Below are 141,616 nucleotides of genomic sequence, written 5' to 3'. Positions count from 1 at the left end.
TTTTCCTCCTTAGAAACACTATTTCACTGAGAATAGAGAAAAAAGAGAGAGAAATGATATTTAAAAGTGGAATTCCTAATTAGAAACACTATTTCACTGAGAAAAGAGAAAAAAGAGAGAGAAATGATATTTAAAAGTGGAATTCCTAATTAGAAACACTATTTCACTGAGAAAAGAGAAAAAAAGAGAGAGAAATGATATTTAAAAGTGGAATTCCTAATTAGAAACACTATTTCACTGCGAATAGAGAAAAAAGAGAGAGAAATGATATTTAAAAGTGGAATTCCTAATTAGAAACACTATTTCACTGAGAAAAGAGAAAAAAAGAGAGAGAAATGATATTTAAAAGTGGAATTCCTAATTAGAAACACTATTTCACTGAGAAAAGAGAAAAAAGAGAGAGAAATGATATTTAAAAGTGGAATTCCTAATTAGAAACACTATTTCACTGAGAATAGAGAAAAAAGAGAGAGAAATGATATTTAAAAGTGGAATTCCTAATTAGAAACACTATTTCACTGCGAATAGAGAAAAAAGAGAGAGAAATGATATTTAAAAGTGGAATTCCTAATTAGAAACACTATTTCACTGCGAATAGAGAAAAAAGAGAGAGAAATGATATTTAAAAGTGGTTTTCCTCCTTAGAAACACTATTTCACTGAGAATAGAGAAAAAAGAGAGAGAAATGATATTTAAAAGTGGAATTCCTAATTAGAAACACTATTTCACTGAGAAAAGAGAAAAAAGAGAGAGAAATGATATTTAAAAGTGGAATTCCTAATTAGAAACACTATTTCACTGCGAATAGAGAAAAAAGAGAGAGAAATGATATTTAAAAGTGGAATTCCTAATTAGAAACACTATTTCACTGAGAATAGAGAAAAAAGAGAGAGGAATGATATTTAAAAGTGGAATTCCTAATTAGAAACACTATTTCACTGAGAAAAGAGAAAAAAGAGAGAGAAATGATATTTAAAAGTGGAATTCCTAATTAGAAACACTATTTCACTGAGAATAGAGAAAAAAGAGAGAGGAATGATATTTAAAAGTGGAATTCCTAATTAGAAACACTATTTCACTGCGAATAGAGAAAAAAGAGAGAGGAATGATATTTAAAAGTGGAATTCCTAATTAGAAACACTATTTCACTGCGAATAGAGAAAAAAGAGAGAGGAATGATATTTAAAAGTGGAATTCCTAATTAGAAACACTATTTCACTGAGAATAGAGAAAAAAGAGAGAGGAATGATATTTAAAAGTGGAATTTTCCTAATTAGAAACACTATTTCACTGAGAAAAGAGAAAAAAGAGAGAGAAATGATATTTAAAAGTGGAATTCCTAATTAGAAACACTATTTCACTGAGAATAGAGAAAAAAGAGAGAGAAATGATATTTAAAAGTGGAATTCCTAATTAGAAACACTATTTCACTGCGAATAGAGAAAAAAGAGAGAGGAATGATATTTAAAAGTGGAATTCCTCCTTAGAAACACTATTTCACTGAGAAAAGAGAAAAAAGAGAGAGGAATGATATTTAAAAGTGGAATTCCTAATTAGAAACACTATTTCACTGAGAAAAGAGAAAAAAGAGAGAGAAATGATATTTAAAAGTGGAATTCCTAATTAGAAACACTATTTCACTGCGAATAGAGAAAAAAGAGAGAGAAATGATATTTAAAAGTGGAATTCCTCCTTAGAAACACTATTTCACTGAGAATAGAGAAAAAAAGAGAGAGAAATGATATTTTAAAAGTGGTTTTCCTAATTAGAAACACTATTTCACTGAGAAAAGAGAAAAAAGAGAGAGGAATGATATTTAAAAGTGGAATTCCTAATTAGAAACACTATTTCACTGCGGAATAGAGAAAAAAGAGAGAGGAATGATATTTAAAAGTGGAATTCCTAATTAGAAACACTATTTCACTGCGAATAGAGAAAAAAGAGAGAGGAATGATATTTAAAAGTGGAATTCCTAATTAGAAACACTATTTCACTGAGAAAAGAGAAAAAAGAGAGAGGAATGATATTTAAAAGTGGAATTCCTCCTTAGAAACACTATTTCACTGAGAAAAGAGAAAAAAGAAAGAGAAATGATATTTAAAAGTGGAATTCCTAATTAGAAACACTATTTCACTGAGAATAGAGAAAAAAGAGAGAGGAATGATATTTAAAAGTGGTTTCCTCCTTAGAAACACTATTTCACTGAGAAAAGAGAAAAAAGAGAGAGAAATGATATTTAAAAGTGGAATTCCTAATTAGAAACACTATTTCACTGAGAAAAGAGAAAAAAGAGAGAGAAATGATATTTAAAAGTGGAATTCCTAATTAGAAACACTATTTCACTGAGAATAGAGAAAAAAGAGAGAGGAATGATATTTAAAAGTGGAATTCCTAATTAGAAACACTATTTCACTGAGAATAGAGAAAAAAGAGAGAGAAATGATATTTAAAAGTGGTTTTCCTCCTTAGAAACACTATTTCACTGCGAATAGAGAAAAAAGAGAGAGAAATGATATTTAAAAGTGGAATTCCTAATTAGAAACACTATTTCACTGCGAATAGAGAAAAAAGAGAGAGAAATGATATTTAAAAGTGGAATTCCTAATTAGAAACACTATTTCACTGAGAAAAGAGAAAAAAGAGAGAGAAATGATATTTTAAAAGTGGAATTCCTAATTAGAAACACTATTTCACTGCGAATAGAGAAAAAAGAGAGAGAAATGATATTTAAAAGTGAATTCCTAATTAGAAACACTATTTTCACTGAGAATAGAGAAAAAAGAGAGGAGGAATGATATTTAAAAGTGGAATTCCTAATTAGAAACACTATTTCACTGAGAAAAAGAGAAAAAAGAGAGAGAAATGATATTTAAAAGTGGAATTCCTAATTAGAAACACTATTTCACTGAGAATAGAGAAAAAAGAGAGAGGAATGATATTTAAAAGTGGAATTCCTAATTAGAAACACTATTTCACTGCGAATAGAGAAAAAAGAGAGAGGAATGATATTTAAAAGTGGAATTCCTAATTAGAAACACTATTTCACTGCGAATAGAGAAAAAAGAGAGAGGAATGATATTTAAAAGTGGGAATTCCTAATTAGAAACACTATTTCACTGAGAAAAGAGAAAAAAGAGAGAGAAATGATATTTTAAAAGTGGAATTCCTAATTAGAAACACTATTTCACTGAGAATAGAGAAAAAAGAGAGAGAAATGATATTTAAAAGTGGAATTCCTAATTAGAAACACTATTTCACTGCGAATAGAGAAAAAAGAGAGAGGAATGATATTTAAAAGTGGAATTCCTCCTTAGAAACACTATTTCACTGAGAAAAGAGAAAAAGAGAGAGGAATGATATTTAAAAGTGGAATTCCTAATTAGAAACACTATTTCACTGAGAAAAGAGAAAAAAGAGAGAGAAATGATATTTAAAAGTGGAATTCCTAATTAGAAACACTATTTCACTGCGAATAGAGAAAAAAGAGAGAGAAATGATATTTAAAAGTGGAATTCCTCCTTAGAAACACTATTTCACTGAGAATAGAGAAAAAAGAGAGAGGAATGATATTTAAAAGTGGTTTTCCTCCTTAGAAACACTATTTCACTGAGAATAGAGAAAAAAGAGAGAGGAATGATATTTAAAAGTGGAATTCCTAATTAGAAACACTATTTCACTGAGAAAAGAGAAAAAAGAGAGAGAAATGATATTTAAAAGTGGTTTTCCTCCTTAGAAACACTATTTCACTGAGAATAGAGAAAAAAAGAGAGAGGAATGATATTTAAAAGTGGTTTTCCTCCTTAGAAACACTATTTCACTGAGAATAGAGAAAAAAGAGAGAGGAATGATATTTAAAAGTGGAATTCCTAATTAGAAACACTATTTCACTGAGAAAAGAGAAAAAAGAGAGAGAAATGATATTTAAAAGTGGAATTCCTAATTAGAAACACTATTTCACTGAGAAAAGAGAAAAAAGAGAGAGAAATGATATTTAAAAGTGGAATTCCTAATTAGAAACACTATTTCACTGAGAAAAGAGAAAAAAGAGAGAGAAATGATATTTAAAAGTGGAATTCCTAATTAGAAACACTATTTCACTGAGAATAGAGAAAAAAGAGAGAGAAATGATATTTAAAAGTGGTTTTCCTCCTTAGAAACACTATTTCACTGAGAATAGAGAAAAAAGAGAGAGAAATGATATTTAAAAGTGGAATTCCTAATTAGAAACACTATTTCACTGAGAAAAGAGAAAAAGAGAGAGAAATGATATTTAAAAGTGGAATTCCTAATTAGAAACACTATTTCACTGAGAAAAGAGAAAAAAGAGAGAGAAATGATATTTAAAAGTGGAATTCCTAATTAGAAACACTATTTCACTGAGAATAGAGAAAAAAGAGAGAGGAATGATATTTAAAAAGTGGAATTCCTAATTAGAAACACTATTTCACTGCGAATAGAGAAAAAAGAGAGAGGAATGATATTTAAAAGTGGAATTCCTAATTAGAAACACTATTTCACTGAGAAAAGAGAAAAAAAGAGAGAGAAATGATATTTAAAAGTGGAATTCCTAATTAGAAACACTATTTCACTGAGAATAGAGAAAAAAGAGAGAGAAATGATATTTAAAAGTGGAATTCCTAATTAGAAACACTATTTCACTGCGAATAGAGAAAAAAGAGAGAGGAATGATATTTAAAAGTGGAATTCCTAATTAGAAACACTATTTCACTGAGAAAAGAGAAAAAAGAGAGAGAAATGATATTTAAAAGTGGAATTCCTAATTAGAAACACTATTTCACTGAGAAAAGAGAAAAAAGAGAGAGAAATGATATTTAAAAGTGGAATTCCTAATTAGAAACACTATTTCACTGAGAAAAGAGAAAAAAGAGAGAGAAATGATATTTAAAAGTGGAATTCCTAATTAGAAACACTATTTCACTGAGAAAAGAGAAAAAAGAGAGAGAAATGATATTTAAAAGTGGTTTTCCTCCTTAGAAACACTATTTCACTGAGAATAGAGAAAAAAGAGAGAGAAATGATATTTTAAAAGTGGAATTCCTAATTAGAAACACTATTTCACTGAGAAAAGAGAAAAAAGAGAGAGAAATGATATTTAAAAGTGGAATTCCTAATTAGAAACACTATTTCACTGAGAAAAGAGAAAAAAGAGAGAGAAATGATATTTAAAAGTGGAATTCCTAATTAGAAACACTATTTCACTGAGAATAGAGAAAAAAGAGAGAGGAATGATATTTAAAAGTGGAATTCCTAATTAGAAACACTATTTCACTGCGAATAGAGAAAAAAGAGAGAGGAATGATATTTAAAAGTGGAATTCCTAATTAGAAACACTATTTCACTGAGAAAAGAGAAAAAAGAGAGAGAAATGATATTTAAAAGTGGAATTCCTAATTAGAAACACTATTTCACTGAGAATAGAGAAAAAGAGAGAGAAATGATATTTAAAAGTGGAATTCCTAATTAGAAACACTATTTCACTGCGAATAGAGAAAAAAGAGAGAGGAATGATATTTAAAAGTGGAATTCCTCCTTAGAAACACTATTTCACTGCGAATAGAGAAAAAAGAGAGAGAAATGATATTTAAAAGTGGTTTTCCTCCTTAGAAACACTATTTCACTGAGAATAGAGAAAAAAGAGAGAGAAATGATATTTAAAAGTGGAATTCCTCCTTAGAAACACTATTTCACTGAGAAAAGAGAAAAAAGAGAGAGGAATGATATTTAAAAGTGGTTTTCCTCCTTAGAAACACTATTTCACTGAGAAAAGAGAAAAAAGAGAGAGAAATGATATTTAAAAGTGGAATTCCTCCTTAGAAACACTATTTCACTGAGAATAGAGAAAAAAGAGAGAGGAATGATATTTAAAAGTGGAATTCCTAATTAGAAACACTATTTCACTGCGAATAGAGAAAAAAGAGAGAGGAATGATATTTAAAAGTGGTTTTCCTCCTTAGAAACACTATTTCACTGAGAAAAGAGAAAAAAGAGAGAGGAATGATATTTAAAAGTGGAATTCCTAATTAGAAACACTATTTCACTGAGAAAAGAGAAAAAAGAGAGAGAAATGATATTTAAAAGTGGAATTCCTAATTAGAAACACTATTTCACTGCGAATAGAGAAAAAAGAGAGAGAAATGATATTTAAAAGTGGAATTCCTCCTTAGAAACACTATTTCACTGAGAATAGAGAAAAAAGAGAGAGAAATGATATTTAAAAGTGGAATTCCTAATTAGAAACACTATTTCACTGAGAATAGAGAAAAAAGAGAGAGGAATGATATTTAAAAGTGGAATTCCTAATTAGAAACACTATTTCACTGCGAATAGAGAAAAAAGAGAGAGGAATGATATTTAAAAGTGGAATTCCTAATTAGAAACACTATTTCACTGCGAATAGAGAAAAAAGAGAGAGGAATGATATTTAAAAGTGGAATTCCTCCTTAGAAACACTATTTCACTGAGAAAAGAGAAAAAAGAGAGAGGAATGATATTTAAAAGTGGAATTCCTAATTAGAAACACTATTTCACTGAGAAAAGAGAAAAAAGAGAGAGAAATGATATTTAAAAGTGGAATTCCTAATTAGAAACACTATTTCACTGCGAATAGAGAAAAAAGAGAGAGGAATGATATTTAAAAGTGGAATTCCTAATTAGAAACACTATTTCACTGCGAATAGAGAAAAAAGAGAGAGAAATGATATTTAAAAGTGGAATTCCTAATTAGAAACACTATTTCACTGCGAATAGAGAAAAAAGAGAGAGAAATGATATTTAAAAGTGGAATTCCTCCTTAGAAACACTATTTCACTGAGAAAAGAGAAAAAAGAGAGAGAAATGATATTTAAAAGTGGAATTCCTAATTAGAAACACTATTTCACTGAGAAAAGAGAAAAAAGAGAGAGAAATGATATTTAAAAGTGGAATTCCTAATTAGAAACACTATTTCACTGCGAATAGAGAAAAAAGAGAGAGGAATGATATTTAAAAGTGGAATTCCTCCTTAGAAACACTATTTCACTGAGAATAGAGAAAAAAGAGAGAGAAATGATATTTAAAAGTGGAATTCCTAATTAGAAACACTATTTCACTGAGAATAGAGAAAAAAGAGAGAGGAATGATATTTAAAAGTGGAATTCCTAATTAGAAACACTATTTCACTGAGAAAAGAGAAAAAAGAGAGAGAAATGATATTTAAAAGTGGAATTCCTAATTAGAAACACTATTTCACTGCGAATAGAGAAAAAAGAGAGAGGAATGATATTTAAAAGTGGTTTTCCTAATTAGAAACACTATTTCACTGAGAATAGAGAAAAAAGAGAGAGAAATGATATTTAAAAGTGGAATTCCTAATTAGAAACACTATTTCACTGAGAATAGAGAAAAAAGAGAGAGAAATGATATTTAAAAGTGGAATTCCTAATTAGAAACACTATTTCACTGAGAAAAGAGAAAAAAGAGAGAGAAATGATATTTAAAAGTGGTTTTCCTCCTTAGAAACACTATTTCACTGAGAATAGAGAAAAAAGAGAGAGGAATGATATTTAAAAGTGGTTTTCCTAATTAGAAACACTATTTCACTGAGAATAGAGAAAAAAGAGAGAGGAATGATATTTAAAAGTGGAATTCCTAATTAGAAACACTATTTCACTGAGAATAGAGAAAAAAGAGAGAGAAATGATATTTAAAAGTGGAATTCCTAATTAGAAACACTATTTCACTGAGAATAGAGAAAAAAGAGAGAGGAATGATATTTAAAAGTGGAATTCCTAATTAGAAACACTATTTCACTGAGAATAGAGAAAAAAGAGAGAGGAATGATATTTAAAAGTGGAATTCCTAATTAGAAACACTATTTCACTGAGAATAGAGAAAAAAGAGAGAGGAATGATATTTAAAAGTGGAATTCCTAATTAGAAACACTATTTCACTGAGAATAGAGAAAAAAGAGAGAGAAATGATATTTAAAAGTGGAATTCCTAATTAGAAACACTATTTCACTGAGAATAGAGAAAAAAGAGAGAGGAATGATATTTAAAAGTGGAATTCCTAATTAGAAACACTATTTCACTGAGAATAGAGAAAAAAGAGAGAGGAATGATATTTAAAAGTGGAATTCCTCCTTAGAAACACTATTTCACTGCGAATAGAGAAAATATTAAAAATAAGATTTAAAACTGTATATTGTCTTTTCATACGCAATTTGACTGCGAGGAGAGAAACAATTGAAAATAATATTGAAAAGTGAAAATTCTTGATAGAAACGCGATTTCACTACGAATAGAGAAAAAAGTAAAAATAATATTTAAAAGTGAAAATCCTTGATAGAAACGCGATTTCACTACGAATAGAGAAAGAAGTGAAAATAATATTTTAAAGTAAAAATCCTTGTTACATAAGCGATTTCACTGCGAGGAGAGGAAAAATTAAAAATAAGATTTAAGGGTGAAAATCCTTGTTGGAAACGCGATTTCACTTTGAATAGAGAAAAAATTGAAGATAATATTTAAAAGAAACATCCTTGTTACATATGCGATTTCACTTCGAGGAGAGAAAAAATTGAAGATAATATTTAAAAGTGAAAATCCTTGTTAGAAACGCAATTTCACTGCGAATAGAGAAAATATTCAAAATAAGATTTTAAACTGAATATTCTCTTTTCATACGCAATTTGACTGCGAGGAGAGGAAAAATTAAAAATAAGATTTAATAGTGAATATCCTTGTTACCAACGCGATTTCACTGCGAGGAGAGAAAAAATTAAAAATAAGATTTAATAGTGAAAATCCTTTTGAAGCTGTTAGTTCCTCGTGCAGTTCTATCTGCGGCTATCTGTTTTGGGTCAGCGTACATATCGCGAGGTAAATTTGGGAATGCCGTCGCTGGAGAATGGCTAAAATGACTTGAAAAAGCATTAGATGTGTGCGGGAAAAATGGAGAGGAGAGTGATTGTGTGTGGTAATGAGTCCTTAGTACATTAGTGACCCAGAAATAAAGTACCATAGGTTTCTGGAAATTTGAAAAAAATTTTCAGCTCAAAAAACATAGGTCGCTTTTGTTTATAGAACATGAGTTTTTTCCGTGTTGGAACACAAGTGACCATTTTGTTGTTTCTGGGAATTTTCTCTGGATTTCTTAATCCTTAAGGATAACGACATTCTTAAACGATATATCGTTCGAATTTTGGATAAATGTGAATAACTTTTTCCACAATAAGTTAACAAAACTGAGCGACTGTCGTCAGGGGAAGGATACTGTCTCGCAACACTTTAATATAGAAAAAAATTTCTGTGCACTTGCATTTTGGGAATCCTGAAATATTTTGCTGTGGATACATGCTAAATAAAATTACACATCTTTTAAAACTGGAAAAATGGAAATCGAACATTATCTTCTGTGTGAAAATGAGGTTTTTCTGTTACCGGGAAATTCAAAAATACTTAGGAAAATTGAAGGTTTTTCACGTTTAACTAGCGAATAAATACAATAAAAATAAGAAAAGATTAAAAATAAGATTTATAACTAAAAATCCTTGTTAAAAACGCGATTTTACTGCGAGCTGAGAAAAAATTAAAAATTATATATAAAAGTGAAAATCCTTGTTACATACGCGATTTCACTGCGAGGAGATAAAAAAATTAAAAATAAGATTTAAAAATAGAAATCCTTTTTATAAACGCGATTTCAGTGTGAAGAGAGAATGAATAAAAAATAAGATTTAGTAATGAAAATCCTTGTTGTAAATGCAATTTCACTGCGAAGAGTAAAATAATTAAAAATGGTATGTAGAAATAATGGTAATTACCCCAATAAAAAATACAAGGTAATTTTTAGGTAACTTGTGTCACGGGGAAAAGTTATTTAAAAAATGCCTATTCCAAGAAGAAACGAAGATTTATTTCAAAGTCAAAAACATTTTCAGTAATAATGTAAAGGTATCACTGCAAGAAACTGTTCGCCGTAAGGTAATATATATAAAGTCATTCTTCACTTCGCAATGGTAATTACTTCATGAAAAAAAACAAGGTATTTATAAGGCAATTTGATTCAATGGGAAAATTCGTTTAAAAATTTCTTATGCAAGTCCCCACACCATTATTTGCCTAATACAAATCTCGTTTTATTTGCATTGAAGTAATTGCCATTGTGAAGTGAAATGGTGTATATTACTTTATTTTGCATTTCATTATTATAATTGAGTTATGAGTTACCTGCCTGCAAGACCTGATGCCGAAGAGAAAATTAAGTATGATTTTACCTTTTCACAAAGAAATATGCGACGTTTTTTTTATAAGTATGAAAAAATATAAAATATTGAAAATATCAAAATCTAATAACCTATAACTGTTGTAACAATTTAAACTTTCATTGATAAAATATCAGTAGTTATTAAGAAATTAAATAATTAATTTGGGAATTTCGTATATGACACCATGCTGGTACTAACTTTTGAAAAAGGGTTAAAAAATTTTTTTTCTTTCTGATGGAAGTTCTGGATGGAAAAATAATAGTGACCAATGTTGCCTTTAGTAATTCAACTCATTAGAAAAAAATAAGGCACCGTTGTGCTCGGAGTTGGGCAGTATTGAAAAATCTTTCAAATTCCACGTCAGTTCATCCAGGCATGACACCCACAGACTCGGATTTTGATGAAACTTGGCAATTTTCATCCTTCTATGTTGGAATGAAATAGCGTTAAATATTTATTGGCTATCTCTACTAGTTTATTTTTCACGACCATTTGAAATTTGGGTGAAACTGCAGTTTTTCAATGAACGTGGTCACCGGAGGGAAATAATTGGTCTCAGCCATAGTTTCCATCCGATTCTCATGAAAATTTGCATGTTTAATTTAGAAGTCATAAGGGTTCCAAAACCTATTTGAAAAATATCCTAAGGGATATTTGAAAGTCTCTAAACTCACATGTTTCATAAGATTTAAGAAAACTTTGCGTCAAAAACATGGTTTTTTAAAACACCAAATTTTTGAACTTAGGCAAAATATGAATCAAGCTAAATTATTTTCTATAATATTCCTTAAGGTATGACCCACCACCTGTAAAAATAAAATTCATGGCTTTTTCCTTGCTTTTTTCATTAAAGACTTTTTTATGCAAACAAAATCTCTTTTCTCGACACTAGTAGTCAGTAAAAACTCTTCTCGGGAGGCGGCGCTATCATATAATCTTACCCGTGCGATATACCGAGAAGAGTTTTTACATGTTGTTCGTTGGTAAGGTGTTAAGTCTAGTAGTCAACGTTGGGTCTTCCTTCAAGTGTGATGAAATACTTGTAGTAACTGTTTTCTATGTCTGAGCAAATATTCATGAAATCAATCTAGTACATAATCAGTCCAAAAATAAAAAAAATGAGTATTTTTTAACTGGAATATTTTAAGGAATTCACAGAACTTACCTTTCATTGCTAGGGATGACTTGATTGTTGTTTTATGGAACACATAAACATACAGGATATATGTGAATACAAGTTGACTTTCTCCAATTTGAATTGGCAAAAACTTCACTAATTCCTAGGGGCCAAACTGAACGTGAATGGTAGACCTAAGTATTTTTCTTATCGCTGCTACAGCTTTTTTAACTCCTCTGCATAGAAGCTCGCCGCCAACATGCCATTGAGTTCTTCTTCTGTTTCGGAGCATTGTCCACCGAACCACTGTTTATAAGTGCAAGAAGAGCAAGCACAGTACATTCCGGTTAAATGGGACATGTCGGGACTCATGCACTTTGCCCCAATTAGGCGAGCTATCATGTATATGGGCATAAAAATATTTGAAATGGTAGAAAGAAGGCTAAAGAATGTTTATAATGCAACATAAGTTTATTAAACCATTACTTTGATTAATAAACCAGCGAGTTCAGGTATTTTATTATCATTTTAAAGAATTATAACAATAAAGTTAAAAATATTTTTCACAGCCTCGGGCGACATTAAATGAACATCTTTTACTAAGTCCTATTAAAGATAAGTCCTATCCTCTTGCGGATAGCATAGCTACAAGAGCTTTCAAAATAGGGCAAGAATAGGAGGATTTGTGAAAAATAAGAGTAAATCAAAGGAGGAAAATAAAAAAAAAAATACTATTCTGAAAACAAAATATTTTAATTTCGTCGCGAGTATAGAGTCTATGTTGCCGACTCATGGCCCAATAAAGCGGCATGCTGTCCCAATTAAGCGGAGAATACTTTGGGATATTCCTCTATTGGGTTCTGTTCTTCAAGATCAGCCCCAATTAAGCGGCTGCCCCAAGTAACCGGTGGACCCATTAAACGGAATCTACTGTATGATGTCGCTAGGTGCTAGGTAAGTATCGTATGGTGGGTGTTCAAAGAGTTCCAAATCAAGGAGTTTGTAAATACCTGGAGGTGCTGTTTCAGAGTTATTAGCCCAAAGTCAAACTTCTGCCATCTTGGTTTGACAATTTTCGGACTTGGTCTCCTACTGATATTTTGAGGTGGCCAAACTTTGTTCTGAAAATGAACTACATCAAGTGAAAAATGCCACCATAATCACTAGTATTTAGACGGTGATTGTCTTAGGTGTTTCCTCATCATTCGCGATTAATGTATTAACTATGTTCTTCCATTAATGTATAAACTGTGTGTCTGCTATCCACTTTACTGGCGGCGATATCTTTGAAAATATACTTCATTACTGTAATTTTAAGATTTCCATTGGCTACAATAAAATTAAATATCAGCATAAGTGCAGGTAAATGCCTAGTTTACTCTCGTAAAATTTTAATTACCGCTGAGCTGGTTGCATAACGTAACCATGGTGATTGATAATAATATTTCACTTGAAAAAGATATTTGAAAATTAACTTCGCAAAGCCTACCAATGAAGCAAGAAAAACGTTTTACAGTGTGGGCTCCACAGTTTACTTTAAAGGCCTGGTTACACGGTGCATTAACCCGTACGGGTTAATGTCTAAATGTATGAACGCGAGAATGAACGGAAAAATTCACCGTGTAACCACCCTAAAATGTACAAATGCATGAACGCGTGAACGGAAAATAGAACATGTTCTAATTTCGTTCATGCATTCGCACAAGTTGATAACAGAGCCACCTGGTGGGAAACGACACATTTAGTTGTCATCTGCAGGGCTATTCCACGGCCGTCTTGGCTATTCAGTAACTCTTTACGCGTATTTGTTCATTTGTACTGTATCGTAAGTGCTTGAATCCTACCACAAACTCACCATTTGCATCTACACTAATATTTGCATAGATTATCCTTGTATGTATGCCGGACATACCAAGTTTATGCCTATGGTATCTTATTGGTTGTATTATGCCGGAACAAAACAATCGATGAGGTTGTCACAGAGTTTTCAATACGACATTTGTGAAATACAACGGCAATCATACGACTTATAGAACACATTTAAACATAATTAATATCATACGAATTAACGACAATTCTACCTTTTATACGTCCGAGGTGGGAATGCGCTGGCTCACCACAAAAATACGACTCACATTACGCAAGTTCATAAATCGGCAAGACCTCTAAACCAACATCTTTTCCATCAACAGCAAATATCTTCTTAACTTTATAACCGTCCCGGACAAAAGTAGAACAAAGTATTAAAAATATCTACTCTCATACATCATCTACAATCAGTGAAACAGGTGACAGAAAAATGTCTAGTGAACACGGCTTAAAAACAAGATGCGTCTACAAATTTTCAGCCTAAGTATTAACTTTGATAACGGTTTGAAATAAATAGAGTACTATTGAGATATAGCATTAAGCGAGCGTTAACGATAAATATTAAATATAAATAAATATTACTGGCACGAAATGAATCAACATCGGCAACTACAATGAAAACCACTGTTTACACGGCAGCGCAAATATATTACCAGTATGTGTGTAATTTCCTGGTCCTACAGGAAACAACGAAAAGGGAATTATTTTCTGGTAGGTATCGTCTGCTTCCTACCTAATGATACTGTTTTCACATTTAAATTTTGCGCACTGTAAAGGGAATAAACAAAAACTAAACGCCTCGCGTTACGAGAAAATGTGTGAAAACTTGTGCGAACGCATGTACTAGTGATGAGCGGAACTGTGATTTTCGGATCACTTCGTTACCTGTGACTGCTACTCATCAGTAACGGTGATTCTTAACTGTGATTGCGATCACCGAGGTGAATCACTCTTTGAAGTCATCGGTGATTTGTGGCGCTGCTATTCCTGCTACTTTGTCCAATTCCAAGGAATGAGCTCTTCTCAATAGGAACAAATAAACTTATAGAAAGTTGTAAAATTAGACAAAATATTTTTTTGAGGGAATAGTTCTGATTCCGAGTTTATATTACAACAATAAAGTAAATTTGATGTGGTAGAAGAATTGATAAGGGGCAATCATTTTTTGTACGTATTTATAATCAAACCATCATAATTCAAAGCTTCAGCTGTATATTTCGCACAGAATGTCTTATTTATCATTAAATATGAATAAGACGTCGTTTTTTTACTGTTGGTAGCATCATGGTAGCTGCCGAAGCTAACTTCACCGTATTCACAGTCGCAGTGATTTCGAGTATTTGGTGATTTAGTCACCGGCAGTGATTTCGAGCATTCGGTGATTCAATCACCGGCAGTGACGGGCAGTGATTTCGAGCATTCGGTGATTTTGTCACCGGCAGTGATCGTCTACTTCTATTCAATCACAGGTGGCGATATATCGCATATCATTTGTTAGTAGCCAGCGCTATCATCACCGAATCCAGTGATTGAATCACCGATCACGGTGATTTCGAATATTGAATCACCGACAGTGACTGCTACTTTTCAGTAACGGTGATTCAATCACAGTTAGCGATATATCGCTCATCACTAGCATGTACCGTGTAACCGCTCATTCATGCTCCTCGTTCACGCAAACGTCCATGAATTCAGACATGCAAACAGACACGCATTCATACATTAACCCGTACGGGTTAATGCACCGTGTAACCAGGCCTTTATACCCTGTTGGGATGAGCACATAAATTCTCTAGCTTGTAAGTTAAGCTCAGCCTGCTACTCAATTAGATCCATCAGACCAACTGTTTCCGTTTAAGACCTTCGGGGACTATGCTATGGAGAATTTTATTCCCACATTGCTTACAGCATAATTTTTTGGGGCTCATCTATTTAGGGCCTTGCCCATTTTCAGAATCCAGAAAAGAGCCATTCGGCTTATGACTTTTTCCAAACATAATGCCCCCTGCCGTCCCCTGTTCAAAAAACTGGACATATTACCACTGCCATGTGTATATATATTTTTCACTTACTTGTGTATACAAAAGGAAATCTATCCCATTACGTTAAGAACTGTGATGTTCACCATCATTCTACCAGACAAGTTGATCAGCTGCATGTTTCATATGTGCGCACCAAGAATACTGGTGCTGGTCCAAAGTGTATGGGCCTTCGATTCTATAATAAATTGCCAGTTGAACTTAAGGCACCATTAAGTGTAACTGCTTTTAAGGCCAACCTACTAAAATATCTTAAACTAAAAATGTATTATTCTATAGATGAATTTCTAAACAAAGTTTGACATATCTTGCATCATTCTGTATTTGTATTTATTGTATATATATATTCATTAACCTGAAGTGTCCTGTATCAGTGTAACCCTTGTACTACTAGATACATGGACTAATAAAACATTATTATCATTATTAATGTATCAACGAGTTGTGACTGAACATTTCACCAAATAGTTTGCATTGATCTTCATGGGTTTTACAATGTTTTGGTGTCAAAGTGGGCGTGGCTAATCCTACTTATAGCACCCCCATTCTGGACACACTTCGGCTCCATGCTCGGAACCAATGCTAAGCCCCCTCCAGATAGTTACGACCTCGTTGTTCCCAATGAAAATCTTGAATTTTCTCATTGGTTTTGACGGCAGGGTTTAGCCTGTGGCTTCGCCTCACCCTGCTGTAAGGATACAGCAAAACCTCTTTACATCATAATGGAGGGGATTAAAATTAGGGCAATTTGATTATAGATAGGTTTTAATGATAGGCAGTGGCGCAGTGAGGGGGGATTTTAGGGGGATAAACCCCCCAAGAGCTCAGAGAAATTTTTAGGTTGAATACATTTTACTTAATTGGTTGATATTACTATGATTTATAAAATATCCCTAAGAAAGCCGTAAAACTCAACATTTTGAACAATTTATTTTAAAAATTCCGCAATTTATTAATCTCGCACCTGCCGCTTATCCTGATGGGTATTCCATACCCCCACACACCCTGGTATTAGTTGCATCTTAAGCCCCCGCCCCCCCAGCCTTAATTCCTAGCTGCGCCCCTGCAATAGATATAGAGGTTAGCTGCGATATAAGCGAGTTGTCTCGTCGAATAAGCTCGATTAATAGTAAGCGAAGCGAAGTTTAAAGCAAAGAATAATAATAAGTCGAATCTCGTGCTCTGGGTGCCGTGGATTTTTCAACACAAATGGAAGCATGTCGGCCAGGGTTGATAAAAATCATGATTTTTTTCAAAAAAATCATTTTTGTTGATTTTTTTGATTTCAATCGGATTTTATTGATTTAAATGAGATTTTTGTGATTCTTCATTCATCAAAAATTCAGTTATTTGCAAAACTAACTATTTGGGCAGCATATTGGAGAATGATCGTCTGCAGAAACAACAAGAGGCAACATACTCTAAACTTAATACAACATTTAGTCAATCAGGGGAGAGAACTATGGAAATGCCAATGGTATCAAATTGAAAATTACGCCAGCATAATATAAAATTGCCATTGGAAGTATCAAATGTGCAATATTATGCGGTTCTAAAGCATATGAAGTTTAGAAAAATTCTGTAATTGCAACTTTGTATGGTGCCTACGCTTAGAAGTTAAATCAGAAAACAATTTTTTTTCAACGGATACACTAGTATTCTAACCAAAGCCATTTTTTTAAATTTTCATGTTACATACATTCCTATAGTATCATTTGTATTTAAGAGCCACCATTGTGCTGATAACTGTCGATTCATTGTATTAATTAAGAAATAAAAATCAAAATTATGCACTTACAGCTTCCTTTTCTTGACTCTTTAAAAATCAAACATATAGATCAAATTATGATTTAAATCACCTGATTTTTTAAAATACAAATCAAGTGATTTAAATCATAATTTAAATCAAAGTGATTCAAATCAATCAACCCTGATGTCGGCTATAGTTGTCACAGGGGAAGGGAAGTGACTGCTGAGATATCAATTATCCAAAGCATTCAGACCTGGAACGAGACCCAGCTTAGAGAGTCCTTAAGGGCCACTACTACAGCAATAAAGCCTGACCCTGCAACTCATATATGATCATCCACACCATAGGAACCCGTTATGAAGTGGTTATATTGCCAATGGCTTTTGCAAAGAAATATTTTGTTGCACATTCCAATTTCTATCCATTTTGAAATGAATTTTTTCTTTTTTTTTAGTGTTCCTAAGCAATTTTTCAACAACATTTTAGCGTTATTATTAACGGAATTATGGAGGTTAAAAGCTTAAAGTACCCTGTGTTCACTAACTTTATTTTTATAAATGTTAGATCTACATTTAAAATTCCTAAATTAAAAAAAGTTACTTATTCTTATGGAACAAAATGGCCACAACAAAAAAATTAACGTGAAAATCACAGCATATATAAAGGTGTATAAGAAAAAAAAATAAGGGTGAAACGTTCATCACTGAAAATGTCATTCCATGTATGTAATCGTGGCTGCATTAATGGTCTCTAGTTGTCTCGGTACAATTTGCAGAGGTTAGGCTATCTCGTGGGTGTCTCCTTGGTATGAGATACTACAAAGAGGTTTGCCTATAAATTTACATGTAAATCTGATGGGACTGAAGGGGTGATATGAAGTATGGAGGTTTATGATGTAAAGGGAGATTTTACTACATAGAGGTTTTACTGTATTTACTGTTAATGTTGATTCATGACTCACCTTTCAAAGATGGAAATTTCTCTGCACATGATGATGAGATTGAGACAGAGGCACAAACTGTGAAATGGGAAATACAAAGACAGTTTCTAGTACAGTGAGTCCTCGTTCTACGTCACCCCGTTTAACGTCATTTCGCGATAACGTCACGAAATTTTTACGACCGTGATTCGATTATCGTCCCTTCGCTTCGCGATAACGTCACGTATTTTAAATTTCGCGCGAGAAAAAAGGCGAAGTGGCAGGCGTTACAGGTTGTTTGTTTCGTGGGCGGTAATACGATCAGTCTGTTCAAAGTGTAAAACGGTGTGTATATTGTTAATTGCGATTACGGTTTTGGCAAATTTTAGCATCAGAGACATTTCCATGACAATGTCCAAGAGAACAATGCTCATAATAATTTTGGTTCCTGTTACTGCGACGATGTTTCAGCGATAATGATACCCAGGCGATGCCCGCCCGCCTCAATTCGCAATTAAAACCATCTGTTCGATTTCATAATCCCAGTTTGCCCGCCCTCGCTCATTTCCGCCATTTTGATTTCGCTCCTGACCGGTCCGAAAAGAAATTCTCGTAGCGAGGGTAGGGCCTATGGACCGGAGCACCGGATCCCCGGTCTGTAGCGTCTGGTAGTATTCATTGGACCGCACTATAGCGAAGCCGAAAAGCAAATGCGGGAAGATACAAAAATGGAGAAGGATTTACGTCACTGCTACTATTGTCGTCGATGAAGACAGGAACTCGCATTTATGCCATAGTTTGGCATTCCTATCGTAAAAAATGCCCCAGATATGATACGCCAAAATTTTTTCGCATAGTAATTGTGAGGTCTAGGAACCGATATTCAATTTTTACATTGTTTTTATGGGATATTATGCTTCGATTAACGTCATTTCGTTTATCGTCACATTTTTCAGGAACGGTAGGTGACGTTAAACGAGGACTCACTGTAGTTGGATACTAGGTGGATAGCTTTCTTAGCACTACAATGTAGTAATCGACCATCGTGAATGAGTCGTCAGCGAGAAATCACAGAATAATGTTTTCACCATTAGTGTAAAAATTTTATGTGGCTCTAATCCCTTGCATTAAAAATATTATAGGAGATGATGGGTGATTAATAACAAAAAATAAGTAGTAACTCATCTGATGTATTCATAATGATCATAGATATTAATTCAAACGAAAATAAAACGTGCACAAGTGTATTTGAGAAATGCATTCTTGTCAAAAGGTGACAATAGGTTGCCTACTGATGAGCAGACCTTTCTGCCAGCCAGCCCACTGAATATATGAACAATAAAATATGTATATATTACGTGAATTCAATCAATACTGAATGTTTACTTTCGCTTACATTTATCCCTAGTCAAGAGCAATCAAAATTCAGGCTTGGCTCAATAAAAGCATGGATAAACACCACATAAATTATTATGCCATTAAAATAACGCCAATTTCAGTGGAAAATAACACCACTTTTATACAAAAATTTCACCACTTTCGTAAACAAACAGTAGTTCTCGACGGAATTAGCTCTGATGCAGTTAAAGTTACATCAGGTGTTCCACAAGGAAGCGTGATCGGCCCCCTTTTGTTCATAATACAGGGTGTCCCATTTATCTTGACCACCTGAAATAATTTTTTGTCCAGATGCAAATTCAAAAATGTGTCAAACAAATGTTCATTAGCCGTCAGGGGGACATTAATCAGCACGATTGCCTTCCTTGTAGCTTTGTTATTTACTAAGATATGAACAGCGGTATGTCTTTTTTATATGGCACCCTATATTTTTTATTCGGCAATTCATTTCTTCTCCTTATCCTCTCAAGACTTATTCAAAAATGTAGCACAGTGGACCATTAACATAAACAGAACGTTATGAAAAGATGACTGACTCTCTAGCACTAAGTGCAGGTACGCGGGTATTGGAACTACTCCTCTTGCTGACGTTGACGGTGAACAAATGAAAACATAGTAAAATGCACACCAATGCCACCCACTTACTGTGGACGAGTTTCTTATGTTTTCATAATGTTGTGTTTATGCTAATGGTCCACTGTGCTACATTTTTGAATAAGTCTTTAGGAGAGGAAATGAATTGCCGATTAAAAAATATAGGGTGCCATTTAAAAAAGACATACCGCTGTTCATATCTTTGTAAATAACAAAGCTACAAGGAAGGCAATCATGCTGATTAATGTCCCCCTGACGGCTAATGAACATTTGCTTGACACATATATTTGAATTTGCACCTGGGCAAAAAGTTATTTCGGGTGGTCAAGATAAATGGGACACCCTGTATACATTAACACGTTGCGTACGGATGGCGAGAATTCTCGTAATTTTTTCCCGAATGTTCCGGGCGGATGACAAAGATTCTCGTCATTTATGCGCGTCAACCTAAAGAATTTTAAAGCGTACAATACGTATTCGTTAGTACGTTTTCAGTTGTTGTTCGTTATTCATAATGAATTGATGCCTCATAACGTTTGATTGGGTAAATTTATATCCTAAACATTAGCTTTTTAACCATGTTTAAACCAAAGGCATTACGCCCTAATAGGCACATATTTCCAAATCGGCGTTCCTAGGAATTGAAATACCCCGGTACGCAATGTGTTAATGACCTCTGCTCCCGAATTAGTAGGAAAATAGGTTTATTTGCTGAATCTATAAAATAACCCCACCTTTTGTATGTGCCTATTCATGACTTCAACTGTGGATGATGACGAAATTGAGAGGCATACTGTGAAATGGGAAATAAAAAAAAGAACATCTCTTGACAAATAAAATTCATTCACTTAGTCCACTACATAATTTTTGCATAGCTCAGTGATACCTCTTGCAACTCCAAATTCACTCTCACTGAACTACGCAACTTGCTCACAGAACCCAAACTATAATAATTATATATAGATATTAATATATATATTTATAAGTTTACAGTAATATTCACTTTCATATCACACGATCATTCGTAAGAACCCCTTCTGCTGACGACGAGCGGTGCATGACATAAGTCTCGTGTTGCGCGCGCAACGCATGTGAGAAGACAAGTAGAGCACCTTTTGACAAGCGATGACAACCACTGCGAGGCAAAACACGCCCCGAAGGATACCGACGCACTGCGGATATAACTTTGCGCATGGTTATAAACAACGCACAGAAGAGCGTCCATTGCCAAAGCACGCAGGCACGAAGAGAGATGGCAAAAACACTGGATACGCATACCATGAGACGCAAGCACCACAACACTGCCGAAACACATGACTGCGCAACACAGGAATGAACGGAAACAAGAGGCACGCATAGCACAGCACGGGACAACTTCTTTGGAATAATAACGCGATAAGTGACACGCTGTTAAGGCGCAACGTAGACTGGAAAAGCAACGCAGGTGCGCAACTGGGAACGACTTTAGCGCGATGGTAGACTTGCATGGGCTCTGCGCTTCTCTTCTTCCAAACTCTGGTTCACAGCGATATCCTTGGCTGATTTCGTTTGCTGCCCTTTTTTGCGTTGCGTTCTCATCTCGAGGCTCACATCTGTTCATGACCACTGCAAACAGCCAACAAATCTCCCCACTGCAGTCTTTAAACTTTGTTTCGTTAGCACGGCCAGTGCGAGAAACCGAGGACTCCTTATCTTGTGAACAGGACGTGAGGAACTCTGCCTGAATCAGAAAAGAGAAAAATATATATTTCAACAATTTGAGTGCCCGTCGCTAATTTTAAAGCCCTACTGAAAAATCCAGCCATTTATACTAAATTCGTACATTTTTTTTAAACATTACCATAAAAAATATATTTACATCGATGTGTATCTCAATAAAAATGAACTTTTTTGGACATCATTTTGACGCCAACAGTATTACATGCTACTCTCTGGCTCAACTTCCGTACACGTTTTCAGGAACGCATTATGTGCGAAAGTTGGGGACCGCCTGTATGGTTCATTCTTCAGAGCGTGGGCATTGTGTATAAGGATAACTTAAGCACAGCACAATGATTACAACGTAACGTATATCCAACTAAATGTCATTGCTCATCTATGGGACTTCATAATAAAGTTCTTTCTGTAACCAATGGGACCCGGAAAGGGATTCTAAATTTAGTAATGACTAAAATTTCTTAATAACATTGCTTGAACACTTTGAATGCTCGTTGCTAATTTCAAAGCCCTACTGAAAAATCCAGCATTTTTTAATAAATTCGCTAATTTTTTTAAAACATTATTATCAAAAATATATTTATATCATTGTCTATTTCATTAAAATGGACTTTTCTCTTCTCAATAAATGAGTTGAATAACACTTATTGCTATTTTTTAAATATAAAATTTAACAATGAAAACCTACTGTTTTTGAAAAATAAAAATATTGCAACAAATGATGCACTGCCATAAAATGCATAATAATTTTTTTATCACACTCAATTTGAACTATTTAAACCATGGAAATCATAAAAAAGCATTGTTCCAAGCAAATCATTCAAAATCCTTGATGCCAGAAGGGGTCACTGCACCCTCAACTAACGGTTCTTTCCTCCAAAGAATTTTCACACAAAGTGGGCTAAGATGAGAATGCCGGTAGCTACAGAGGACTTTTTGTCCTCAAGACATAAAGTGAACTCTTTTTCCACCAAGCAGTTGGTTTTCGAAACAACAGAACCACTAAGCAGTAAGCTGGAAAAGTACCACGGGCGAAATATTATAGGTTGGAAGGAAATTACTTAGCTTTTCTACAAAAACACACACTTTATTGCCGACTAGTTTCGGTTACACTGTACCATTTTCAAGACTAGTGATGAAATATTATATGTATATGAAATATTATGGCTTCACACATACAAAGCCAATAAAATAGAAAGACGTAATATTACGTCCATGGCAATCTTCAGAATGATTAACAGGTCATAATATTACGTCCATAGCACGCAAAGTGTTAACAAAGGGATCAGAGTGGGCGTGAAATAGAGTCTAAAGAACAACATTCCCTCTCCCAGTCCCAAACGTAAACATGCAATGCGAAAACTATACATTGGGCTCGTCAGGGCAAAGTTTTCTGCCGTTTCAAAACTGTGACGTAAAAGCAATCAAAGTAAGAGCTCACATGATCTATCAGGGTTCCCTCTCTAACTAAATTATAATATTCACGGTTTTCTCCAGGTTTTCACGGTCTAAATATCGTCAAATTCACGGCCTGTTGATAGGCTATTTTATGCAGAAATATTGATGACATAACAATCACCGTCCGCACCTTAACTAAACATTTATCAACCGCAACAGGCACTGTAAATTCAAACGTAGCAATGAAAGAGCTATTTCTCCTGACGTCACCTATCGATATCAAAATTTAGATGCATCTTAAGGTTGTGAGTGGCAAAATGGAGGGAGCAGTGAGGTAGGGAAGTAAGGAAGTGTCTGATTTTATGCCAGGGTTAATGAACACTTTAGTTTGCCGGTCTTCCAATCACAGGCTCAAGATCAATGTGTCGTCATGGCACACGGACCAACAATTGCACTTCGAATATACGAGTGGAGATGAATGTGCCCCTATGTGGCTCGGCCTTGAAACGTGATTGAAATATCGATTTTTCTTTTGATTTGTCAATTGTAGTTCTTTTTCTATAAGTTTGAGAGATTTTTAAGGTTTCATGATGAAATTCACGGCTATTTCCAGGTTTTTTCATGGTAGACGAAATTCACGGCTTATTCACGGTTGAGTGGGAACCCTGTCTATACGTGGAATAATATGCATCCCTTAATTTTTTTACTCTACCACAATAGGGTGGTTTCCTATTATTTTTTTATTGCCTAAATCGAAAGATTATTACTCCTGGAGTACGTAATTCACGCTTTTAGATTTTAAAATGACAATATCGATTTTTTGCGATCAAATGAGAAGTGAAAATTTTCAAGCGGGCGAAAACGCGACGGGTAAGTATGAATGCCGGGAAAAACTCTGCATGACGTCGTTCTGCTTCCCGCTGCCGCAAGTGAGGTGACCTTGGGCCGAGGCTCCGAGCGCTGATACAATGCAGCTGGTAAAGCAGAGTACCCTGCTAGCTGGTAGAGCTTGGCTTAAATAAGGATTATTATTCCCCTATCAAACGAAAGAAAACTTTCCGACCTTAGGCAGTTTTAATAGGTGAATATTAAGAGACGTTTCCCTGAGATCTGTGCCTCATGCATGCATTGGTAACCTCAGACGATGTATAACTCCTATCCTCTCGTATAGAAACTAGGTCCCTGTGACGTCACGTGGAGTGGCATTGCATGGGCGCCAATCTGGCCTTTTTCAAATGAGGATAAAATTGACCATTGCCATTCGTCTAAACCGGTATTTCTAAAACCAAATAGTTTGTATATTATGAATACACTAATGGTGGGTAAGGAATCGCAATCAATGCCTTTCGTTTTCTTTGATGAAGGAAACTACCCTATTGGAGATAAAATTGGTGAATGATTGGGATGAAATCTGAATTGTGATCAATGTATGGTCCTTTAAGAGAAGTTTGAAAAATAAATTCAACTTAAAATGCACTGTTACTGGCATTGAACTAGAGGAGGTTGATATTCATTTGATAATGAATTTGAGGGGTCATCTTTGATAGTAAATTTAATTTTGATAGGCATATACAGTAAACTCTTGATTATACGAAGTAGGATATTATGAAGTTTTCGATAATACAAAGTGAAATTGTGGTCCTGGCGAAAAGCCTATGGTAAATACATGGCGCTTTTCGATTATACGAAGTTGTGATGATACAAAATGTCGGGCCATTTCATCTCAAATCAGGCAGATTAGAGCAAAATAATGTCAGGTGATCACCGCTGATTTCTCCGAAAGTTACATATATGAAAGCAGTATCCTTGTATATAATAATCAATGATCACTTTATCTCAGCTAAGAACTGAACTGTTATAAAGTTACCATCCTTTGAACATTGCAGAGTCAGGCCTCAGAGTAAAAAGTGAAAAATCACATAAATGCTGATTACTAAGGAACCATGAACCATAACGCAGTGGTTATTGTTTCATTTTGAAGAAAATTTATTTATGCACATTCTGGCATAACTTGCAAGTCATTTGAAGCAATAATAAACAAATAGGACTTGTTTAAACAATATAAATTAGTCATTATTTAGCAATTTATCACTAAAAAAAGGCCACCTTTTATTTTTTATAAATTTCTCAGTGGGTAGTTTAAATGTTCTGATATTAATAAAAAAAATTAAAAAAGGTAGTAATTTTATACTTTTTTTTCAAGGCATGTCAAAGTTAGGCATGTTTTCGACACTTTTACACCAAGATTGCATACCTTCAAGGGGAAAAAAAAATGAAGTTTCATTCTACTTAGCATTCATAAGAGTGAAAATTTCATATCTGAATGATTGGTTACATCTATTGACTGAAAGCAAGTTCAATCTTGTTCACTTCCATGGCATCCAATGTGTGCAAACTCCTACTGCTACTGACTGGAAACGGTGGATGAGTGGCAATTTGCACAGAGTATTTTTCGATGGCACTTCACATAAGTCTTTTACTTTGGGCGATGTGGAACATTTCGATGGATCATGTGGATGCATAAACGAGACACTAATGTCATTCTTTTCTGAACAAACTGCAGTGGTTTTAGAAATTGACCAGGTTTTTCGGAAACACACAATGAAGTCATTCATGGTGAGATTTTGAGTACTGCATGTCTTTATATCTGAATTTGTTAGTGCCACAGCCTGTTTGGTTGTGTGTTATCTTCAGAGCAAGCTATAGTTGTCCCGTGTCCGTTAACTACCGATACATGAAACTGTTGATCCCATGTACAGGTGTTCCTTTCACCCAATCATTTTTTTGTCTAAATAGAGCTAGTTTACATGTGTAAAATGCAAGTTTCATAATAGGAAAGAACTTACTTTAAGAAAGTGATAATTGTCAAACATGTACTTCATGAGAAAATAATGTCTCGGCAGTTTTTGAAGAAGCGAGAGTGAAATGTCTATGAGTGACCATGTTCAAATTTTATCATTCTTTTCCACAAGATAATCTAAACAACATAATATGTGCATAAATGAGTTTTATTTAAAATGACAGAATAACCACTGCTTTACGGGCCACGGTTCCTTAGTAATCAGCATTTATGTAATTTTTCATTTTTTACTCTGGGGCGTGACTCTGCAATGTATAAATTTCAGAAAAATTGGTGATGGTCACCTGACACCCCTCTGCCTGATTTGAGATGAAATCAATCATGGTTAATTCAGGATGGATTAAAATAGTGTCACAAAATTTGAACTCTAGATAGCTGATGCCAGTAGCAACCAAAATTACTAATCATACAGCAAAACCTCTTTACATGGTAATGGAGGGGACCAAAATTTCGGCAATTTGATGAATGGAGGTTCACTATAGAGAGGTTTCAGTGATACGCACCATTTTTTTATATCCTTTGGAAATGAAAGACACTACTGTCTTTTAAAACATTATATTTATGCATTTAAATAAACACGCATGCATTAGTGAACATATATTTATCATTTAATGATAACACAAAGCAAGTGCTATTGCATAATTTTTACCATGACTCGAGAGAAAACGATGTGATCTCTCTCAATTCAACAGTCACTTAAAATGATTAGGATAGTTGGGTATCTTTTTTCATATTTACAGTTAAGCATGCTCTCATATGGAACAAAATGGCCACAACTAATGAATAATGTGAAAATTACAGCATATTTAAGGTGTATAAGAAAAGAAATAAGGGTTAAACATTTATCGCTGAAAATGTTTTTCAACGTACGTAATTGCGGCTGCATTAAAGGTCTATTGTTGTCTCGGTATGATTTGTGGAGGTAGTTAGACCATCTCACGGTTGTCTCCTAGGTATGATAAGTGGAGGTTTTACGAGATAAAGAGGTTCACCACAAAGAGGTTTGCCTATAAATTTACGTGTAAATCTGACGGGACTGTGGGGGTGGTATGAAGTGTGGAGGTTTATGATGTAAAGAGGCTCACTACATAGAGGTTTTACTGTAACAAGTTGGCAATCCTGGGCAGATCCCAAAACCAATTAGGGTGCCTTCACAGCTCTTAGTTGCGTCGACGCCACGAGAGTTCCTGCCCCGCCAGCAAATTTTGCCCTTCACAGCTCTGCGTTGCAAAAACAAATGAAAGGAAATGAGCATCGGCTCCTAAAAATCGGCCTGTGCAGTGGCGCAGCGAGAGGGGGGTTTTGGGTGATAGAACCCCCCCAGAGCTCAGAGAAATACTTAAGTTTTACCCATTTTACTTAATTGGATTGATATTACTAATAGAATAGTGTAAGGATCAATAAAATATCCCTCAGAAAGCCGTAAAACTCACCATTTTGAACCGTGTAGGTTAAAATTCCACAATTTATTTATCTCGCACCTACCGCTTATCCTGGTGTGTATTCCATACCCTCACACACCCCTGTATTAGTTGCACCTAAACACCCCCACCCGTAATTCCTAGCTGCACCCCTGGGCCTGTGAGCATATCATCTTATGATTTCGAGCCAAACGTACATTATATATCGATGAATAAGTTCTAACAATACGTAGGTATTTCAAAAACATCATATTTTGAGGAGAGCAAAAAAACGATTAATTTTTTTACTTGCACAATGAAATTAAAAACCAATAGTTCATAAAACTGAAAAAGAAGCATTAATTTGCAAACAATGAGTTGTTTTTTGCTCGTATTTTATTTTTTAAATGTTATTACACTTTGTTTAAGATACCCGTTCCTAAACGGTCGAATTTGAGATACGTGTTGTTAGAACATAGCCATGGATATGCTGCTTTGTGCATTTTTACACAATTTCATTTCTTAAAATATTCTTCTTAACTTTAAATAGCATTTGAAGTTCGTACGGCGACTATAAAGTCGATAGTCATGCATGTAGTGATGGCCCTCGCCTATGCATTATCATAACCTTAAAATTTTATTTTCTAACTCAGAATATACGAAAAATAACAAATTATATACAATCAGTGAACATGAGTAACAGGAATATTTATTTATGATAACTGTTGTTCAAACAGATTGTCGTAGTCATGTTATCTAAATAGCTCCAGCTGTGCAGATCATGAGGGCACAATTATTAGATATAAATTGGAATTCAAACGACCGTAGTCACCAACAAGGAGCTCTCACGCTGTATTTAGCTTGCCATACCATTGAATGGGTATGCGTCATGCTAATCTATGCTCCTCAGTGATTGCAATGTAATTTAGTTCATAGTGAAACAAAACGCATTACTATTCCACAAACTTTTTATTAGCTGTCAACTAGTTTTGACGTTTATTCCATAATTATCAAGACTAACAGTTGCTGATAATGACGGTACAAACATCGGAACTAGTTGACAGCTAATAATAAAAGGTTTGTGGAATAGTACTGGTTTTGTTTTCACCATGAACATTTCATCATTCCACCAAGTAATGCCTAAATCAATTGATTTTATTCGCAATCTAATTTAGGGTTAACAATTGTCTTATATTTTGGAAAGATACGAAATATCTATGCTGAACACTGTTTGGTAATAATTGAGAGAGAGGCCGCGAAGTGTTGGGCTATCACATAATTGCTCCCATGGATGACATACGAGCTCCCAGGGTAGAGAGGAGCGAGGGAGTTCAACTGACTCACAAGTTAATACAGTAGTGTGGGCAAAGCAGGATGGGGCATTACGTGGTGTGACAATAACCGCGAGCCGAACTCATCGGGGGAGAGGAGAGAAGGCAAGCAGCGAAAGGTAGGTGGACATCAGGGTGTTCTCTCTCTCTCCTATTCCTATTCAGAATACAGTCCTTTCTTTATCTGCTTTTTGGGGCGAATTTTTAAATTTCACATTTTCGTGAAATTATATTGGCCCAGCAAACATTCATCATTCAGATATGAAATTTTTCTCCGTTATGCATGCTCAGTAGAATGAGCCTTCATTTTTTCCCTTGAAGGTATGCAATGTTGGTGTAAAAGAGTCGAAAATATGCCTAACTTTGACATGCCTTAAAACAAAAAGTATAAAAATACTACCTTTTTTAATTTTTTTTTATTAATAGCAGAACATTTAAACTACCCACTGACAAATTTTAAAAGTAATAAAAGGTGGCCTTTTTTAGTAATAAAATGTTAAATAATGACCTATTTTTATTGTTTGAACAGGTCCTATTTGTTTATTATTGCTTCAAATGAATTGCAAGTTATGCCAGAATGTGCATAAATATATTCTCTTCAAAATGAATTAATAACCACTGCTTTACGAGCCATGGTTATTTAGTAATGGGCATTTATGTGATTTTTCACTTTTTACTCTGAGGCGTGACTCTGCAATGTTCAAAGGATGGTACATAACTTTATAACGGTTCAGTTCTGAGCTGAGATAAAGTGATCATTATTCATCACAAGGATACTGCTTTCATATGTATAACTTTCAGAGAAAAATGTGGTGGTTACCTAACATGATTTTGCTCTGCCTGATTTGAGATGAAATCCCACTGTTTTCAAATTACGAACCTCGGGCTCGATCCCCAGGAGCAAATGGCATTCGCTTATACGAACTATTGCGAAAAATTTGTCACCAAAACTAACAATTCCAGCGAAAGCAGCAAAAAAATCAGTGCTTCCGACTGTGGTGCATCAGATTGTGAAATCTTAAATGATAGTGCAACTTTTGAGGGAAACGGTTCCCCTAAAAACTAATGGTAGGGATTGAGGAGAAGTAGGAGTTCAGTAACAATATTGTGGCTGACACTGTTTCCTATTGACGTGCATACTGGTAAACATTGCGTCGACAATACTTCGTAGCTTAACCCCGTAACGCCGGAATTAAAAAGTTTGTGCGATTTTTGTGGTAATCATGTATCTAAATGTCAATGACATTCTGATTCATTAGGTGCAAAATTTATTCTTTTACCAATATTAGTAATGCCTAGAATAAAAAAGTACTAGGCGCCACTATAGTAACACCTAGAGGTACCATATGGTACCACTAAAATGTTTTGCATCATTACATCCCAAATTTTAGGTTCACATCAAAAAAATATACTTTATCTGATATATACATGTCATAACAATCACAATTACATAATAACACTTTTGTATTAACAGTACATGAGGCGTAAGCAAAGAAAATCAAAATGCTTGCTCTAAAAATTCAGTTTTTTTTGGGCTAGTTGATAATTCCCAATTTTCAAACGGCTCTAAATACTTAAATTATAGCTTTAAAATTGCTAACGTTTCGGAAAAATGTTATTGAAAATATTTTAATTAATTTAAAACTCTCAAAACCCCTAATAAATTACAATAAATGGCAAAAACGTTACGTTTAGCACTGCAATACCAGCTGGTACCATTTGGTATTACTAGGCGTTAACGGGTTAACATGTGAGGAAGGTCATGTGGGGTATTTCTTACACTCCCAATTAAACCCTACATAATTGAATCATACCAAGAAAATGCTGCCAAGTCCATACAATTGCTCAAATTTCAACGTTCTTGTCGTAAAATGCGCGAACTCGTGACACCGCTTTTCAAGCCAACAGCTTTGAAACACGAGGAAGGAAGTGAATTAAGTCACTCAATGATAGAATAAAATATTTTTCATTTTGGAGACAACGTAACATTTTGGAGGGGGGAAAGATCGCGGAAATGCAGTTGCCAACGACTAGGTGGGGAGGTGCAGTAAGGATATCACAGATGATATAATACATACAGTGGAAGCCCCTTATAACGACAGCTGTTGGGAACAGAGAAATCTGTCGCTATAGTGAGTTGTCGTTGTTACCGAATGCATTACATCGTCACAAAAAAATCACTCATCAGGCGTCACCACGGCTGTTTCTGCCGAGAGGCGAAAATTACAGCATGATAGCCGTTTTAAATCATTATTTTGAACATTTAATTCACCAATGATCATATTCACTTGCAATCTATGATCAAATCATATGTAATTATGCAGGATGCTATATGCCGAGGCATTAAGAAGTCGATTTTAAAAGTCCCAGCTTCAGACTCACTCGTACTGAACTGTGCATTATGAGCTGTTATTATCCTTATTTCTTGGATGCTCCAAATATACATGTCATAACTACCAGTTATGGCTATGCATCAGACTATTAAATGCTAAAACTTCGGAATCTGTTCAAAAATTCATACCTTCTATCTCTCCGAGTAGTAATGAAAATGATGGGTGGCTGCTGCAATTGGGTTACGAAAGGAGCGTGATAAAATTTTAGGGTTCCACATGAGCATTGCAATTCTATCTTTTTCAGGTTAACGGCGGAATGAAGGTGGAAGTAATCTTCTTATGCTTCAAGTCTGCCTGTAGGAATGGTTTACTATCGTGTTTCAAAACAGCCGACTCAAATGCTATCGGAATCATGAAACCGAACAGCGTTACGGCATCTAAAAGCATATTAGTCATATCAATTATCTTCGGTGGAAAGGGTGAAAAACTGTTTCAAATAAATAGAAGGACAAATGATAAATGAAGTCCACTCTTTGTCTGCCTGTTAGCAATACTTATGTTTCGTAGAGATTCACGCAATCAGACCAAATCAGACGCAATATCAGCGGACGTAGAGACCTCTAGCGGCAGTAGCGCACACTTTTTGATAGGAATGCCGGAATGCTGACTGGAACTGAAGAACGCTTGTAGTGTTAGGCGGCAATAACACAATTTTAACGTTTCTTAGTTCTATTGGTGGGTGGGCTGGGCAATTGTCAATGAATAATAGTACTTTTTTTTATTCCTTCCACCAATCCTGGCATCAAACGCTCGTAACCACTGCGTGAAGATAGCAACCGTCATCCAAGCATTTTATTTGCTTCGTAAGTGCAAGGGAGAGTTTTAACTCCCTTAAAACATCGGGGATGGGCGGATTTCCCCACCACGAACGGTTTTAACTTATCTGAACCATCCATATTGGCGCATAAAAGAACAGTTACGCGGTCTTTACTTTTCTTCCCTCCTTTGCAGGGGTCCGTTCGAGTGGCGAGAGTGTTGTCCGGGAGGAGGTTAAAATATATGCCCGTCTCATCCGCGTTGTAAATATCGCAGGGGCTGTAATTGTCCAAGTAGTCTTTAAGGACTGGAGCCCAGCCTTCCACAGCATTAACGTCAACACTTCACGTCATGATTCACCGGATAGTTTGTGACGGGATATCCCCTTCCTATTTTTAAATCGTGCAAACCATCCATCCGAGCACTTAAAATTGTCTTCACCAAGCCTATCACACAAATACTCAGCTTTAGCCTTCATCATTGGGCCGGTAATAGGAATCCCTGCGGCTCTTTGCTGGCAAAACCACGAGAAAAGAGCAGTTTCTAGCTGCGGATGCTCTCCGGGCCGCAGGTGTTTTTGAGTGCTTGGACGCCCTTCTTTAAGCACTGCCGAACGAATTTGTTCTTTTTTCTTTAAAATAGTGAACAATGTCGATGTATTAATTCCAAATCGCCTCGCTGTTTCACTCTTTGAACACTCTCCACTTTCACAATCTGCAATAATTCTCAGTTTGGTTTTTAAATCCAAGGACTTGCGTTTACCAGCCATGGAGCTAGCAGACGGGCGGAATAATTTTTAACCTCACTGCGGAGGCGCGGGAGGGAGATGACAAAAGAGCAATGAAATGTGTACTCGAGAAATTTATTAAGGAAAGAAGAATAGGAGAATACGGAACATGTAGACGTCGACGTTGGCGGAAAATATGCCGTTTTAAAAGCATTGAATTCAAGAGATGTGGCACGTGGTCAAAAAGTCAACCTGTCGTAATTACGAATGGCGCAAGAGAGGAATCGAGCCATTATCGCTAATACGAATTTATTTTACATTTAAATCATAGGGTTTAAAATGGTTCCTTGGGTAGCTGTCGCTAATTCGAGCTTGTCGCTATATCCCGTACTCGTTATAAGGGGCTTCCACTGTACTTTACACATGAGCCGATGTTAACACTAGAACCGCAGACGGGACTTTTTTGTCCCATCGCCCTTTGCAAATGTTTGCCATTCATGTACTAGTGCTTTGATCCCTTTGAAATTCACTGACTTTCACTCATTTTTTTATGCTCTTTCGAATGGTCATATTGAAAACAATGTACAATGTTTGATTTGCGAGAAAAACGACGATTTACCTAGAACTGCGGGATGGGACTTTTTTGTTGTCCATATGGGGAAAACATACAATTTCAGTTTTTTTTGTAAACTTATTCTGTATTCAGCATAATAACAATTTTTTACGAAGGGGCTCGATGCACAGATACCGTTATTCTGCCACTTAGAAGTGCAGAAGGGAATAATCTGTGCACTGCGCCGGCCGCCTACTCACGCAGCGCCGGCCACGTCACCTCTGCCCGGCGCGTCTGCAGGTCTGAGCTTGCAACCAACACGTCAAAATAAGTTTACTGTATTCCTAGCTATACTTAATAAAACGTTTCAAACATTACCTAAACACGTGTTTTGTTAACACGAACCACAAAAAAAAGTCAATTATACTTAAACATGACAGGATCAACGTATTCTGTCAATGGGACAAAAAAGTCCCATGCCGCGGTTTAGGTGGGGTTGGGCGGTTCTAGTGTTAAGGGCAAAATGGCTCCTCTATTGCCAAATGTAACGGGGATTCGACGATTCTGTGCATTAAGTTTTCATCCACGAGGGAGGCTGGCTGGCTTTCATCCTGCAAGCGCTGAATCGTAAGGTATGGGCTTGAACTAAACTCATGAGAGAATGTGCAAAGGGCTTCAGTCGGTGCATACCGAGTGTCTAAGCAGCAAACAGTGGAGGAGAAGCAGACAGCCAACTTAAAAAATACCAATTCAAGTGTATGGGCTGCAGAGCAGCAGATGAGCTCCAGAAATCAAATTCCTACGAATGTTTTTCAACCCAATAACTTAGTCCCTACTGCCCCCTTAAATTCAGGCAATCAGAGTTTAACTCAAAAGGTCCATCTTTCTACCGAGAAAACTTCAAATACCAAACAGCTGACAGCTGTGAAGACGAAGATGAAATTGAGGAGGATTATCTAAAATATTGGGCTCTATTTACCACCAAATTATTTTGCTGGCTACTCGTAATGAAGAGGCACTTCTGACTCTAACCATGAACTTTCTTGTAGCACTCCTACCCATTCCCCCATTCCGAGAGATCTTTCTTTCCAAAACCTTTGTTTACTCTCTCCTACCACCTTTTGCTTATCTTCCTGACACCCAACTTACGCATCCCAAACCCCCCTCCTCTAGTATTTCTCCCCTTCCCTAGCATTTCCCGGTGATGACCTTGAGTGTAAAAAACACGGCCCCCAAACGTAGTCTCATGCAAGGCTGAAGGCCCTTTACCCACCACCCCTCTTCCTCCCAACCGCTCTCTAGCGTTGAAGTCAACTCTTTCAACTTCCGTTAGCTTCTGGGCAATGGAAAACTGAGTCAAAAGTCTTTCTAAGTTTTCCTGGATACAATTATTTATACCACTTATTTTTAACAGACTGCGACCTGGGTTTCAATGAATTATCATCACCTTCAGGCACAAATTATGATTTTGCAAATTTTTTTTTCTAAAAATCATAATTTGTGCCTGATGATGATGATAATTCATTGAAACCCGGGTCGCAGTCTGTTAAAAATAAGTGGTATAAGTAATTGTATGCAGGAAAACCTCTAATGGAATACCACAAAGTAAATCAAGAGTTTTTGCTTATAGTCTTTCTTTCTAACCGATTTCTTGAACGCATTTGACCAATTCTCATAGGTTGCGGTGCTGTGGGAAAGGTCGAAGCTGCTTCTTACTAGTGATGCCCATCTTAAAATATGCGTGCAGGAGGTCGCTGGAGATAGGAAGAGGAAGTCGGAGGATGAAATGAGAAATGGTAAAATTCTGCCGCCGAGGATGAGCGTGGAAATCGATTCTAAAATTGGTATGCGTGTGGGTCAGATACCGCCCATTACGTTGCCGTAGGTTGGAAGATTATACGAAAGTGCTGAGCAAAAGACCAAAGAATCGACAAAGTGGATAATATTGATGGCATTTTCATGGTGACGTGCCCCCACTTCCTCAACCACGCAGCACCCATTCCACTCTTATTTACCCCACCCACTTGGAATGTTCTCTGACTGTGGAAGTGCATGGTTCATCTTTATGGGCAATGGGGGTAAGTTTCTAACTGGAGAAAGGCTGGAGAAGTATTTTCCATTATTGGGGAAATGAAGGGGAAAACTGTGTTGAGCCGTGCCTCACTCTATCGGTCGAGCAGCTCGGCGGGTGGTGTAATCCTCCGCTGAAAGGAAATGGCCTCCGGTCAGTGAGGGCCTAACATTGATGGTGGAAAATGGGCCCAAACCTATATAAAGGAATGCCTGGCCGCGAGCGGCGAGCATTATTTTGGAAAATCTCTCGTCGAATATTTGGCTGTGAGGAGAGCTGCTCCCGGGAGGCGACCAACGGCACCGTTTCTTTGACCACCGCTACCTCTTGCTGGCAAGGTAACATCCTTACCCTACCTTACCTACCCACCCCGAATCATTAATTTGTATCTTTAGCGCACAGTTCAGTAAGGTTTTTTTTTGTTATTAAATTTTTTATTCTCCTTTCAATCGTGCCTTTGTTTTTGAGAAATACACTCCTATGCATCTCCCCCGGGCCCCCAACTACGTTCCACTGTTATCCGCATTCATTTTCTTGGCTACGACACGTGTTTCGTCATTTCGTGACATATTTTTAGTCTTTCCTTGCTCTCGTGAGCCTTGTTACGTTAGCATGCCCTCTCACTCCGTTCTTGCAAAGATACGGCTGGGCTATCTGCCTCGCCAATTCCGTAACTGACCCTCATCATTTTAGCCAAGTTAGGAAGCACGAATCGGGTATTGGGGAAAACTAAACGAAACACCAACTTTTATAAGTCCATTATTTTATGTTCATGGGATTAAAAAATTAGCAAATCTGCTAAATATTTGAAAAGATTGAGCCAAAACCTGACGTCAGTCTAAAATTATGAGCTTATATCCAGGTTTTGCTAACCCACTATAAACATGGTCAACAACCTTTAATGATGCTTGAAATGCGTCGCGTTTTGGGCTGATTATTTTCTAAATATCGTTTATATTTAAAATTTTGCAATGTTGGTTTAGATTCGTGAACTCTTAAAAATTATACCTCCATATGCTGCCCTTCTGTAGTTTCCAGTTTTTATTCCTCACCGTATTTAAAATGATGCTATGTAGCACTGGTATAGAAAGAAGATTTTTTAAGTGTTACCGCTGGAAATAGGCGCACTGTAAAAGGGAAATAAATATTAGCACGGAAGGCAGAAAGAAAAAACTAAATGATGATCGAATTAAACTCTTCTCGAATTTCTGTCCGGGTAAGGCGCTCTGTTTAAACTTTCTGCCAATGATTCAATCCAAGACTTTTCCATCGTCATCAATGCCGTTGATACCCACCAGGTGTGAGGTGCTGCCACTATAAAATAGTCTCTCTTTTTCTCCGCAGACTTTCAAGAGAAATTAATTATTTGCTTTGTCCTTTCCACGCTACTATTTATTTTACGTTAATGGCGCGACTAATTTTCAGTGCTAACATCAAGAAAATCTTTTCTCTGTACTAATGATACTTTGCATAATTTTCAATACGATGGAGAAAGAAGCAAGAAAACTAAATGAATTAAGGTACATGATTGGCAGTACCATTTATGGGAATTCACGCAAGGAACCAATACTTAGACCGAAAAATGTTGATAAATGACAACACGTGTGTTTTAGGAAAACAATGAATGCTGATAATAATGTTTCTCTCTTTACTTCCCCCGATACTGGAAGATGCTTCCTCAGCTTTTATCCAGTAGGAGCCTTGCTCTTGTCGGCATAAACTAGGTTCCCACTCTAACTACATCATAAAATTCACGTTTTTTTCCAGGTTTTCACGGTATAAATGTCATCAAATTCATGGTTTGTAGATAAAGCATTTTAGGAAGAAATATTTATCACGTAACAATCATCGGTCGCACGGAGAATGCAAACGCAGCAATGAAAGTGCTATCTCTTATGACGTCACCTATCGTTCGCAAAATTCAGATCTGGCTAAAGGGTGTGAGTGGGAAAACGGAGAGAGCAGGGTGGCAGGGAAATTAAGAAGTGCCTGATTTGGTTAACGTCTTCCAATCGCAGGCTTAAGGTCAATGTGCAGTCATGGTGCATGGACCGATTAATAGTTGCGCTTTCAAATACACGCATGCAGTAAATGCGTGGTCATCAAACAACATATTTAAAAATTCAAAGTTCGACATGTGACAAAATGTAGCCCGAGGTACCAATTGAACAGAGAAAAAATTTTGTTCCTGTAGGTTGACATCCTGTAGGAGGCACCAGGGCCATTTATGCTGAGCATAGGCAACCCGCAACACATAACCTCTTTTTACTCTATTTTGGCGATAAATGTCGTGATTTATATGTTTTTTTTCAGCCGATTCTGCTGCAGTTATGCCTGAAATTGTCGAGGTAAGCACCATGGATCGAATAATTACGCTTCTTATACAATCACCGGTGTTAAAATGCAAATAAATGTAAAAAACTTTGAAAATTTCTTAATTAATGGCATATAATTTAACTTGGTGTACTCATATGGCCATCATCGCTCTAATATGACCCTACCGTTTATATAGAACAACACTTTTCCCCTCTCCCGTCCTAAAGTAAGGATCTCCTCATCTCCCTGTGTCCCTCCTATGAACTAATGTCAATGCACTGCTCAGGCTACATTGTCTACAGCAGGGGTGTCAAACACGAGAACAGGTGCCACTCCGGTTGGTTGTCTTGTTCCTATGTAAAAGCGGATTAGGTACTCTGTTGGCCGTCTTTCCCCATCTCCTGATATTCATTCCCCCATAATCGCGATCAGCCAGAGCTTGCGGGATGTATCGCCTGGAATTACCACGAGCCATGTCCAGCAAATATTTTTGGTTTGTGCTGATGAGTGATGAATTCAGTTCAGGTAGACCAAGATCAATCGTCTGAAATTCCACTAGAGGTAGCTGCACACAGGTCTTCAGTTGGCGACCAATTGACCCACTATTTAGTCCTGTCGTCTATTATATCTAGCTATTTAGTCCTGTTGTCGGCCCATCAAATTTCTCCATTATATGACAGTTGGGATCCAGGTGCCGGCCGAGACAGTCTACTGATGCGGCTGACTAACACAGAGCCTGTGCGTCATCCCCTACTGAACATATAAAAGGCTATGACCCGGCGTGACTGTGGCAGTCTACAACGCAACAGCTTCCCTCGATGTAATTTGGAGAGAATAAATTGTTAAACCCGGAGTTGGTTTTTTTATCATTTAGAGAACGCTACAATGACGAAAAGGGAGTTCATTTGAATGCAGAAGGCCCACACAAAATATTAGGCACTCCCGAGGCGCACTTTGATAAAACATATAGCGCCTCCCTTACAGCCCCTTGCGGTGTTCGGAGTTGCTCCATCACAACCGATGCACAGTATGGAAGATGTGTCAATTCCAGCGGCTTCGACAAAGTCGAGGATGGAGTTTCCGAGGCATTCTGCATCTCCTGTTTCAGTTGATGCGTGCCTCAAATAAACCCCCCCCCGGGTTCTGCATGAATAACTACATGCTCTTCAGTTGAGTCGAGATGCGCACTTTATTGTTGCTACACAATTCCCTGATTTTCGCCTCATCTTCCCTCGAAGAACAATGCTATCCTCGGGTATGGTATGGTATTTGGAGGAGGCAACCGACAGCTTTGGTCATTTGCGCCATGAGGGAAGGGTATGGAAGGAAGGGTGGAGAGAAACCTGGCATCGGCATTAGCCTGCTCTTGATGAAAGGCGCCATGGGGATTATGGATTAACGTCCCATCCAATGGACGGAGTGTTGCGCTTGAAATGTCCTCCACATAGCATTCAAACAGGGATCGGGCAGTCTCTGAAAATTCTCTGTCTCTGCCAGGATTTGAACCCGAGCCCGCCGGGTGGGAAGCCAACACTCTAGCCACCACACCAACCCGATCCCCACTATCCTCGGTTGATCTCTAAGCTTTTCCATATCCTCTGCAGTCGCAAGCTCTTTGTATTTCTTCCTTTGGCGCACAATTTTCTTCCGGTCGACAATCATCGATGCATTTTCTGGTGTGACCAGGCCTTCAAACGCTGCAGTCATGAGGGCTACTGCAAACTGCTTCCTACGCTGTGCCTTTCCACCAATTTGCAGGTCACAGGCAGCTTCAGGATGTTGCACGATGTGCTACTTGAGGATGGGCGGGAGTATGGTTGCCATTCATCGTCAAGCACAGGTGGCGAATCATCGGCAACTTAACCCTTAACCAGTGACGTGCAATTCTTGTTACACTACCAGTGACATGCGGTTTGGGAGACAGCAATAAATCAAAAATTCATAAAATATTGCTACGCCATTTTTATTGTTTTGTTTAATTTTTCTTTGAACGGTTAACTACCGTATTTGCACGAATCTAAGACGAGGTTTTTTTTCCTCCTAACTCCTGCAGAAAAGAGGGTTCGTCTTACAATCGGATGCAAAATTTTCGACGTCAATCGGGTTGCATAATTTACGTCGGAAAAATTATGGACACCTGAGTTTGCCACCTGATAGCTATACAACGAAAAATCAACGTCAAAAATAGCTTAACAGTAATTTAGCATATTTAATTTTGCGTTTAAGTAAAAAAAAAACATTTTCCATTTTTGGGCAGCAGGCAAAGATTCGGTGCGTGCAGATCAGCCGCCGGGTGCGCTTCTGCCGTGTCCGCGAGATTGCCTACTTTACCCTGGGTTCGGCTCCATTCAAGTTAAAGCTCGTTCAACTCACAAAATGTTCGTGTGATTGGTTACAATTTACCTAAATTGTAACGTTAAGGCCTCAATACCGTCGCGGAATAAACTGCTACAAAGTCGTTGCATTTTTCTCAGAGCAACGGTAAGAAGGCAGCATGATTTGCCTCTGATTAAAGAGATCGATTCAGTTGTGATTCCGTGCCTTTCAGAGTATTACGATGGCAGAGAAAAGAAGTTATTACACTGCCGCTTTCAAAAGAAAAGTTATTCAGTGGAACCCCGATCTATCGTAACCGTATTGATCATTTTCCCGCATTCATCGTTCGCCGTTTCTGGTTCCAAATAAAGTTCCATATAGGCAATGTAATTTTTCTCGCATCTCCAAAGTATCGTTTTCCCGCATTGATCGTTTGAAGATCGTGGTCCCGACGTATAATTTTCCCGTATCCATCTTTTGACGAAAATGAGACGAAATAAATACAATGTGACATTAATGGCTAATAATGACAGGCACATAGATTAAATCTTCCCCACGAAATGAAACTACCATTGGGAGAAGCTCAAAGCCGTGGGATAGTAACATAAGCGCATTTCTCAAGATCCGCTATCCCCCTCCATTCAGCACTCTCGTCTCCCCTCTGACGCTTTCCTCTTCTCCAAAATCAAACAAAAGGTCCCAGATAGTGCAGGGATTGTATTACGAAGACCTTAGCTTCGAAAAAAATATCAAGTTACACGAGAACAATAGGAACGCATTTCCCGCCCCCTTTTCTCACCCACTGATCTTTTTCAGCCTACCTGCTTCAAAGTTCCCAGTTTCTGGAGGTCAACCGCTGCATGAATCACCTATTAGCTCAAAAGGTGTCTAACAATGAATTTCGGCAATTGGTGTTATACTTTTATTAGGCTGAAATACTTGCAATGTGCTCGTAATTAAAAAAAGAACGAGACCAAATACGACGTATTTCTAACGTTATTCAAGTATTTTTAAGCAAGGAACTAGTTGGAAAAATACGATGGTGATTTTTGGGGAAACATTATCCTCGTAGCTGAGCTTCTCGGCAGTTAATGCGGCATTTTTTTCCGAAAACAGGATATCAGGTTATTATCAGTTGTCAATTTACGAGTTATACCATAAGTCTCACTTGTCAGAGTTACTGACGAAGGGATATCTTCTCAGGATATTTTGTTCCTCCCTACTAACAATCCGAATTCATTCGCCAATCTGGCGCAAATTAGAAAAGAATGGGTATCTATGGGACAAAAAATTTCATGGTGCAGTCATATGGTCATGCTTCACCCTCTACAGTATGCTCTGCGTACGACGAACGCGATAGCATAGCTCGTACGAGTGGTTCCGTACTTTCCAGGGTGGCTTGCCGTCCTACCACCGAGTGTTTTCCGTGTGGGTTTAATGAAGTCAGGTTTCATTATCACTAGTTTAATTTTATTGGTCTTCGGACCATGGCCCCTCCAAAGAAACTATTAGTCGAATCAACAATAAGACCTAAGTGTCTCGATAAAGTACCACTACTCCTGTCATTACGCGCCAAAAATCCTGCGTTTCCTGGGACATAGGCAACCTAGCCAAACATCCCCACATTGAATGTTTTCCCCTAGAAAATTTTTTTCCCATAGTGGAGCTCCAAATAAGGGGGGGGGTCGTCTTAGAATCGTGCTCGTCTTAGATTCGTGCAAATACGGTATTTTAAAACTTATATTAAAACTTTTACACTCCTGATACGAACCAATTTGTCATAAAAAATTATGATTTGAAGCAGGATCAAAAAACTTATGCCAAAAACACTCGAGTTATAATTATTATATTTATGTATCAATATTTTTCCAGATTCAAAAAAGGCCTTCTTAAATGTTAAAGTTGGGGAAGGCTAAGTAGTAAGGAGCCATGAAATTTATCCCGCTTATTCCTTTTCTTGATGCATTCTTAGTAAGTGACGTGCGGTCTCACAGACCGCTGATCGAGTTCAATTGCAAATTTACAGAAATTAATAAAAGGAACGTTGAATTTTAAGAGTGGGATGTCCTTGTTATGCAAAAATATGAAGCTAACGAGAATTATAGATACAGTAGAACCCCGTATTTGCGTTATCGGAATTTACGTTTTCCCGCAAATTGCAAGTTTTTTTCTGGGTCCCGTCATATTTCCTATCTCTCCAATGTAAATAGAACCCTGTATTTACGCCGTGTTTTTTTCGTTTTCCCGCCATGTGCATCACGACGTGCCGGCTAAAAAAAATTATTTGCCCACTAAAACAATAAATCGTGCATATCAGCCCTAAAAACTATCTTTTGGCTTCCTTTCGCGCATTTGTATTTAAAAATCCAAGAGAAAGAGACGCAATGAGAACTATTTTTGGGAAGAATTTGAATGTGGCGGGACAGAACGCCACTAACGTCGGAAAGTGGAACTACGTCATCTCGTTTTCTGTCAGCGGCGGAAAGATTCACGATATGAAAGTAGGTGTTTTGAGCAATCGAGCTATGTAATAATTATAATGCAAGAACTCCTGAAGCAATGTTGACAATAATCATGTAGCCTATAATTTGATACGAGAGTTTGAAAGAAAACCAGACGTGCTGAAACATGATAAATGCCGGAACTATAAAACTTGTCATCATTTGCGCTGACTTCATTCAACAGTTGCGTAGCGTAGATGGGTTAATTAAATACTTAAAAAAACTTATTTAAACTTGAATTATCCCAATCACATAGCAGCGTATCGCAAACAACTGTAACTTTCAAAAATTATGAAGTCGCACGACAGTTTGTACTACGCACTTGATCGCCGAGGAGTAGTTCAGATACTCGTGTGTTGGCAAGTTATCCTCAATTAGTACGGGAAATAGAATTTATCCTGCTTGAAAATGGAAATTCGAAATGAAAAACGGACATTTTTAATTGACGAGAAAATGAAAATGTTTGAGGAAGTTGACTCCCATGACACCGGAACCCGCATCGATTCAAACGCTGGCGAAGCAACTCGAATGTTGACACTGGCAATCCGATCGGATTCCCAGTCTCAACATTCAATTCCGTGGTGAAAAATCGCGATGCCATTGTAAAATATGCAAACCAGTGCGGACATTATCAAAAAAGAGAATACAGGCATCCCCCGAGTTACGTATGCCTCGACTTACGTAAATCCGTACTTACGTAAGTGATAACCGTATTTCAAGTGAATAAGTTAATTTTCGAATGCGAGCAAGATGAAGTAGATATTCGCTCGTATACCCAATGGTAGAAAAAATATCGAATAGTTATCGAGTTTTTTACGTGATAAACAAAACAAAGTGACCCATTTTTATCATTCCTCGAAGGAATTTTCATTAATTTCTGTAGAAAAATCGCTAATAAACTCCAAGTCACCAATCAACGTGAAAATTTGTTTGCAGTTCTAGCGATGGAAGTGGTTGCGCTCACTTCCTAACTCCCACTTTCAACTATTTAAAAATTGTATCCATTTGTTTTGACATTTCCATCTGTGGAATTAAAAGAAAATAAAGTTCGAGCAGAAATCTTTATTGCGGAAAGTAATTGGTTAGTACCCACGTAAAGGCACTGAAATTTTGAGTATTGGCAAAGAACGCCGCGAAAAAGTGAAGAAAAAGTTGACACGCGATATTAATTGCGTACATGTTGGCGACTGGGTTTTCGTGTTGTATTTTGCTTAGATTTTATTAAGCTGCATTTTCTCGTTCTCTCATATTGTGTGCCAGTAAATGAATTCTGCGTTATTGAAAGTTGTTCCCCACTGACTTTTTTGCAAGTTTATGACGGAGTTGGCTGAATAAAAGCTCATTTTTAATTACCTTCGTGCATTGGGAATATTCTTCGATGTTTCCAGCGAAGTAAATATTCAAATGATGATATTTTCACGCCATTTTATTGAGATCTGAGAATATGGAAGTACGTTTGCTTACATGAAAGATTGAGTGTTTGTGCGTGTGAATATATCTAAGAATATAGTGATTTACTGGTATTTTTTGTGCGTTATTTGCTCATAATCCTCGACACCTCTCCTACGTCTATTAACTGTGACAATGAAACCACTAGATTCATCAATCAACGTAATATATAAAAGGCAGAAGATATAATGATTAAAGGTAAGAATACAATGCAAACTATGGGCCCTTAGATCGCAGTGTAACATAATGAATCAATTTAATTATTCATTTTAGTAATGTAGCGTTGAGATGCCGTACTTTTCCGAATCCACGCGATCGGTCAATCGGGCAATGCTCGAGATGCAACTCTCAGACTATGTTAATGTTTCTTTATTTTTTTATCTAATAACGTAAGAATACGCGGTAGAGTTTATGAATATCGCAGTGAATTGAATGAAACTTCACCGAGAATTTACCGCGCATTTCTCCGATGAGAATTTCACCGCGCCGATCGCAATCTCTGAAGCACTAACGCAAAGGTTCGACTTACGTAAATTTCGACTTACGCAGAGTCTGCCGGAACGCATCTCTTACGTAACTCGGGGGATGCCTGTATATGTGAAGAATTCCAGGTAAGAAGAAATAGAACGAATTCTAAAAGAGTAGTTTTTAGGTGCAAGATCATCAATATGTTCCTGCAAATGGTGTCATCTAAAGGCCTGTTTACACAGTACATAAACCCGTACAAGTTAATGTCTAAATTATACACACGAAAATGCACCGTGTATTCACCCAACTTGTGTGTATGCATGAACAGAAAATAGAACCTGTTCAAATTTGGTTCATGCATTCATAGTCGGATTTAGGGGCGGGGGCCACCCAGATGCTTCAAAAATAGACAAAATTTGAATACGGTTATCACAGGAGAGGATCTATGGGGGGGCATGTGCCCCCCCAGACACTTAAAAAATATGCAAGATTTTTAATACGGTCCAGTTATCATTGCGTTCGTTTTGTATAACGTGGTATCATTGTGCCCCCCTCCAGAACAAAATCCTGTATATGGCCTTGCTTGTGCCCCCCCAGAAAGAAATCCTGGATCCGTCCCTGATGGTCATCATTACGTTCGCTTTATTTTGTGTATTACTCAAGGAGGCTCAATCATTTAATTCAATAAGAATAACTTTGATATAAAAATAAAGAGAATATTGTAAAGTCATTGTTATATCTTGTTTTTAATCTCAAATAAGACAAGATCTATTGCCTGTCAGGCCCTCTGTGCCCCTCCCAGAAAGAAAAATCCTGGATCTGCCCCTGCCTACATTCGTACATTTCCTGTCCCGTTCCGGTCCACAAAAATCATTCATGCAAGCAGACATTAATGTATCCTGTAAACAGGCCCAAAGGCCCTCGAGAAAAAGTATTTCCCCAAAAGATTGGGAATCGAAGGTTCCACGGCATCTATAATGGTTGGTTGGATAGATTCAAAAATAGGTGCAGTCTTGTATACAAGATGGTGAGTGGTGAAAGCAAAGATGTTAACATAGAGACAGCAACTCAGTGGAAAGAATCTGAAGAATATTAGACTCTGGAAGGTTACAGCCCAAAAGATGTTTTCAATGCAAACAAAACAGGATTATTTTTTAATTTTTGCTGCCAGCAAAAACACTGTGCTTCTGAGGGAAACAATGTTATGGAATAATGCTTAGTGAACAATTAAAAAAGTAACATTTCCAAAGCCAGTATGTGAATAAAAGTGAAAATTCTCCATTTCCCACTATTTGCATTTTCCCGCAATTTACACTTTTTTTCTTGGGTCCCTAGAAAAGTGTAAATAAGGGGTTTTACTGTATTTTGAAATCCGAATTTCGAAAATATTCATAATTTTAGAAACACAGCGGTCTCTCAGACCGCACGTCACCGGTTAAGGGTTAAGAGAACGTAGACTTGAGTTTAGAACCAATTTTCTAGGCAAAGGATGTTGATGCCCTCTTTTCAAATGATTCCTCCGTTTTTATCAATTTTTTCCTTAGGCAGCCTTCTTCATATGTTTTCCTGTGGTTTTCCAATCAATGGCCCCAATCACTAGTTCTCCGGTTGATATTTGGTCTAAAAGGAATGATATTTCTTCATTTTTAATTTACCTTTTCAGCTTACGAATGCACTTGGCCAATTTCGGAAGACACTTGCATTGAGCAACATCAAACAGCCTTTCAATATCTTCCTTAAATTTTTCGAAGTCTCGATAGACAACAGATGAATTTTTCTTCTTAGTGCTCTCCATATTTTTTTACATTTCGTGTGGTATCTAAAAAGTGCCATGAGGATGCCGCAGTTCGACATTACAGGTCCTTATGCATCATTGCACACTTGGTCCGCTATATCGGCGACAACATGGGCAATCTCCTGGACCAATGGATCAAATTCTCTTCTTTCTTGCATCTTTTTCATCTCCACCCGCTTGTAATACCTCATAATATCTTCATGTGTGGGAAGATATCTCCCAGACAACTGTCGCAGAGTGCCAAAGGTATGACTCTCAACTGAAGAGCGTGTCAATACATTGTTTTTTTTAGTTGCTTCTCCATTTAAAAAGATCACATCGGCACGCAATCCTTGCCTCACCAAACCTTACAAAAGGCCATCCGCATGTACAAGACAATACACCAATAACACACAGGGAATATACGAGGCATATCTTTAAAGTAAGTACCGTTTTGACATAAAAAAACAACAAGTAAATTTTTTTCAAAAACAATTTATTCACTTGAAAGGCCATACTTAACTCTACTTTCTACATAATTCCCATTACTATAGAGGCATTTATCGTATCTTGGGACCAGCTTTTGTATGCCATCGTCAAAGAAGCTTGCCGCCTGATTAGACAACCACTGCCTCACGGTCGTTTTCACTTCGTCATCATCGGAATGGCGCTGACCCGCCAGATGCTTCTTCAAGTGCATAAACAAATGGTAGTCGCTCGGCACTAGATCGGGACTGTATGTAGGGAGGTTTAATTGTTTCCAGCCAAAAGAAGTGATAAGGTCTTGTGTTCGATTTGCTGTGTGTGGACGGGCATTATCGTGCAGCAAAACGACACCAGTACTCAGCATGCCACGCCTTTTGTTTTGAATAGCGCGGCGCAGTTTTTGTAAAGTCGCACAGAACGCTGTTGCACTGATTGTGTCGCCGTAAGTCTAAATATCGACCAGCAGCACACCCTTACAGCGGCGGGACAGCGCCATTCCGATGATGACGAAGTGAAAACGACCGTGAAGCAGTGGTTGTCTAATCAGGCGGCAGGCTTCTTTGACGATGGCATACAAAAGCTGGTCCCAAGATACGATAAATGCCTCAATAGTAATGGGAATTATGTAGAAAAGTAAAGTATTGCCTTTCAAGTAAATAAATTGTTTTTGAAAAAAATTTGCTTGTTTTTCATGTCAAAACGGTACTTACTTTAAAAACATACCTTGTATTTAGTAAGGGAGGATAGAGGGGAAATAGAGAAAGAGGAGAGGATACAGGCAATTGTTACTTTATTTTAATTTGTATTAACACAGTCTTCAGTAGCTCACCCCCTTCCAATCTGTTTGCTTGCCATTTCTCTCTGCTAATTTTGGATCCAAAAAAATACTGCATCTAAACTGGTACATCATAAGACTTGAAGGGTGGGTGGGTATGGGAGAAACTCGAGTTAGAGCCACCTCCACGTGATGAGTTGTGGGTCTCACTGAGAGCCGGAGTGGCACCTGTTCTCATAGTGGGCGTAGAACTGCAAAATTTGGAACACGGAGCCATTTTCGTAGACGATGTAGCCTGAGCAGTGCGTTGACATTAGTTCATAGGAAGGCCACAGGGAGATGAGGAGATCCTTACTTTAGGATGGGAGAGGGTAAAAGTGTTGTTCTATATAAACGGTAGGGTCATATTAGAGCGATGATGACCATATGAGTACACCAAGTTAAATTATGTACCATTAATTAAGAAATTTTCAAAGTTTTTTATGTTTCTTCGCATTTTAATACCGGTGATTGTATAAAAAGCGTAATTATTCGACCTATGTTGCTTACCTCGACAATTTCAGGCATAACTGCAGTAGAATTCCTTAAAAAACCATTTAAATCACGAAATTTATTGCCGAAATAGCGTAAAAAGAGGGCATGTGTTACGGGTTGCCTAAGCTCAACATAAATGGCCCTGGTTGCACCTACAGGATGTCAACCTACAGGAACAAAATTTTTTTTCTGTTCATTTGGTACCTCGGGATACATTTTGACTTATGTCAAACTTTGAATTTCGAAAATAGTTGTTTTACGACCGCCCCTAATGGACAGTATCTGCACGTGACTCGGCTTTGAAACATGATCGAAACATCGATTTTTCTTTTAATCTGTCTATCGTAGCTCTACAATCAAGTTTGAGAGATTTCTAAGGTTTTATGACGAAATTCACGGCTATTTCCAGGTTTTTTCACAGTAGACGAAACTCACTGCTTATTCACAGTTTTACGGTTTTCACGGTTGAGTGGGAACCCTGATAAAAGAAGAAAGACTTATAATATAAACATGGCACCTCATTCCCAGCATCAATGGCCTTGATGACGAATAAAAAGTCTTCCATTTTAACGTCCGCCAAGATGATGGAGCACAGAAGTCGGACGGAGGTCCCGAAAAGAACTTACCGTATATCTCCGAATATAGTCCCCCCTTTTTTTCCAAAAATGGCCGCGGAAAAGTAAGGGGGGGGGACTATAATCGAGTGTAATCCAATTTAGCATACTAAAGGTGACCATAAAGTAATAAATAACGGCATAATGGCTAATGTTCTCGTAGTCTTTCTATTTGAGTATATTTATGAGGATTATAATCGGAGATATTAGTAAATACTGCCACGTTTTACCGGAAATTAAGACAATTTTTACCACAAATGTTGTACAGATACGATTATTCCGATTCAAATAGCATATCGAATATGCGTTTTCACGGAATCCATGGGTAGCCGCTAATTTTTCTTGGAAAAGTATTGTTAGAATAATTCAATCGACACTGATCACTTAATGACGCAAAACAGTAAATAATTAAAATGAAAACTAAACACACACTATCATTACATTAATCGAACACTAGAATTGAATCAATAGTATATGTTCCCGTCGCTCATTTAATAACTACACGATTTAAATAATTGCGAAAAATAAACAGATAAAGTGAACCTTTCGTGACGATTTAGCATTTCATTGCGTCCGTAGCTACTATACGTCTGTGCGGTTCGTGTTTACAACCACTGCCATAACCGCCTTCACAGAACAAGAATGCGCAATAGGTGATGCATTTGTTTCTGAAAAGGCGCAATAATCGACGGCTTTAAACCAGAAGCGCCGGCATTACTGCATTTGATCGAAATCCAGCGACTCAGCATCGAAAGTGCGATCAATGGAATATCTTCAATTCGCCAGGGGAAGTAGGATCGATAAATTACGTCACATAATATTTCGCAATTATTTCCGCGATATTTTCTTTATTAAAAATAATTTTACGTTCAACAGTGAGGTGAAGGATCAAGTAGAAAGATGAGGATCAATCCTGCGGCAGATTAGAGGCCTTCAAAGACGGAGTTTCGATGCCAATTTAAAAATAGCCGTTGCAGAATACGCCGTAAATCATAGTATTTACAGCGCTAGCAAAGCGCTAATACATAGCGGAAGTCATTTCGGGGGTCTCGATGCGGCAGATTCAAAGAATTAGAGGAAAATATCGTCGAATTTGTGCGCAAATGCAGAGCAGAAGCTCTTTGTATAACTTATGCAATGATTCGCGACGAGGCATTGAAAATTGATATAATTTTTTTTCAGTTTTAATGTTTGTTGGAAAAAGTTTAGTTCTTAATTTTATTACTTTGATATTTGTAAGTCCTGTAGTTTAATTGTTTTGCTTAGCAGGCATTTGATAGCAATATTTTTATAATATTTATAATTTATTTAACACAATTTTATTTAGATTTCCTAAATTCTTCAGGTCACTTGGATTTGTGATGACTTGATGGGTGTGTTACACTGGATCTAAGGAAGTTTCAGGGCCAAATGCAATACTGTTTATGGGCTTTAAGTTAAAGCTTATATATTGACATTGTCTGTAGTCATTTGGAAATCAAAAATATTAATAATTTGTGAAGGTTTAAAAAATACAATAGCCTTGGATACTTAAAAAAATTTCTCATTTCTTCATTACATCTGGTTAAGGAACTATAAATTACTGATACATGCAATGGATCACAACATGTTTTAGGTATAGTTATTTTGTTGTGATGGAAAATATGTGAACAGATTTGTTCTTAATCTTCACAGAAAATAATAGTTTTTATCGAATCTAGAATCTTAACTTGCTAACCACAGAAAAATTGCCTTCCTTTACATTTTAAATTTTTTCCCAAAACTGAGGTCTCAAAATTGGGGGGGGGACTATATTCGGGGGGGGACTATATTCGGAGATATACGGTACTTCAAATATTCGCCGGTAGAAAATGATATCTGACGTGATTTATGATCTTAACTGAATCATAATGTGAATAACTAATTTAAAAGATCGTACCTTCACCTGACGATACGGATGGAATTACAAATATCAACCTACGAAGGTTATTCTGGAAACGGGCTATGACCCTCTTTTTTTTCTTGTCACTGAGTATGTAATAGAGAGCTTCACAAATGGTGGTTAGGTTGCTGTTAAAATTTCTTAGGCGTTGGAAACAAATATCTATCTTATGCGTAGATAATGGTTGCTATTCGCTACTAACCACAAAATTCTCAGATTAAATTCTTGTACGACAATTTTCAAGATGTTATTTGATTGCGTTTTCTAAAATATGCGGGAATTTCTTTAGCACTAAGATCGTTGATATTCAACTTATAAGAATTGGAAGTTTTGGGCCGTATGGCTTTTTAAACAATCTTTCTCAGCTTAAAATAGATAAGAAAGAGCATTTTTTAAAAATTCCATCTTAAATAGCCACCGAAAACGTTAAACAGGGCCAATAAAGACAGAAAAAGGGCGGTGGGAACAAAAGCAATCATTTTTTTGCGACTTATTAAAATTGTTTGAAATTACAAACCTCGACCCTACGAGTGCCTATTTTCCGGTACTGCTGACTTCGTATAATTGAGAGTTTACTATAAGTATGAATAGTAACTGCCTAAAAAGGTCTCAATAGTATAGGATTCATTAAGAGATCTACCAAATAGTTTTTTTGCTTCCATGAGTAGGGCTCATCACAATTTCTCAAATTTCACTCTTTATCTCTCAATCTATACCCTATATTACTTCTACTGTATAGATATCTTTTTCTCAACTTATACGCAACCAAACTCTACAAATGAGGTACCAAAATACACAGAATTTATCAGAGAACATGCGACGGCATCTCTTACTTCCTAAATATTGCTTTTGTTTCCTAAAATTGGTTTTAAAAAATGGACCTTGATATTTCTCCCAGGGAATGAGGTGATCCGCCATCTTGACGTCACGCACTTGCTCCATGGTGAAGAGCTAACCTTTATTTCAGGGTATTTAATTGATACCAATTTAGTTTCAGATACATATTATTATATTTTTTGCAATATAACGCGCTTTCAACACATTATTTCAAGTTAACACAGAAAGGTCTTGAACTCAACACGTACTCAGTCTACGGCGAACCATTTCCTGCCTCTCTTTCTCTGACACCCTCTTTTCTTTGTTTTCGTGACTTGGTTATGGTGGAATGTTCGAGAGGTAAACCGGTAAACATTCCCGACGTTAACGGCACACAAACTGATACATCTGTTCATTTGCAACAATATCTCGCATTCTTTAAATAACTTTTATCAAAATGCGGCTGATTCCACATTCAAGTCTCCTGTTGATACGTAATTAAATTTATACATAACACCCTGCCTTTTTTTTCTACATTTTAAAATTAGAAATGCGCCTATCCCTCTGAGGACCTGCATTGAAAAGAGCGGGGGAAGCCCGCTGGGAGCGGGCACATCACGCTCGTTACTATTATTTTTTTTTTATTGTTTCTCTTCATATTAAAAACGATGACAATTTTACTAAGAAAATAAAAATTGGTTTTATCAATGTTGTAGATGTATGTAATTTATTTAGTGCAAGAACACTTCAACACTATGAGAGGGACATGCAGGTGTATGCCGCGTGACGTAGTAGAGATCACGCAGTATACACCCGTATCTTTTAATCACCATGAGCCGCAAAAGCTTCGATCAAGAAACTTCAATAATCTGTCAAGTATTCCACGTGATTTAGCTGAGCAGGCTTCTCAACGAAATAATATAAAATCTCATTCTCCTGTAAATAGGCTTAAACGTGGTTGGCATTTGTTAACGGCGAATTTTCGTGCTGAAAATCCATTATCAGCCTCAAAGAGAGCTTTATATCCGCATATACAGTGGAACTTGTTTAGTACGTTTCTGAAGGGACCACAAAAAATGAACGTACTAACCAGGAAAACGTGCTAACGAGGAAAGTAAAAAATAGCAGTCGGGGTAATTGCAATCTGTGAAAAAGTCGTCATAATAACAATTACTATCGGTAGTTCTCGTAGGATCGCCTTCCTGAACTCTTTTAACCTTTAAAATAAAGAAAATGGGCGCTACATTGAAAAACAATACCATGTGAATAAAAATCACAATGTTTCATAGATTTCCCGGAGACGATTATAAATGAATACGGCGTCTTTCTCCCGTGATTTATCCTATATGTATTTATAGAAAGAGGACAAGTAAAGCTAAGTAATTTCTTTTTTGTCACAGCATACTCGGAGAATATAACAACAACCCTGAGTATGTCAACGGGTTGTTCTTAAACATCATAAAAATTGGACAAAATTATATTAACCTTAAATTACGGCAACAGCCGTACACATTCGCGCTTCTGGAATAAAGCCATGTCGATTGTTATATCGATCGATATATCGAATAATAACACGCAAGATTAATAGATTACGACGTAATTACAAGAAGATTTTATATTATACATTTGGAATTTACTTTAAAAATTTTTTTAATGTCGTCTGCTTTCGTGCCGAGATCAAGTATTTTTAAGCTAAGCTTCGCGTGGAGATCCAGAGCATCGTCTGCTCCTGCAGCAGTAGTCAAATACGCACGTACTCCATAGCATTGACGTCGTGCAGGACTGCTTTAGATAAAGTGGGAATTGGATAAGACTCATTTCTTCATCATGATAACTCGTGCAATAGCAACAATTGCCCACTCGTGAAATTTGTGCGCAGTGGGCACTCCAGAGGCAACAGAAGGTGAGGAGCTCGGGGTGGGGAAAATTGCGGCTTCTCATTGGCTGCAGTTTTGCATAGTCAGACATTCCTGATAAATGGCCATATTTTATTATTCATCACGTCATAAAAATTGAGAAATGCATTTGGATAAATCACAGTCGAAGAAAGATATGTGGAATGAATGCAAGAATGTTAATGGCTAGTAATAATAAATTAAATCATGAATTCGGAGCTTTACGACCCTTAAGAAGATACTGGAGAACGAATTGCGGGTTGCGTCACGGCTAGCAATTGAGCGTACTAACCAGGAAAGCGCTATTTTTTCAAACGTACTAGCCAAATACTTTTGCCTGTATTTTGTTCCGATGGTACCGGGACCGAGAGAAATCGTCGTACTAAGGAGGAAAACGTACTAAGGAGGAACGTACTAACCAAGTTCCACTGTATTTAAGCACAGTTAACACACCTTAATGATATACAAAATCTAATTCCTAATCTTCAACTTAGAATTTAGTTTAAATTTGAATGATACTTCACAATTTTAATGTCACTATGTTTGTATAAAATGTACTTAAAAGGGCATTATCCCATTGATCTTGAATGAAAATAAAATAAAAGAAATGATGAGAAGAGTGCAATACCTGCAATGACGCTAAGACCTAGCCGGCCACCATCCGCTCACGTTTAGTAGTCGGTTGGCATTGACACGATGGCCGACTGTGGAGGCTGGGCGCCCATCGGATACATCGACGGCTGTTGGCCAAAGCCTATCGGCATGGCGGCAGCCGACACCGTGATGGGTGGCATTCCGGGCAGCGAGATGGGCGTCGTGACGACGGGCATCCCGGGGATGGACGGGTGCTGCATGGGCGGAAGGGCAGGCACAACGCCAGCCGACGAAGCTGCAAAAGAAAGAACAACGACAATAGGGTATGTTTCCTTCATCAAAGAAAACGAAAGGCATTGATTGTGATTCGTTACCCACCATTAGTGTATTCATAATATACTAATTATTTGGTTTTAGAAATACCGGTTTAGACGAATGGCAATGGTCAAATTTTATCCTCATTTGAAAAAGGCCAGATTGGTGCCCATGCGATTCCACTCCACGTGATGTCACAGGGACCTAGTTTCTATAAGAGTAGTCAGGAGTTTTACATCATCTGACATTACCAATGCATGAGGCACAGAGCTCAGGGAAACATGTCTTAATAATTACTTATTAAAACTGGCTGAGGTCGGAAAGTTTTCTTCGCTTGATAAGGTATTAATAATCCTGGCTCATGGTGATTTGACATAGCTGCAATAGAAAGAACGACAATTGGAGGCAAATCCAATGGCGGCAGCAATCGGAGAGGCGATCACGCGCTACGCATGCATCACGTTTAGAAAATATATCTAAGCATCTCATGTTTATATGACAGTATAGCGCTCACTTTTAATTCATCAAATTGTATTAACTACGGATGGTTGGATCGGATATCTCGGATCCAAATATCCGAAATTTTGAATGATAGCTTCAGTGAATGCAATGCACAATAAGGGTGGAAAGAGTTCCGATTCTCTCTTCGAATGCGCTGACGCATGCGATTCTTATCCTACTCAGGAACTGCTTTGTTTGAAAGCTCTCGCAGAGGTTATGCAGCAGAGTTTCAGCCGTGGAAAATAAAAAAGGCGAAATACGACTGACACATTGTGTGACTCTTCCGAAGAGATTGAACAATCATCGGGAAAGTCTCAGCGACAGGAATTTGAAAATGCATTTGGATTCGAATATATCCGATCCGAAAGATCCGGCTCCGAAAATCAAGGATCCGATCTGAATCCGGATCAGAAAACAATCCTGAATCTGTCCATCCGTAGTATTAGCCCATAAAATATTGAACGCGATAGCCCTGGATAATAATTCATGAAAAAAATTGATGGCGACAGCATGTATTGCAACAAATTTTGTTAACACAGATTACAAACGCAATAGGGTAGTATCCTTCATCAAAGAAAACGAAAGGCATTGATTGTGATTCGTTACCCACCATTAGTGTATTCATAATACACAAATTATTTGGGTTTTGAAATACCGGTTTAGACGAATGGCAAGGGTCAAATTTTATCCTCATTTGAAAAAGGCCAGATTGGTGCCCATGCGATTCCACTCCACGTGACGTCACAGGGACCTAGTTTCTACACGAGAGGATAGGAGTTATACATTGTCTGAGGTTACCGATGCATGCATGAGGCACAGAGCTCAGGGAAACATGTCTTAATAATCACCTATTAAAACTGGCTAAGGTCGGAAAGTTTTCTTCGTTTGATAAGGTATTAATAAACCTTTTTTAAGCCAAGCGCTACCAGCCAGCAGGGTACTCAGCTACCCGCTAGCATCCTGCGTCCTATCAGCGCTCAGAGCCTCGATCAAGGTCACCTCACAAGGCGGGAGGGGGAACCAGAAATGCCTCGCACGAACTATTTCCCATCATTCCTACTTACGCATCGCGTTTTCGCGCGCTTGAAATTTTTCACTGTTCATTTAATCGCGAAAAATAGATATCGTCATTTAAAAATCTAAAAGCCTGAAATACGTAATCCAGGAGTAATAATCTTTCGATTTAGGCAATAAAAAAATAATAGGAAACCACCCTATTGTCTAGGAAATGTACTCACTAGGAAGACAGGGCAAGAAGACACATTCTAGTACTTTAGAAATCCAATTTACACACAGATTACCAACCCAATTAATAGAATACAGTAAAACTTTGATTTTACGCAGTTGGAGGGATGGAAATATGGGCACTGCATAAAATCAAGAGTTGGTATTGAGGAGGAGTATAGTTTTCAGGATAACACTTGCTCATTATTTTTAGAGTTGTTTTAACTTTGTCTTTATTCAGAATAAGGCATTGTGAGTTTAAACTTCCAAGCAATATCGCTTTGACGCTCGCCATTTTCAAAGCAATTGAACTCTTTCAATTTCTCTTCTAGGTTTATTGTTTTTCTTGATTTTTCTACCTGCATTCCTATTTTTGCCATTTTCTCTTGGATTTTACTCTGCATGGCTCTATCGAAATCACCTTCTACTGCTGAGCTGTATTCCTGAAACACAGAGGGCCTACGACTGCGGGGAGGGAACAAACCAATGTGTTGAGACTCTATACTGGACCCTTTAATGTATTGACGCTATTGATATGCAACTCGGCCACCATTTCTCCCCCGTGAATACAGACGACCTTGAAGGGTTTAGCTTAGACCCTCTACCTGGAAGTCAATCGCCTGATAACCTATGACAGCAAAAATTACGTCTCAAACCGTATTGCTTGAAAAGAAACTCATTTCCACTATCCTCATGCTTAATTAATGATCTTAATTAACTTCTGTCATTCTATTAAGGAGACGAGATAAATTACTTCGGTAGGCCGGCTATCTGGACCCAATGAAGTAATACCTTTGGCCATTGCACAGCAATGGATTTCGATTAATATATAAACAAAAAAGAAGATTTGAGGCAAGCAATGCTATTACTATGCGTAAAATGATAGCAATTTCGTGTGTACTAAGCACAAGTTCACGTTTTATCATGAGAGCGTTTAAGTTTTTTGATTAGGCTACACTGCGTTGCAATGTTTCCACGAGGAACGAATTTGCGCAATAGCAAAATTGCGCTCATCGAAATTGTGCTCTAAGAGACATGGGTGTAATTGCCTCATCACAAAGCTCGAAGTACATGAAAAAATCAAGAAATAACGATTAAGCAGTATGATACACAAATAATAATGAATCAACAAGGATTTAAATTTAGCAACACACGTAATATGTGGGTTGTATTTTACGTAGGAGTTTATTTTTGCTCTCCATTGAGTAAAGCCATGTATAATTTATATTTAAATGCATGGTTAGAGCCCTTCTGTTTTAGATCATCAGGGAGAGAATTCCAAAATATAGATGCCGTAGCTAGAAATGATTTCTGGTAGGCAGTTGTACGTGGAGTAGGGTAGCGTAAAGAGTCCCCTCAGTAATACTTCACTGCATTTATGGAAAAACTTCAACTAAATAAAAAATTGACAATTACTTTATGATTGGAACATGTAAAATGTGAATTTCATCATGGAACAGGGTCATCAGAAAAGGAACATCCAATCACGTGGGGATTTGTACGTATATGTACATCCTTCTTAGTGCTGTTCTCGTGGAGGCATCAGCATTTTACATATGTATTTTAGTGCTTACTTTCAACGATAAGTTTTTGTAAAAATATAATGAAAGAATTGAACCAACGAAATGTGCAAACCTTCATCTAAGACCCAACCATTTTCTATGGATTTAAAGAGAATCACGGACAATCTGTGCTGTGTATTCGAAATTCCAATAATTGATAGATTTGAGTTATCGAATATAAAAAAAGTGTAAAAAGCTTATCAATTGAGGCATTCGGTGATTTGACTATTCGAACATCCCATCCCTACTTAAAGTATAATATGAATGAACAATTTCAAAGGTGCGTGAAAATTCTATAGAGAAAAATCATTTGCCATCACTACAATTTTTTCTCCGTGGAATTTTTGCACAATGCATGAATTGCAGGTGACTCCATTATAGTTATCACCATGGCTGGTCCCAATATACTTAAAACAATTTAAAAGTTATTTGCAATTTTCCAGGCAAAGACTAGTTCCAATACATTTTGTATAATCTTAAGGTTCACACTGAATTAAAGACATTGTTGCAAAGACAAACTGTTTGAGGAAAATTGAAGGTAACTTTCATTTTAATAATATTTTACAATCACACAGGATTAAACTCGTAAGATTCTGGAAGATATGAAATACCCGATAGAAAACCATCAATCCTCTATATTATTTCTACTGTAAAGATACCTTTTTCTCAACTTATACGCAACCAAACTCTACAAATGAGGTACCAAAATGCACAGAATTTATCAGAGAACATGCGACAGCATATCTTACTTCCTAAATATTGCTATTGTTTCCTAAAATTGGTTTTTAAAAATAAAAAAAATAATCGATTAAAAAAAAAATAATCGATTCCGGCAAGATTGTCCTCATCCCAAGAATACAGTTAAGGTCGTCGGATCCCACCATGCCTTTTAATTTGACTCGCAGACAATTTCCCATTAAGATTTCCTATGCGATGACTATTAACCAGGCTCAGGGTCAGACTTTGCGAAGAGCTGGCTTATTCCTGCCTGACCCTGTATTCTCTCATGGCCAACTTTATGTAGCATTCTCTAGGGTAAGATCTTTTCAAAATATTTTTGTAAATATTAAGGAAAATGCTAAACAAGTATTAACAGAGGATAGTGTAATTACTTCCAATGTTGTGTTTAAAGAGGTCCTATGACCTCAATTTGTACATGAACATTCCAATTAAATTTGCACATAAGACCGTGCCTTTTTTTTCTACATTTTAAAATTAGAAACGGGCCTATCCCTCTGTGGACCTGCATTGCAAAGAGCGGGGGAAGCCCGCTGGGAGTGGGCGCAGCACGCTCGTCAGTGAAGTAATGAGAAGAAAGCAATATATAAAATATTCAATGTGCGCAATCCTTGCGCTCTCCCCCTCACTCACGGGTGCTGGACGTCGCGAGCGTGGTGGCAACTCGTGCAAACGATGGCAGCACGCCGCTCGCTGTGGCGATGGTCTCGACGCCGCTCCTCTTTGGCAGTGGAGGCGTTGGAGGCCTCTGCGGCTCAAATGTCGTCGCTGCGTGTTGCGGAACCGAAAACACCAGGCCGGGAGCACCCACTGCAGACACAAGAGAGACACACGCAAGTTTATTCTGTGAACTATTCAATTACATCAACTAGTGTACCTTTTGACTAAGTTCTGTGACTTTTTATGAGGGATTTTTGACTTTTACGATAGCATTTTTTTCGTGAACTCTATTTTTTAATGTTTATTCAGTTATCCGGGACGGAGATGAAACCAAAAAATCAAACATCATTGAACCATTGCGTTGAAATGACGAGTGTAGCTCGTCTTGAACTTCCGATGCCAAATCTCATATAGACGAGTGTAACTCGTCATCAGATAAGACTTAATTTTAACTCTATTTGAGGGAATAATATGAATACTTTGAAAGTTTAACAGTCTAAAACATCCATAATGTACATTAAGAACTCATTTTTCATGAAATATGATGCATTGGATGGAATAACATGATTTTATAATAGCAGCGATAGTTGTGTTCTCGATGTTTAATATAATCACTTCTTATTTCACTTTTTTACATCGACTACAAACTACAAGATATCATTTCATCACGTACATTTAAAATAAACACAGAAAAAAATTGAGGATAGGAGCACGTAATTTTGAATATAAATGGTAGTGGAAGGGGATAAAATCGGTACAGCCGTTCTCAAGTTATAAATGGTGTGACTAACACGATTTTCCTTGATGGACTACAAGGGTCTAACATCTAGTACCATGAGCCTCAGTATAATTGCAGTGGGAATCAAAGAACCTGGATAGCGTAGTGGTCTGTGCAGTGGCGTGGAAAGCCAAAGGTCCGTGGTTCGATTCCCGGTTCAGGGGAATTTTTTCTCGTGGCAATACTTGTATATTTCACCGCCGTTCATGCGGCAGGGTTGGAAATATAACACATACAGCTTTGCGTGGCTTTAGCGCAGGTATGAGGCTCTCAACCGGTTGTGGCTTCTTGGAAGTCCTTCCTCCCTCCCGTTGCCATCCTTGATGGACCGCGAGGACCTAACACCCAGTGCCATGAGCCTCGGTATAATTGCCATGAGAATTAAAGAACCTGGTGTGACTAACATGATTTTCGACTTTGCATTGCCGTCCTTGATGAACCGCAAGGGCCCAACAGCTAATGCCATGAGCCTCGGTGTAATTGCCATGGGAATTAAAGAACATGGATAGCATAGTGGTCAGCGCAGTGGCCTGGAAAGCCAAAGGTCCGTGGTTCGATTCGCAGTCCAGGGGAATTTTTTCTCTAGGCAATTCTTGTATATTACAAAACATTTTATTACATATCCATAAGCAGTAATTTTTAAATTGTTGATTTAAACTGGTTAATACTGACAAAATATTTTTACGTTTACTGAAATAAAATATCAATATACGTAATAAGTTATTGCAAATTAAATAATGTGCTACATGAGAGCCGATATACAGTAAAACCTCTTTACATCGCAATGGAGGGGACCAAAATTTGGGTAATTTGATGTATGGAGGTTCACTATAAAGAGGTTAGTGATAGGCACCATTTTTTCAAATCCTTTGGAAATGAAAGGCACAGTGTACTGTCTTTTAAACCATTATATTTATGCATTTAAATAAACATGCATGCACTAGTGAACATATATTTATTATTTTATGATAACAGAGACCAAGCGCTATCGCATTATTTTTACCATGATTCAAGAGAAAACGATGTGATCTCTCTCAATTCAACAGTCTCTTAAAATGATTAGATTAGTATCATATCTTTTTTCTTATTTACTGTTAGGTATGCTCTCATATAGAACAAAATGGCCATAACCAATGGTTAACGTGAAAATTACAGCCTATGAAAGGTGTGAAGCGTGAAACATTGATCGCTGAAAATGTCATTCCATGTAGGTAAGCACGGCTGCATTCATGGTCTCTAGCTGTCTTGGTGCAATTTGCAGAGGTAGTTCGGCAGTCTCAGGGGTGTATCCTTGGTGTGAAGTATGGAGGTGTTACGAGGTAAAGAGGTTCACTACAAAGAGGTTTGCCTATAAATTTACATGTAAATCTGACGGGACCGTAAGGGTGGTATGATGTATGGAGGTTTATGATGTAAAGAGGGTCACTACATAGGGGCTTTACTGTATCAAGATCCGCCTGAGTGGCAAAAGCTGATATATATATCGGCCAGCCGCACTAATAGGGCTACTAATACAAGGGTACTCTGTGCTAATTATTTTCCTTAGAATTACCTTCGTAAAACAGAATTATGTATTTAATTAACTCGCCATTCTGAACCAGTGATCACACTGCCATGGACGCGTGGTTTTTGGAAACAAGGTCTATGGAGCAATAGGAGGAGTACAATCACGTTATCATCACTAAACAGATCGAGATCGGATGAAGAAAGCTCCTCAATGAGGCCGCGAAGCAATCTGAAACAATTGACAATGCGCATGAACAATAATATATTAGGTGCACGACCAAGATCTCGCCGTTTTTTCAATGAAAATACAAATTAAATGTGAAAAAATGGTTACAAATGAATCATTCAAAGTGTTGTCCATCGCTAGCTTCAACTTTTACCAATCATTGTGGCAGAGCTTGAATACCGTAACAGTAAAATTGTTCGTCTCATGAGGCTATCCACGAATCATGCCATTTTTTGGTGTCTTTATGTTAACGCAACTGCTGATCAGCCAGACTATGTGCCATAGAACGAAAAAAGTAACAATCGGACTGCGCAATATCTGGGGAATGTAGCGGCAAGTATTTATACATTATATACAATATTGTCTCGCTTTGACTTATATATCCATATGATCCGGAAATGGAAGATTTCCATTTCCAAAATATGCATAAATATGTTGTTGTGTGACTTCTCAGAATAGCCAGCTGTGACAAACTATGCCTCGGGATTAGTACCTTTTCAATTTTAAGAACGCCTAACCTTCCTCTTCCCCTTCCTCTTGGACGAAAACATCCTGGTTCCACTTCCCTATATAATGGCACAGTGGAGATGCTCAGGGTCGCACTCAGGAACTCACACAGTAACTCACAGTTGGAGTCGAAGCACGGGCCGTATGGCTTGTGTGACCGAAGAGCCTCGCTATCCACCCGTGTCATCACCAGCAGCTCCTCTCCTTCCCGAGACTTTGGTAATATCCTAAGTTATGGCTATTATGGACGCACAAATTCATTATTACCTCATGCCTTTTCATTGAATTGATTTGGAAACTGGGTTTTTGAATGGAAATAAACTTTGGGTAAAAACTTAAAATACTTGTGTGTGATTATTCGCTTCCCGACACCTAGGGCAAGAACCCACGTGCAATACGAGGCGTGCGACCTGCGGCTCTTTCGAGGTAGCGGGCCGCACCCTTACACATATAAGATCTAGAAGGAACTAACTCAAGTCCTCGTGTCCTGTCGTGCTGCCCCTTCAAGTGGACTTATTTTCTGGTGCGTGCCATACCGAAAAGAGTCTTATAATCTGTAAAAGACTGCAATAATTACTTTTCTAAAAATGGAAAGGAGATCTACTAGAAAAAGAAATCCGAGACAGTAGAGAAACAACACGACTGAATTTTAACAGGGTGTGGGCGGGAGTTCTCCAGACGAATGACATATGACCTTGAGTACAGGGGCGCAGCTAGGAATTAAGGCCAGGGGAGGTTTATGTGCAACTAATACCGGGGTGTGGGGGTTATAGAATGCCCACCAGGATAGGTGGTAGGTGCGAGATTAATAAATTGCGGAATTTTGTTCATTTTGTGATGCTCAGGGGGGGTCAGGAAGGCTGACAATTTATTTAATTCATTTGGACGGCATCTACGTCCAAATTTAGTGTAAGAGTGGTAGAGATGTTTGCAATAAATTTCTTTGAAGTATTTGCACTTTCTCTTTTATCATGTCTATACGGAACTTACTTTCTGAACATACATCACGCGGGCGCAGATAGGAATTAAGGCTGGGGGGGGGGGGGGTTTAGGTGCAAATAATACCGGGGTGTGTGGGGGTTATAGAATACCCACCAGGATAAGTGGTAGGTGCGAGCGTTTCGAAGCATGTTTTAACGGATATGGCAGCTCAAAGTAAAGCGTTGTCATGCTGTAAAATTACTTTGTCTAATCGCAAGGAACTCAAGTTCCTTGCGATTGCATAAAACGGCTTGATTGATAACTCTTAATACCCAAGCAAGTTTTCCTTGAGATTGACATGTATCTTCATCGAGTCATAACCCCATTTCAGTGCCCGGTTTTCATGGTCTAAATGTCATCGAATTCACGATTTGTAGATAAGGCATTTTAGACAAAAATATTGATCACGTAACAATCATCGGCCGCACGTTAACTAAAAATTTAACAAACGCGACAGATGCCGTGAATGCAAATGCAGCAATGAAAGTACTGTCTCTCATGACATCACATATCGTTTGCAAAATTCATGTCCGGCTGAAGGTCATAAGTGCAAAATAGAGGGACCAGGGTGCCAGGGAAGTTATAAAGTGTATGAATTTCAGCCAGGGTTAATGAACACTTTGGTTACCAGTCTTACGGCTTTGCTACAGGCTTAAGGTCTATGTGTCATCATGGCACAAGGACAAATAATTGTGCCTCGAATATATGTGTGGAGATAAATCCGTGGCCATGTCTGCACGTGACTGACCTTGAAATATGATCGAAGTATCCATTTTTCTTATAATCTGTCAATTGCAGTTCTACCATCGTAAAATCAGGATTGAGAGATTTTTTAAGGTTCTATGACAAAATTCACGGCTCTTTCCAGGTTTTTTCGCGGAATACGAAATTCACAGCTTACTCATGGTTTTAAGTTTTCAAGGTTGAGTGGAAACCCTGAGTGTCTCTGAAGGTTTTTGGTCTTCCTTCGCACGGATGGGTATTCAACAATGAAATGGCCATCTTTGAAGCGATATAGCCAATCGCAGCACGTTATTTCACTTTGAGCAGCATCTTCGTAAACTTTTTGGAGCTCTAGATGTGCTTCAGTCCCCATTTTCTTTGAGTAAAAGAAGAAAATAAACACTTCCCACAAATGACAGTTACTTGGCACAAACTCAGACATATTCACGCAACAATTAGGATATGAAGTCATTACAAACTCACCATTGCCATATAGCAGTTTGTTTGCCAAATATCTAAGCTTGGTTCATGACGATTCCAGTACGTACTTCAAAATCGGCAAGCGATCACTGCTGGAGTCATATATTAAAAACAGTGGGAATTTAGTAGCGCACCTAATACATTGTTTGATTTACGTAAACTATGGTCATTGCAAGAAATTAACCCTTTTAGTGCTATCCTGCATCCCGGTGTACAGTCGAAAAATGCGGAGGGTATTTAAAAAAATGTAGCAACTAGGAAAAATAAACATTAGATAGTTAATTTTTTAGATATCTTTAAGCCGTTTTTTTTAATTAATGAGATTATATTGGAGAATAATCACAACATTTTTGTACGTTTACTGATATATAAGTTTTTTTATTTCAATGTCCTCAAATTTAACAACAATATCGTAAAAGCCGATATATAACGGCACACTGCACTTTTCAGCCGAGCCGTAAAAGCCGATGTATCGGCTCGCCGCACTAAAAGGGTTAATGAGAAATTTTGGATTATCCATGTTTTCCGATTTCAGTGGAACTCCTGATTACAGGCAGTCCCCGACTTTCGTACACAATGCGTACCCGAAAACTTGTACGAAAGTCGAATGTACCTAAGTCGAACCATTGACTTCCATACTAATTAGGGGTTACGTTCCAAAAGAGCGGAATGTAGGTACTAAAACTTTTTTTTCACGGAATTCATTTCAATTGACTTAATTTTAATAATATATTAATAAAACTCTTCAAATCATCTAATTTCTTTCGAAAATACGCAGAAAATGCAAATAAAAGTTAAAAAAACAAGAACTCCGTTGGCTACCGAGTGAAACTTCCTCTTGGCGTTTAAGTTGACACTCCACTTATTACCTCCACTATAAATAAAAGGACATATAAAGAAGCATAACAAAATGTAGTTGTTGAACCCGCACTCTGGATACCTTTTAATTTTTACACCAAAATTCGACATTTGGCAGGTGACATTCGTGATCGCGTATATTCCGCATGTTATTCAAAAAAGACAAAAGACAAACGGAATTCGGGTGATATTTCGTGCAATATCGTTGCTGAAGGTTTACATGAATTGAACAGCACTCAAACGAAAAAACACAATTAGAAAGAAGATCTTGCTAGTTTTATTGAAAGCTATTCAATGATGTCTAGTAAACTTCTTTTGAAAAATATCTTCAATGAAGGCTTTCTTCTTCTCTTGATAAAGGAGCCTATAGCAGGCAGTCTCTCTCCCAAATAAATCACCTAGATTAGAGTCAACTACCAACAATTCCCTTCATTATATACGTTCGTATTGTTCGCATATACTGCCATTTGAAACAATTGAATGTTGGGATGCACAATAAACATCGCGGGAATTTAAAAAAAATTACTGACCAACGTCCAAAAGTCCGAATTTAGCGTACGAAAGTCAAGTAAAAAGGTGTCAATTTTGAACGTACGAAAGTGTGAATTGTACGATAGTCGAGTGTACGAAAGTCGAGGACCGCCTGTATTCTAATGGACTAATAAATGGGACGCCCAGGGTTCCCATTCTAACTACATTATAAAATTTCCAGTTTTTTCCAGGTTTTAACGGTCTAAATGTCGTCAAATTCACGATATGTAGCTAGGGCATTTTAGGCAGAAATATTGATGACGTAATAATCACCGCCTGCATGCTAACTAAAAATTTATCAACCACGACAGGCCGTTGCCACCGTGGCTACGGTAAGGTGCCGTGAATTCAAACGTAGAAATGAAAGTGCTATTTCTCATGACGTCACCTATCGATATCAAAATTAAGGTGAAGCTTAACGTTGTGAGTGGCAAAATGGAGGGAGCAGTGAGGTAGGGAAGTAAGGAAGTGTCTGATTTTTTGCCATGGTTAATGAACACTTTGTTTGCCAGTCTTCCAATCACAGGCTCCAGATCAATGTGTCGTCATGGCACAAGGACCAACAATTGCACTTTGAATATACATGTGGAGATAAATGTGTCTGTAAGTGGCTTGGCCTTGAAACATGATTGAAACATCTTTTTTTCTTTTGATCTGTCAATTGCAGTTCTTTTTCTATAAGTTTGAATGATTTTTAAGGTTTTACGATGAAATTCACGGCTTTTTCCAGGTTTTTTCATGGCATACGAAATTCACGGCTTATTCACGGATTTTAAGGTTTTTGCGGTTGAGAGGGAACCCTGGAAGCGGCACGAATAATCTTAAAACACTAATAATCCAATCTTTCACTTCAATTTCTGCTAATTTTCATTATTTACGCAAATCAAACAATGTAATGGTTCCCACTCTACCTACATTATTAAATTCACGGTTTTTTCCAGGTTTTCACGGTCTAAATTTCGCCAAATTCACGGTCTTTTCGTAAGCCATTTCAGGAAGAAATATTGATCAAATAATAATGATTGGTCGCACTTTTAACTAAACTAAAAATTTAGCAAACGCGATAAACGCCGGGAATGCAAACGCAGCAATGAAAGTGCTCTTATGACGTCGCCAATCTTTGCCAAAATTTAGAGCCGGCTAAAGGTTGTGAGTGGGAAATGGGGGGTGGCAGGGAAGTCAACTTTTCGCCAGGATTAACGAACATTTTAGCGACCGGCCTACCAATCACAGGCTTAACCCATTATTCCCCAGACTGTATGTAGGGCTTTTAACTTCGCTTGCTTCCCATTCTCCGATTCATTGTGGTCTAATTTAGATGAATTTTTGGAATTAAAAAATATTTTCATCATATTATATGATTTTCATAATGCTGCGTATACGCAACGCTGGGAAAACTCCAGTAAATAAATATAAAAAAGTAATTTTTAAAAATTAGGTTACATCTTTTATTTTTTATCTTGATTTGTACACTAAACATCTTCGCCGGGAGTTATCAGTATTCCTTCGGAGGAAATGCCCCATCCTGCCTTTCAATGGACTTGCTGGTTTATGTCATTTTTCCTAGGGTGTCTCGTATGTGCACATCGATTTTTATGCTAAACGCCATCAGTCATAAAAATACAATTATATATAAATGAAAGTGTTGGTGAAAATGACAAAATTAGAACTAGAAATTCTTTAAAAAAGTCAGTAAATCGAAGAAAAAATTATTCTGAAGTAGAAAATATTTCTGATTATTAGGATTCAATAACGTCGCGTTTACGCAACGCTGGGGATTAATGGGTTAAGGTCTGTGAATCGCCATGGCACACATGGACCAATAATTGTGCTTCGAATTGTGCAGATAAATGCGTGGACAGTGTCTGCGAGTGACTGACCTTGAAATAATGATCGACGCATCGATTTTTCTTTTGATCCGTCAATCGTTTGTATCTAAAATCAAGTTTGAGAGGTTTTTTAAGGTTTTACTACGAAATTCACGGCTATTTCCAGGTTTTTTCACAGAAGACGAAATTCACGGCTTATTCACGGTTTTAAGGTCTTCACGGTTGAGTGGGAACCCTAGATGTAGTATTATTAGTGATGGGTTGGTTCAAATCTTCGATTCTCGGTGAAGAACCGGAATCAAAAATGAGTACTTGCCAAGGTGAAAAATCGATTCTGATTCCAGTAGTACTTGAAAGCACAAATTTATATACCGCGTTATTTGAATTTTCGCACCACGAAATCATAATAAAAAAACACTTATCTTCTAGGGATGTGCGAGAACTCGAAAATTCGAGTCGAGTAGTCGATACTCGACTCGAGCGTTTCGAGTAGCATTACGAATGTCGAGTCAAGTAGTTAAGGCTACAGAGCTTTCGAGGCTAGTAGGTCCAGCAAAGGAAACGCTATCATGAAACTCATGTAGTAATACATCTTTTAAAGCCGATAAGTCATTCTAATGCCTTGGCCTGTTAGTTTCAGCTTGCCGAATACACTAGAGTTGGCGACGTGGGCACCGAATACCTTTGCGTCAGCCGCGGCAGCCGATCGTCTTCCGACCCGGCACACACTGGTCCCAAATCGGAAAAAGCTGGAATAAAGTCCAAAATGACCTTTTTGGGGATAGAGACTTGAAAATTAGCGTAAATACTCATAAATCATTACCAAATATAGATTTATTTGCCATTTTACATAAATACGACCCTTTAGTGAGATACAGTGGCCCAAACATGACCAATTATTCAATGCCACGCGAGATATCATTTTTCCTCAAAAAATCTTTGAATTTATCCAGGTGGTGTTGCGTTGGTATGAGTTTCATGGAATAAAAAACGCAATTTTCCTTTGACCTGGTGCTTTGCCTACACTTTCGATGACTTTTGAAGATTTTGGCCCTCCTCTGTCTGGTTTTACAACGCAAAATGGCCAACCCGTTTTTCACGTGAAATTTGACATAAAGTAGACATCTTTCGTTTACGAAAAATATAACTCGGAAAATTTGAACCACAATATAAAGTAGAGGTTTCTAAAGAGTACTAAGTAGAAATCTTGGGAAAAAAAAGTTTGCGACAAAGGAAATAAAAGGGATTTTTCAAACGCGCGTCCAGGCTGAGCTACACGCCGCGGAACTCTGAGGCTCGGTAACTGAGGCCGATTTTTCAAGTTTTTAAAAACTTTAGTCTTGAAAATCGTCATTTAAAGCATGGATAATTGTCTTCATTGACTTAAAACACTAAACTGAGGATGTTAAAAAGGATTATGTATAGATCAACTTGACTGTTTAGCGCATTACTCGAGTGAAAATACTAAGGATTGGATATTTTTCGGAACCATCCCGCGCATAAGAAATATGGCTCGGGTATTGAATTAAAGTGAAGAGATTAAGTCGGCATGCTTAAGAGAGAGAAAAATGAACTGTTTCCATGAAAGGCAACAACTGATACCCTTTTTCCCTTTCCACATTCGCCGAGGTGAGTCGCGCAGAAGGGTAGTTTTCACACCACAAGGCTCTTTCAGTCTTTTGTATTACTGCGTCCGTCCGATGTGATATTCATTTGTAGTGTTTAGTTTCTTTCTTGAAGGGAAAAAAGGAAGAGATTTTAAGGTTGATTAAATGACGTGAGAAGTATAGAATTTTTTTTGGCTCTACAAAACTAAAGCTTACTTCTATAGTTCGTTAGCTTTGCCCACTTGAATTGCATGAAGATTCAAGATCCATAAAAATCGTTGATATAATTTTTAATAAAAATTCCAATGTTTCCGAAATCTTGCAATTTTGGTGGGAAAGTAATTTGTCACACAAGTGTGTCAAAGGCAATTTTCTGCAGGCAGTACTACTGTAACATGGAGATGTCAAAACCTGCTGGCTGAGCATGTAGAATAATTAGTTTTTCTGCTTGAAAATTTGAAAGGGCCTAATATTACATGATTCATATGCGTAGTATGTAATTTTTATTATAGCTGTGAAAATGACTGTACTCAGGGCTCTCCCTTGTAGTTAGGATACATATATATGGTCGACATATTACTTGGGGTTAATTAATTTCAATTGTACCAATGGAATTATTGAAGACAAGAAGATTTTCATTCATCTCTTACTTCTGACAATAACCACCAACGATCCTCATTATATTTTCCTTCTTACATTAGGCTAGACATTCATCATAGAAAATCGGAGTAGAATATATTGTAGAATGCATTGCTGTATTGCCTGGTTCAGAAATTATCATACTCAACTCGATACTCGCCCGTAATTGTCAACTCGACTCGAGATCAAAAAGTGCTACTTGGAAATCCCTATTATCTTCCGAAGGAGCAAATGCAGACTAGGGAGCCTGTGACAGGTATGTGGTCAAGATACAGTGATGCATTTGGAAAAGTCACCATAGCAAACACTGTTGAAGCTGAAGTGGAAGCATAGTTATCAGAGATGGATGCACCACCAAATTTCTTCCCTGGGAAATACTGGAAGACCTGTATCTCCTATCCAAGGCTGAAAGTATTAGCAAAGAGGTTTCTTGCCATACCGCCATCCACTGTGTTCAGTGAAAGACTTTTTAGTTTGGCAGGAAAAATATGTGATGTAAAACGAAACAGGCTTTATCCTGACAGAGTGAAGATGCTTTGCTTTCTGAGCAAAATTTTAAGTCTGTAAAAGGAGACTAAATTTGTGAGACATTATAGATAATGATAAGATATTTTCAACAAAAGATAGATATTAAAGGAGGTACTTTTATTTTAAATTTAAACATGAGTGCTAATATTAAAGTAATACCTATGAGGTAACACCACTTTTCAGGTATGTTCTGTTTTGAAATTTAGCTATTATATTTTAATTACATAGTGATGATATGAAAGATGCTTTTGTTAACTGATTCTTTCACTGAGTAATATTTTTTTAAGTGATTGTCCTGTTGCCTGGAATTAAGTAATATTTTTCTTGATGCCAGTGGTGTCAGAATCGATGGAATCGGTATCAGTAGAATCGGAATCAAAATGTCAGAATCGGAATCGGGATCGGAATCGTTAAAATTTTGGAATCGACCCATCACTAATTATTATCTAAGCACATTACCTGTCATTTTAGATTGATTACTGAAATCATTAAGGGCTTAATATTCCCGAACACGATCTTTTCGCGGCAATAATGTGATTACACTCGTATTGCCACGGCTCCATGTGGTACGTGGTTTCCGGAAACAATGCACCCATGACTTTGAGATCAGGGATTTAGAAAAGTAGTTTGCGCAAATGCTTCAAAACTGCTGTGTGACGTAGGAAACTACACTGTCAGGCACCACGCCAAGTAGTCGCATCTCGCGTAAGAGACCCGGGTTGCAACTGCTGCGCGAAATGTATTCGTGATAACAGAGTCCGGTTGCACACTGCGAGGCTTGGAAAACAGGAACACGGTGCTCCTGTGAATGCAGCTAGAACGTGATCGCTTCTGTTTTAGAAAGGGGATGCTAACGGAAATAATAAGCCCGGTGTATCCTAGCATTAATGCAGTAATTCTGATGATTTTGCATCCAATTTTATTTTTATAGAAAGATCGCTGAAAAAATAGAGCCAGAGTGAAAATCAAGCACGGATAATCCACAGCTGGATAATTGGGAGTCGGCTATATTTAAGAAACAGAAAAACTAAAAGAGGCCGTCCCCATTTTAATTATGAAACACCATTTCAAATTATCATCCACGAACACAAAAATGCACAAAATTACAAAAAAATGCAATGAGCACAATCGCGCACTGCAATGCTTGGAAAACGAGAGCACGGAACACCCATGAGGGCAACAGGAGCGCAGTCGCACCAATGCACGGCAGCTGTAAGAGGAAACCAGGACTTACAGCAAATTGTCTACGCAGGGGAGTGCCTGGCTATGACTCATGTCATCTCTACCTCCACTTCCCTCGCTGCCTTCACCTCTACTATTCCCTTCCTCTCCAGTTTCACCTTGACCTGTACTTGCCCGAGTGCGACGAAATCTCCTGTTACCTAGCACTGCATTCAATCGTGTGCAAGGCCACAAATAATAAATATCATAGGTAACATTTCTCTCAATTTACAATTACTTAACCATTGAAGAATCTTCTAAAATCAATCAAGAGTTTTTTTTTCCCCGCTGCTGATCGTCGTCAGCAACTCCCCCTTACAACCCTGCCTCTAATGGGCTGGCAGAAAGGATAGTGGAGACCGTAAAAAGATTACTACTTAAATTGCCCGCCAATGAATGGGAAAAGGAATTAGCCAACATCCTACTCATATTAAGAACCACTCCTAATTCCACAGGGTCAGCTCCCTCAGAGCTGTTGATGGGGAGAAGGTTAAAAACTGTTTTAGACAACTTACATCCAGCTCATGTAATGAGCAAAAGAGGAACTCAATCCTGCTGGGGAGAAGAGAAGCGTCTACGAAGGGTCCTCATAATTTTAAAATTATTTCAGACTCTGGTAATGTTGAGCGTAGGAATGTCAACCAACTCCGTCGCAGATGGATTGGTAATCTCAGTAATAAGAGGGGGACTATATTCGGAGAAATATGGTAATTAAGATCGTGGGTAATACAGTGAGTCCTCGTTTAACGTCACTTACTGTTCCTGAAAAATGTGACGATAAACGAAATGACGTTAATCGAAAGATTAATTCCATAAGAAACAATGTTAAAAGTGAATATGGGCTTCTATACGCGAAAAAAATTTAGCGTATCATATCTGGGGCATTTTTTACGATGGGAATTCGCTATGGTGGTCGCCCGGGCAAGCGTCGCCTGGGCATCATCATCGCTGAAACATCGTCGCAATTAAAGGAACCAAAATTATTGTTAACATGGCGAAAAAAGTGACGACAAGAACTCCGAGTTCTACACGGAAAAATTCCTTGAAATCACTTTATAGGTTCCTGAAAACCATTATATCAAGTAAAACCTTGCGCACCTACCTAAGAATTCATTTTGCAGAAAATTTGCTGAAACCGTAATCGCAATTAACAATAAACACACCGTTTTACACTTCATTTAGACTGACTGTATGACCGTCCGCAAAACGAACAACCTGCAACGCCCGCCGCTTCGCATTTTCCTCACGCGAAATTTAAAAGACTTGACGTTATCGCGAAGCGAAGGTGCGATAAACGAATGACGATCTCAAAATTTTCGTGACGTTATCGCGAAATGATGTTAAACGGGGTGACGTAGAACGAGGACTCACTGTATTTCCCTTAACCCATTTATGCCCAGTGGGTCGTTTTCGACCCACGGGATTTAAAAAATCCTAGTCCCTCTAATTTGAAGTATTTGTCTACATTGTTGTTATTTTCGTCTTACAGTGAAGCAAGTGATTCATTCCTGAAGTAATATTTCCAAGGACTCGTTTTCAAATCATTGTAATGTGGGCATAAAAAATTACTTCTCTTTACCGCGATTTTCGAATAACTTTGACGTACAATGTAACCAAAATTTTCAAGCTCAATCAAAATGACACGACATGCTACAATACTTTGTACACTCAATTTTATTATTCCGTATTCAATTACCAAATTTCATGTCTCCTGTGTCTGCCACGGGTCATGATATTGGTGTGGGTCGTTTTCGACCCACTGGGCAGATAAGGCTAGTTTGTCGGGCAACTCCAGACGTACTAGGTTGACCAGAATTCGAGCGTTCTCTCTGCTGAACTGTGATAAGATTCTTTTGGAGTGCATTAGTCCAAATAAATTTTGGCATGGCAAGGTTAGTATATAATTCCTAGAGGACATATTTTTATTTTATAAACATATTTTTTTTGTGAGCTCATTGACTAATTTATGTCTCTAATTTAGTTGCAAACAGCTGACTACAACAGAAATACTTCACGAGCTAGAAGAGTTGGATGAAAAAGGAGTAAAAGATGAAGTATATATTTACATAACTCCTCCAGAAGATGGAAACGAAACATGTGAGGATTCTGGGGACGAAGAATGTAACGATCCTGATCGTCTTTGTGGCTGCAAGCGGAAGGTGACTTCAACATTGGCATTGAAGATGACACTGGTGAAGTTGATGAGGAAATCAAATTCGTTGAAGAATCATCCCATTCTAAAAGGAGAAGGAAATCAACCGAAACCCAAAACATAACACGGAGATGGGTCAGTTGTGATCTTACTACCCCTGTTTGTGATTCTTGGAGTACGTTTTATACCTCCACTGACTTTATCCTCGTCCAGTCACCCATTAGAGTTTTTCGAACTTTTTATTGATGACAACATCATTACGAAACTTGTTGAGTTTACAAATCAATATGCAGCAGCGAGAAATAGGTGTGTGCAAGTTTACAAGGAAGATATGTATACATTTTTAGGCTTATTGTTTTTGTCCGGATATAACTGGCTCCCAAGAAGAAGAATGTATTGGAAGAAAAGGAAGATGTCTACAATTCACTGGTGTCTAGAAGTATGAGAAGAAACAAGTTTGAGGATATATTTACGAACATCCATTGTGCAGATAATAGTGCATTAGACATATCCGATCGTCTCGCAAAATTGCATCCAGTCCTTTGTGAACTCAACAATAACATTTGTAGATTTGCGCCTTTAGAAGAATCAATTTCTATCGATGTGGCTACGATTCCATACTTTGGAAGGAACGGATACAAACAGTTCATTCGGGGAAAGCCAGTGAGATTCGGTTACAAGGCCTGGGTAGCTGCACTCCGCTTAGGGTACTGCATCCAATTTGATATCTACCAAGGGAAAGTAAAGGAAAAAAGGGTTTTCACTTCATCAAGAGGGCTCGGTGAATCTGTGGTGATGGGGTTTGCTGAAATCCTAAAAAAAAAATATCCACTGCTGAATTTCTCCGTGTATTTTGATAATTTTTTCAATTCTGCGAATCTAATACATGAACTAACAAAATTTGGCTATGGTGGAACGGGAACCGCTAGAGTGAACCGAATTGATAACTGCCCCTTGCAAGATGTTAAAGTGTTTAAAAGAAATGAGAGAGGTAGATATGACTGTCGTGTATCCCGGGAGGACAATATCAGTGCAGTTAGGTGGATTGACAATAACGTTGTCACAATGCTATCTAATCAGTTTGGCGTCGAACCTCAGCAGAAGGCAACGAGATGTTCAGCATCCGTAAAAGGAAGAATTGAAATTCCACAACCCCACGTTATTGCCATGTACAATCGAAACATGGGTGGTATAGACCAAATGGACAATAATATCTCTAATTACCGTATTGGCATTCGTGGGAAAAAGTGGTACACGCCCATATTTCTCTGGATGATGGATGTATGCATGAGTAATGCATGGTGTCTCAGCAGGACTTATGATATGAAACTGGACAGTTTAGCTTTCAGAAGAGAAATTGTAATATCATTAATGAAGAAATATGGTATTCCAACACAACGAGCAGGACCAACGAGCAAGTTTGCACCTCCAGAGATAATCCGAACGAGTGGACCGCATTTTCATACCATTCTCGGAGATCAGCCAAGAAGAAGATGCGTTTTATGTCGTAGTAAAATAGTAAAATCATGCCATAAATGTTGCATTCCTTTGCATGATAAGTGCTTTGAGGAGTACCATAAAAATATCTCTGACTGTTAAAACTTAGAAGGAAATAAACAATTATTTTATATGAATAGTATCTTAAAATATTTTTTTTATTTTAACAAATTATCCCCAAATAATGTAAGTTAATTAAAATTTCAATTAAAAAACAAAACACAACAAATTGGAAATCATAAAGCAGTTGCACCTCAATAACTCTGAAGAGCCTATTAGAAAACGATCCAAGAGTCAATATCCTAAATGTGCTCGCCAATGCCCAGTGGGTCGAAAACGACCCATGTCATAATTTTTAAACAAATGCTTCAGGATTTTTTTCAATATTTTTTCTGTTGTCCAGAGGTATAATAAGTTCGAAAAATGTAAAAAAAAGTTAAATTTTCATGCAAAATAATTAGTGGGCATAAATGGGTTAATTCGCGATTCCTTAACCATTGAAGAATCTCCTAAAATCAATCAAGAGTTTTTTTCCTGCCGCTGATCATCATAAGCAATGCTATAGCAGACGTCCAAGTAAACTTGAAACATTCCTCGTGAGCAAGTATAAAAAATAATTTCATTTTTCAAAGGGGATTTTAACGGAAATAATAATTCCCGTGTAGCCTTACATTAAAATGCAAATATCCAGCTGCTTTCACGTACAATTTTATTTTACTTTTTTATTAAGATCGCAGAAAACTTTGAAGGAGTGTGAACTCATCTGGGTTGATAAAAATCATGATTTTTTTTATTTAAATCGGATTTTATTGATTTAAATTGGATTTTATTGATTTAAATGAGATTTTTATGATTCTCCATTCATCAATAATTCAGTTATTTGCAAAACTAACTATTTGGGCAGCATATTGGAGAATGATCGTTTGCAGAGACAATAGGAGGCAACATACTCTAAACTTAATACAACATTTAGTCAACCAGGGGAGAGAACTATGGAAATGCCAATGGTATCAAATTAAAAATTACACCAGCATAATATAAAATTGCCATTGGAAGTATCAAATGTGCTATATTATGTGGTTCTAAAGCATATGAAGTTTAGAAAAATTCTGTAATTGCAGCTTTGTATGGTGCCTACGCTTAGAAGTTAAAACAAAACAATTTTTTCCAACGGATACACTACTATTCTAACCAAAGCCATTTTTTTAAATTTTCATGTTACATGCATTCCTACAGCATCATTTCTATTTAAGAGCCACCATTGTGCTGATAACTGTCGATTCATTGTATTGATTAAGAAATAAAAATCAAAATTATACACTTACAGCTTCCTTTTCTTGACTCTTTAAAAATCAAACATATAGATCACATTATGATTAAAATCACCTGATTTTTTAAAATAAAAATCAAGTGATTTAAATCATAATTTAAATCATGATTTAAATCAAAGTGATTTAAATCAATCAACCCTGGAACTTATGCACGGATAATCGGGAGTCTGCAGTGTTTATCAAACATAAAAAATAGCATCACAGCAAAAATAAAAATAAGCAGGAATTTAGCTGCACCCCTAATACATTGTCTGATATACGTAAATTACGATCATTACAAGAAATTAAAGAGAAATTTTGGATTATCCATGTTTTCTGATTACAATGGGTAGTACGCTCAATTGCTTGCCGTGACGCAGCCCACAAGTCATTTCCCAGTGTTTTCCGAGTGTGTAAACGTCCAAATTCATGACAGGGTTCCCACTCTAACTAAATTATAAAATTCACGATTTTTTCCAGGTTTTCACGGCCTATATTTTGTCAAATTCACAGTCTGTTTTTTTTATTTTAGGAATAAATGTTTATCACGTAAAAATCGCCAGCCGCACGCTAGCTAAAAATTTAACAATACGCGATAAATGCCGGCAATGCAAACGCAGCAATGAAAGTGCTCATATTATGTCGCCTATCGTGAGCAAAATTTAGAGCCGGCTAAATGTTGTAAGTGGGAAAATGGAGGGAAGACAGGGAAGTGAAGAGGTGTCTGATTTCTCGCCAGGGTTAATGAGCACTTTGGTTACCGGTCTTCCAATCACAGGCTCAAGATCTGTGTCTTATAATGACACGGACCAATAATTTAGCTTCGAATATACGTGTGCAGACAAATGCGTGGACAGTGTCTGCGAGTTACTGACCTTGAAACATGGTCGCCATAAGATTTTTCTTTTGAACGGCCAATTGCGGTTCTACAATAAATTTTGAGCGGTTTTTAAGGTTTTATTTCGTAATTCAGAGCTTTTTCCAGGTTTTTTCACGGTAGACGAAATTCATGGCTCATTCACGGTTTTAAGGTTTTCACGGTTTAATGGGAACCCTGCATGAGTTACTTAATTATTATGAGCCATTGATCTTCTTGCATTCATCCCACATCTCTCTTTCTACGACTGTAATGCATCCAGACACATTTCTCAATGCGAGGGGTTTGTACGTCATTACTTGACAAGTATTGCGGGAGTAGACGATGCTTTGAATCTCCACGGGAAATTTAACACAAAAATTATTGATCTTGGTACAAGAAATACAGAGCAGACTACATTGAACAATTTTATTTTAGAGAATTTCAACTGTGGAATATGAAAATCTGCTTATAATACAGTGAAACCTCTATTTCACACTTTAGAATGGACCACTTACAAAAAATGCAAAATTGAGGACATTGTAAAATAGAGTATCATTTTCTAAAGGCGGTACTGTTTGGGACCTGATGAAAACTGCAAAATCGGGGAAAATGTATAATGGGGGGTCACATGGAGTAGCATCGCATGGGCGCCAATCTGGCCTTTTTCAAATGAGGATAAAATTGACCATTGCCATTCGTATAAACCGGTATTTCTAAAACGAAATAGTTTGTACATTATGAATACACAAATGTTGGGTAACGGATAGCAATCAATGCCTTTCGTTTTCTTTGATGAAGGAAACTACCCTATCATACAAGATAATGCTACAGTAATTGTAATTATGACGACTTTTCCACGGATTGCAATAACCCCAATTGCTTATTATTTGCTTTCCTGGTTAGTACGTTCATTTTTTGTGGTCCCTTCAGAGATGTACTAAACAAGTTCTACTGTCCAGCAGACTCCCGATTATCCGGCTGCAGTATATCCGTGTTCCTGTTTTTCAAGCCTTGCAGTGTGGGACCGCGCTCCGTGATCACGGATACACGTCCTGCAGCAGTTGCGACCGGGGCAACTTGTCCGAGACGCGACTACGTGGCGTGGTGCCTGACAGTGTAGTTTCCGACGTCAAGCAGTGGTTTTGAAGCATTCGTGCAAACCAATTTTCTGTATCCGTGACCATAAAGCCATTGATGTGTGGTTTTCAAAACCAGGCCTTACATGGAGCATTATTAATGCGAGTACAACCATGTTGTCCCCGCTAAAAATATCGTGAACTGGCAAAGAAAGCTCTCATTGTGTCCGGGAAGCACACTAAAAAACAGAATAACTGCATAAATAATAACATATTGTTTATTTTATGTAAATTACGAACACTAAAAGACATTAAGGTGATACAGTAAAACCTCTATGTAGTGAACCTCTTTACATCATAAACCTCCATATATCATACCACCGCTACGGTCCCGTCAGATTTACATGTAAATTTATAGGCAAACCTCTTTGTAGTGAACCTCTTTATACCGTAAAACCTCCACTTATCATACCAAGGAAATACCCCTGAGACGGCCTAACTACCTCTGCAAAATCATACCGAGCCAACTAGAGACCATTAATGCAGCCGCGATTACATACGTGGAATGACATTTTCAGCGATAAATGTTTCACCCTTATTTTTTTCTTATATACCTTTAATATGATGTAATTTTCACGTTAATGATTAGTTGTGGCCATTTTTTCCATATGAGAGCATACCTAACAGTAAATAAGAAAAAAAGGTATCCAACTATCCTAATCGTTTTAAGTGACTGTTGAATTAAGAGAGATCACATTGTTTTCTCTCAAATCATAGTAAAAATCATATGATAGCACTCGCTTTCTGTAATTATTATGTATATAGGTAATAAATATAAGTTCACAAATGCATGCATGTTTGTTCAAACACATAAGTATTATGGTTTAAAAGAAAGCAGTACATTTCATTTCCGAAGGATATGTACAAATGGTGCATATCACTGAAACATCTCCATAGTGAACCTCCATGCATCAAATTGCCCCAATTTTGGTCCCCTCCTTTACGATGTGAAGAGGTTTAACTGCATTTTGTTTTATCCGTGTTTTCAGATTATTCGTGCCGTCTCTCCCCATCACTAGCCCATTAGGATAATCGGGAGTTTAATGTATTTGTATCACCTCTACCCTCGGATAATCGGTAGTTAGCCGTGGTTAACATGTTTCCCAACTCACTGCTGGCCATAGTGGTCATCTGCTGCTGGTAGTGTTGGGATGGTTGGTATCCAGTGGCATAGTGGGCCACTCCCCTGGGCTGCTGCTCATCGCTTGGTGCAGATGCCATTGCTGCCGCCGCCGCTGCTGCGCCGTGGTACGCACCCGCAGGCGCCGTGGTCGTGCCGGCCCCACTCACGGCTGGGTGCGGGGGAGGAGTGGTCTCCGTGGCAACTGGCGCTGGCTGCTAAAAATTAGACATAGAGATAGTAGAACATCAATTATATGTTTTCTTTTAGTGATTGGACATTATGACTTTTAACCCTTTTCGTGCGGCACGCCTATACATCGGCTTTTGCCGCTCGGCTGAAAAGCACGGCATTATGATACATCAGCTTTTACGTTATTGTTGTTAAATTTGAGGACATTGAAATAAAAAAACTTATATATTAGTGAACGTATAAAAATGTTGTGATTATTGTCCAATTTAATCTCATTGATTAAAAAAAACAACCGCTTAAAGATATCTAAAAATTAACTATATAATGTTTATTTTTCCTATTTTATTAAAATACCCTCTGCATTTTTCAACTGTACCCCGCTAAGAAGGATAGCACAAAAAGGGTTAATTTAACATTAATTAATAATAATAATATTAATAATTTATTTATTTGCCAGACGACAAGTATTGTACATACATTGTATATGGCACGTCATGAATACAAAATCAAGCTATATGCAAAATGGCAGTTTAAATTCAAAGGCAGTTATAAAGATAAATATTCATCAACGGAGTAGAAACATTTGGATAATAAAAAGTTTTTACTCTTAGTTTTGAAGATCGACAAACTCATAGGAGCTTTTAGGTCCTTTGGAAGCTTGTTATAAAGCCTTAGAGTCATTGTTCTAAAGCCACAGATAGCTTTCTTAGTACGTACAAATGGGACATGCAAGTCTCCCTGCTGCATAGTACCCTGGTTATGAATATCCAAGTTTAGCGCAAAGTCCTTAAAGTTTGACTTGGCATATAATAAAACAGAAAGTATGTAGACACAGGGAATAGGTAGCACGCGAAGACATTTAAACAAAGGGCGACATGGGGTTCTACATGGTTTGTTTGCAATCAAACGTATAGCTCTTTCTTGGATTTGAAAAATGGTCACTGCATGGGGTGAAGAGCCCCACTGTAGAATGGTGGATAGTAAATGGGGGTAGAATTCCCCATAGTAAATAATTAGAAGAACATCAATGGATACAGTGGACCTAATTGATCTGATTAGGAAACACTTAGAGCTGAGATGACCAGCTAGATTAGAGACAAGTTTTTCCCAGGAAAGATTATATTACAACTTTTTTTATATCATAAGATGGCATTGTCTAGTTCATGTGTACAATCACTTTAATTAAAATTTTCATAAACTCTGCATGTGATTTTATTATTTTTTGTTAGGATAAAAGTAAAGGTAACTCAAAGATTCTTTTGCGCACCCCCCCCCCCTTGAGTTCTTTCTGCATCCGCTACTACGTGCATGAAAAATATACATTAAAAACATACATGATATAAATTACATGAATTAACAGCCTCAAAAACTCATTTATAGCATTATAACTTTCTTCGATCAATTTGTAGCCTTTACTTTTACTAATTTCCTGTGTGAGTTTCCTGTGATTTGTTCATATTAAGTTTTCCCATCATGCAATTGTGAATGGGGTGCCCTCGCAAAATTAAAAAGGTTATTTTTTCAACACTTCCAGACAAGAAAGTTAAAGTCATTAACGTACGCCAAATATGACTTCATTATAGGGTAGTTTCCTTTATCAAAGAAAACCAAAGGCATTGATTGCGATCCGTTACCCACCATTTGTGTATTCATAATGTACAAATTATTTGGTTTTAGAAATCCCAGTTTAGATGAATGTTAAATGGTCAATTCTATCCTCATTTGAAAAAGGCCAGATTGGCGCCAATGCGATGCCACTCCACATGACGTCACAGGGACCTAGATTCTATGCGAGTAGATAGGGAGTTTACATCGTCTGAGATTACCAATGCATGCATGAGGCACAAAACTAAGGGAAACATCTCTTAATAATCACCTATTCAAACTGCCTAAAGTCGGAAAGCCAAGCGCTACCAGCTAGCATTGTACCTGCTAGCATCCTGCGTCGTATCAGCGCTCAGAGCCTCGCCCCAAGGTCACCTCACTTGCGGCAGCGGGAACCAGAACGACGTCACATGGAAGTTTTCCCGGCATTCATACTTAGCCGTTTCATTTTCGCGCTCTTGAAAATTTTCACTTTTCATTTAATCACGAAAAATAGATATCGTCATTTAAAAATCTAAAAGAGTGAATTACGTACTCCAGGAGTAATAATCTTTCGATTTAGGCAATAAAAAATAATAGGAAACCACCCTATTATCAATATTCTTGACGCTACAGAGCTTCAAAGTTTGCAAAAATTTCTAAATTCTTTCGCACTACAAAAACGCCCTGTGATGTCAGAAGGCGAGTAAACAGATTCGCTCCATGATAATAACAAAACAGTAACGATGATAACAAACATCTACTATGATACTGAATCATAATTGAAGGGTGTGTCAAGAACAGTTGTTAATAGTTAAGAGAGTTTTTATAGCGCGTGTATCGCGCAGTGGCTGATTTCGAATTCGTAAAGGTGCATTCTGGGAATATTCTGAAGGTAGATTAATTCATGGCCGCTAATTTATTCTCCAGTAATGAAGATTTCTGGGTGCAGAGTTGAGAAGCCACAAAATAGAAATGTTACATAAATTAAATCCACAATCTCGTTCGCTAGTATGTAATCTAAAGCTCGGTCTGTATTTCATTTAACTACCGTCATTTACTCATTGCTTTTAATGTGTACTTGGTGCAATATTGGAATATGCAAAGTTAACGCTTTGGGGAAATACAACAGATTATACTTTACGCCGATTTACTTAGCATTCCTGGAAGAGAGACATAGTGTGATTCAGCAATTGGATACGTTCAACTGTAACTAAATTTTTAGTGTTTGTAGCCCCTGTTGGGGCTAAGATGACACCAGCACGCATATTCTGGAACCCTCTAACGATTCGTACTTTCTACTAATGGACACGTTAACTGCGCTTTAAGGCACTCACTTTACAGGCATATTCCAAAACTCACTAACGTGAGGAAAGCCGTTACCGATACCGTTATTGGCGCTTTAAGCGAAAAATTGCATTCTGGGACTGGCATTAGCAAATAGCCTTAAAGCAGGGAACTTTAAGGGGCTAGTTATCATATAGCGCATATCTTCCTCGCTTCAAGTGCAAGATCGCAAGCGTTATTGGAGCTAATTATCACCAAAAAACTGATTACAGGTACGTGGAACTTTAGAATTTACTCTGTATATATACTGTGACTTGCATATTATCTCTTAAGGCCTATAAACCAATGGGGAACATGCACGCATTTTAAAAGTACTAGAATAAGAAGATTCCTACCTCAAATGTGCTCGCCGAAATTTTCACGGATGAATTATGTTTTTAGCTGAGTTTTGAGTCTATAAAAAATAATCTTCATCGACTGCTTGAAAACACGTGACGGAGCGTGGGCGCGTTATATCACGGCACGGTATCCACTGATGACAGACTGAGGAAGTAGATAGAAAAACTGCCAATGTAGGTGCTCAAACGCAAATTTGGAGAATATAATTGCTGTTTTAACGTCAAACTTCGGATTGTGAATATATTGGGTTGCCAAGGCATTGTTGAAATAAATAAAGGAGATTGTTTTGGGAGATTTGGAAAGATTATATTGATTTAAGTTGATTGCAGATTGTGATCTTCGTTACACACGTACATCATTTGCTGAATGCAGTAAGTGTATTACGGCATGATATTCAATAGAAAAACGTGTGACAACCTTATAAATCGTGTATATCGTGTATCCTACAAAACCATATAAAGTGCCCCGTCGTCTAGTACCTCTGTTTACTCGCTGGAGAATTGCTTGTGTTCCAAATAACAAAAAAAAGAGGAATAAGTGGTCGATGATCCACAGAATGGAGTTAAATACATTATCTATATATTGTCCATGGGATATTATCAACGTAAGTAAATTTTAAAATAAGGGTTACCGTAGGGTTTTATCGAGTCGCCAGTTTTTCTCGGGTGACCACCAAATTTATGATGAATCACTTATTTCACTTTGTAAAAAACCCTATAAATATACCTATTATTCTGTCTATTATAGGATCAAATTATACGGAAAGTGGCTGATTACGAGAAAAAATACTGATTATGATTAAACCACGAGGAAAAATAAGGAATGGCGGGTGGCCGACGGCGGGTAACGGGTGGCCGACCTCTCGTCGCAAGGAGCCCGTAACAAGGATCATTCACGAAGTGTCTTTCGCCGATGTCGTTCAAATTTGGTAGGGTAGTAGTGTTCCATAATAAAAGCACATTTTCAAAATTTCTCGTGCCCTTAAGCCTTGTGACATAATAAACAGGATATAATAAAGGCAGTTGAGTTTTAGACCGGAAAGCGAGTGTATCGTGATTTCTCTCCATCCTTCCCGAGTGAATCGGCGCACGCTACAGGAATACACGAGAAATATGAGGCTTTTGGCAAGGTAAATTCAATATTTATTACTGTGATGCCCAAAGCGTTCGCTGCATGTCAAAGCAGGACCTAAAATTTTAACTCGTTTTTGCTGTCGGTCTCGGTTCAAAAACAGGAACTCGAGTAAATACAGCGTAAATAGTATTTGAAACTTATTTCTTTGTATATCAAATGCTTTTGTATTTCTTTTTAACGATCATTTGGATCTCAATCTTGGACGATTCTCGCGCTTCGTACATTCCGCGCCTTTCCATCTAATCCTTCCATTTACCCATCCCCTTTTCTTCTGTTTCATCCTTTCGCTACCCATATCCAGTGAAAAATCCAAGACAAGCAAGATGTCAAAATCAAAATAACTATCGGAGCCATACGTAAACAAAGAAGTCGCCAATACATGCCAGATAAACTAAATAATTTGTCACCTATTTCTTCCGTATCTGTAAAAGTAATGGAAAATGTTACCTTCCATCACGAAATATAAGTTATTTCTTCTTAGGTAAATATATTTCATGGTCTAGTTATCATTAGTCATAATAATAACATATATTAAAGATGGACACATGCACGTCTCTCATTTCAGAATATTTAAATCGATATTTTAATTTAAGATAAAGTTAGTACGCACAAGTAATAGTTTTCACAATAAAATTATGATAACTATAACAACAGTTACATTAGCGCCTTTTTAGCGCTTATTTTTTCTGGATCTTTCGTATTTCACTCTTCACTTGTTTTCTTCTTATGTTCCTATTGGTCGCAACGATCTACGCCACCAACATCAGTGACGTCTATGGCTAGGCCATTAGAGAGACGGATTCACGGACTTTCACTTAACCGCCCGGTCACCAGAATACGATGGCAAAGTGACTGCCGTTAGCTGTAAACCCTTCGCGCTTTAAGTAGCTCGCGTCCACCCGAGTTCTGTAATAAGGGTGCTGAACATTAAGTGAGAACAATAATCTCACACTGTGGAAATTGCTGTGGACGAGGAGGATGAAAAAGTAATTAGCGCTATTTGTCAAGATTGTGCTGGATCTTCCAGTATGCATGCATTCTTCAAACCTGTCAATTATTCAGGAAAAATATTTCACATGACTGATGATGAAATTAACATGTAAAAAAATCAATTGTATAGAGAGATACATAGGTTTTTCTAAAATTGGGACAAATAGTCTACTGGCACCACGTAAACATTTATTTTACTGGACTCTTACGTCTCGCTCAACCAACATGGCGATGGGTTGTTTGGAGCACAAGATTAATGTACAATTTTCAAATTGGGATTTTAAGAATACATAATTCCGAGGCGAAAGTAGAACTGCTTTCACTTCAATTTTCACCACGAAGGATATTTTTTTACCGCATAATCATCCATTTTAAGTGGAATTTCCCATTTGCGCTCCCATTTGGTAGAGAGAAATTTCAATCGGTGCTTTGGTGTATTCTACAGATGCTTCCTCTGTGAGTCATGATTGTGCTCGATTTAAGTTTCGTGATAAATTTTAATTTTGATGGGACGATCGAATGGTTCAATCACCGAATACCTCGAATAATGAACTTTTTACACTATTCGATATTCGACGACACAATTAGCAATCAATTACACCCATGTCTCGTATAGCGCAATTTCGATTAGTACAATTTCGATATAGGGCAAATTAATTCCTCGGGGAAACATCGCTACACAGTGTAGCCTAATCAAAAGTCTTAAACGCTCTTATGATAAAACATGAACTTGCGCCAAGTACACACGAAATTGCTATCATTTTACGCATATTACTATTATTGCTTGCCTCAAATCTTCTTTTTTTATTTTATATTAATCGAAATCCATTGCTGTGCAATGGCCAAAAGTATTACTCGTCATTGGGTCCAGATAGACGGCCTCCTGAAGCAATTTATCTCGTCTCCTTGACAGAATGATAACGGTTAATTTAGATCATTAATTAAGTGTGGGGCTAGTGGAAATGAGTTTTTTTAAGCAATACCGTTTGAGACGTAATTTTTGCCATCATAGGTTATCCGGTTGGTTCCAGAATTTAAACAGCGAGCAGGTATTTTCAGTGCGGCAATATCAGGTGAATCTGCAGGTGTTAATAGAGCAGTCACCACAACATTTTCTGATGAACTCCAAGCTGTGATTGAAAGTGGCTCCTTTCCCCCTCGACTAGTTTTTAGTGTTGACGAGAAGATATTCTTTTGGAAAAGAATGCATTCTCGTTCATTCATTTTCAGGGAAGGAAAACCTGAGTCAGGTTTCAAGGCATTTAAAGACCATTTCACGTAGCTGCTAATGACTCGGAGGACTTCAAATTAAAATGATTTATCATTCATAAACTCCGCTAGCTATGAAATGGCATTCAAAGTAGCATTTTCCTGTCATTTCGATGAGCAACAAAAGGGCCTGGGTGACACAATAGTTGTTTTTAGACTGGTTTGAAAAATCATCAACTGCCAGCAATACATTACGAACCCCTTGAGATGGCAGACATTAGCCCACCCGCACGACATGAGGGAATTTCAAAAGCACGTACTAATTTATTTTAACGCGAATAAAAGTCTTTGAATGCGTGCATACTATCTTTAAAGATATTTTAAACTATAAACATTTATATAAATAATGTTTTCTAAGGCTATTTATGGGAATATATATGGTTTAGAGGGTGTAAGATACCCAACACCTATACTCCCAGGAACGCATCCCTATATTTCCAAAGTTAAAACGCTCTCATATAACGCAAATTTGTAAAGCGCAAAGACCCCAAGGAACGCATCCCTTTCGCTATATGAGACCCGGGTGTATTCGAATTTTAAATACACAGCAAAGATTGTCCGTGATTCTCTTCAACTCCGTTGACAATGGTTGGGTCTTTTATGAAATTTTGCACATTTTGTTGGTTTAATTCTTTAATAATATTTTTATGAAAACTTATCGAGTAAGCACTAAAATTGTAAAATGCCGATGACTCCACAAGAACAACATTAATAAGAATTTACACATGTATTCAAATGTACGCGACGTTGGATTTTCCCAGTATGGCACTCTGTTGCATGACGAAATTTACGTTTTACATATTTTAATTTTAAAGTAATTGTCGATTCTTTATTTAAAATAAGGTTTGCAATAAACACGGTAAAGCATTGCTGGTAATGTAACCTTCAATATGCATACAGTAAAAAACAAACGAATTGCGTTGTTCCATGCGCACAAGTTTTATGTGGGTGACAGTTGCGTCAAGTTTACGGAGTCGCACTTAAGAAGATTGACTTGCAAAGTGTTCAGCATTTTTTTCTTTTAATTTTCATTTATTCTCAATGGTGAAAAAATGCATGTTCAATAATGAAGTATTCGATATTCGAGTGAGGTATAACGGAAAAAAATAAAGCATTCGTTGTTAGGCTGTCGCTTGCCATCTTGTGTCAGCTCGGTTCCGCTCTCGGGGTAACAGAAGAATTAGACGCAGAGTCACGTTCGAGTGATGGGCCGAGTATCTGAGACTCCTAACGACTTGCAACCTCTTAGCGTGGGATCGGTCTTCGTGCATGTCTCTAACACACTATGCCGTTTAACACGTTGCAGCATCTTGGCGTGGGAAAATGAAGGAAACGCAAAAAAAATCATGCAGCCATTTCCGGCCAATAAGAAGACGCCAAGAGGGTCAGTGGCGCAGCGAGGGGGGTTTTTTGGGGGATAAACCCCCCCTCAGAGCTGAGAGAAACTTTCAAGTTTAATCCACTTTACTTAATTTGATTAATATGCTTATAGAAGAGTGTAAGGATTAATGAAATATCTCTCAGAAAGCCATAAAACTCTCCATTTTGAACCATTTAAAGATTTTCTGGCGGAGGGCCCCCTCACCTCCCACTTATCCTGGCGGGTATACCACACACCTCAGGTCTAGTTGTGCCTAAAACCTCCCCCCTAGCCGTAATTCCTAGCTGCGCCCCTGGAGAGGATCACGAGATGGACGTGACACGGGAGGCAACTTATTGGAGGGCAAATGCAAGGGGAGTCTTGCACTGTATGTCCGAGGGAGAGAATGTACCTCTGCCCTCCGTGAATTAAAGGTGTGAAACCAGACATCCGACTTGTCACCTCAGTCTGCCTTCTCCAGACCTGGCCCTTTCTATTGAGCTAGCGCTTACATTGTATACGATATTCGAATTCGAGAAAAATGCTATTCAACCCATCCCTAGACTTTTATCACGTCCCCATATATGTACAGTACAATCTTTGCAATCAACCCTTGCAATAATCCGGCATGAGGGACTTCCTTCCTTTCCTTGCAACCATAATTTCATCAGTTTTAAATAAAATATAATTCGGTAAGTATTTGTTTTATTAGTATACAGTTTCTTCTCCTGACCTTCCTTATTATTACAACAATGTAGTGTTTATGATCTTGGAGTATAGGTCATGATTTAAATTAAATACACAATTGGCCAACGTAACGAAAATTTTCTATCACAGAGCCCTGAGGAAGGAGAATAAATCTCAGAAACGTTGGCCAATTGTGTATTTAATTTAAATCATGACCTATACTCCAAGATCATAAACACTACATTTTTATTAGTATGTGCGTAGGAGCTCATAATAGGGTAGTTTCCTTCATCAAAGAAAACTAAATGCATTGATTATGATTCCTTACCCAACATTAATGAATTCATAATATACAAATTATTTGGTTTTAGAAATCCCAGTTCAGACGAATGGCAATGGTCAATTTTAACTTCATTTGAAAAAGGCCAGATTGGCGCCCATGCGATGCCACTCCACGTGACGTCACAGGGACCTAGTTTCTATACGATTAGATAAGAGTTTTGCATCGTCTGAGATTACCAATGCATGCATGACGCACAGAGCTCAGGGAAACATTCCTTAATAATCACCCATTAAAACTGGCTAAGGTCGGAAAGTTTTCTTCCTTTGATAAGGTATAAATAATCCTTATTTAAGCCAAGGGCTACCTGCTAGCAGGGTACTCTGCTACCTGCTAGCAGGGTACTCTGCTACCTGCTAGCATCCTGCGTTGTATCAGCGCTCAGAGCCTCACCCCAAGGTCACCTCACCTGCGGCAGCGGGAAGCAGAAAGAAGCCACATGGAGTTTTCCCAGCATTCATACTTAACCGTCGTGTTTTCACTTTTCATTTAATCACGAGAAATAGATATCCTCATATAAAAATCTAAAAGCATGAAATACGTACTCCAGGAGTATTAATCTTTTGATTTAGGCATTTAAAAAAAATAATAGGAAACCACCCTATTAGCATGAAGTTCTTCGTAAGTCACAGTAGTGTTCATGGTTTATTCTGCCCAAGTTGACCATAATTGTTATTAGGGTCAATACATGAGTAATTTGGCTCTCTACCTTGACTCTTACCCAAAGCAGTAAAGGAGAGTCAGTGCCACTAATTTTATCATCAAAACTAGTCATCTATTTAACGGCAAAATCATACCTTAACAAGCTTTTTGTGCATTACACTTGTTTCCTGTACGTTTCCAATAATCCGCCCATGCCATGACTGCATGTGCGTTACATTACCAAGATCGCACTGTACTTCAATCAAAGCCAGGCATACATTTTTTAGTATTCTTGCACAAGTAAATGCCTCATGCCCTAACATCTTACATCAAACATCTAAAGAAGGCTCTTGCTATTACAAAGTTCGCGGGACCAAAAACTGCAGGTTCTTAATAACGAAATTCGTACGAGCATTTCTTTAAGAAATCATCGAAAAAAAACTTTGTCAAAATTCCTTGTCTCTTCAATATTCGGTAAATATAGCCACACTGCGGAATAGCTTCAGTCATGTGTATAATATACACGATTAAATTACACGCACGTTTTAAAAAAAAGAACATCTGCTTGGTTTTATCAATAGAAAAATGCGGCATGACATAATCGAGGATTAACATCTTCCAGAATGCAGTAGGTCCTTATTATACTGTAGCGGTACGGACCGGAGCCGGCCCGACGCATCATTTAAAACATCGCGGCTGGGGGGGTTACGTCTGCGCGCACACTCGCATTTTTAGCATTTTTTTCACGGAGTTCTATCCTGAATGTATGTAAAGGGTTTATTTTGTTTTTTCCATTGTAGTATATTTTTTTTATGGATGTGACATGGTGTGAGAGTGGATTTCCGGGAGAGGCGACGCAGTGGTTCTCTCCCGGAATACGTTTGAAAACCCGCCTTACGGCCGGGGAAAAAAGAGGGCGTTGATGTGCACCCGAGGTGATTGTGGGTAGTGCAGAATTTATAAAAGAGAGAGACGAGAAGGATAGCTCTCTCTCTCTCTCACGGTGTGACACAAAGATAAGTCATAGTGGCGTGCGGTGGCAAGCAGCAGCAGAGAAGCTACGGCACGTGGTGGAGGCCGATACGCGGACAGCTCTTCAGGGGTGGCGAGAACATCGGATAAAGGAAGTAAGCTTGGAAATTACCAAAGCCCAAATAGATCCTTTGGTGTCCAGATGGTTCCCCCCTTTGAAAGTCCCAAGTGTGCTCCCCACAATAAGGCCCTAGTGAATTTACTGTTGGCTGGTTTTAGTCACGGCCCTGCAAGACTTAAGTGCGGCACGTGGTGAAGTTTGAGCATACTTTCTGAATGTTAGTGTCACTTGGCGGATCATTGAGCCCGAGTTAAAACGGGTGGCCATTTGAACAGTAACGCCCAATTAATAATTGCTTTGCACGGAAAGTTCTTTTTGTAAGTTTGATGTCACTATTTGTTACGTTGCTTATTCGCTAAAGAGCGTGAGTACATTTTGTTGTTTGAAACATCAATTTTTTGATAATCATTGAGAAAGTGCTATTGTCATATTTTGGAAGGAGAAGCCGAAGGTGAATATTTCATGTTGGAGGTGACGCCGATGGATTTTGGAACGGGGATTTATTGTGTGTGTTGGGAATGCTTTAGTGTAAGTGTAAATTTTGGAACCTTTGGTAGTTCAATTATTAAAATCAATTGTAAAAGGGATATCATTGAAGTTATTTGTTTTGCTATTGCCACGATTTCCTTAGATCCTGTTGTAAGTGAGTGTGCGTGCAGGCACGAACAATTGGGGAACTTGATTTTAAGCCCGGATACGGTAAGTCTCCGTCGGGGCAGTTTTCTATTTTGGGGGAGTGGAGAGTTTACAATCACATGTACGGGGAGATATCGAACGGGAGGCGAGCGGGCGGCTCTCGCGGTTTGAACCGTTACATATGAAAAATGGCGCTGCGGACAGGATACCAATTCATTCATTCACTTTTAAAAGGACAGGATCCCAATTCATTCATTCACTTTTAAAAGGACAGGATCCCAATTCATTCATTCACTTTTAAAAGGGCAATTGAGGAAATATTTTCTGGCAGAGTTGATTCGTTATGGCAAGCGAATAGTTCTTGTATAAAAATTTTTGTTTCAGTTACGGAAAGACTAATTGTCAAGTGTGGAGTGCTGGGCTCATTCAGGTTCCTAAACCACGGATGCGTCGTCGGCGCGGAGGGTTCTTTGGTGAGGCCTGGGCACGCTTTGTAGGGGGTGTATTTGTGATTAGTGTGGGGGAGAAGTTGGTTTTCGACGGGGACGTTTTGAGAAAGAACCATATCGTGTTAAGATGGCCGAGAAGAGTCAAAGGGAGGAAAGGTTCATGCTCAATCGTAATATAGGGGATTTGACTGGGTTGGCCATTATGGAGGAAGTGGAACGGGACGCAGAGTCACCGGTTGGTCAAACGGAGTCCACTATAGAGTCGATTTACCAAACGCCGATCGCGTTGAACCCGGTGCGTGAGTTATTGGAGGAAATGCGAAGGGAAAGGGAGAAGGAGAAAGAGGAAAGGCGGGAGAGGGAACTCCTAAGGGAGAAGGAGAAAGAGGAAATGCGGGAGAGGGAACTCCTAAGGGAGAAGGAGAAAGAGGAAATGCGGGAGAGGGAACTCCTACGGGAGAAGGAGAAGCAGGAAAGACGTAAGGAGAAGGAACGGGAGAGGGAACTCTTACGGGAGGAGGAGAAAGAGAAGGAACGGGAGAGGGAACTCTTACGGGAGAAGGAGAAAGAGGAAAGACGAAGGGAGAAGGAGCAGGAGAAGGAGGAATTGCGGAAAGAAAGGCAATCCTTTCAGAGCGAATTTTTGAAAATGATGGGGGCGGTCAGTAACCGACTTTCCCAACAGGAATCTACATTAGTAGAAGTTAAGGAAGTGACGATCAATCTCGGGGAGCGGATGAACAGAATAGAGGGTGAGGTTGAAGTTACGAGGGAACAAATAAAGGAGTTGACGAAAACAAAATTTGAAGTGTTGAAGGGGCGCTTGGAGCGTTTAGAGCAACAGGGGCCTACCTCGGTATTGGGTGGAATCACATGGGCGAAAGACGCAATTGTAATGCCTACGTTCCGAGGATGTACTTACGAGAATCCGATTACTTTTGTGAAGGAAGCAGAAAGGTATTTTACAGCGGTATCTTGTGGGGAAAATCAAAAAAGTATAATTTTTGTTAACATGTTACGAGAAAAGGCAAGTCTGTGGGTAAAGACATTGGAATCCATCGATGAGGGATACCAGGACTTGAAAGGGAAGTTTTTGGGTCGATATTGGGACTTGAAGGCTAGGTGTCGATCTCGAGAAAATGTAAGTAAAGGGAGATATTATCCCGGGGGAAGGGAGACAATGGAAGAATATGCGATGAAAAAAATCGTATTAGCAAAAGATTGCGAGCCACCACTAAGTGAGGAGGAGATTATTTATTTTTTGAGCCGTCAATATCCCATTGGGATACAGAATTTGTTGGGAAGTGCGAAGGTAGCGTCGACCCATGAGTTACTGAGTATGTTAAGAATCTACGACTCAGTGAATGACGAGGAGAGTAGGTCGGGGCCCCAGGCAGCCCAACAAAACAGGCGAGTGGCGTCCATAAATGTTTCAGAGGGAAGAAGGGGAGCCGTAGAAAGGAAGGGTGAGGGGGAGTTGAGAGGGTCTGAGGCGAGAACTCCGGTTTTGCCCACTTTTACGATCCCACCGCCTGCATTAGGTAATCCCCAGAGAACGAGAAGGGAAGCCGAGAAGGAGGGAGCAATTAGTAAGGTTGTAGGTGAGACGACCCAAGGTGAAGGCGCGGGGGTTAGAAGCATTGAGACGATACCGTTAAACTGGTAAGGTCCGAGGCGAGTGATTCCGTCGGCTCGGAAGAAAAAAAAGGGGAATCACGAGAAATAATAGCTACGTGCATTCTAGAGGGTAATCCATTAGACGACTTATTGTATGAGGAAGAGAGACAAGTTATGAGGAGAGAATGTCCGGAGATTCAAGTGGAGTGTGGAGGTCATAGGGTAGGGGCTCTGATAGATACGGGTAGCGAAGTCTCAGCGATAGACGAAGCGTTATTTGAGCAGTTGTTAGCTAAAGACCCCAAACTTCCAATATTTCCGATGAAAAAGTGTTTTTTGGTATGTGCTAATAGAAAGAAATCGCACGCAATTACCAAGCAAGCGTTAATTACGGTGCAAGTGGGAATAAGAGAAGTTGACGTAGTGTGTCTCGTTGTGCAGAATTTAATTCGTCAAGTCATCTTAGGGACAGACTGGTTGGCGGAAGTCGGCGCTACGATTGATTTTAAGGAGGGGAAGGTACAATTCAAGGTGGGAGAAGAGGGTGAAGTAGAGGCTGAGTTTCCCGTGTGTACGTTGACTTTGGGCGAAGAAAAAGGGAGAAAGGGCGCCACTGTCACGGACAGCGAAATTCAAGAAACAGTCCAAAGCCTCAATCATTTAGATATTGATCAAAGACGATCATTGGGTGATTTATTAAGTAAATTTCAAGGGATTTTTTCTGAGGAACCGGTGTTGGTTAAAGGATTTACGCATAGGATTCAGTTGACGGAGGAAACGCCTTTCGTAATGAAGTCTTACCCCATTCCTCGCGTGTATGAACCCTTGGTAGATGCCCAGATTAATGAGATGGTGGAAATGGGAATCATTAGGAAGTCTCCTAGCCCATTTGTAAATCCACTTGTTGTGGTCAAGAAGGGAAAGGGAAACGTGAGGTTATGTTTGGATGCTCGCCGTTTGAATAAAGTTACTATCCCTGAGCGTGATAGGCCACTGCAGGTGGAGCAACTTTTGAGAAAATTTCATGGGAAGAGATTTAAATTAAATAACAGCCGTCTGACAAGGTGGATGTTAGCAGTGCATGAGAGTACGGGATTAACTCCTATGGAAGTGCATTTTGGGGAAAGACCATCCCGGGAGGATGATGAATTAGTAAAAGTACCAGGCCAAGCTGAGTATTCGCGGGCTGATGTGACGCATTTGGTGCGAGGGAGACTGAAACGAGCCGGTCGCATTCGTCGGTCTAGACAGAAGGGGAAGACTCATAAGTTTCAAATAAATGACCGAGTCTTGATGAGAACCCCTCGTCCTTCGGACGCGAAAACAGGAAGGTTTAATAAATTCTTTCACTTATTCACGGGACCGTTCCGTGTCTCAAAGTTTGCGGGTCCAAATGCTTGCCATCTCGAAGAAGACTCAGGGGAGTCAATTGGTATCCATAATGTGGGAAATTTGAAACCATATTTTGAACTTCCTCATGGGGAGTAGCTAGTCTACTGTGGGGATGAGACGATTGGGTAGAGTGCTCAATCGGTAATTAGTTTTGTTGGGTTTATGTCATTATAGGCAAAATTATTGTTTTGGCTGGTAAACTAACCAGAGGGTAATTTAATTGGAGATACCCCGTGTTTAGTTTAGTGTGGGGGTGTGTAGCGGTACGGACCGGAGCCGGCCCGACGCATCATTTAAAACATCGCGGCTGGGGGGGTTACGTCTGCGCGCACACTCGCATTTTTAGCATTTTTTTCACGGAGTTCTATCCTGAATGTATGTAAAGGGTTTATTTTGTTTTTTCCATTGTAGTATATTTTTTTTATGGATGTGACATGGTGTGAGAGTGGATTTCCGGGAGAGGCGACGCAGTGGTTCTCTCCCGGAATACGTTTGAAAACCCGCCTTACGGCCGGGGAAAAAAGAGGGCGTTGATGTGCACCCGAGGTGATTGTGGGTAGTGCAGAATTTATAAAAGAGAGAGACGAGAAGGATAGCTCTCTCTCTCTCTCACGGTGTGACACAAAGATAAGTCATAGTGGCGTGCGGTGGCAAGCAGCAGCAGAGAAGCTACGGCACGTGGTGGAGGCCGATACGCGGACAGCTCTTCAGGGGTGGCGAGAACATCGGATAAAGGAAGTAAGCTTGGAAATTACCAAAGCCCAAATAGATCCTTTGGTGTCCAGATGGTTCCCCCCTTTGAAAGTCCCAAGTGTGCTCCCCACAATAAGGCCCTAGTGAATTTACTGTTGGCTGGTTTTAGTCACGGCCCTGCAAGACTTAAGTGCGGCACGTGGTGAAGTTTGAGCATACTTTCTGAATGTTAGTGTCACTTGGCGGATCATTGAGCCCGAGTTAAAACGGGTGGCCATTTGAACAGTAACGCCCAATTAATAATTGCTTTGCACGGAAAGTTCTTTTTGTAAGTTTGATGTCACTATTTGTTACGTTGCTTATTCGCTAAAGAGCGTGAGTACATTTTGTTGTTTGAAACATCAATTTTTTGATAATCATTGAGAAAGTGCTATTGTCATATTTTGGAAGGAGAAGCCGAAGGTGAATATTTCATGTTGGAGGTGACGCCGATGGATTTTGGAACGGGGATTTATTGTGTGTGTTGGGAATGCTTTAGTGTAAGTGTAAATTTTGGAACCTTTGGTAGTTCAATTATTAAAATCAATTGTAAAAGGGATATCATTGAAGTTATTTGTTTTGCTATTGCCACGATTTCCTTAGATCCTGTTGTAAGTGAGTGTGCGTGCAGGCACGAACAATTGGGGAACTTGATTTTAAGCCCGGATACGGTAAGTCTCCGTCGGGGCAGTTTTCTATTTTGGGGGAGTGGAGAGTTTACAATCACATGTACGGGGAGATATCGAACGGGAGGCGAGCGGGCGGCTCTCGCGGTTTGAACCGTTACAATACGAAGGAGATACGTTCCAATACCTTCTTCGCAAGTTGCAAAGAATTTGCCTCTAGATAATTGGTTCAAAATGTTGAGTTTTATGGCTTTCTGAGGGATATTTTATTAATCCTTACACTTTTCTATAAGTATATTAAGACCTTTGCAAGGAATCGAAACCTGCTGCTATCCTGAAGAATGCAACACAGCTTCACAACACAGTTCATTAACTCAAGATAGTGATGAGCTGATCTAGATGCGCTTGCGACGTAGCTGGAGCCGAAAAAAATCGCTATCCGCGGGAAGGAAGAACGGGCAAAATGCTGAACAGTACCTGACTTTACAACCGCTTGAATAATACTTTGTTCGGATTTTGCCCAAAGTGGGAGTTCCTTTGCACCATACCGCATCGCATCGGCCAACTTGAAATTCTGGGCGCGCTTGAATTTTTCGAATGCTCGCATCTCTGAACGTTCGTAAGTCGAATGTTGAATGTTGGTAAGAAGAGGACTTCATGCATGTCCAATTTACGAGGGTAATGAGTGGGTTACCATGATTTAATAGGAATGAAGCTTATTACATTGATTCTGCGTGCACACTGAAGTATCTCATACGGAAGAAAGAATCATAATTGACACTCTTGAGCTCAGTGCATAAGAAGAACATAACCTTCTTAACCTTAACTAGACACGTAAATATACGTGCAGATGTTTCTTGACACATGAGACGGAAGCTGTATATTTCCGTCTGAGATTTTCTTACACAAGTGAATGAATGCCGAATATATACGTTTTCTAGCTCTCCCCCTTTTGGGACAGTCGCAGGTTTACGACGTCTTTGTTTCAGGACCCAACACTGCGGGGTTTAGGCTTTACTCTCGAATTCGCAGAGCAGGTACAAGGACCCCTCGTCTTATACTGCCCCTCTTAGCAGTAAGGGACACGGTCATGCAATTGTTTATCCAGTCAGTTTTCGAAATAAATCTTTGTTCTTTTCTCAAGAAACATAAACTAAGAATTGAATTATTTGTCTTTTGAGCAGCGTTTACAATTTTTTAACGAAATTCTACGATAAATATAAACTAATATCTTGAGTTATGTATAAACATCAACATGGAAATTGTTGCTGCGTTAAATGCGTTAATAATGGCCTTAGAACTTTGTTTAAAACTTGACAATGCTCAGATAAAAATGAAAAATTCAATTCAAAGTCTGTGATTTATGTGCAAGCAACAATTATCCATGCGCTAAATACATATGAGCAATACATAAGCTGACCGTGAACCAATGCCGCAGGTATGGTCGTAAACCCGGAAAGGAGGGAGCACAACTACTCTCCGAGATAATGCGGAGTCCCAGCAGGGAGGGGTCGAAAAAGGTTCCATGAGTCCCTTCTTAACGAATGTCCTCCAAAAATGCTCCGTACCACAAGAAAGAAGAGTCTCTTGGGGCTCAGTACAGCAGTCATGCTAAGACGAAAACTCCGCCGTCTCGAAAGAGTTAAACGTAGCACAATAATGCTAACGTATCGTCATGTGTACATTCTCCTAAATGCCGTTGCTTACCCGTGGAACTTAGTGATGAAGTTCTTTTTGTAACCACTGGTAACGGGACTGAGGTTTGCAATTTCGTAATAAAGTTTCTTTCACTACAGATTAGATTGGACTTTTTTTTTCGTCGGGAACAACGATTTGCTTCGTAAAAGCAAGAACTTCGTAATAACGTTGTTCTTATTAACGTGAGTCTACTGCACTGCGCTTACTCGCAAATGAAAATTACGGCTAAAATTAAGCGTTACTATCTTCTGAAGGAAAATAAACAAACCTCGGACAATCACACCATGCAGGGAGAGAAAAAGTAAATATTTTGCACAGGTTGTCAACCTGGTGATAGTAATTAGCCATATAAAAATTAATATCCCATTCATAGACAATAATTTAAATCCCCAAAATCCATACTAACAATTACGTGGACTTAAACCTGGCAACAAAAAAGTTGCAGTAAGTACACCCATGTCTCCTATAGCGCAATTTCGATTAACGCAATTTCGATAGAGCGCAAATTCGTTCCTCGTGGAAACATTGCAACGCAGTGTAGCCTAATCAAAAATCTTAAACGCTCTCATGATAAAACGTGAACTTGCGCTAAGTACACACGAAATTGCTATTATTTTACGCATATTAATATTATTGCTTGTCTCAAACCTTCTTTTTTGTTTATATATTAATCGAAATCCATAACTATTACTCGTCATTGGGTCCAGATAGCCGGACTACCGAAGTAATTTATCTCGTCTCCTTAACAGAATGAGTTAATTTAGATCATTAATTAAGCGTGGGGCTAATGGAAATGAGTTTTTTTTAAGCAATACTGGTTGAGACGTAATTTTTGCCGTCATAGGTTATCGGGCGATTGACTTTCAGGTAGAGGGTCTACGTTAAAGCCTTCAAGGTCATCGGTATTCACGGGGGAGAAATGGAACGGTGGCCGAGTTGCGCATGAATAGCATCAACATATAAGAGGGTCAGCTATAGAGTCTCAAACACAATAGCTTCGTTCCCTCCCCGCAGTCGTAGGCCCTCTGCATCTCAGGAATACGGTTCAGCAGTAGAAGGTGATTTCGATAGAGCCATGCAGAGTAAAAACCAAAAGAAAATGGCAAAAATAGGAATGCGGGTAGAAAAATCAAGAATTTATCAAGAAAAATCATAAACCTAGAAGAGAAATTGATATAGGTCAATTGCTTTGAAAATGGAGAGCGTCAAAGCGATATTGCGCGGAAGTTTAAACGCACCATGCCTTATTCTGAACAAAGACGAAGTTAAAACATCAGTGACCTCAGCCGCACCAACTTCAACCAAGAGGTCTACACTAACGGAAAGTTCATAGTGAATCTGTACAAAAAGACAAGAGAGGCATTCGCTCCGAGACATTTAGTGAAAGCTCCGGTTGGTTCCAGAATTTAAACGGCAAGCAGGTATTTTCAGTTCGGCGATATCAGGTGAATCTGCAAGTGTTGATAGAGCAGTCACCGCAACATTTTCTGATGAACTCCAAGCTGTGATTGAAAGTGGCTCCTTTCCCCCTCAACTAGTTTTTAGTGTTGACGAGATGATATTCTTTTGGAAAAGAATGCATTCTCGTTCATTCATTTTCAGGGAAGGAAAACCTGGGTCAGGTTTCAAGGCATTTAAAGACTGTTTCACGTAGCTGCTAATGACTCGGTGGACTTCAAATTAAAATGATTTATCATTCATAAACTCCGCTAGCTATGAAATGGCATTTAAAGTAGCATTTTCCTGTCATTTCGATGAGCGACAAAAGGGCCTGGGTGACAGTTGTTTTTAGACTGGTTTGAAAAATCGCCAACTGCCGGCAATGGATTACGAACCCCAGAGATAGCAGATGTTAGCCCACCCGCACGACAAGAGGGAATTTCAAAAGCACGTAAGAATTTTTTTTAACATGAATAAATCTTCAAATGCGTGCATACTATCTTTAAAGATGTTTTAAACTGTAAACATTTATATAAATAATGTTTTCTAAGGCTATTTATGGGAATATATATGTTTTAGAGGAAATTCAATACCCAAGACCAATGCTACCAGGAACGCATCCCTATCTTCCCAATGTTAAAACGCTCTCGTATAATGCAAATTTGTAAAGCGCAAACACCCCAAGGAACGCATCCCTTGCACTATACGAGACATGGGTGTATAGAGCTAAAACAAAATAACCTGAATCTTATATGAGAAGGTTTGACCTCAATATCGAAGGTGTTGGCAGCAAGACGTCGAACGACTATTTATACATTATTTACAACATCGTCTCGCTTGGACTTATACGTCCACATAAGATCTAGAAGGAACTAACTCAAGTCCTCATGTCCTGTCGTGCCGCCCCTTCAAGTGGACTTATTTCCTGGTGCGTGCTTATAATCTGTAAACGACTGCAACAATAACTTTTCTAAAAATGGAAAGGAGATCTACTAGAAAAAGAAATCCGAGACAGTCGATAAACAATGCGACTCAATTCCAACAGAGTGTGGGCGGGAGTCCTCCAGACGAATGACACATGACTAGAGATCCGTGAATTTCGCGAGATGCGATATCGCGAAATAACACGAAATGATGCAAAATCAGTAAATAAAAACAAAATTTTGCATTCTTTGCAATGTTAAGTAGATTAGCGAAAAATATCACATCTAATGAGTCATAATCTATTAAAGCCTAAACCTTCATTGTTTAATGCTGCCGACGTTCACTTGCTTAATTTCATTACGATTCCAAGGTCAATTGGCTCGTTTAGCCTCGCGCATAACGCATCCGCGTAATATCACGCACTGTAGTGATTTCTCCGCCAGAATTTGCCGTTAACTTTATCACAGCCTCTCTCTTCGATTCCCATGTATCAATCCTGAAATATTTAGAATGAGGCGCTTTCTCACCTGAAGAATTAGATACTATGAATTAAAAAAGTGAGGAAAGCAATTTAATGCGGCTGCGGAAGAGCGGAAATACAAGCTCACGCACCCAGTACGCGTCAATGCCGAGCATTAATTCCGGTGACTCACCACAACGACAGCGTTATTGGATAACTTGTTGCAGGTAAACTTTGAGTATGGGTCTAATGTAACAATTTCGTTGACTTAAACACGGCCGCTGGCTGGGACTGGACCGCCGTTCATGTCACGGCCCACTGCGTGGCAGAGAGTCGTCTCGTCTGAAAGGGGCCTGAATTTCACGGCGTAGTAACGTGAAACGGCGGCCGGCAAAAATTCGTTTCGTCAGAAAGCGGCCTCAATGTAGCACTGCCTGTATTTCACGCCGTAGAGGGCACAACACCGGGCCGGATTGAAATGGGCTCCGTGGTGACCATGGCGGCCATCAACTGCGCGATTCGATTCGTTTAAAGACATCCATTGACACGAATGGTTATTTGAAAGCACGAAGCGCTAGCAGTTGGGGGAAGGGAAGGAAGGAAATGAAAGGATAGGAGGAGAGGGGGTTCTCCTTATTAATGGATGGATCATCCGATATTCGGCTCTGCACTGAGCTACAATGCAAAAAAAAAATCATTTCGGCATTGGCCAAATCTAATATCTAATTCTTCTGGAGAGAAAGTGTCTCAATCTAGATGTTGCAGGATCGATTAATGGGAAATAATTTTTCAAGTTTCTTTGAATCCGATTATGTTTTATTACGTGTGATTCTTTTACTGCCTTTCCTGACTGATTGGCAACAGCTGTAATCAAAACTAAGCGATTTTGTTGTATCTAGCTGCTGTCCTACCTTCCCTCAACACCTGAGTGAGGGGTATCGAAAGGGAACCCACGACATTAAACATTTCGGCCAATTTGTAAGTTATACAGTACTACGGTTATACCGTAGCTACCCAGCACTCAGTTTGAAAACACCATCGTGACAGGTTGTATTTTGCGGTTGGACTGTTTTTTTTTATTGTAGTTCCAGCTTTAAATATCGAACGAAGAATGGGAATATTAAAATGCCAAAAGCTAGTGATGCTGTTCATACCAGGGCAAGTGAATTCAGCTCAGAAGGATTTAATGTGAAAGACAGAGTATTACTGTGCAAAGTTTGCGATAAAAGATTATAATTTGCAAGATGTGACACTTTGTTAAAGCACATCAATAGCGATATACACCCATGTCTCGTATAGCGCAATTTTGATTAGCGCAATTTCGATATAGCGCAAATTCGTTCCTCGGGGAAACATTGCAACGCAGTGTAGCCTAATCACATATTTTAAACGCTCTCGTGATAAAACGTGAACTTGCGCTAAGTACACACGAAATTTCTATCAATTAAGGCATATTAATATTATTTCTTGCCTCAAATCTTCTTTTTTCTTCATATATTAATCGAAATTCATTGCTGTGCAATTGCCAAAAGTATTACTCGTCATTGGGTCCAGATAGCCGGCCTACCGAAGTAATTTATCTCGTCTCCTTAACAGAATGATAATAAATAATTTAGATCGTTAATTAAGCGTGGGACTAGTGGAAATGAGTTTTTTTTCAGCAATACGATTTGAGACGTATTTTTGCCGTCGTAGGTTACCGGGCGATTGACTTCCAGGTAGTGTGTCTACGCTAAAGCCTTCAAGGTCATCGGCATTCACGGGGGAGAAATGGAGCGGTGGCCGAGTTGCGCATGAATAGCATCGACACATAAAAGGGTCCGCTATAGAGTCTCAAACACAATGGCTTCGTTCCCTCCCCGCAGTCTTAGGCCTTCTGCGTCTCAGGAATACAGTTCAGCAGAAGAAGGTGATTTAGATAGAGTCATACAGAGTAAAAACCACGAGAATATGGCAAAAAATAGGAATGCGTGTAGAAAAATCAAGAATTTATCAAGAAAAACCATAAACCTAGAAGAGGACTTGAGAGAGGTCAATTGCTTTGAAAATGGAGAGCGTCAAAGCGATATTGCGCAGAAGTTTAAACTCACGATGCCTTATTCTGAATAAAGACGAAGCTAAAATATCAGTGACCTCAGCCGCACTAACTTCAACCAAGCGGTCTACACATACGGAAAGTTCATGGTGAATCAGTACAAAAAGACGGAGTGGTAATCGCTCCGAGACATTTAGTGAAAGCTCTGGTTGGTTCCAGAATTTAAACGGCAAGCAGGTATTTTCAGTGCGGCGATATCAGGTGAATCTGCAAGTGTTGATAGCGCAGCCACCACAACATTTTCTAATGAACTCCAAGCTGTTATTGAAAGTGGCTCCTTTCCCCCTCAACTAGTTTTTATTGTTGACGAGACGATATTCTTTTGGAAAAGAATGCATTCTCGTTCATTCATTTTCAGGGAAGGAAAACCTGGGTCAGGTTTCAAGGCATTTAAAGACTGTTTCACGTAGCTGCTAATGACTCGGAGGACTTCAAATTAAAATGATTTATCATTCATAAACTCCGCTGGCTATGAAATGGCATTTAAAGTAGCATTTTCCTGTCATTTCGATGAGCGACAAAAGGGCCTGGGTGACACAATAGTTGTTTTTAGACTAGTTTGAAAAATCGTCAACTGCCGGCAACGCATTACGATCCCCTGAGATAGCAGATGTTAGCCCACCCGCACGACAGGATGGAATTTCGAAAGCACGTAAGAATTTTTTTTAACGTGAATAAAAGTCTTTGAATGCGTGAATACTATCTTTAAAGAAGTTTTAAACTATAAATATTTATAGAAATAACGTTTTCTAAGGCTTTTTATGGGAATATAGATGTTTTAGAAGAAATTCAATACCCAAGATCTATGCTACCAGGAACGCATCCCTATCTTCCCTATGTTAAAACGCTCTCGTATAACGCAAATTCGTATAGCGCAAAGACCCCAAGGAACGCATCCCTTGCGCTATACGAGACATGGGTGTACATGAACGTGCGAAAAGAAAGGGGACACCCGCAAAACAACAGCTATCATTTGAACACACAGTCACTCAGTCAAAGAAAGCAAAGGAGGAGCTTGTTGTTGCTACTACAGAAGCGTTTTTAAAGGCTTTATTTAGTGTAGAGAAACTTGACAATCCAAAAATTCTGGAATGGCTCACGAAGTATACATATAAGAGGTAGAGGGAATTTGCCGTTTGCCGATCGTATTCACCAAGACTACATATTTGAATAAGTACTCATGAAATGTGTATCGTAAAATAACAAAATGCCTATAATGTGGGAAAATTGTAGCATTATAATAAAACCGCCAACATTTTCTATAACACCGAAATCACATGGTTTTAAAACGAATTTTAGCAAAAAATAAAACCACTTCCACGGACCTCTACATATGACCTTGAGTACAGGGGCGCAGCTAGGAATTAAGGCCAGGGGAGGGGGGGGATTTATGTGCAACTAATACCGGGGTGTGTGGGGGTTATAGAATACCCACCAGGATAAGCGGTAGGTGCGAGATTTACAAATTGCGGAATTTTGTTCATTTTGTGGTGCTCAGGGGGGGTCAGGAAGGCTGACAATTTATTTAATTTATTTGGACAGCATCTACGTCCAAAACTAGTGTAAGAGATAGTGGAGATGTTTGCAATAAGTTTCTTTGAAGTATTTGCACTTTCTCTCTTATCATGTATAAACGGTACTTACTTTCTGAATATACAACGCAGGGGCGCAGCCAGGAATTAAGGCTGATGGGGATTTAGGTGCAACTAATACCAGTGCGTGTGGGGGTTGTAGAATACACACCAGGATAAGCGGTAGGTACTTAATTAATAAATTGCAGAATTTCAAGATAAATGGTTCAAAATGGTGAGTTTTACGGCTTTCTGAGGGATATTATATTTTATTGATCCTTATACTATTCTATTAGTAATATAGAATATCTTGTTTATACATAGTAATATCCTTTCCCTTGGGCTACAACCTTGTCGCGGTGGAAAGACTTGCACATTCCTATGACCCCTAGAGCTGCACTGGCGGGATTAATTCTAAATTATTCCCAGTAGGGCCACCCATGCCAGATAGGTCGAAGGGTAGGAACCAGATGAAAGGTAGTCCACGTGATGGTGTGACGTGAAAAACACTGTTGGAATGGAAGTGGCAAACCCCATCAACTATCTCTTCCCTGAAAACATGGAGTACAACCAAATGAGTCTCGGAATCTCATCGTCCGGGACCCATCCGCAAAGGGCGGGTGTCCGGCACAGCAGCGAGGTCGGCTTCGTCAACATGCGAATTCCTTGCAGAGACTTATCATCATCAGCAGCGGCAGCAATGAAGAGAGAAGAAAAGAAGACCAAGAAGAAGATGGAGAAAAAGAAGTCGGCTATAAAAGTAGGGACGTGGAATGTGAGGACAATGATGAGGGCGGGGAAGTTAGAAAATATCAAAAGAGAAATGGATGAAGGGAGAATAGATATCTTAGGATTATACGAGGTGAGGTGGAGGGATGGGGGAACTATTGGAGTGATGGGTATAGGGTTATACAGTAGAATCCTGATTTAAGGTTTTTCAGGGGGGACAAAATTTAAAACACTAAATGCGGAATAACACTAAATGAGGGCCTGCCATTTTTTTCAGGTTTTAGGGTCTGTAATGATTGGAATGGCTTTTTATGAATAAAAAATATTATTTTTAGTAACTAAAAGGTGCTGCATGCAGCAACAAATTCATTGATTAAATGTTCTCTGCCCAATGACGGTTGGATTATACTTTTCAGGAATCAGCTAAAAAAATGGGTAGTAAAAATAAGTAATGAGAGGATGACAATTGTTTTAATGAAATATATTAAGAAAATTATAAGATACGCAACTTAATAGCACTCCCACAAGGAATATTATTATGGACATTAGTGATTGTATTTTTACGCATATTTAAGTGGTCTCGATGAAATTTTAAATTTTTTTCTGTAATAGTGGCATGTAGGTGAATAAAGCATTTCTAATATAATAAAAAAGGTGTAAGAAGGTATTCGAAAAATCATCATTGCATCAATAAAGATGAGTGAACTAAAGGGACAGCAGAAGAACGCTAATTCCAAATTCTAAACTACTGAATATCTAGGAAAAGGGAGGTTTTCAGGAATTTTGCCATTTTAATGTTTTCTGTTTCCTCGGCGAAACGAGCGATTTATGAGCCTCCTGCGCGCACATTTTGGATTTCGAGGTAATCCAAAAAAGGAGAATCTTATTTCTAGTATGCCTACAAGTCGATGGTGATTCAACTGGATGATAACACCAGATTCGTTGTCATATATCTGCGGCCTTATGCAGGTCGAATGGAGCCGGGAGGAGTCGCTTACGCGGCCCGCTGATCACCTTGACACCTTGTTTCTCGGCAGCTTTTAATAAAATTTGGTTGGACCTTGAATAGCGATTAGCTAAACTCTGTTAAGTGAAAAGTTTTAATCTTCAATAGAACTGGATTTCATTGACAAATTGTCATTGCCTCTGGAGTTTGGCAACTTCGTCCGAGTTATGATGTCGAAGTCAAACACCAAGGGATTCCTGCTGGATTTTCGTATTTTTCCGCGCTCTATCCGCGATCTTTTTTTTTACGGTGATTATGCGGTGATTTTTCCCGGCATGAGCGATTTATTTAGAGTCATGGACCGTGATAGTTCGTCAGCACTCCGATTGTCATTCTCTTTTGACTTAAAATAGCCCCAGATAAATATCTTAGAATCGACAGCGATATCAACCAACCGCATGTCGGTAAATGGGCTCCGGGATATCTAAATCACGATGTAAAATGATGTGGTTCCATAGGAAAAGAATGCTCACGATCATGACAATGGAAACACTTCCTCGGTTCTTTCGCTCTTCCTCCGTGGAGACTGACCTTGGAATGGATTATAGAAAGAATCTTCTTGTGAACTGCGCAAATGATATTGGGCCTCCTCTTTTGAAAAGAGAAAGTAGCCGAAAAATATTGGGCTGACAATGGACTGCCTGTATGGAGTAGAGTTGAAAGGGGCATAAGCCATCAATTGAAAACATTAGGAGAAAACCGTCATTGCAGCGGCCCTCGGAGAATAACTTGTGTCATCAGTCGTCACGTATCATCGAAGTCAAGTTCAAGAAATGAAGGATATAGTAGTTAGAGGTTATTAAGGGATGACTTAGCTCCATTAGATCGCATCTGATTCAAAAAGTGCCTGGTGTCTGGATCAGAAGGGGAACGAAACATTACGAGAAGACAAATCACCCAGCTTGCGAGTTGAAGGTCCCAGCGCTGCATTCGCGGAAGAAAGCAGTTGAATAAGCGTCCCCCGGTAGATTCTATCGACTCTTGGTAAATGTTTACGGGACTCTTCTTGTTGATGAGCAGAAATTCAAAGATTTGGATAATCATTTGCATGAACCGTCATGAAAAAACGTTAAATCGGGCAAAAAAATCTTGTGCGGGAAAATTTTTTACGACCTTAAATGCGGAAAAACGCAAAATGCGGAAAAACGCAAAATGCTGAAACACTAAATACGGATTATTTTTACATTGTTATAATAGGGAATAAATCGGGACCCCAAAAAATAAAAGCTAAATGCGGAAAAACGTTAAATGCGAAGACGTAAAATCCGGATCCGACTGTATATAGTGGAGGGGAAGAAAGCCAGCGAGGGGTAGCTTTAGTATTAAATGGGAAGATAGGTAAGTGTGTGGTATGTATAGACCAGGTAAGCGAAAGGATTCTGGTGGTAGAAATTGAGGCGCGGCCCACCAAACTTGTGGTGGACCAAGTTTACATGCCCATTAGCAATCATAGGGAGGAAGAAGTAGATGAGGTGTATGAACAGCTCGAGGAAATAATTAGAGACACACCGGGTAAGAAAAATCTGGTAGTGATGGGGGACTGGAACGCTTCAGTCGGGGAAGGGAGAGATGGAAATGAAATAGCAGAATTTGGATTAGGAATTCGGAACAACAGGGGTGAGGAAGCAGCAGAATTTAGCAGGAGAAACAAGTTATTCATCACAAAAACGTGGTTCAATCATCATAAAGGGCGATGGTACACATGGAAAAGTCCAGGGGATGTGGGGAGATATCAAATAGACTACATTATGGTAAGACAGAGGTTTAGGAATAGTGTTATAAACTCTACAGCTTCCCAGCAGCTGATGCAGATTCAGACCACAACCTAGTACTTATGAAGTACAACGTAAGATTCAAAAGACTAAAGAAAGTTAGGAAGGCGAAGAAATGGAATTTAGAAGCGCTGAAGGGGAGTATGAGGAGAGAATATCAGGAACTAGTGGACATTAGTACAGTGGAACCTCGTTAAAGCGAGTACGGGCTATAGCGAGACCCCCGCTATTACGAGAGATAGCCGATGCACCGTCAATCGATCCTATAATGAGCATGTTAAAAAATTCGTTTTAACGAGGCCCTTTTGGTGTTGGCTCTCGCCATAGCGAGGGTTTCACCGCCGGAAAAAACTTAAACCAAGATTTCTTAATCTCTGTATTGCTAGCGATCTGTTAGAAATGAAGTTAATGGAGTGCTCATATTCATGTGGTAAACTGCAGAAACAAATGCGATACGTTATTTCACCCATTGTCGCTTAACCGACAGGAACAATAAACATACACCAATGGAAACATTTGAGGCATTAAATAACCGCGATACAGTTTTATCAGTTAATTTTTGAATTTTCAATGGAAAATACCAAAATTTTAGAATGATTACGTAAATGCGCTAATTAAGTGCATAGAAAAATGGCTTCTTCGGTTGTGCATTGGCATAATGATTGACAAAACAATGCTTTGCATGATTTTTATTCAGTGTAGCGCTTATAAATTGTTTGAATAGTTAGTCGTAGTTTGAGTAAGGAAATTAAGTGATTCAAAAAAACATCGGCTTTTGTCTGGATTTATGCTTACGTTTATCGGATAGAAATTAATCTGTCGCCGCACCACTCCTGTTCCTGTATAAGTGTTCGCAACAGGTATACATATTGGCTATTATTTGCTCCACCTCCGGTAAAGCGACAATTCGATATAACGAGTGTTTATTGGAGCACCGTGGGGTGTCGTTATATCGAGGTTGCACTGTATATGGGAGATTGAAAGTACGAAGACTGTTAAGGAAAGATGGGATAATATTAAAACAGTAATAGTCAAAGCGGCTGAGAAGTCAATTGGTTACGTTGACAGTAGAAGGATAACGAAGCCGTGGATAACGGAGAACATGATAAGGGAAATGGAGGAGAGGAGGAAGTGGAAGAACGTGGACACAGAACAGGGCAAAAGAATGTATAGGGAACTAAATAATCGATTACGACGTGAAACTAAGAGGGCAAGGGAGGCTTGGTGGAAAAGACAGTGTGAGGAAATGGGAAAGTTTCAGAAGGAAGGAGAGGTAGGCGCGTTATATGGCAAAGTTAAGTCGCTATGGGGCGGAAAAAGAGAGCAAACCATGCCTAAAATTAAGGCTAAAGATGGAAGGATGCTAACCGAGCGAGAAGAGGTACAAAGCAGATGGAAGGAATACATGGAGGATCTTTATAAAGGAAGGAAAAGACCGGAGAGATTGACTTTAGAGGATGAAAGTGAAGTGGGGGAGGATAATCTTGGGCCGGGGATATTAGATTCAGAATTAGAAAAAGCACTTCGTAATACGAAGACCAGGAAAGCAGTAGGCATGGACAATATCCCGTGTGAGCTCCTGACGAATCTAGGGAAGGAAGGTAAGAAAAGGTTTTTCGAACTAGTACGCAGGATCTATGAGGAGGGATGTTGGCCGGAGGATTTCGTGAAGACGGTTTGAATTCCACTACCGAAAAAGAAGAAAGCTGTGGAATGCGGAGATTACAGGACTATCAGCCTAATATCGCAAGCGGCAAAAGTGGTGCTTAGGATATTGAACAGACCAATGGAGGAGAGGGCAAACGAGTATTTGGGCGAAGATCAGTTTGGTTTCAGAAAAGGGAAGTCAACTCATGATGCAATGAGGTCCCTAGTCGAGAGGAACCTAGAATATGAGCAGGACGTGTATGCCTGCTTAGTGGATTTTGAAAAAGCTTTTGATGGAGTGAACTGGGTAAAGTTATTGGATATTCTCAAGAAAATAGGTGTAGATTGGAGGGATAGGCAACTGATTCGTAATCTATATATGGCCCAGACTGCGCAAGTGAGGATAGCGGACGGAGAATCTGGGTGAGCAAGAATGGGACGAGGAGTGAAGCAAGGCTGTCCTCTTTTGCCGCTGCTCTTTAATATGTACGCTGAAGAGATGGTAAGGGAAGCGTGGGATGAATTAGAAGCAGGAATAAAAGTAGGAGGAATGATGTTCAAATCAGTGAGATTCGCAGATGATCAGGCGTTGATTAGCCAGTCAGTGAGGGGGCTTCAGGCTCTAGTGGATGCGTTATACAACCGTTGTGAGAATATGGGATGAGGATTAATCACAAGAAAACTAAGGTTATGCAGTTTTGTAAAGCATCACTAGCGAGGAATGTGAGACTTATGATAAAAGTGGGTGGTGAAAAACTTGAGCTGGTTGAACATTTCAACTATTAAGGGAGTACGTTAGAGGAAAACGGATACAGTAGTAAGGACATCAGGAAGAGAATTGCATTAGCAAAAGAGGCGTTCATGAACAGGAAGGAGCTTCTGAGAGCATCGTTATCTAAGAGTTTAAAGAAAAGGTTAGTGAAGAGTTTGATCTCGAGTGTGACGCTCTACTGTGCGGAAACGTGGACATTGAGGAAAGACGACGAGAGAAGATTGGAGGCATTCGAGATGAGGGTACGGAGAAGAATGGAGAGGGTGAAATGGACAGAGAGGAAAAGGAACGACAAAGTGCTGGACATGGTGGATGATGAGAGGCAGCTTTTAGATGAGGTATGGAGGAGACAGAAGGTATGGATGGGAGGGGTACTTAGTGAGGAGGGGATGTTGAAAATGGTGTTAGAGGGTAGAGTGTTAGGGAAAAGAGGGAGGGGAAGGAAAAGAATAGGATTTTTAGATGGATTGAAAGGGAGTAGGCCTTACTGTGAGTTAAAGAAGGCAGTGCTGGAAGGAAAGGGAGGCTCCCAGATCACTTCTTGAGTACTCCATGGAAACCTACCTTAATCGGTAGAATACTGTAATAATAATATAGAATATCTTATCCAATTAAGTAAAATGGATTAAACTTCAAAATTTCCCTGAGCTCTGGGGGGTTTTTATCCCCCAAAACCCCCCCTCGCTGCTTGAGTACGCAGTAATAAATACTTTCCAAAAGTGCTCCAAATCTGGGAATCTAGTTTTTCGTAATGTGCTCATTTACATTCATGGCTAATTTTGTCCGCAAAGGGGCCATGACTCGTAAAACCAACACGGCGTTGTCAATCATACCTTTGGGATGGAATCAGATGCAGCAGGAGCCAATGGTGGGGAGACAGCTTGCGTGGGCGTCGCCGCAGCTGGGATCTGCGCCGGTTGTTCTTTGGGGGATGAAGTTGGAGGCGTGACAGCTGCCTTGACGACACGCGGTTTACCTCTGGCGTCGTGGTTGTTACGGATTGGGATGCGGTGGAGGTATCCATAGCCAATGCCGCAACCAACACTAGAAGGGAGAGAAAACGATCGAAATTCATTCCACCACTCAATACAACAAAAAACCAACAGCAAATGTCTGGAGTTTTAATGCAACGTCTTCAGTTTTCCCAGTGAAGAATATGGATGAGGCCTTGCTGGGTTTCACATTGGTTACGTTGTCATACACTTTACAGCCAAAAGAATACGAGAACAATGACATTATTACACAAGAATAGCCATGAGAAAAAATTCCCCTGGACCGGGAATCGAACCACGGACCTTTGGCTTTCCGGGCCACTTCGCAGACCGCTTTAATTCCCATGGCAATTATACCGAGGCTCACGGCACTAGGTGTTAGGTGATTGAGAACCAATAGTTAGGTTAAAGAACATGGATAGCATAGTGGTTCGATTCCCGGTCCAGGGTAATTTTTTCTAATGGCTATTCTTGTGTAATAATGTCATTGTTCTCATATTCTTTTAACTGCAAAGTATATGACAACGTAACTGATGTGAAATTATCTCATGCTATCCACACATAAGTACAATGCATTTAGAGCACTAGGTATTCCATAAATTATCAAGTTCAAAGAGAACCACCACGTACTACAGTTCAAAACAAGCACACTCATTTATCTCTACAGCTGTAAGTTGTTTCCATGCTGGCGAGCTATAGTCTAGGTAAAAAAAACAAGCCTCAATTAAGTTATCATTTTCTCGATTATACTACTGAGATTTTCCTCCTTTCCAACATTTCTACATTGATCACCTACATCAGAAAACACAGCCATATACCATGCATCGGAAAGAAGAACACAAACCATGATAATCACGAAATCAACACGAACGTAGACACGACCCTAAATCAGTTAGTGGGAGTTTATGAGTTTTGCCTAACTTCACGAATTTGAGGGCTGTAAAATCCTCTATATAAATATTGTTCTAATGTGACTGAGATTCGTGATGGCGAATATTTAATAACGCTTCTTCACAGAAAATAACTTTAAGGCTAGTTCACAGGTGATAGCTCATGAAACAACGTCATGAAACTTCGGTTTTTGGAATTATCATATTATAAAATTATACTTGTATCATTATACCTATTTTGCCGTCTTAAATACATGAAATAAGACCGTGATCACCATTGTGCGTACGTCAGCTATTTAACTATAAGGTTCTAAATATGCCAGCTGCAGCTGCAATCCTTGTAAATTGAGGATAAACATGACTCGAAATAAGGCCGAGGCCTACGTCGCTTTGATATTTATTCCGTTTAGGGCGGCCTCGAAACAGTGACAATAAGCTTCGTGGAATTGCAACCTACGGAAACGTGGAGGCTTGAACGCCGCCACCTCGACATTGTCGAGGATTCGACACAATCAAGGCCTTCATGAATAAGGCCCAGGGCAGGGATTATAGATTTAGTAACAACTTAAATTTCTTAATGACGTTCCTTTAACTATAGATTGGATCGGCTCCTACACCGGGACCAACGATTTGCTTCGTAAAAGCGAGACCTTTGTGATAAGGTTGTTGGCTAGAGTGCTGAATGTTCACTTACCTCCCCTCTCCACCCCATCCCGAGTTGGGCGTGATTGTCACCTCACGGCAAGCGTCCTCCTGCGTGTTGTACACGTACAGCTTCAACGCACGCCCCTCGTGGGCCTCAATCAGCGAGAACAAATCCTCTGCAACAAAGACAAACACATGTAACACTTTCTGCAACAGACGCAATCACTTTCATAAGTATCTTGAGAAATAAGGCCATTTTATGCTCTTTATACTGAGTCAATCTGTAATAACACATGTTTAATCCAGCGATTTATTCCAATTCTAAAGGCCATTTTACACAGAGCACATAATTGTACAATCTTACGCACATACGGAGGCGTAATCAATATTTCGTCGTGTATAGCGGAGTATTGCTAGAATAAATGTGAGGATGCATGGATGCGAAACGGCAAAATAACCTCTGCTCTTATCACGAGCATGCATTTTTGCAATTTCAACAAACATTTTCAGTGCTAACCTGCAAAATGAAGTGCCCCATGTAAAATGACCTTTAAGAGAAAATGGCATTTCTTAACTTAGCCACCACCATCAATATCATCTCACTTCCAGCACGCTTTTTGAACAGGCATCTACAATTTTGTGCTCAGAAAGGTCAAAATAAGGGCTGTTGACCGATTGCAAAACAAAATACCTCTCGACATAAAACAGAGGGGCTGGAGTGGCTCTGGCCAGCCCAAACCACCCCTGGTGATTACCACCAGGGGCGGTCTGGCCAGGTCAGCCAATCGGCAATCGCCTTGGGCCCTGAGCTTAGGAGGCCTCCACAATGCGCTTGTCTATCGTGAAGCCTATACGTAAGATGTAGTAAAAAATACAGTAAAACCTCACATTAACGAACTCCCGCTAAACGAAGAACTCCGTTCAACAAACAAATGCTATTGGTCCGGCCAATTGCCAATGTAAACACGGTAGTGAAAAACCCCAATGAACGAACTCCTCTTTTACGAAACCGATTTTTGAAAACCGATTAAAAAGCACGCGAAGTGATTGAATAATACGCACTTAGGCTTCCTAATTGTGGTCTCTGGCCTGCAATTTGCATTGCAATTGAAGAAATCAGCACTGTTTTGAAGCGTGCAAAGGTAGAATGAAGATAACGCATGCAGACTTGCTTCAATTTCCGTGCCCCTAGGATGATGCAACGTGCGTATCACATCCGGGGAACGAACTCCCGATCAACGAAACGGACAAATTTCGGTCCCTTGAGTTTCGTTAAAGAGAGGTTTCACTGTACTCAGATTACTAGAACCAAAGTTATTTTGCAATCATAACATTCTACGCACTCATTTCTTGTTTTATTTATAACATACTCAGGGTATCAATATCATATAAAATAAATTAAATAAAGTGTTAAGAAGATAGAAGAGACCCAGATGCTTTTCTGAAAGGACTACTCACAACAGTTATTTTTAGAGATAGGTCGCTTCCGCTACACGGCTCTCGGTACTGCCGGTTCTTGGTTCAAATTTCTACCGTGTCAAATACAGACAATGCTACACTGAGGCCGCTTTCAGACGAAACGACTTCTTGCCAGCCGTGATATTCAGGCGGTGTTCAGAAAATGCGACTCTATGCAACACCCTGTGGACTGCAATGAACGGTGGCCAGCGGAAAATCTTTTCTAGTGAAAGTGGTGTTACAATTGAATCACGTACACGTACAGTAAATCTTCGACATACGAGCAAGATATGTTCCGAGAAATTGTCATAAGTTGATAAACCTATGCAAGGCATCGAAAGGTGTTTGTTATCCTGCAGAATGCAACATTGCATTACACTTTAGCGTTAGCTCACGTCCGCTCAGTTTATCCATGGTGTCGCTGTTCTGGCGTAATGAGCAGTTTATTGTTGAGGTTATAGGAACTGTGACAGTGAAGCATGCAAGTGAGATGTCAATTTAAGCTGCATCGCAGAATACAGAACATATTTTTAACTGACTCACTAGTTACAACAAATTAACCGATGATGTCATCAGATGTTGGGGGAGTTCCTCTATTGATCAAGATGCTATGAAGTATGTAAGCTGTGCTCCAAGCATATTTCGCGTGGCCAATCAAATTCAACCACTACTTTTCGTATGAAGATTTTCACAGATTCTTTTATCAATGTTGGTGGTGGTTTTCGGGAATTGCTGCGTAGGTAAGTAACATTTTTACACTCAAATAACGTTTCACTCCTCCTACAGGGAGCGTTATCAAGAGAATGGGAGGGAAACCGTTCTCGTCCTGAGCTTATATTATAGGTTTCGTTAACCCATTGTTGACCTGATTTTGAATTTTAGGCGATAGCCGTCAGTCATTAGATTGGGCCAGGAACCCTCTCCATATACGGCTGAGGTTATATATCCATCCTCCCTATTGAAGTTGTTGTGCCTTTTAGCTATCTTGACGGATTCACGTATAAGACGTGGATGATATTCTTCCCTCTTTGCCCCCGTGCAGCGTTAAACATTATTTTATGCCCAGGGCTGGAGGCGTAATGTTCAGCGACAGCTGATGCGTCCCACTGATGTAGTTTAAACACTATTTCATGCTCTTTAAGCCTTTGGGAGATAAAACGCTTGCGCTGTCCCACGTAGCTTCTGCTGCAGCAGCAGGGAACCTCATACACTCCCATGGATTGAAGGGGAGGATGGCTATCCTTCAGTGAAGGTAGGATATTTTGAATTTTCTTCACCTTGCAGAAGCCAGCCTTGATGTAGCCTTTTCGTAGGATTCTAGCGATTCTATCGGTGACCCCGGAGATGTATGGAAGTTTCGTGTGTGTTAATGGCTTCTTCCCTTTGTGGTCGTCATCTTGAGGCGGGTGTCTTTCTTTCATCGCTCTTTTTATGAAAGAGACACTGTAACCATTACCTTTCAGTGCCCACATAAGGTGTTGCATTTCACCACTGATATGCTCCGCATCACACACGATTTTGGCTCGGTGGTTTAGCGTTTTGAAAAGGCCTGCGTCATTAGCGTATGGAGAGGGTTCCTGGCCCAATATAATGACCAACGGCTGTCGTCAAAAATTCAAAATCGGGTCAACAATGGGTAACGAAACATGTATAAGCTCAGGACGAGAACACTTTTCCTCCCATTCTCTTGATAACGCACCCAGTAGGAGGAGTGAAACGTTATTTGAGTATGAAAATGTTACCTACGCAGCAATAGGGTGGTTTCCTATTACTTTTTATTGCCTAAATCGAAAGATTATTTCTACTGGAGAACGTATTTCTCGCTTTTAGATTTTTAAATGACTATATATCTATTTTTCGCGATTAAATGAAAAGTGAAAAATTTCAAGCGCGCGAAAACGCGACGCGTAAGTAGGTATGATGGGAAAAAGTCCGTGCGACGAATTTCTGGTTCCCCCTCCCGCCTTGTGAGGTGACCTTGATCGAGGCTCTGAGCGCTGATAGGACGCAGGATGCTAGCGGGTACCTGAGTATCTTGCTGGCTGGTAGCGCTTGGCATAAAAAAGGTTTATTTATACATTATCAAACGAAGAAAACTTTCCGACCTTAGCCAGTTTTAATAGGTGATTATTAAGACATGTTTCCCTGAGCTCTGTGCCTCATGCATGCATTGGTAACCTCAGACGATGTATAACTCCTATCCCCTCGTGTAGAAACTAGGTCCCTGTGACGTCACGTGGAGTGGAATCGCATGGGCACCAATCTGGCCTTTTTCGAATGAGGATAAAATTTGACCCTTGCCATTCGTCTAAACCGGTATTTCAAAAACCAAATAATTTGTGTATTATGAATACACTAATGGTGGGTAACGAATCGCAATCAATGCCTTTCGTTTTCATTGATGAAGGAAACTACCCTATTCCTGAAAACCACCACCAACATTCAACCACTACTGTTTACACTGAACGCCTGTTCAGTACTGCAGGCAATATTTCTACCAAAAAAGAATAAATAGGGTAAAAATGTTGAATTTTTAAAGTCAAGACCTGGAGAAAGAAAGTGTGGCTACCTGATGTAATGTGAAACATTGGTCGATCATGCATTCTTTATCAACGTGTTATTTAAACTTTTTTTAATATGAAAATAAAATTACAGAGACAATCTTAAGATTTTTTCTACAGAGCTTTCCTGCTAATTTAATTCTTTAGTGAAATTATTGTCATTCACTTCCTGTGGTTGTTCATCAAAATTTGCCATTAATTCAGATAATAATAGTTCATCCTTGGAGCCGAGTATCGAGAACCGAGAACCGATGGGAGAGAATCGGACTAGTACCGAGAACCGAAAAAATTTAACTCTCACAGCATTTTTCTTAAGAAATCACTTTTTTATTAACTTTTATCTTGACTTGGGCCCCCAATCACCCCACACAATGCTTACCGCTCTCGTGAAGAACCGAGTCGGCTCCGATGATGTAATCCTCGAAAGCTCTCAGTCCGGCCTCCTCGGCTGGCGACGATGGGTTCACCTCCTGGTGGCAGACAAAGGAATCACAAACATTATCAACAATCAACAATTAGGAATAGCACTGTATTTTTCATTGTCCTGCAATTTGGAATAGGCACCTTCCCAGATTGACTTCATCTCATTCGAGTGCAAATGACGATACCTTTTTCAACAAATAACCTATCCTCAAAGGTACTTTTTATTCAAGATCAACCGACTAATACCCTTTCAGACTAGAAGATTTTTAAAGACTTTAAAGTACATAATATTAAAAAATACAGTGGAACTTGTTTAGTACGTTTCTGAAGGGACCACAAAAAATGAACGTACTAACCAGGAAAACGTGCTAACGAGGAAAGTAAAAAATAGCAGTCGGGGTTATTGCAATCTGTGAAAAAGTCGTCATAATTACAATTACTATCGGTAGTTCTCGTAGGATCACCTTCCTGAACTCTTTTCACCTTTAAAATAAAGAAAATGGGCGCTACATTGAAAATCAATACCATGTGAATAAAAATCACAATGTTTTATAGATTTCCCAAAGACAATTACATGAAAACGGCGTCTTTCTCCCGTGATTTATCCTATATGTATTTATAGAAAGAGGACAAGTAAAGCTAAGTCATTTCTTTTTTGTCACAGCATACTCGGAGAATATAACAACAACCCTGAGTATGTCAACGGGTTGTTTTTAAACATCATAAAAATTGGACAAAATTATATTAACCTTAAATTACGGCAACAGCCGTAAACATTCGCTTCTGGAATAAAGCCATATCGATTGTTATATCGATCGATATATCGAATAATAACACGCAAGATTATTGGATTACGACGTAATTACAAGAAGATTTTATATTATACATTTGAAATTAACTTTAAAAATTTGTTTAATGACGTCTGCTTTCGTGCCGAGATCAAGTATTTTTAAGCTAAGCTTCGCGTGGAGATTTAGAGCATCGTCTGCTCCCGCAGCAGTAGTCAAATACGCACGTACTCCGTCGCATTGACGTCGTGCAGTACTGCTTTAGATAAAGTGGGAATTGGATAAGACTCATTTCTTCATCATGATAACTCGTGCAATAGCAACAATTGCCCACTCGTGAAATTTGTGCGCAGTGGGCACTCCAGAGGTAACAGAAGGTGAGGAGCTCGGGGTGGGGAAAATTGGGCCTTCTCATTGGCTGCAGTTTTGCATAGTCAGACATTCCTGATAAATTTTATTATTCATCACGTCATAAGAATTGAGAAATACATTTGGATAAATCACAGTTGAAGAAAGATATGTGGAATGAATGCAAGAATGTTAATGGCTAGTAATAATAAATTAAATCATGAATTCGGAGCTTTACGACCCTTAAGAAGATACTGGAGAACGAATTGCGGGTTGCGTCACGGCTAGCAATTGAGCGTACTAACCAGGAAAGCGCAATTTTTTCAAACGTACTAACCAAATACTTTTGCCTGTATTTTGTTCCGATGGTACCGGGACCGAGAGAAATCGTCGTACTAAGGAGGAAAACGTACTAAGGAGGAACGTACTAACCACGTTCCACTGTAGCAATAAAAAGCAAGAAGTATCATTCAACTTTAAATTGAGTCCATAATTTAGTTTAAAGTTGAATAAAGGAATTAGATTTCATATTTCATTCAGGAATGGCAACAGTAAATAATTATAAATAGCTCTCTTAAAGGCTGATAATGTTTTTTCAGCACGAACATTCACTGGTAATTAATACTACTTACAGGAGAATGAGACTTGCAAATTCACTAAGAAGTCTTCTCAGCCAAATCTCATGAATACATGAGAGAGTATTAAAGTGTTCGTGCACTAAATACATCACATACATACTTCAGGATTACGAATTAAACCAAGTCTTATTTTCTTAAAATAATCATTATCGTTTTAACGTTAGGAGATACAATCGAAGGAAAATACAAGGATAGTGCTAAATTTGAGTAATTGTGATCATAAAAGGTCACTGGTGTACAACTTATGTCTGCTAAGACTTTTAACACTGAGTGCTAACCGCTTAATATTATGCCGCGCGAGGTGTTGCAGAATTTGCGGGAGGCGTAATATTACGACGGGCATTTTGTTTACATTGTGGCGGCTCCCGCCTCAAAGTTACGCAGCTGGTATTACTCAGATTCATGCATTTGCTCTTATAGGTGAAGTTAATGCCACAAGTCATATATTTCGTCATATTTTTTTTCCTTCAAGACAAAATGTGTCTGAAGGTTTGGAAATCCCTACCTCGTTCATCATTTGTGTGTTCTTTCGCCAGTGATCATGGAGCGAAATCTTGCCGACGAAGACATTGCCAATCATTGAATTGTTTCGACAGCGATGATAGTGAAAGTGATTTTGATGACTCAGATTGCGATGCTGATTACATGCCCAACAAAGATAGTTCAACAGGTAATTTCCATTTCTTGCGTATAGTAACGCAACCCGCGTGACCTTTTTTTGACTTCTTTTACATATTTTTTTGCGCAGTATTTATTCGTACAATTACTGTTTTTCATTGTTCATATGATATTTATTATTAGACTGAAGGTTTGAACGAACCAGAAATGGTGCAACAACTAAGTAAGCGAGGAGAAGCTCAAAAAACAATGTGCAATCATAGAGGTGCACCTAGAGGAAGACGGTCAACTAACAGAGGAGCGGGCCCGGGAGATATTTGGAGTGATATTGACGCAGTTCCCAAGGTTTTTATTTAGCATATATGGAACTTAGCTACTTTTCGAGCCTCTATTCTAACGATAATCATTCCATCCTTGGAGTAAGTAATCTTCACTGGTGACTATGGTGTGAAATCAAATACTGGGCTAAATAGTTCAAGTGAGATGATGAATTTTTTGAACATTTTTCGACATTGATTTGATAAATCGTATCAAGGAACATACGAACTTATATGCAAGGCAAAGAATCGCAAAACTGAGGAGAGGGAACATACTATCCGCAAAAAGCAGATTGCAATCCTGGAAAACAGTGACTCAAGGTGACGTAAAAAAGTTTCTTGCCGTTATAATGCACATGAGCTTTAGCAAACGTCCTCGTATCCCTGATCATTGGAGTACTGATCCAGTCTTGGCGTGTGGCTTCTGTCCTGGTGTTTTTTCTAGAGATAGACTTCTTTCAATCTTAGGAAATTTCCATCTTGCGGACAACCAATTATTCATTGAAAAAGGCGTAGACGGTCACGACCCCCTATTCAAAGTGCGTCCATTGCTCGAGGATTTTCGAAATAAATTTCAAAAATCCTACCAACCTGCGGAGGATATAACTGTAGATGAAGGAATTTGTCCCTTTCGTGGTAGGTTTAGCTACAAAGTGAACATGCCTCAGAAGCCAAGCAAATAAGGCATAAAACTCTACATGCTCCCAGAAGCAAGAAGTGGTTTTGTTTGGAATGTGGATGTGTTTCATGGCCAGGAAAACTCTGGATTGGCTATAGTCAAGAGACTTTTGGCTACGCTTGCTAAAAAGGGTCACACATTATATACAGACCGATTTCACACAAGCATTGCCCTGGCCCATGAATTGGAAAGCCTTCAAACGGGATTAGTAAGTACTATCATGAAAAATAGGGTGGGGATTCCATTGGCGATAAAAAATGCTCGCCAATCTCATGGAGAGCATGTTTTCACGCGACATGAAAATATATTAGTCCAGCGTTGGAAAGACAAACGTGATGTGTTTCTGCTCTCCACTAGACATACAAGTGACATGATCACTTTCAAAGATCGCAGAGGAAGGGAGAAAACTAAACCTGCGATAGTAATAGACTATGATAAGAAAAAATTTGGTGTAGATCTAATTGATCAACTAATGAGTTACGGTGCCCTGGATCATCGATCAGTGAAGTGGTGGCGTAAGCTGGCATTCCACCTAATAGTTATGGCAGTGACAAATGCCACAATCATGTACAATCAGTTAAGCCAAAAATCCGTTGCAGTCACCTATTTTACGCAAAAAATTTGTTCGGAGTTAGTTACATTGGAAGACGAATCGCCCATTGAAAACGCCAGAGCCAAGATAACTAGAATATCTGAAAAGCATTTCATTGAAAAAATACCGGTACCATCAGGACAAAAGAAGGCTCGAAAGAGGTGTAGGGTGTGCTTCGAAAAAGGGCGAAAAACGACTGGGAAAGCTGCCAGAAAATGTACTTCCTATCAGTGTAGTACATGTAAGATTGGTCTCTGCATAGAGCCATGCTTCCAGCTTTTCACACAAGGAAGAACTTTACAATATAGCTATTATAATTGGATTTTTATTATTGTTCAAATATTCATTATTATCATTTTAAATGTTGATTACTATTATAATTTCAAATATTGGTAATTACTATTTCAAATTAGTGTGTTGTGATTATTTTATAAATAAATTTATGAAAAACAATGATTTTTCAACTTTTTGAAAATACAAATACAGGCTTTCTTTTAGCTTCCGCAGTTTCTTTATGCATTATGATATACAAAATATTTCCATGTGAATTCAAAAGATAAAAGTATGGTCTTAAAACTAATGCTATTCACTCATGCATATCTTAAAAATTCTTTTTGTAACATCGCTTTGAAAAGTGCAAAAAATAGCCAGCACTGGGGTAAAGACCTGGTGATATTCACCCAGCACCCTAAGTGTTAAAGATTAATAAAATTAAGCGTCATTAAGCATCAACTGAAATTGGTTGTTTGATTCTTACCAGCACGTGCCAAACGTTCTCGTTGGCTCCCTCGAAAGAGCAGAAGCGTATCGAGATGCCCAACAGCCCCTGTCCCCCCCAACCCTCTCCAGGCCGCACGATGACCTCGCGCACGCTCTGCGTCTTGCTGCTGTAGACGCACATCTTCGCCTCCGTCCCCACCGCATCACGCAGGGCCTCCTTCAGCATCTCATTGTCCTGGTCCTGCAACAACAGTCACCACACTAGTTATTTTGTTAACCCTTTAACTGCACAAATAATCTGAAATAGGCTACTAAGGGTTCCTGGCGGGCAATAAAAATAAAAAGAGGAGTAAAAGATGTCCGCATGACATCTACTTGTCAAAGGACGAACTTCTGAGCACCTACGGACTCAGAGAGTAGAAAAATAGTTTAAATCGTCGATAGACGATGGGAGCAGGCTACGGGTTAAACACTTGAAGGACCAGAAAAATCATTTTGGTGGGCAACCCCTACTAAAACTTGATGGTTTCAGGCTTAACTTTGTGAAAATCCATAGTAAACAATTAAAAAGTTAATGTACGTTGCCAGGCTCCCTTCTCCTCGTCCGCAGGAGTATCCTTCCTTCATTTCAATGCACACGTCGACTGCCCAGGGCACTGTCGTCTTCCTCCGCCTAACGTTTTTGTTATCGTGTGGAAAATCCATAGAGGAAAAAAATCATTCGCCTTGACCGGGATTCGAACCCGGATCCCTCGATTTCCGGCCGAGTGCTTTAGCCAGTTAAGCTACCGAGGCGTTATTCTCCCCTGTGGAAATTTGTGGACTGTACCGGACAAGGTGGTATGGACTGCTGAGCATATTATGCGACTTGCAGTCCAGGTCCTGCGCATGGCACCACAGACGGAGAGCAAAGCCCGAAATTGAACAATTTGAACCTGAAGATGCTGCCTCAGCAATGACACCTATCGTCTTAAATAAACTGTGTGAAAAATGAAAAAGTACCATATACCTTTTTACTTGTTAACCTCTACTTACTTAATCATATTGCCTAGAATTTTTTTCCGGTAGTCTTCATTTTTTCTGACTTATACTTATTTTTAACAGTACATACTCTTTTAAAATATAATTTAATGTTTTCACGGAGAAATGGAGTTATACCACTTGTCTACCGTGGGAGACCAACACCCGTCAAAATGCGTATCTATTTTTTTTTAAATAATAATGTCTTTTAGTCCAGAAATCACTATACTAAATGATAGGTTCAACAGATTCAGGCTTCCATTGGTGGAAGAGGTGGTGCAAGACATCAGCTGGTATTGTACTAGATGATGGCTATGTGAGCTGAAACGTGTTGTACAGGGTAAAAAATGTTGTGGAAAAGTGCTACAATCTTTTATTTAAATACAGTGAGTCCTCGTTCTACGTCACCCCGTTTAACGTCACTTCGCGATAATGTCACGAAAATTTTGAGATGGTCTTTCGTTTATCGCACCTTCGCTTCGCGATAACGTCAAGTCTTTTAAATTTCGCACGAGAAAAAAGGTGAAGTGGCAGGCGTTGCAGGTTGTTCGTTTCGTGGGCGGTAATACAGTCAGTCTAAACAAAGTGTAAAACTGTGTGTATATTGTTAATTGTGATTACTGTTTTAGCAAATTTTAGCATCAGAGAAATTTCCACGAAAATGTCCAAGAGAACAATGTTCACAATAATTTTGGTTCCTGAAGTTACTACGACGATGTTTCAGCCATGAAGATGCCCAGGCGACGCCCGCCCGCCTCACTTCGCAATTAAAACCATCTTTTCGATTTCCAGTTTGCCCGCCCTCGTTCATTTACACCATTTTGATTTCGCTCCTGACCGGTCTGAAAAGAAATTCTCGTAGCGAACGTAGGGCCTATGGACCGGTGCTCCGGAGCACCGTCTGTAGCGTCTGGTAGTGCAAGTAGTATTCATTGGACTGCACACCAGAGCGAAGCCGAAAAGCAAATGCGGGAAGATACAAAAATGGAGGAGGATTTACGTCACTGCTGTTACTGTCGTCGATGAAGACATGAACTCATAATTATGCCATAGTTTGGCATTCCCATCGTAAAAAATGCCCCACATATGATACGCTAACATTTTTTTGCATAGGAATTGTGAGGTCTAGGAGTCGATATTCACTTTTTACATTGTTTATTATGGGATATTATGCTTCGATTATCTTTTCATTTATCGTCACATTTTTCAGGAACGGTAGGTGACTAAATGGGTGACTTTTACCCCTTCGACTTGTAGTGGAGTTCTATCCTTGACGGTTTTCAATAGATGTTTCACAATCGACCTTAAGGAAGCAAAAATTGTAGCGAGAGTGAAAGGCTTTAAACAGAGACTCGTAAGAGAAGCAATAGAAATATCTAAAGAGGAGAAAAACAACTTCAACAGAGACACAGGCCTTAAAATCAGCCGTACTTGGCAACCCGTAATCGGCAAAAATAATCGAAAACCTACTCCTCCAACCTCTCACTCCCCTCCCCCCACCACCTGACACGTATACCTATACAGTAGACTCCCGATTATCCGGCTGCGGTTTATCCGGGTTGCGGATTATCCGTGCATGATTTTCACTCTCGCTCAATTTTTTCCGCGATCTTTGTTTTTAAAAATCCTACGCAAAATCACCAGAATTACTGCATCAATGCTAGGACATACGGGGCTTATCATTTCCGTTAGAATCCCCTTCGTAAAACGGAAGCGATCGCGCTCTAGTTGCATTCACGGGAGCACCGTGTTCCTGTTTTCCAAGCCTCGCAGTGCGCGACCGCGCTCCTTGATCACGGATACAAGTCCCGCAGCAGTTTCAACCCGGGCAACTTGTGCGAGACGCGAGTACGTGGCGTAGTGCCTGACAGTGTAGTTTGCGACGTGAAGCAGTGGTTTTGAAGCATTCGTGCAAACCTTTTTCCTGTATCCGTTATCACACAGCCACGGATGCGTGGTTTTCGAAACCAGGCCATACACAAAGCATTAATAATACGAGTACATCCACGCTATCGTCGCTAAAAAAAGATCGCGAACTGGCGAAGAAAGCTCTCAATGAGTCCTGGAAGCACTCTAAAGCAACACAATAACTGCATAAATAATAATATATTGTTTGTTTTAAGCAAATTATGAACATTAAAAGACATTTAACTGAAAGTTTGGATTATCCGTGATTTTCCGATTATCCGTGCCATCTCTCCCCATCATTACCCCGGATAATCGGGAGTGTACTGTATATATCAATTTTAAATCCCACCTCTTCAGATTCCCTTGAGAAAGCGACCAGCATCGGTCGGGAAACGTTGGGGCCACCCAAAATCTGACGCGGCGACATAGCCCAAAAGTTTTAATTCAACATGACGAGCACCCGTGAAAGTTTTAACGAAGAATTACGACGCCTCTATGGGGAGGAATTGCGACATCGATCGAAGAAATTCGACAAACTCCGAGCCAAGAAGTCATCGCTTCTATGCCAACTATCCTTTCTACTATGTTGCCGAGACCAGCAGATTCTGCCAAATTTCCTGAGACTACGTCATCATCTTCGCTCTCAACGCACACCCCGGATTCTTCACAACGCCAGTAAACAATTACTACGAGCAACTATTCAAGAGACCCGCCGTGAACTGGACCACGTCGGCAAGGAACTTTTCAACATTCACATCATTCTCGCCAATGCCATGAAGAAGGAAGATTTCGAGAGGCTCGAAAGGATGACGGCATCACACATGATCGCGGTAGCAGAGACTACGATGGAGAAGCAGAAGAGGTAATTTACAAGATTGGAAATTTCGCAGAAACCCTACAATCCACAATGCGAGGTATAGGTCATCGTCAACCTCTCAAAACTTCCCCTGGACCCTGCCGCCCAGTCGATCCTTCAAAAAGGATTCAATTACGCGCTGACGCCAAAGGAAATTCCAGTAGAAGAAATCATCAGTGGAGTAGAGAGCGCCACTGGCCACTTGCCCCCCAGCGAGGCTGAAATAGTTCGACAGGACGCCTGCCGAATCCTCAGAATGAAAAGCAAAACCCAGAAGCACAATACCACCATGGCGGAGAGAGAAGCCCTTAGAAAATTGAAAGAAAATGAGAGCATCGTGATTTTACCAGCTGACAAAGGCAACGGGACGGTCGTCCTAGAGAAAGAAGACTACGACAAGAAGATGGAAGATTTACTCGTGGAAGGACCTTATCAAAAGATCGACAGAGACCCAACCGCCCGATACAAGAGGATAGTGACAGAAATAATCAAGACGTATATACCAGATCCCGCCGATAGAAGAAGATTCAACCCACAGGATCCAAAAACTCCGTGTATCTACGGCCTGCCAGAAATTCATAAGGAAGGAGTGCCCCTTAGACCCATAGTCTGCGCCATTGACTCACCAGCATATAAACTAGCGAAATACCTGGCACTGATCTTACAGCCCGCAGTAGAAGACGCTAAATCTTTCGTGAAAAACTCACAACATTTTCTTCAGATCATTAGTGGCGTCAAGGTCAAAGAAGAAGACATCCTAGACATCTTTGACGTAACATCGCTCTTCACAAATATTCCTTGTAACGAGGCGGTAAATATCATAAAAGACAGGTTCAGAGAAAACATCGTCAAGATGACAGAGATTTGCCTCAAGAGCACTTTCTTCCGGTGGAGGAATAATTTTTATCAACAGACGTCTGGAGCAGCAATGGGTTCTCCTCTCTCCCCAGCAATTGCAAATATATTCATGGAGCACATAGAAGATACAGCCATTCAGAACGCCCCCTACAAGCCGAAGATTTGGGTCAGATACATCGACGACACTTTTATCATTTGGACGCATGGCAAAGAAAAGCTTCAGGAATTTTTTACTTATTTGAACGGGATCAACAGCAACATAAAGTTTACAATGGAGGTGGAGGAAGGCGGAAAACTTCCATTCTTAGATGTCCTCGTGGAAAAGAAGAAGGACGGAACATTGGGGCATGCAGTGTATCGAAAACCTACAACAACAAATCGGTACCTGCACGCCTTATCTCACCATCATCCAGCGCAAATAAATGGAGTGGTCAACACGTTAATTCACCGCTCCTAAAAATAAGCGACCAGAACAATTTTGCCGAAGAGAGGAAGAAGCTAGAGGCCATTCTACGGGCAAATGGATTCGACGACAGAGTTAGCTCTCGAACATTTAATAAAGTTATCAGAAAGAACAACGAGATCAAAATCAACACCGCAGAAGCAGCGAACTCCTCTGTAAATGACCTCAGCGACCAGAAGAAAGCCTTCCTGCCATACATTAAGGGGACGACTGACAGAATAGGAAATATCCTACGCAAATTCCAGATAAGGACAATATTCTCGCCTCATGTACAGATAAAACATATATTGAAAACCATCAAGGATACTCTCAAGGAACTCCACTACAAGTTGAAGGGGTATACCGAATTCCTTGCCAGACCTGTGGGAAGAACTACATCGGCGAAACAGGCAGATCGGTTAAAACACGTCTAGAGGAGCACGAGAGAGCAATTCGACTGGGGCAGTCAACGAAGTCCGCGGTAGCCGAACACGCAGCGCTGGGCCACACAATCGACCTTAAGGAAGCAAAAATTGTTGCGAGAGTGAAAGGCTTTAAACAGAGACTCGTAAGAGAAGCAATAGAAATATCTAAAGAGGAGAAAAACAACTTCAACAGAGACACTGGCCTTAAAATCAGCCGTACTTGGCAACCCGTAATCGGTAAAAATAATCGACAACCTACTCCTCCAACCTCTCACTCCCCTCCCCCCACCACCTGACACGTATACCTATATGTACCATTTTTAAATCCCACCTCTTCAGATTCCCTTGAGAAAGCGACCAGCATCGGTCGGGAAACGTTGGGGCCACCCAAAATCTGACGCGGCGACATAGCCCAAAAGTTTTAATTCAACATGACGAGCACCCGCGAAAGTTTTAACGAAGAATTACGATCATACTGTTTAAATGAATTAGCTTAACAGATAATAGGGTGGTTTCCCATTTTTTTTATTGCCAAATCGAAAGATTATTACTCCTGGAGTACGTATTTCACACTCTTAGATTTTTAAATGACGATATCTATTTTTCGTGATCAAATGAAAAGTGAAAATTTTCAACAGCGCGAAAACACAATGGGTAAGTATGAATGCCGGGAAAAAGTCCGTGTGACGTCGTTCTGGTTCCCACTGCCGCAACTGAGGTGACCTTGGGGCGAGGCTCTGAACACTGATACTACGCAAGATGCAAGCAGGTAGGTGAGTACCACGCTAGCTAGTAGTGCTTGGCTTAAATACGTATTATTAATATCCTATCAGACGGAGGAAACTTTCCGACCTTAGGCAGTTATAATGGGTGATTATTAACACGTTTCCCTGAGCTCTGTGCCTCATGCCTGCGTTGGTATACTCAGACGATGTAAAACTCCTATCTACTCGTATAGAAACTAGGTCCCTGTGACGTCACGTGGAGTGGCATCGTATGGGCACCAATCTGGCGTTTTTCAAATGAGGATAAAATTGAGCATTTAACATTCATCTAAACTGGGGTTTCTAAAACCAAATAATTTGCATATAATGAATACACTAATGGTGGGTAACGAATCGCAATCAATGCCTTTCGTTTTCTTTGATGAAGGAAACTACCCTATTGTTGCTTGCATGTTAATAGCAGACTTTGAATCAAATTCCTCGTTTAATTTTGAGAATCATCAAATTTTGAACGAGGCTTCATCGTCAATATTAACGGATTTAATGCGTCACCAATTTCCATGTTGATGTTCATACTGAAATCGAGATAAAAGTTAATATTTATCGTGGAATTTCGTTTAAAAATTGAAAATGCTGCTCAAAATACTATGAATTCAATTCTTAGTTTATTTTATTGAGAAAGGAACAAATATTTTGAAAACTGGCTGAATGAACAATTGTATGACTGCAGTGCCTTACCACAAAGAGGGGTTTTATAAGACGAGGGGTACGGGTGCCTGTTTGCAGATTTTGAGGGATGGCCCAAGTCACGCTTTGTTGCGTCCCGAAACTAAGACTTTGCAATCCCGCGACCGTCATAAAAGGGGGAGAGTAAGGATACATAAATTTTCAGCATTCATTCTCCTGCATAGATAAACCTCGGACAAGAATTTGCAGCTTTCGTCTCCTGGATCCAGAAACGTTAAGAAGCATATTTTCGTCATTAACGTTTTCTCTACTATACACGTGAATATATGTGTGTGGACGTTTCTTGGCCTGGGATTTTCGTCGGAGATTTCCTTACATAAGTGCCAATATAATGCCACGAAAAGCACGAAAGCACGAAATTAGCAGTACGCTGGGAAGTACATTCACATGATTGCTTATTTGTTTCCTACTCTAAGAGCCAGTAACACACACTATAGTGAGATAATGCATGCTCCAATATTGTTTAATCATGAGTATAAGCTTATATCTCCTCTAAATCGTGTAATATCTATGTGCCTTGAAAAAGAGCCATTTTTTTCCCGTGACCATGAATGAGTATTTTTTTTTTTACTAAAAGGAACGTCGGACTCACGATTTTTTTTCATCAGGATCTTTGCTCATACATTAATGATTACTGTAAACTGAACCATGAGTCTGCATTCACATGGCCTTTCCCTGTGGATGCTGATAACGAAAAATGGTGCAAGCGAGATTTTTTTGTGAACTTTATTTTTTTGCAGCTGAATTACTTCATGCAGTGATTATTTAATGATAATCGTGGGATCATTATGGACCACTTAGCTTTAGAAAAATAATCATGGCTTTTCATCTCACAGGAATGGAGTTATGGATGAAAATATAAATCACCATGCGTTGCACGTTGCGGCACTTTAGGGGATACGCCCAAATTTCAATTGCTCATATTTCATTAACAATTGACAATTGGTGGCTAAAATTGTACACAATATCTAGTTATGCCAGGATGTATGACCATGGCAAGTTTCATGAAAATCCGAGTCGGTGGGTGTCATGGCCTGGTTGATTTGAAATGGAATGACCCAAATACATATAAGCAATCCATATGTTGACCGCGAACCAATGCCATAGGTATGGTCGTAAACCCGGAGAGGAGGGAGCACAACTACTCTCGGAGTCCGAGATAATGCGGAGTCCCAGTGGGCAGGGGTCGAAAAAGGTTGGAGCTGAAAGCGTGTGATTATACGCGAGACCCATCTTGATGAATGTCCTTCAAAAATGCTGCGTACAACAAGAAAGAAGAGTTCTTGTGGCTCAGTGCGGCAGTTGTGCTAAGACGAAAATCTGCCATCTCAAAAGGGTCCATAGGGAAAGGTCTTATATTACAAAATTACATCACTGAGCATACATCCTTTCAACCCAGCATCCTTGTTCAGGATGTTTCTCCTTCTCCCATTGGAGACAAGCAGTTTCAACCAATGTACGTTTTACTACATCTGTTTTATATCTCGCAAGAAACATCCCCAACCACCATGCAGGCTGTTCACCGACAGGGTTTCACTTTTACTAAATTATAAAATTATTAAACTTAATGTTGAGGTAATTATTTAGTCAAACCCCTTTGTGCTAACTTGGACTGCACGCACCCTTGTTTGCACTGCAGGAGTGTGTAAAGATATTGCATTTTTATTGAAATTCACTGCTCCACTACCCTAAATGTAGTACAGCCTCAGTCACAATTTTTTGTGAGATATTTTTATATGTATAAAGAACATTCTTTAAAATTTTCACCTGCTTTCACTCAGTCACTTTTTAGATATTGACCTGCAAAAATCAACGTTGAAAGGCTTTCGGCATGGTTTGACAAGCTCTAGATATAAAAGCAGAGCATTCTTACTGCTTAAAATAACACTGCCAGGAGTTTTTTAAGTATTCAACTCTGAAATAACATTTCAATAGTTAGTTCGTTTCCTTCATTAACATTTATGGTGTTAAAAAGTTAGTATTGACAAATTTTTCCCGAGTTTTTGCGGAAAGATTTTGACTGACTGTCTTTTATGAAAAATAGAAAAAATGGTTTGCAAAAGCTCTGTTCATGAAGAATACAATGGTTTTTTAATTATTCTGATATCTTTTCAAATAGCTTCAAAATAATCTTTAGGCAAAACACGTTTTTCATCAAAATTTGCCAATCTGCCCTTTTATTAATGGCTGCCAAAAAAAGTATGGCTTGTGAATTTTTTTCAAGTGTTGTTTTGTGATTTTCTACTAGTAGGGAACCAATGAGAAAAAAAATCAGGACAATTAAAAATGTCGAGTAACAAATTTTATTAATATTGGGTGATTTGAAGTGGAATGACCCTAGCATGATTAATAACAGCATACCCACTCTAACTAAACTATAAAATTCACGGTTTTTTCCACGTTTTCACTGTCTATAAGCCACGGAAAATGGTACACGGAATAGCACAATCTGACGTATGTGCAAAGGCGCAATCAAAATTACGTCGTGGAAAGCGGTGAATTGCTAGAACACATGCGAGAATGCGTGGATGCGAGATGGCAAAATAGCCAGTTCTAATTTTTTTCATGCATTCGCGCAATTCCACGCCATTTTAGAAATTAATGCAGCTCTAACCTGAGCAATTCCATGCCCCATGTAAAAGGGCCTTAAATGTCGTCAAATTCACGTCGGTAGATAAACCATTTTAGGAAGAAATATTGATCACATAAAAATCACAGGCCAAACGTTAACTAACAATATAGCAATCGCGATAAATGCTGGGAATGCAAATGCAGCAATGAAAGTGCTCTTATGAAGTCGCCTATCGTTAGCATAGCAGGTCTGGCTAAAGATCGCGAGTGAGGAAATGGAGGGTGGTGGGGAAGTGGAGAGGTGTCTGATTTCTCGCCAGGGTTAATGATAACATTGGTTAAAGGTCTTCCAATCACAGCCTTAAGGTCTGTGTGTCGTCATGGCACACAGACCAATATTCGCACTTCGAATATACGTGTGCAGATAAATGCGTGGACATACAGACCTTGAAATATGATCCATAAATCAATTTTTCTTATTATCCGTCAATCATAGTTCTACAATCAAGTTTGAGAGGTTTTCAAGGCTTCATGACAAAGTTCACGGCTTTTTCCAGGTTTTTTCACGGTAGACGAAATTCACGGCTCATACACGGTTTTAAGGTTCTCGCAGTTGGGTGGGAACCCTCACTGAGCAATGCGTGGAAACCATCCCTGAAGAGAAACTGGGGTGAGAGTATAGTTTTATCGAATCACCAATTTTCGTTGGATCTTCACCAAAATTATTATACATAACTTACTTCACCTTCTAAACAATCCTAGGGGTGAGCAAAAGCACTGTGAGTACAAATAAAAATTGACTAGTTCATTACTTATCTTGGCGTCGGATGGGTAACTTATACGTTTCAGGAGCCATCATAAACGAGAAAAGACGATCGAAAACTAAACTGTGGCTAAGGTGAACAATTTAGTTCGTATCAATTCAGGTGACAGGAGGAATTTGATATCACTTCAAGGGACGAATTAATATTTTTAATACGAAAACCATTCCCCGACCCACCCTGGCATAATCTGACCTGCCCACATGATTTCGCTAATGCCATCATAAGTCCGTCTGTCGGAGTCAGTCGACACACAGATAAGAAAGAATAAAAAATGAGTGCATACTCAGTGCTAAAACTTTTACTGCAAGTAGTTTTTTAAGTACTCAACGCAGAAATAACATTTCATTAGTGAGTCTCGTTTCCTTCATAAACATTTATGGCATTAAAAGGTTAGTATTGACAAATTTATCCAGTTTTTTTACGGAAAGATTTTGACCCACTGTATTTTATGATAAATTTAAAAGAAAATGGTTTGCAAAGCTCTTTTCATGATGAACACACTGGTTTTTGGAATTATTCTGATATCTTTTAAATTAGCCTCGAAATTAAACGTTACGCAAAACACGTTTTTCATCAAAATTTGCCCAGCCCCTCTCTTAAAAATGGCTGCCAAAAAAAAGTATGGCTTGTGAATTTTTTCAAATGTCATTTTGTGATTTTCTACATGTAGGGAACCAATGATAAAAAAATATCCTTCGAGTATGATTTGCCTTCGGCATGGCTTCCGCCATGCGCTACCCAACCCACCCCTCCAGTCTTACGACCGTACACTAGGAATAAGCCATTCCCTCGGATTTTACAAAATGTAGAAGGGAAAATTTGCATCCTTTGTAAGACTCATCATGCCGGCTGTCTATACCCAAACCCAACGGACCACGCCAAAATCTGGCATTGTTTTCGATCGAACAAACAAATACAAAAAAATGGTGTAATACAAACTAATTTTTTCACCTTAGCAACAGTTTGTTTTCGATCATCTTTTCTTGACTAAGACGGCTGCTGTTGCCAATATGTTACCCATCCGACGCCAAGATGAGTAATGAACTAGTAAATTTTTATTTGTACTCAAAGTGCTATAACCCAGCCCTAGGGTTGCTTTGAATGTGAAATAAGTTACGTACACTAATTTTGGTGAAGATCCGACAAAAATTGGCGATTCGATAAAACTACAGTGGAACCTCGTTAAAGCGAGTACGGGCTAAAGCGACACCCCCGCTATTACATGAGATAGCCGATGCACTGTCAATTGACCCTATAATAAGCGTGTTAAAAAATTCGTTTTTACGAGACCCTTTCGGCGTTGGCTCTCGCCATAGCGAGGGTTTCGCCGCCGGAAGACTTTCATCGAGACTCCTTAACCTCTGTAACCGCTAGCGATCTGTTAGAAATGAAGTTAATGGAGTGTTCAGTCTCAAATTTATGTGGTAAACTGTCGTTCAATAAATATAATGATTGACAAAACAATTCTTTGCATGATTTTAATTCAGTGCAGCGCTTATAAATTGTTTGAATTGATAGTCGTTATTTGAGTAAGGAAATTTAGTGATGCAAAAAACATCGCCTTTCGTCTGGATTTATGCTTACGTTTATCGGATAGATGTTTATCTGTCGCCGCACCACTCCTGTTCCTGTATATCTGTTCGCAACAGGTATATTGGCTATTATTTGCTCCACCTCCGGTAAAGCGACAATTCGCTATAGCGAGTGTTTATTAGTGCACCGTGAGATGTCGTTATATCGAGGTTGCACTGTATACTGTCACCCCAGTTTCTCTTCAGGGATGGTTTCCACGCGTTGCTCAGTTAGGGTTCCCACCCAACAGTGAGAACTTTACCGAGAACCGTGAATGAGCCATGAATTTCGTACACCGTGAAAAAACCAGGATATAGCCTTGAAAGTCGTGGTGAAACCTTGAAAACCTCTCAAACTTGATTGTAGAACTATGATGGACAGATCCAAAGAAAAAGCGATATTTCGATCATTATTACAAGGCCAATCACTCACAGACACTGCCCACGCATCCATCTGCGCACTAAGTTATGTTCACTAAGTTATGTACACTAATTTTGGTGAAGATCCGACGAAAATAGGCGATTCGATAAAACTATACCGTTGCCGAATCTGGTTGGCGGACTCCAAGCCAATCATGTGACAACCAAGGAACAATAGAAAAAGCTGGCTTACTTGATCCACTCACCATCAGCCGAGATGACAGAATGTAATTTGGGTTCCGTAACGTGAGCTGTATGGAGAGAGATAACATTGATAGAAGCCTGAGTAGCTTTTATTGGCCTAGATACATTCTATGTCTTATGGTTTACTTCCATTGTATAGTCAGGCTTCCCACTCTAACTAATTTACAATATTCACGGTTTTTTCCAGTTTTCTCGGTATAAATTTCATCAAATTCACAGTTTGTAGATAAGGCATTTAAGGCAGAAATATTGATCACCTAACAATCATCGGCTGCACGTTAATTAAAAACATAACAAACGCAACAGATGCTGTGAATACAAACACAGCAATGAAAGTGCTATCTCTTATGACCTCACCAATCGTTAGCAAAATTCAGGTCCGTCTAAAGGGTGTGAGTGGGAAAATGGAGAGAGCAGGGAAGTGAAGAAGTGCCTGATTTTTTGCCAGGGTTAACGTCTTCCAATCGCAGGCTTAAGGTCAATGTGTTGTCGTGGCACATGGACCAATTAATAGTTGCGCTATGAATGCACAGCGCTTTTATTCTTTCTTTTAATCTGTCTATCGTAGTTCTACAATCAAGTTTGAGAGATTTCAAAGGTTTTATGACGAAATTCACGGCTCTTTCGAGTTCTTTTTCACGGTAGTTGAAATTCATGGCTTATTCTCGGTTTTAAGGTTTTCACTGTTGAGTGAGAACCCTGATACATAGTTGCATTTTGGTTCCCTTACGGATGCTGTTAACAGTGAATTTTCATGCCATCATACACGGTATCATGCTAGCAAAAGACATATTCTAATTTTCATTGAATGTGCATGCGCGTGACGGTTCATTCGCAAATTTTTCCATTATACACGGTGCATGATTTCATTTGCATGATCATTCACCGTGTAAAGCGGCATTTAAAGCTTAAGTCTCGTTCTAAACCAAGGGTTACTCATCTACACATACCAATCTTTTGTTCCCGATGGAAACAATGAAGTCAAAGAATGATTCAAGGCCAGCCTGTTGCCCTGGAGATCCATCCTGGACCTAAAACAAAAGAAAGACACGAGTCAAATCAACTGAGGCAATCCTATATTTAGTTTCCTTGCAAATGTGAGTGTCAATGAATTTGTTGAAGAAAGTGCGATTAAAGTTTGGAACAAATCTCATAAACACAACTGCCAAGATCTCTTCATGTAAGACAAAGCACACCAATGCAGCTATTATATTTTACAAAATAAGCATGCCAAATTATAGTAAGAAACCAAATTTATGTCAGGAGTTATGTAAAATACAATAAAACTTATCATGCATTTCATTTCTGCAATGTTTTATGGAAAAAAGAATTATTTTATTAACTAAGCATTAATGTCACACTAAAGAGTGAATATAATGTTGAAAAGTGTACAGGATCCACTCTTATTTTCTATGTTCCTCACTTCAAATCAACGACACTCTTTACATGGGGACTTAAGAGAAAAGTACAGCAAGGTACATTCTTCAACATAATTAATTTATGCCAGTGCATGTAACTTCAATCGAAATTATTAAAACCCAAAACAATATGTTGTATCGAAACAGTTTTCTCTTAAAAATTTGAAATTGCTGAAAATCATCAAAGTATACGAGGCTCGTCAATATTGCAGTTATCTGTTTATCAACGTTGTCAGTTGCAAACTTTAAACCTCTTGGCCTTCCGATAAGCCAAATTTTGCACCAATGACCTCGTCTCGTTCTTCAATTTTTTTCTTTGAATGCAACAAAACGCCGTGGGGTAAGATAACATGGAACCGTGGGGTACAATACCAATAATAAAAATTAATTTCACATTTTACAGAAATTTTTTTACGCTTATGCCTACTTTTGAACGATACAATCGGGCTGGCTGCAACTTTTTACTCCACTATCAGTAATTCTACGGCATTGAAGACCGGTTCACTACAAGCATTAAATTTCACGAGTTCACGATGATGTACTTAATAGTGTGAACAGTCTAATTTTAAACTAAATGTAAAAACCAGATTGGAACAAGTTCCACTTTTCGTTAAATAAACCTGAAGAGTCGGGTAGACACTCAACTTTCGTCATATTTCTCGGAGTCACCTATTCACAAATTGACAAAACGTACCTTAACGTAGAGTAACCAATTAATAAAGCAATATACGAAAAAAAATATCTTACGACTACAATGTAAACATTAATATAAATAGAACACCCAAATGAAAATTATAAATAGCAGTATGCACCTCCATCGCACCCTACCTGAGACAACATAAAAAGCTATGCTTGCTTTCATTGCAAATAAAAACAATTTGTTGTCATTACCGTTGAAAATGAAATAGGTTATCACACCGATTGAGCTGAAAGCAGAAACGTCATCAATCACTAAACTGGTCTAAATATGCTCACTTGGCAGCTAAAATAATCAAATTGGCATATCATAATGAGCTTGTTGGCATCCTATGATGTGGAGTTTATTTTAAGGTCATTCATAACTGTTTATAAAGATTGAGGAAGCAAATAATGCATAACCTAAAATTTAACACAGCTAAAAAGGTTAGTTACACAAGTAAGTAAGGCTAAAGTCGCTATCGCACGAATATTGACGGAAAATCGAGTACAAAAATAATGGAAGTTCTATTATGAGTGAGCTCTATTATGAGTGAGCTCTATTATGTCACTACATAATATGCTAATACACAATTTTGATAATGATAAAGAGGATACTAAAATCAAAATACTTTTGAAAACCACAATTACTCAAAACCGGCCGTAATATTCCATGTCCTGGCTAAAAGTTGCCTCCTAATTAACACATCTCAGTAGAAATTGAAGAAACGCCGCTACTAAATAACTTACTCTTAGTACATGATATCCTTCGGTTCCTCCTCCAGGAATGTCAACGCTATGAGAAGCACCCATCACAGTTGATGATAAAAATTCCTTTTGCCAATTTAACTCAGCAATTAATCATTATTTCACGACTTGCATAAAAAATTCACCAAGGAACACTATCCTCCATCAAACGTGGCACGCACTGAATGTCGGGAGGTAGCGTGAATCAAGCCCTTAGCAGCCCAAACGATAGGTCGTATGAGCAGAAACACCAACATGCAATATATTACTTTTTTCAAATAAGTATGAAAATATGCATAATACTTTATTATATTAAATTAAAAAGTATTTAATATGTATGAACTTTAAATTCATTAACTATAACAGCTTAAAGTACAGATTAAATCAAATTTTATCTTTTGTGAAAAATTTGTAACGTTGGACATAGTAATGGAGTCCCCTTGATATTTGCCTACCCTATTACATTTTAAGGGCAACATCTGACGAGGCGAAATACATTTGTGCAGCTGCGATTTCATGAGTCATTTCGGAGAGGTCAATGCATTGACCTGTCCATGGAAGACTGATTCTATAGTCATACGAATTTTAAGTTTAGAAATTGAGAGAAACGATGAAAGATGAGGGTTAATCATTCAATAAATACTAAAAACCCCGTATAGGCAGAAAAAATTTCCCATTACAAAAATGCTATTTATTTTTATGATGCTATAAATTTGAGAACTTGAGCATTTTTTTATTGAAAAATTTCTATCAGATATTTTAGGTGCCATATTTAGTATTATAACTAGTCGAATTGATATCTAACTAAAATCAAAATGAAATTTTAACGTGAAACGGCTTTTATCCGTCCGAAACTAAGTATTCTAATTATATTGGAGAGTTTTATCCAAAAAAATTGAATCTAAAAAATAAAGGTTTCTTCCTTATTTCTATTTACAAACGTTATATTTAACCTTCGCCAACGATTTATATTTTCACGATTGGCATATCTTCCTGCTGCAATTTTAACAATACATGATATTTTTTTACCCATTATCTCCTACGACAGCTTATCGTGGATTATTTATCATAAAAATATGCATCATATAATCAGTTCACCAGTATTACCCATGCTGGACAGAAATGAATTATTTCTATCTTCCAGCATTTATATGCAGCGTTTGGTGGTGTTTACCAGTGTTTACCTTTGCTCACGAAAATCACATCCGCCGCTGCAAACATAAAAAAACTGCATGTTGGCAACGCTCATTTCCCCTGCCTTTAACGGTTTCAGAAAGGAAACCATATGATAGCGTATTATTCTAAGGAAGATTCCATAAAAAGTCAGAAAATAAATATAATGTGTAAAAAACAGATATATGTACAATTCACACGTTCGCTTGTAAATATGCGAGAGGTGGAAGGATAAACCGTGAGTATATCGAGTACTCGTCAGGTGGTAGCACTGATAATAAAAACGAGACAATCTTCGCGCCAAAGTGCAAAACGCTACAAACGCTACATGATCCGGAAACTGATTGCTATGATATGAAACAGAAAAATAGATATATTTTATTCTCCTTGATATTAAATTTCGTCTTGATGCGTCGAGTTGGAAAGCCTAAAGTACGTATACTATTATAATTTGGTGCGTTCAAGGATTTTATGAACATCGTCAAATACGAGATGTAGTTTTCAATGGACTATACAACCCTCTACTTCAACAATCACACCTCCACTCGTGCTGAACATTCGACCATGATTTCATATTTATGAATCCATGTTACAGGGCACATCAATCCAATGAAAATATAAATATTGCGCTGTAATTGTTCATAAATCGACGCGCTTAAGCTTGAAAAAGGCAATAGGGAAATTGCATACTTTTTATAGACAGTATGCTGACGTACTACAGCAAATACTTAGTACCGCAATATACTTTTTTCCGCTTAAAATTTAGTTTATACATTAGAAAATGGATTCCAAAAGTCTCCCGAGTTTCGCGGACTAAAAAATACCGCCTCCACTAATCTTGCTACGTGACAGTAGGAGTCCAAGATCCAGCCAAACCAAGCGGAGTTTTCTTTTATAGCAATGGTATTAGCACCCAGCCAATCAGCCGTCTTCTAGTCGTTTCGGGAACGGGATGGTTTCCTATAGTACAGTTGGCTTCTTTTCTTGAAGTTGCAGTCTAAGCATTGCTTGGGTTAGGTACTAGGTAGGTAAGGAAATGTGGGAAGGTTTTTGGGCAAATTTGGGGGTTTTATGTCTGGGTTTATTTGGAATAATGTAATCCCAAAGATTTTTTAACAGTTCATTGTTTGTTTTGCCAAAGGAATATTGAAATTTTTCTACTGCGGATTTAAGAAATGATAAAATTGGTGTTATGTTGAGATCTTTTCGGATTTGTCGGTTGCTGATGAACCATGGGGCTCCAATTATTATTCTAATAATTTTATTTTCGCAAGTCTGAATTCGCTTCAAATGGGTTGCTGCGGCATGAAGCCAAATAACTGGAGAGGCGTACGTTGAAAGCGGTTTAATTGAAGAATTATAAAGTAAAAGTTTAGTTTTTAATGCCAGAGGAGAATTCGATTTCATCAGTGGAAATAGAGCAGCGTAGATTCCCTTGCGATTTCTTGATTGAAGACTGGATGTGACAAGCCCAGAGAGAGGTGTTTATCAAGCGTAACTCCGAGGTATATTACAGTTGAGCATTTCGGAATACGCTTATTTCCGTAGTATCCATCGTGGCCTTCGCCGGCTTTCGGTCGTCTGGAGAAAACTATGTGATTGCATTTGTCTGCAGCGTTGACGCTGAATTTCCACTCGGCCGCCCAATCTTCATATTCGTCCAGGTGGTCTTGGAGAATATCAGTCGTTTTATGCGGATCGGATCCCTGGGCCATTGAGGTTGCATCATCGGCATTCTGATAGAGGCGGGTTTGAGGAAGGGAAGGGATATCATTCACATAGAGGTTAAACAAGATGGGGAAAGGATTGAAAGGATTGCGCCTTGCGGCACGCCGGAGGAAATGGGATGGAAAAAGGATGCAGAGGAATAGATTTGGACGTAAAAGGATCGGTCGGAAGAGAAGGATTGGATGATTTTGATTATGTAAGGAGGAAGGTTGATATCGGTTAATTTTTGGATAAGGCCCACGGTCCATACGCGGTCGAAGGCAGCTTCGAGATCCAGCAGCACGCAGTGGGAGATCAATCTGGAGTTGAAGCCGGCGGTGATGTCTTCCACCAGTCTCAGGACTTGATGAGTGGTTGAAGTGTTGCTGCGGAAGCCGGTTTGCTCTGGTCGAATGATGTTGTTTTCTTGCGCGAAGTTGCGTAAGCGAGAGTGAATGATCGATTCGAACAGTTTTGATAGAGTATTTAGCAAACTGATCGGACGGTATGAAGATGGATTTGAAGCCGGTTTATGCGGTTTAGGAATCATTATAATTTTTGCTAATTTCCTAGCTGTTGGGAAGTACGAAATTTTTAATAAATCGTTGAAGAGACGAGCCAAAATTCGAAACATCGGGTTTGGGAGGTTTCTTAATAGCCGGTTATTAATGCCGTCAGGGCCAGGCGCCAATTTTCTTTTCAGCGGCTTGATTGAAGCGATGATTTCAGCCGGGGTTGTTAATTCAGGTTCAGAGATTGGGCGGTTAAGTAAACTAAGCCAGTTGGTACAGCATTCATCTTCGCGCGGAGAAGAGAGATCATTACAGAATCCTTTTTCCAGGAGTTCTGCGAAGATTTGCGCTTTTTCATCATTGGAGACTGCTAATCCGGATGGAGTATTGAGCTCAGGCGTTTGTCGGCGAGGTTTTTTGAGAGCTTTTGCAATGGGCCATATAGTTCCGTCTTCGCCGCGAAGGGATTCAATTTTTTTATTCCAGTTTTTGCTTCGAAGTTCTTTGATCGAGCGCTGGACTTTGTTTCGAAGCGCATTGTAGCGTAGACGATCTTCTTGGAATCGGCTTCGCTGCCAAATCTTTCGGGCTGAGTTTCGCTGCTGAATCGTGGTGGTGATGTCGGCCGGAAGAGCTTCAGGTCGGTTTTTGGGCGGAATTTCATATGATGCGTCATTTGCGGCATCCTGGATGATGGCAGTGAGTTTTTCAACGAAGAAGTTAGCTTCTTGGCGTGATGAGATCGGAAGAGCATTGAGCAGATGACAGTGGTCTCCGACGAGGCGACTGAATTTGTTGTAGTTGATGCCTCGTTTGGGAGCGGAAATGTTGCGCGCCGGAAGACAGTTGACAGTAAAGGTGACAGGAAGATGGTCCGATAGTTGGTAATCTATTGCAGCAGAAGAGCGTTGGTAATCTATTAGCGAGAGAGCGATGCCAAGAATGTCTGAAGAGCCGTGGTAGGAAGAATGGGAAGGTGAATCCGGTGCAATAATTTCTAAATTCCGCCGACGCAGCAAGCCAAGAAGCATTTTTCCCGCTTTATTGTTAGTATTGTAGCCCCAGTTGATATGTTTTGCATTTAAATCGCCGGCGATCAATGTCCGCACTTTCAGGATGGAATTTAAATGGTCGAAATCCTCGATTTTCGGCGGTTCGGCGGACGGTGAGCTGACCACAAATGAATGTCGCCGAGCGTAGTTCTTATTTTTGCACCGACAGCTTCGACGGAGGATTTTTTAGGATTAGGCAGTTGTGAAGAAGGAATTGATGACTTGACTAGGAGCAGAACACCGCCGCCTTTCGTATCATGACGATCGAGCCGGAGATCGGATTGGGAGAAGCCAGGGAAATAAATCGATTTCTTTTAATTGAGCCAGGTTTCTTGAATGAAGGCCGCATCGCAGCAATCACGAAGCCCTTCTTGCTTGTCATGTATTCCGCAGATATTCCAGTGAAGAATCTTGAGTTGGCTCGCTGGTGGATTAGCCATCACT

General features: G+C 38.8%; 1 protein-coding gene across 2 annotated transcripts; it reads right to left on the bottom strand.

Annotated features, from left to right (window-relative positions):
- Positions 1 to 20,777: 20,777 nt before the first annotated feature.
- On the bottom strand, positions 20,778 to 136,926 carry LOC124170121 (Golgi reassembly-stacking protein 2-like). 2 transcript variants are annotated; one of them, XM_046548809.1, is made up of 10 exons: positions 136,732 to 136,926; positions 134,839 to 134,919; positions 121,355 to 121,558; positions 116,574 to 116,664; positions 112,225 to 112,351; positions 110,482 to 110,692; positions 79,098 to 79,320; positions 58,591 to 58,767; positions 53,652 to 53,912; positions 20,778 to 21,673 (listed from the first exon to the last, which is right to left on the bottom strand). In XM_046548809.1, the coding sequence occupies exons 1-9, from the start codon at positions 136,792 to 136,794 to the stop codon at positions 53,695 to 53,697; spliced, it is 1,395 nt and encodes a 464-aa protein (XP_046404765.1). In that variant the 5' UTR covers positions 136,795 to 136,926; the 3' UTR covers positions 20,778 to 21,673; positions 53,652 to 53,694. The 2 variants fall into 2 exon arrangements, with proteins under 2 accessions (XP_046404765.1, XP_046404764.1); XM_046548808.1 differs by having other exon boundaries at positions 79,098 to 79,323; positions 136,732 to 136,925.
- Between the last annotated feature and the right edge of the window lie 4,690 nt (positions 136,927 to 141,616).

Source organism: Ischnura elegans, chromosome 13 (genome assembly GCF_921293095.1).
Source record: "Ischnura elegans chromosome 13, ioIscEleg1.1, whole genome shotgun sequence".
In the NCBI taxonomy this organism is placed as follows: domain Eukaryota; kingdom Metazoa; phylum Arthropoda; class Insecta; order Odonata; family Coenagrionidae; genus Ischnura; species Ischnura elegans.
The sequence above is the reverse complement of the archived record's forward strand: the minus strand, read 5'-3'. Positions and strand labels throughout refer to the sequence as shown.

Bases quoted from the DNA above. Each gene is read 5' to 3' on its own strand.
- LOC124170121 (XM_046548808.1), bottom strand. From the start codon at position 136,794: ATGGGTGCTTCTCATAGCGTTGACATTCCTGGAGGAGGAACCGAAGGA. The intron at 116,665-121,354 runs GTAAGAATCAAA...GTCTGCCACCAG, and splicing joins AGAACGTTTGGCACGTGCTG to GAGGTGAACCCATCGTCGCC. The intron at 79,324-110,481 runs GTATGATTGACA...TCTAATTTTTAG, and splicing joins CATCTGATTCCATCCCAAAG to CAGCCAGCGCCAGTTGCCAC.